The 144,179-nt window shown below is 41.8% G+C and overlaps 3 protein-coding genes and 1 long non-coding RNA gene across 6 annotated transcripts in view; 3 read left to right on the forward strand and 1 right to left on the reverse strand.

Annotated features, from left to right (window-relative positions):
• Positions 1-22,940: 22,940 nt before the first annotated feature.
• On the forward strand, positions 22,941-111,498 carry LOC311296108 (uncharacterized protein). 2 transcript variants are annotated; one of them, XM_084417755.1, is made up of 14 exons: positions 22,941-23,046; positions 40,047-40,159; positions 40,268-40,364; positions 42,527-42,619; positions 43,444-45,168; positions 69,881-70,030; positions 72,327-72,446; positions 74,482-74,646; positions 74,897-75,043; positions 75,790-76,104; positions 99,033-99,182; positions 101,987-102,106; positions 110,790-110,954; positions 111,205-111,498. In XM_084417755.1, the coding sequence occupies exons 2-14, from the start codon at positions 40,070-40,072 to the stop codon at positions 111,375-111,377; spliced, it is 3,510 nt and encodes a 1,169-aa protein (XP_084273881.1). In that variant the 5' UTR covers positions 22,941-23,046; positions 40,047-40,069; the 3' UTR covers positions 111,378-111,498. The 2 variants fall into 2 exon arrangements, with proteins under 2 accessions (XP_084273881.1, XP_084273882.1); XM_084417756.1 differs by lacking the exon at positions 99,033-99,182.
• Positions 46,642-47,621, forward strand: LOC311296110. The gene is made up of 3 exons (XR_014628496.1): positions 46,642-46,763; positions 47,390-47,477; positions 47,604-47,621. It is a non-coding gene; the product is annotated as an uncharacterized lncRNA (long non-coding RNA).
• A 17,929-nt stretch (positions 111,499-129,427) lies between the features above and the next one.
• The window catches only part of LOC311294605 (hydroperoxide isomerase ALOXE3-like), a 38,628-nt gene continuing 23,876 nt past the window's right edge, over positions 129,428-144,179 (reverse strand). The window contains exons 12-16 of the mRNA XM_084415559.1: positions 137,258-137,427; positions 132,947-133,068; positions 132,338-132,438; positions 130,305-130,475; positions 129,428-129,689 (exon numbers count right to left, since the gene is read on the reverse strand). Coding sequence (XP_084271685.1) covers positions 129,510-129,689; positions 130,305-130,475; positions 132,338-132,438; positions 132,947-133,068; positions 137,258-137,427 — 744 coding nt within the window. The 3' untranslated portion in view covers positions 129,428-129,509. The remainder of the gene's footprint in view (positions 129,690-130,304; positions 130,476-132,337; positions 132,439-132,946; positions 133,069-137,257; positions 137,428-144,179) is intronic.
• Positions 137,462-143,909, forward strand: LOC311295676 (piggyBac transposable element-derived protein 4-like). 2 transcript variants are annotated; one of them, XM_084417139.1, is made up of 4 exons: positions 137,462-141,471; positions 141,667-141,717; positions 141,857-141,946; positions 142,138-143,909. In XM_084417139.1, the coding sequence occupies exon 4, from the start codon at positions 142,250-142,252 to the stop codon at positions 143,744-143,746; it is 1,497 nt and encodes a 498-aa protein (XP_084273265.1). In that variant the 5' UTR covers positions 137,462-141,471; positions 141,667-141,717; positions 141,857-141,946; positions 142,138-142,249; the 3' UTR covers positions 143,747-143,909. The 2 variants fall into 2 exon arrangements, with proteins under 2 accessions (XP_084273265.1, XP_084273266.1); XM_084417140.1 differs by lacking the exon at positions 137,462-141,471 and having other exon boundaries at positions 141,500-141,717.

Genomic DNA, 144,179 nt, shown 5'->3' on the forward strand with positions numbered 1-144,179 from the left:
ACACTCCTGGGAGTGTATATGAGTCCACACTCAAGAGTGTAAAGTGTTAAAATATGAGTGTTAAATTAACACTCAAGAGTGTTAAAGGTAATGAGCTAATTAAGTGATTAATTTAGTAATGATTGATCATTATTGAAGACACCTGATGTTAACAAGCAGAATCACTGAAGGAGAAAATCACAAATTGTAAGCCACCGTTATGGTGATGGGTGTTTGCTTTAGTCGGGCTCTTGACCCTTATACATTTACTTTAGATTTTGTTTGGCTGTTGTATCTTATAACTGCCCGATGAACAAAGAGAAAAAGTGATCTGATGGTGTTGGTTATATTATGACAATCATCATTTGAACTTGATCACTGAACTCATTAAGATCCTTATTTCTGACTTAGATTTATTTTGTTGATTACAGCATAACTGTGAATCTGCATAAATATCCAGAATTTTTGATATAATACAAAGGATTTCTTAAAAGTTGTTGTGAAAAAAGAAAAAAAAAACTTTCTTTTAGGCACACACAGACATCAAGATTCAGTATATGCATCTCAACAATGGTGACGAGCAGAATATTCAATTAGGAAAAGTAAATTACACAGACAATTCAGATCATAATTTATTCATACCGCAATGCATGATGGGAGCCATTAATGAGTTGTGATTGGTGGCAGCCACTGCAACATGCTTTATTATTGTCACCATTGTTGAGATTCACAGGCTGATTATTGATGTCTGTGTTTCTAAATAAATTCATTTGAAAGTCTTTTGAGCAGAACAATGTTTATGAAATATTTTTGGATTATATGAAAAATACTGAAAATCATGTGCTGTAGAATCACAGAGCTGCTGTAACTAACAAGTTAAGCCATCTCAATAAGTTTTGTTTTACAGATCACAACATGATTATGTCAAAACATAACCAACAACTCTTTGTTCATCTGACTGTTATAAATCAATAACAGCAGACAAGCAAAATTTAAAGTAAACATATAAGTGTCAAGAGCCCAACTAAAGCAAACACCCATCACCTTAATGGTAACTTACAATTAGTGATTTCCTCCTTCAGTGATTCTGCTTGTTAACATCAGGTGTCTTCAATAATGCTCAATCATCACTAAATTAATCACTTAATTATCTCATTAACTTTAACACTCTTGAGTGTTAATTTAACACTCATATTTTAACACTTTACACTTTTGAGTGTGGACTCATATACACTCCCAGGAGTGTTAATTTAACACTGGAGTTTTTGCTGTGCAGCATTAATTATAGCTTACAAATGCCTTTTCAGAATTTGCTACAGAATAGAGGAACAAAATGAAACCCAGCAAAGTAGATATTACAGCATTATATAGTGATATTAATCATCTAACTTTCTGTTAGTGAATAACCCTAATAGGAGAAAGTATGAGGCAAGTACAGTACACAGCATGCATGATTACACCCCATCTGAACATAAAATATCAACAACAAAAACAAAACAAAAATGCATTCATGCTGCCAGAACCCCTTTTACATTTAATAGAAAATATAATAGGGATGGGTATCGTTAAGGTTTTAACGGTATTACTACTCTTACCGATACTCCTTATCGATCTGGTACTTTAACTGTATTCTTATCGGTTCTTTTTGTTATATTAAAGGAAAAAAAATAATTTAGAACATAATTAATATTGCTTTATATTTTGAAATGTTAAATAAATATCCATAGCAAAAGAAAAAGCAATGCTTTAACAAAACAAATAAAACATGTATGTTATGCAGAAGGGTGCAGGCTTTTGTGTTTTATATACAGAAGATATAGGACAACAAAAGTACAAACACATGGTCAAACAAAAAAAAGTAGCCTACACAATAAAACAAATATACAAATTATATACCCAGTGCTTTAATTTCAGTAATGTCTACTGACATTACTGTTCAGGAGTAATATGGGCTAAAAAGACATCTAATAAAGTCAGATGTAAAATAACACTGCATAGTTTATCATAGATAGATTAAAGCTTATAAAAGCCAAAATTATTCATTCAAGAGCTGCGACTGATTTTCTCTTTGCCTTCTGTTATTTGATTCACATTAATGGAGCAATCGTCAGCAGGATTATTAGACTGCTGCCTCTTTAAGACCAAATGCAGATCTAATCATTATTACGCATCATATTTTCTCCCAACTATTTACGTCCATTTAAGACATAAACTGTATTTAAGTGAATAAACTATTTAAGTGAATCTCCAAGACGGCCATTTTGACATCATTTAGATGCCCACACGAAGCTCAAAATGAAGAGTTTGGTTCAAAAATGCAATAAACGCCAATTTAGAAAAAATCGAGTTACCGCCAAAACAAGCTCCCCATTTACTCTCTATTCAAAGTTCGATAATCAGTTTTTAACAAAACGCGATATCCGCCGTGTTTCGCTGCCCTGTTTCTTCCCTTTTTTATACACCTGATAACAATAAAACGGGTACAGCGAAGACGTCCCAAGGTGGTAAATGAAGATGCACAGAAGGAGAGGGAGGTCACAAACGAGTACTACTTGCTCTCCAAGGATCATCCCATGAAGGTTCCTGTCTGCAAGGCAACTTTCTGTGCAGCGCTGGGTGAGTTTATTTGTTTTATTTCATGACACTACTGCCTTAATAGTCAGTGATGGGCAAGCTACTTGATATGTGTAGTGAGCTAAGCTACCAGCTACTCTACAATAAATGCAGCTTCACTACACAGAAGCTACCACCCTTAAAAGTGTAGCAAGCTAAGTTACAAACTGTCAAAAGTAGCTTGATAGGCTGTCAACCCTCCCGTTTTTTTCCGGGTTTCTCACGTATTTTATTTTTTTCCCCGCTGTCTTCCCGTTTTAATATTTTCCCGTAAAAGCTCCTGTATTTTAATAATCTAATAACATTAGCTCTACCATCGGACTTGTCAGTATCTAGCTACTGTTGTCCTGTTGCTACCCCATTGCCCTTCCAGCACATCTAGATGTTTTCAAAGCATCGTTTTGCTTGCTTGAAGGCAACCTTAGAGTGAGATTATTTAAGATGACGGCGTGGTTTTGCGAGAGCAGTGGTGCTACGAGTAGAGAAAGAATTCCACGTTTGTATATTCACTCCAAGTTGGCCTACCATAACTTCCCAACTCTGCACTGTAGCCCATAAGCTGCATGACAGGCTATTTATATTTTTCATATTATGTACTATAAATATGGTGTACAAAAATTATATTGTTATGTTTGAAATTTAATTGTTTCAACTTTCTCAATAATGTAGATTAAGAAAGCCCAATGCCCAATGCCCAATGCCAAAGCCATGATGATACATGTAGAGAATTATTATTAAAAAATCTTTAGCCTTGTTAGGGCTGTATGAAGTTGACCAAATTAATATAGGCTGTTGTTAGGCGTAAATAAAGTACTTTGTTGGATACATTATTGGCTGACCAATGCACGAGCTTGCAATTGCGAAACAGACTGATACTGCAGCCCTTCCAACGTTGGGGGACGAATGTTGACATTTTCCTGTATTTTGGGTGAGAAACCCGGGAAATCTCCCTTATTTTCAATGCTCAATGTTGACAGCTATGCACTGTTAATAGTTTTGTTACTGAATGAATAAATAAATAAATAGATAGATAGATGAATAAATAGATAGATAAATACACAAATAGATAAATAAATAACATGCTAAAAGTGAGATATTATGTAAAAAGTTATTAAAGTTGTTGGTTTGTGGGCCAACCCATTTCAGGCTGAAATGGATTTATGGTTGACTGCCACTGTATATTCTGATGAGCCACTAGCCTATGCTATCTGTCAGGGTTCACAGATGAAACAGACAAGATGGTAAGTTCAATGCTTTAATTGCAGAGTGAATCGGAGTTGGATTCAAAAGGTGAGTAATCACAACACAGAGAATCAGAATATGCTTAGCTGAAATGTAACAGTCCTTCTCTCTTTCTTTCTTGCAGATGATGATGATTGAGGATCGATGAAGATGGTTGACAGTAGTGATGTGACATTTGAACCGAGGCGTTGGAGCGTGTGCCGAGAAAAAGTGGGCGTGCCAGATGAAGCCGCGATTCGAGGCTTGTGTTGTTAACGTGAAAATCACGTGACTAATGACAAACGAGGCCTCGATTTGTGTGGCTACGTCATCGGTTCGGTCTGAGTGTCGCTTCCGGATAAAAGGCGGTTCGAAACTCGCGCCTCCTTGTGGGTGTTGTCAGCAGTAGTAGAAGCAGTTGTAGTAGTGTCAGAGAGTAAGAAAACTATCATTAGGGGCCAAGCCCCGAAGGGGCTGAGGCACCTATTGTATCTGTTAGTTTTCTTATTATTATTATTCTTCCCAGTGGAAGTCTATGGCAGCCCTATGAACCGTAAGTAGGAAAATGATGAAATTTGGCACACTTGTACATATGGTCATGAAAAGTAATTGGACCAATTTTGGAGTCTCTAGGACCAACTCTATAGCGCCACCACCAGTTCAAAAATTAAACATTCAAAGGGTTATAAGTTTTGAACCATTTGATCTAGAAAAATTAAACTTAGTACACTTGATTCCTCTCATCATGGTGATCAAGACCAATATAGTCCATTAAGACTCCGCCCATTACAGTAGTGGCCATTTTGAAAAGTACAGTATTAAGTTTTTTCAAAATTTGACCAAATTTGACAAAAATGTACTCAAATGATCTTTGGACTGAGACGCACAGAAATGACTGAACAGATTTTTTTTATTCAAGTGTGTTCAAAAGTTAGGGTGTCACAAATTTAACGAGGTCGACCCAAAATTGGTTCAGAGGCTGTATCTCAGCCAAAAATTGATCAATCGAAACGAAAATTGGTACGGTTCATCGGAAGTATGCCCTGAGGTTCCATGCCAAAGTTGGGAACAGCGCCACCTACGGGTCATGAGATATGGAAAATGGATATTTTGGCCAATAACTTTTGAACAGTTTGTCAGAAAATCGTAAATTTGGTATCTATGGATTCCTTGGGTCATGCCGAATCCGAGGATACCGATTTTGCCAGGATTGAATGAAACACTTGTCCGCCATTTAGATTTTTGTCATAAATTGCAATATCTTATAAAGTATTTGACATATCGGAACCAAAATTGGTAAGGATCATCATTAGCATGGCCTGAAGGTACCTGAGAACTTTGAACACAGCGCCACCTAGTGTTCCAGAGGTATAAGGTGTTTTGCAAATACGCTTATAACTTTTGAAAACATAGGTTAAAATTTGATTTCTTTGTGTCATTACGTTCCTTGGATTATGCAGATTCCGGCGATATCTCATTTGTCATTTTCCAACAATGTGACTGTCCGCCATATTGAAGCAAATGGTAAACAGTTTTTTCGCTACTCCTCCTTCAAATCTTGCTCAATTTTGCCCAACGTTCGCTCAGATGATCTTTGGACCAAGCCGCACAGAAATGACTGAATAGATTTTTGATATTCGCTACCGTTCCCGAGATATTCGTCTCCAAAGTTGACCTAGCCTGTGTTTGTTGCCTTATGCTAGTTAGCTTAGCATAATAATTGGTTAACATGCTAACCAGATGCCATTCTTTCTAATGTGGCTCTTCAGCTATCAGGATAACCATAAACTACATTAGCATTAAGCTAGCTTAGCATGCTAATCTCGTTAACATGATTTTGTGTGCTCATTCATACACTGAAGCCTCTCCTCTGCAGCTTTGAAAAACATGTCCTCTGGGTGGCGCAATCGGTTCAACCATGCGTCATGAATCCCGAACCATTCTGGTCGTGGGTTCGAGACCAGTGTGGGGCGACTTTGAAATTGTGTATTAAATTGTCATTTAAATTCCTTCCGGCTCTGCACTGCTGTTGATGCTTGATGTACATTTACATGTATATTCAATTTGTGCTGTTTTTGTTCTTGCGGCTCCGCACTGCTATAGTAAGAATACTTTGCTTTCAAAACTTTATAAGAAACTTTAATAACCAAAGTATTTTTAGCTACTTTTTGAACCCAGGGAACCATTGGAGGGCTTGGCCCCTTTGAGGCTGCTTGCAGCTTTAATTGTCATTGTCGTTATTGTGTCATATGTGAGGGCTGTATATTATTACATTATCAGGTTAGAATAGTTATAGTATATTATTATTATAGTAGGCCTATTATAGTCTTGTTATATTAATTAGATAAGATCATTTGGATTGCTCTGGATTTTTGGATCTGGACTGGACTGCTTTTTTATTTGGATTGCCCTTTTGGATTTGTTTGCTTTTTGTGACCTCTTCCTTTTTCCTGGTAATGGAGCCAGCAAGAAAGAGGGAATCCTCCCCTGTCTGGGCTCAACAGAAGCATCAGTGTCCTCATTTGTACCACTGCCATTTTTATGTTCCCCTGCATCCTCTGTTCCTTGTGAAAGGATCTTTTCCCAGGCTAGAGAGATTTTGTCCAAGTAGAGGAATCGTCTAAACCCCAACACACTTGAAATAATTCTGTTTCTCAATAAAAAATCTATTTTTATTTTCCTTCCTTCCGGACTATTCTGTTGCAGTTTACTTTAATCTGTTATATATAATCTGTTAAATTAATAAATGTACTTTATTACACTCCCTCTAACATAAGCACTGCACTCAACAGTGTCACTGTTGTTGTTCATACTGTCCCTATCCAAACAATTTATGAATAATTAATGAACTGTGTGTGTGACTCTGGACAAGTAAATTCAGACAGAGAAAGACACATATTTTATATTATACATAGTAATGGACAAATATCTGATCATGTCTTTTTATTATTGCAAATGAAAGGTTACAAACATCAACAGTGAGTAGGCCTACAAAATAAATAAATAAATATTTTTATTTATAAAAATATTTTTATAAAATATACATTTAAATATAAATATAATTACATTACAAATAAATATTTTTATTTATAAAAGCATTTTTATAAAAATATAATTTTTTTATAAAAAAATTATTTTTTTTATAAAATTAGGGAGGGAGGGAGGGAGGGAGGGAGGGAGGGAGGGACACTGGTTCAGAATGAATGAATTTGTCTGCTATTTCTTTGCACAGTAGCTAGGTGTCACTAGTGAGCAATGCTGAATGAAGCTTCGAGTAATGAACCTTTGGCTGAAGCAATGGCCTGCGAGGTCTCAGTGGTTCAGAAAGCCTCATTTTGCCATCACTAGTTGACAGGCAGAAGGAAGGTGATGACGTCTCAGGTAAGTGAACGGGTAAGTGTTCCGGGAGTCTGTGAGTCATGAATTGACGTGTATTGACGAGACCAGACGATGACAGAAGGGTAAGTGCTGAATATAAAGAGGGGTGAGATGACGAGGTACAGGTGATGATGATAATTACTCAGGGGAGAGTGAGTGCAGGTGCGCCAAAGAGGATCCTGGGGAACGTAGTGCAGAGAAGACAGACGGTGAATGTGGTGAATGTGACACTATCTCAGTTTCCCCTTAACAAAGAAATAAAATGTTATTTTAACTTTTGTCATTGCAGGTATTGGCAAAAATAGAGTAGCTCGAGTGGCAAGGTATTATGCAGAGAATGCTGAAGCTAGACCAGAACATAGGGGTGGTGCTCGCAAAGTTACAAAAAATGAAGAAAAGAAGAAACTTGTGATGGATCACATTCAAACATTCACTGCAAGCCACTATGGCAGAAGAGGAGCACCTGGGCGGAAATACCTTCCCAGTGACCTCAGTGTAAAAAAAATGCACGATTTGTTCAAGCAGCAAAATCATGAAGCTGTTAGCTACTCTCTCTATTACAGTGTTTTCCGATACAGTTTCAACCTTGCATTTGGATATCCAGCCACCGACGCGTGTTCTACATGTGCAAAGTTTCATCTCACAGTAAAGAACCTCAGCTTGCCCGAAGAGGAGAAGCGTACAGCATCAGTATCTTTCATTTTGCATCGCAGACGAGCAAGGGTGTTTTATGATTTGCTTGGGCAAAGTGACAATGCAGCATTGACAGTCTGATTCGACATGATGCAGAATCTAGTACTCCCAAAAAAAACCATTGGTCAGGCGTACTACTCCCGAACTACATGTTCTGTCAATGCTGTTTGCTTTAACAAAGCAGAATTTTTCCGAATATGATCACTGAATTATGTGTTTCCCATCAGGGGACACAGTTTCCTTCCTGTCGACCGCGTTTTCGGGAGGATTGAGCAGCAGATTCGAAAGCACAATACCATCCTCATGCCAGAGGAGTACTATGACATTTTGAGGAACCATGGACATGTCCATGTCTACGGCCAGGACTGGCAAGCTTATAATTTCAAGAAGGCAACACAGGCTTTTGTAAAGCCACAGAAGTCATTCAAGCTCAGTGATGCTAGAATGCTGGAATTGAGGAATGACAAACTTGGATTCAAGACTGTGTACAACAGTGACTTCTGCTATCACTCGGTTTTGAAGTGAGGACAGAACTGGGCAAACTTCAAGCCGAGTCAGCTCCCAAATGTAAGCACAGTGAAGGATGCAGATAAACATCCAAGATGGCGCCGCGGATGGCTGCCTCGGTGTGGAGCTCTCCAGTCATTGTGTTGTTTTTGTTCGTTTGTTCTGCGTTTAGTCATTCTTTTCCTATCAGTTTCACCAAAGACGAACTTCTGGACATTAGGAAACACACACCAGACAAGTTTTTTACAGATTTTGATTACTCAGACGTTTTACTGGACATTCTCGTTGGAGGGGCAGCGGTGTTGTTAAAACGCGCGGTCAGACGCAAACGCGGGAAGCGCGCCGGCGCGCTGGTTAAACTCCGCGAGCGCGGCCTCCGCACTGCACTACCCAGTATTCATCTTGCGAATCTCCGATCTCTTCCTAACAAAATGGACGAACTTCTTCTCCTCACCCGCACTAACAAGGACTTTTTAAACTCCGCTGCTCTGTGCTTCACTGAAACCTGGCTGAGTGAAGCCATACCGGACAACGCACTACATCTGCCGGGCTTCCAGCTGTTCCGAGCGGATCGCATCGCGGAACTAACGGGGAAAACGAGAGGTGGTGGATTGTGTTTCTACATTAACGAAAGTTGGTGTTCAGATGTAACAACACTGAAGAAGATGTGCTCTCCTAATTTAGAGGCGCATTTCATAAACTGTAAACCTTTCTACTCGCCGCGGGAGTTTTCCTCATTCATTCTCGCGAATGTTTACATTCCTCCAGACGCGTGTGTGAGCGCGGCGCTACAACAGCTGGCTGAACATATAGCTGAAATGGAACAAAGGTACCCAGACTCTCTTTTAATCATTCTTGGGGATTTTAACAAAGCAAATCTCTCCCGTGAACTGCCAAAATACAGACAGCATGTTACATGTCCTACCAGAGACAGTAATATATTGGACCACTGTTACACCACGATAAAGAATGCGTATCACTCCGTCCCACGGGCAGCTTTGGGGCTCTCTGATCACTGTTTGGTTCATCTTATACCGACCTACAGGCAGAAACTGAAATCAGCTAAACCTGTATTAAGGACTGTAAAAAGATGGACCAACGAAGCAGAGCAGGATCTACAGGCCTGCTTCGATTGCACTGATTGGACTGTTTTTGAAGATGCAGCCACCGATCTGGATGAGCTCACAGATACTGTAACATCATATATCAGTTTCTGTGAGGATACATGCATTCCTACCAGGACATTCTTATCATTCACTAATGATAAACCATGGTTTACTGGGAAACTCAAACAGCTTCGTCATGCCAAAGAGGATGCTTACAGAAGTGGGGATAAAATCTTGTATAACCAGGCCAGAAACAAACTGACAAAGGAGATCAGAGTTGCTAAAAGAAGCTACTCTGAAAAGCTGAAAAACCAGTTTTCAGCCAACGACCCGGCATCAGTCTGGAGAGGCCTGAGGAACATCACCAACTACAAGTCACCATCCCCCCCATCTGTGGAGAATCAACAACTGGCTGACACTCTCAATGCATTCTATTGCAGGTTTGAGAAGCCCAGACTCACACCCCACACCCGCTCTGATGTGCACTTCACACATCCACCATCACCTCCTGCAACCCCTCTCCTCCCCCCTTCTGCCATCCAACCTGAGCTTAAGGTCTGTGTGGAGGACGTGAGCAGAGTCTTCAAAAAACAGAAGACTAGGAAAGCTTCAGGCCCAGACGGCATCTCATCTGCTTGTCTAAAAGCCTGTGCTGACCAACTGGCCCCAGTCTTCACGCAGATCTTCAACAGATCATTGGAGCAGTGTGAAGTTCCCTGCTGCTTCAAACGCTCCACTATCATTCCGGTTCCCAAAAAAACTAAAATCACTGGACTTAATGACTACAGACCTGTCGCTCTCACGTCTGTGGTCATGAAGTCGTTTGAAAGACTGGTGTTGGCCTATCTGAAGGACATCACCGGACCCCTGATGGATCCCCTTCAGTTTGCTTACAGAGCAAACAGGTCTGTGGATGATGCAGTCAACATGGGACTGCACTATATCCTGCAACATCTTGACAGACCTGGGACTTATGCACGGATCTTATTTGTGGACTTCAGTTCGGCCTTCAATACCATCATCCCTGATCTTCTCACAGCCAAACTGACTCAGCTCTCCATGCCATCCACAATCTGTCAGTGGATCTCCAGCTTCCTGACGGACCGGCAGCAGCTAGTGAGACTGGGGAAACTCACATCCAGGACCCTCACCATCAGCACTGGCGCCCCCCAAGGGTGCGTTCTCTCCCCACTGCTCTTCTCCCTGTACACTAATGACTGCACTTCTAAAGACCCCTCTGTCAAGCTCCTGAAATTTGCAGACGACACCACTGTCATCGGTCTCATCCAAAATGGTGACGAGTCTGCTTACAGACTGGGGGTTGAACAGCTGGCTGTCTGGTGCAGTTATAACAACCTTGAGCTGAACACGCTCAAAACAGTGGAGATGATCGTGGACTTCAGGAGAAACACCCCAGCACTCCCCCCTCTCACCATCATGAACAGCACTGTGGAAGCAGTGGAGTCATTCAGGTTCCTGGGCTCTACCATCTCCCAGGACCTGAAGTGGGCAAATCACATTGACTCCATTGTGAAAAAGGCCCAGCAGAGACTGTACTTCCTTCGCCAGCTGAAGAAGTTCAATCTGCCACAGGAGCTGCTGATCCAGTTCTACTCAGCCGTCATTGAGTCTGTTTTAAGCACTTCCATCACTGTCTGGTTTGGTTCAGCTACCAAATCGGACATCAGGAGACTACAACGGACAGTCCGGACTGCAGAGAGGATTATTGGTGCCCCCCTGCCAACCCTCCAGGACCTGTACTCTTCCAGAGTGAGGAAGAGAGCAGGTAAAATCATCACGGACTCCACTCACCCTGGACACCCCCTGTTTGAACTGTTACCGTCAGGACGGCGACACAGATCACTGGCCACAAGAACATCCAGGCACAGGAACAGTTTCTTTCCACAGGCCATTTCCCTTCTGAACACTTAACATGCCCCCCAAAGCATATGCCTGTAAGTGCAATACTCCCACTGTCTAGTGCAATAAACTCAGGTGATATTTATATCTATATTATTCATACTACTCAAAATACTGTAAATATGTTTATAATCTGTAACATGCGCTAGACTCCCACTGTCTAGTGTAATATTCTCTAATTCAGGTGATATTTATATTTATATTATTCATACTACTCAAAATACTGTAAATATGTTCATAATCTGTAAATGTTTATTAAGACTAAACCCAACTGTGACCCTACTTTTTTACTTTTATACTATTTTTATTTATTTTTTATATATTTTTATTCTTAGAATTTGTATTACTATGTTCTTGTTGTATTTGTATTTGTATATGTGCACTGGAAGCTTCAGTACCAAGAAAAATTCCTTGTGGGTGCAAGCTGTTGCGAAGAGGCAGAGACAGTGGGATCCATTTGCAGCTTTATTAGAGAGTAGACAAGACAGGCAGGGTCAAACACAGCAGACAGGGCAAAGCAGGCTAGGCAGAGACAAACCAGGTGAACAGGCAGGGGTCGAGGCAGGCAGCAAGAATCAGGAATCAATAGACAATCCAGGTCAGGGCAGGCAGCAGAGAATCCGAAACGATAAACAGTCCAAGGTCAATAACAGAAATCAAACACGGGAATAAACGCTCAGAAATGATGGCCAGGGCAGAATCAAGACTTCGCATTGAATGTGTGCGTGGAAGTGGTTTATATGAGTGTGTGTAAATGAGGTGCAGGTGTGTAACGCAATCAGTCCCAGGTAAACGGTATTATGGGAAATGGAGTTCAATGGGTAAAGTTAATATTCTGGGGAAGGTTCCCTCCGGTGGTGAAGAGGAGGCGGTGCGGAAGCCTGCTCTGTAACAGAGCCCCCCCTCTGCGAGCAGCTCCTGAGGCGAGAAGGCAAACGACGCCGGGGTCTTCCACGAGGTCGAGGGGCCGGTTTTTCCGGATGCATCCGATGAAACTCTTCCGTGAGTGTGGGGTCTAGGATATCTCCAGCGTTGACCCAGGATTGCTCCTCCGGACCGTACCCCTCCCAGTCAACCAGATACTGGAGGACGTTACCCCGGCGCCTGGAGTCCAGCAACTCGTGCACACGGTACGCCTCCTCGCCATCAACCAGGATGGATGGGGGGTCTGGAGCCGCGACTCCCTCCTCCGACTCTCCTCTCGGACCACCGGCAGGTTTCAGGAGTGATACATGGAATGTAGGAGAAATACGGTAATTAGCGGGCAAATCAAGTCGAAAAGATACAGGGGAAATTTGTCTGAGAATTTGGAACGGACCAACAAACCTGGGACTGAGTTTGCGACATGGAAGTCGAAGTCTGAGATCTCTGGTAGAGAGCCAAACCCACTGGCCGGGTTGATAAACTGGAGCGGGGCGACGGTGACGATTAGCCTGGACCTCTTGACGTCTGACGGCATGGAGGAGATGAGTGTGTGCTTGATCCCAGACCTCTTCACTCTTTTGTAACCATTCTGTGATAGATGGTAAGTCAGTGGGTTCACCGGACCAGGGGAAAAGTGGAGGTTGGAAGCCCAGGATGCACTTGAAAGGAGTGATGCCTGTAGCAGGTTTGACCAAAGAGTTCTGAGCGTATTCAGCCCAGAACAGATACCGGCTCCACTCGGTTTGGTGTTGCTGACAATAGGAGCGCAGGAAGCGAATTACATCTTGATTAAGACGTTCTGTTTGTCCGTTGGACTGGGGATGATAACCAGAGGTAAGGCTGATGTTGACATTGAGGTGTTTGAAAAAGGATGTCCATACCCGGGAAGTGAATTGGGGTCCTCGGTCAGAGACTATGTCATCAGGAAGGCCGTAGAAACGGAAAACCTGGTTGCAGAGTAATTCAGCAGTCTCTAATGCAGTGGGGAGTTTGGGAAGAGGGATTAACCGGCAGGCTTTGGAGAATCGATCTACTATGGTGAGTATGGTGGTATGGCCTTGTGAAGGTGGTAAGTCTGTGATGAAGTCGATGGCTATGTGAGACCAGGGGCGTTGAGGTGTAGGCAGAGGAGTTAAGAGACCTGCTGGGAGTCGTCTGGAAGACTTGGAGGTATTACAAGTTATGCAGTTCTTGATGTGAGTTATGGTATCTGATTGTAAAGTTGACCACCAGAAGCGGTTCTGAAGTAGATGGATAGTAGCCGTGATTCCGGGATGTCCTGAGCTGGGTGCAGAATGTACTTGGTCGAGTAGTCTTGAGCGCAAAGGTTCTGGAACGTACAGAAGGTTTTCGGGGCATTCGGATGGAAGTTCTGCTTGGTGGTTGAACTGTTCAATTTCTGTGATTATGTCCCACTGTACCGGGGCTACCAGGAGACTCTCAGGAATGATGGTGTCGTTGGGGAGAAGTTGAGTGGGTTCTTCTGCTTGGCGGGAGAGAGCGTCTGCTTTTACGTTCTTTGATCCTGGTCGAAAGGAGACAGTGAATTGAAATCTGGTGAAGAATAGAGCCCATCTAGCCTGACGAGGATTCAGACGTTTAGCTGATCGAAGGTATTCAAGGTTCTTATGATCAGTGAGGACAATGAAGGGTTGAGCAGCACCTTCCAGCCAGTGTCGCCACTCCTCGAGGGCGAGTTTCATGGCCAACAATTCGCGGTTTCCCACGTCATAGTTTCTCTCTGCTGAGGATAGTTTTCGGGAGAAGAAGGCACAGGGAAACATTTTTTCAGGGTTACCTTGGCGTTGAGACAGAATGGCTCCGACCCCGGTATTGGAGGCATCCACCTCCACAATGAATTGACGTGTGGGATCTGGGTGTCGAAGAATGGGAGCGGAGGTAAATTGGGTCTTTAGCTTTTCAAAGGCTTGTTGAGCTTCAGGGGACCAGGTCAGACGAGACGTGTGGCGTTTGGTCATGGTAGTTAGAGGAGTGGCTATGATGCTGAAATTTCTGACGAAACGTCTGTAGAAGTTGGCGAACCCTAGGAAGCGTTGCAGTTCTTTGACGGTTTGGGGTAATGGCCATTCCAGTACCGCCTTGACCTTCTTATCATCCATTGCCACCCCTTCTTGGCTGATTACATAACCCAGAAATGAAGTGCTGGTTCGATGAAATTCACACTTCTCTGCTTTCGCGTAGAGTTGGTATTGTAGCAGACGTTTTAGGACCGTTCTGACATGGTGAATGTGTTCTTCTAAGGAGTTTGAGTACACCAGGATGTCGTCGATGTAGACAATCACCCATCTGTCCAACATGTCCCGGAACACGTCGTTCATGAACGATTGGAACACTGAAGGACTGTTAGCCAGGCCGAAGGGCATAACCAAGTATTCGTAGTGCCCGCTACTGGTGGAGAATGCTGTCTTCCATTCGTCACCCTCACGAATCCGAATTAAATTGTATGCATTGCGAAGATCCAACTTGGTATAATATTTGGCTTGTCTAAGTTGTTCGAGAGCAGCTGGAACCAAAGGTAAAGGATAACGAAATTTGACAGTGATGTCATTCAGTCCACGATAGTCAATGCAGGGTCTCAAACCTCCATCCTTTTTCTTCACAAAGAAAAACCCGGCGGATGCTGGAGAAGTTGATGGTCTAATGAAACCCTTGGCTAGTTCCTCTTGGATGTAAAGTTTCATGGCATTAGATTCGGGTTGCGACAGGGGAAAAATTCTACCCTTGGGTGGTGTGGAACCTGGAGTGAGTTCGATGGCACAGTCAACAGAGCGATGTTCAGGAAGTTGAGAGGCTTTCTTTTTGCTGAATACTTCAGTGAGGTCTGCATATTCGGAGGGTAGTTTTACTTCTTGGTTATCAGGAGGGGACACGATGGAAACAGGTTGAGAAACTCGAGTGATTTTCGAGAGACAGTGTTCATGACAGTGCTCACCCCATTGTGTGATCTGGCCATCTCTCCAAGAAATGTGTGGATTATGGGTGCGTAACCAGGGTAGACCGAGGATAATAGAGTGATGAGGGGCCTGGATGACATAAAACTGAATGGTTTCTGAGTGCAGGGTACCGACGTGCATCTTGATCTCTTCAGTCAAACGATGAACTTTTCCTCCTCCGATGGGATGGCCATCTAGCGCCTCCACTGTCAGAGAAGACTCACAGGGATTTAATTTTAGTTGATGTAATGACGTGAATTCATGAGAAATGAAGTTTCCTGTGGCTCCTGAGTCGAGCATGGCAGTAGTGACAATAGTTCGGTTTTTGATGTGCAGGCGAATGGGTAACAGGATACTGGATGTGAATAAATTCTCTTTGGTGTGAGAACTCACCGATTGAGGTTTGCTGACAGGACGAACAGGGCAGGAAGCTTTCATGTGACCTGGTTGACCACAGTACAGGCAAAGACGGTTCTGCTGGCGACGTTCTCGTTCTTCAGGTGAAAGATGAGTAAATCCCAGCTGCATTGGTTCGTGCATTGTAGTGGATTCGTGAGCGGTGTATAGGGGTGTTCTGACTCGGCGTCGAGAATGCATGAGATTGTCAACCTGGATAGTGAGATTGATGTATTCGTTCAAGCTCCTACCCTCATCTCGGCAGGCCAATTCAGACTGTAGTTCGACTGTGAGACCTTTTCTGAACAGAGTTTTGAGGGTATCCTCTATCCAGTTGGTTTGTGCAGCGAGAGTGCGAAAAGTGAGAGCGTAATCAGCAGCGGTGTTCCTTCCTTGAGAGAGTTTTAACAATTGTTCTCCCGGATCTCCTTCTGCTGTGGAGTGTTCAAAGACATTACGGAATTGTTGAAGGAATGCTCTGAATGAGGAAAATGATGAACCCTCTGGTCTCCAAACTGCCGTGACCCATTCAAGTGCCTTTCCAGTCAATAGTGAACAGACAAACGCGATGCGTCCAGCATCGTTAGAGTATAATGAAGGTTGCTGATCGATATAGAGATTGCACTGTAACAGAAACCCCTTGCATTTAGTGGGATCACCGTCATACTTCTCCGGGAAGGCAAGACGAGTGTTGATTGAAGTACTGACGGGATGTGCTGATGCACTCTGTGCTTGTTCCGAAGGAGCGTGACTGGAAGTTCGGAGAGCTTGTAGTGTTTGAACGAGTTCCTCAGTGAGGGAGGTAAGACGACTCAGCTGATGATGATGAAGAGATAACTGTGATGCTTGAGCAGATAGTTCAGTGGTGATCTGCATGACTGCTGCTGGATCCATAAGTGGCGAAGTCTTCTGTTGCGAAGAGGCAGAGACAGTGGGATCCATTTGCAGCTTTATTAGAGAGTAGACAAGACAGGCAGGGTCAAACACAGCAGACAGGGCAAAGCAGGCTAGGCAGAGACAAACCAGGTGAACAGGCAGGGGTCGAGGCAGGCAGCAAGAATCAGGAATCAATAGACAATCCAGGTCAGGGCAGGCAGCAGAGAATCCGAAACGATAAACAGTCCAAGGTCAATAACAGAAATCAAACACGGGAATAAACGCTCAGAAATGATGGCCAGGGCAGAATCAAGACTTCGCATTGAATGTGTGCGTGGAAGTGGTTTATATGAGTGTGTGTAAATGAGGTGCAGGTGTGTAACGCAATCAGTCCCAGGTAAACGGTATTATGGGAAATGGAGTTCAATGGGTAAAGTTAATATTCTGGGGAAGGTTCCCTCCGGTGGTGAAGAGGAGGCGGTGCGGAAGCCTGCTCTGTAACACAAGCACACTTGGCAATAAAGCTCTTTCTGATTCTGATTCTGATTCTGAAAAAGAAAGGATGTGCTTAACTTGCTTGCTGAAATTGGTGCCAGTAACACTGTGTGTACCTTCTATGATGGAGCACTCATTGTAAATGATGCCGACCGCGACAGCCATGAAGAATAATTCTGCCGATTGTGCCTTTTGAGTTCACTGTTTCAGTGCATAACAAGTGTGTGTGTACACGTGTGTATGTGAGAAAGACCTGAGCAAACAGGAGGAGGAGTTAAGTGAGTGGGGAGAAAGTCTGTGTGTGGTTGGGTGTGTCTAGATAATGGCACTTCACAATGGCACTGAATTGTAGTTGTCCATAATAATTAGATAGATAGATAGATAGATAGATAGATAGATAGATAGATAGATAGATAGATAGATAGATAGATAGATAGATAGATAAATAGATAAATAAATAAATAAATGAATGAATGAATGAATGACATGCACTGCAACATGATTAATGTATTTCATATATCTGTGTTCCACTATAAGAAATTTGTTCAAGTTGCCATTGTTATGTAAATCGACTGTCATGTTTGCTTATAGCCTAGTTATGTTGCACAATCTCACACAGATGTATCGTTTATTTAAAGTTATATTTTGCACAGAAATATTGTTATGTTTTTTAATGACACAGAAATATTGTTTTTATGAACATATTTTTATGAAGCATTGTGATGGATGTATTTTTTAGAAATCTGTTGTCCAAGTTTGGGACTTGTATGTATAGATAACTTACTATTTAATAATATTTAACTAAATAATTGTACAGTTTCGTACATTGTTTTGAAAAGTGAATTAATGTAGTGTACAGAATAACAAGATGAAAGCAACAGAAACAAAATTTTGCTCTAATGTTACGTACAAGTTCAGGATGAACTTGAAATCTTGCTGTTAACAGCATTAATATCAGACTGAAATTAATGCAATCTGAAAAAGGCAGCGAGATGAATGTACTTTTAAAAATTGGTTTAATGGTTTAATATAAGTGATGTTGTTCAAGTTTGGGGTTTGTCATATGTATAGACAACCTTTCCTTGTTATTTATTGTTATGTCTTTGCTCAATTTCATACAGAAAGTGAGTTTTTGTTGATGAAATGGATTTGTAGCATTTTGGGGGAAAACGTGTTATGGATATATTACATTTTGGAGAAATTTTTTTTTCTTTGTTTAATAAATGTTTAAAATCAAAATATGGATTTGATTTTTTATGTTATTACAAACTCATAATGATATATTACAGTTTGAAACAGAAAATAACAGTTTTCATACAAACAGTCTTTTGGGAAAGAAAATGCCTTTTTTCTCAATTTACCAATTTTGGATTTATAGCGTTTTGGAACCAAACTCTTCAAATATCCGTTGCTTGTCTCGTTGTGGTGTGTTTTGGAGCGCGCGCCACATTTGGAACAGCGTCTATTGCGTCAATTTTGCGTACTTTTAATAGCCTTTTATTATCAAACGCATCCCGCAGTTTAGCAACAGTAAAGACTACATTTTACAACAATCACCGATTGTGCAGATTCTGCCATTACTTTGGGATTTAGGGAGAAATGACAGCGCACCGCCGTGAAGTTAAGGAAGTTGCGCTGGAGAGAATGCGGCTTTAGTTTTTAATGGTTATACCTCAAATATCTTCTTTTTTATAATCATTGGAAGCCAAAATCTAAATCTAAAATAAAATTAGTTTAATATCAAAGATGTAACCGTTTGAATGTTTAGTTCTGTCCTCATCGTCACTCATTAAAGGTGCCCTAGAATGTGTTGAAATAATATTTTAATTTTGTCTCTGATATCTACATAGAGGGTATGGCTTATTTAAGGGCATTTAAAATGTCCAGATATGGTTTTACAGGTCCATTTTCAACCCTAGAAATTGGCCCTAGAATGAAATGGTCTGTTTTTACCTTATTTGGAAGGGTCATGAATAGTAATGAGGAGTTCTGCTCTGATTGGCTGTTTCACTGCAGGCTCATTACAGTAGCTCAGAGTGACAGCAAACAGTCCCTGATGTTCAGCGTGACAATGGAGAGATTAGGCGTTCAACCGTACATCAGAGTCCTGCACGGGTCCGATTTTGTAAATCCGCACCCGCCCGTACCCGCAGTGCTTCAAACCGCATCCGACCCGTTTTCCGACAGCAGCACTAATTAAAATCCGCACACGACCCGGTTAAAATAGAACCGACCACCCGACCCGCACCCGAAATAAAATAAGTTTAGCCAATCAGATTAAAGACACAATTACAAAAATGTTTATTGCCAGGTCATACAGAAGTTATTACACGACAATTAACACAAGGACAACTTCAGCCGAAGCTGTCAAAAGGCCGGTACATGAAGAACATGGCTAACGTTACCACAAAACTGAGTACCTTATCACATTTTACCAATCGAACAGACGCGGCTACAACACTATATCTGCCACGCAATTTCGTCTAGCCTACATCTGACAATTTTGGGTTCAAACACGCCCTGCACACCACACATACTTAACTGTGTTAAATTTGACAAATACTGTTCGATAGAACTGCTTGGTTACCACAGTTATCTGCGTGCTTCCTCGGCGATGAAGTTCCACATCTGCGGCTATCCAACACGAAAATGCATGCAGCAAATAAGCCTTTCACAATATTTTCTTCAGATAACTCCAAATTTCTACCACACACATGCATCCATTGTTGACTGTTGTGTCACAGTTGGTGTTATGTGGAGATTCGCCTATTTTTCAGGGGTGTTTTTCAAAAATGAGATTTAAATAAGAAGGAGAAAACAATGGTGTTTGAGACTCACTGTATGTCATGTCCATGTACTGAACTCTTGTTATTTAACTATGCCAAGATAAATTCAATTTCAAATTCTAGGGCACCTTTAAGCAGGGCTGTTGTGTTGTGCGCGCCGTGGCTCCGTGTGAAAGATCGCTCTCTCTCTCACACACTCTCTCTCTTTAGCAAAATTGCATCACAGACAAATGGTTCAATATTATTATATATAGAAGTGGCTGGCAAGATTACATTTGCAAGATAATAATTTCTTAATAGCAATAATAAAAAGCGCGTGTACTTTCTTAATTTCTCCAGTACTGACAGCAGAACCGATAACGTCCGAGCTTATCGATCCAGCAGTCTTTCATAATTCAGCACCGGGGCCCGTTTAATACCGGGTTTCGGCACCCATCCCTAATAATGACCCACTCGAAATTGACATAATAGTAATACATAGGATGATAACAAAAAGCTTACACAACAACTCTTGCTTATTGATTTAAACAAGTAATTTATCTTTCATCTCAAGCCCTTGTTATATTTACAACTATTTAATGGACACTTTTTACATTTATGAGGTTCTCAGATCCAATATAATTTTGGTTGGGTAAACGTAAATAGTGTCGAATGGAAGTATAGTGGTAATGTAGTGGTGAACTACAGCAAATATGACTTTGCATTCCCATTTTTCTCCAATTTCGTTTAGATATTTTAATGCCAATAACACAAATCAAAGTGTTATAAATATAAAATGTAAAAATGTTTAAGAGTTTTGGTAGATTTACAATGCTAATAACCATTAAAATGCCTCATAACAGTCTGTAAATATCTCTTAACAACATGATGCAATCACTAGTAAGACTTTCAAGTGAATTACGGGTCATTGGTCAGGCGTCCAATCACAACTGACTTCCAATGACATTTGAGGTTATTAAAACAGTAAGTCCCGCCCCTCGACTGCCAAAAATAAAAGTGTTCAAGCGAGCAGAAGCAGCAGGCGAGGGGAGATCAAGCGCGAGAGCATGGGGAATGATCATGCGCGCACGCGCGAGGGCGAGGGCTTGTATTGCGTGCTGAGGAGATGTCATGCGCACGTGCAGGGTTTGAATGAACTCGCAAGTTCCCGTTTTATCACGTGTAGATCTGTTATCCTCTTGCGAAAGTCATTTACAGCGCGAGCCAGCATCAGTTGTGTGCTCGGTTCTTTTTGTTATTGATTTATTGCCATACTACATTTTTTTTATACTGCATGACATTCGAAGCTTCTAACGTCATCAATCACATGGTAGTGTCATTTCGATACAAGCATCGGTACAGTGTGTGATACAATAGTGCTACAAGGCTTAAAGGCAGGGTAGGCAGGTTTTTTCTAAAAAACTTTTTCCAAAATTTGTTTAAACTGTCTTTATATACCAATACATAATTATCGAGTGTCTGTAGTCCTCTCAGGGCTGCAATAAACACAGCTACTTATTTCCATTCGGAACGAATGAAATGATTGGCTGGGTGACTGTCACTCTCCCTCGCTACCTTGGCTACCACCCCTGCCGCTACAGGAGCTGCCCACATGCGCACACCTGCAGGAGGGGAAGAGGCATGGAAGCTAGGAAGAATCACAATTATGGCAGAGAAAAAGTGGGAAAAAGTTTTTTAGAAAAAACCTGCCTACCCTGCCTTTATGCCTTGTAGCACTATTGTATCACACACTGTACCGATGCTTGTATTGAAATTACACTACCATGTGATTAATGACGTTAGAAGCTTCGAATGTCATGCAGTATAAAAAAAATGTAAACCTCATCCGATGGATAAAAAGGGAAATGATTATTGAGGAAGCATTATTTAAATGATTTAACACTACACATCCCTATAATATAAATTATATATATTTTAAACAGAACACCTAAAATATTCTTCTCAATTACTTTAATTATGATCACATACTTGTATATTTTATATCATTGATCAGTATGTGAATCTGTTTACCAGACTACACATCACACGAGTTGTGGCCTCATTGGCACAAATGATATATTTCTCATGTCTGTGAGGCATGTAGCCTATACGCTGAGTTTTGGTTCATTTATGAGACGAGCTTCAGTTCACGTGCAATGCAAGTGATCGCGCCGGCGCCTCCATGCCCTGATTATATTGTCTGCTATATTTGCTTATGTATTAAATCCAGGTGGGATATAAGATAACATAATCTGATACAGAATATAATGTATATTGTAGGTGTAACTGGTCTGTTGTCTGCGTTGTGTTTTGGTTGATATGAGAAGAACAAGACAGCATTCGCAGTTTCACCGATCTTTTATTCCTGATGTACAAACAAATGTAATCAGCCTCTTAGTGAGATTCGCCCTCTTTAACTCTCTTCAGTGCGTCACCAATGCAAAGAAGAATAAATCACATAACGATAAAATGTTATAACAGAACATACCTGATGTACACACAAATGTAATCAGCCTCTTAGTGAGATTCGCCCTCTTTAACTCTATAAAACAAATGTGATGTACAGTTGTCACATGTGCTCTCGTTTCACATTTAGGCTCAGATGCAAAAATATATCTCAATCGGGGTGAAATGACAAAAATAACCACACAGATAGGTAAAATAATATTATATACATAAATTAGAGTGAAAATATAGACATAAAAGCAATGATTAAAATAAAGATTAATTTAGATTAACAGGAGCCCAAAATAACCTCACCACTTCAGTGCGTCACCAATGCAAAGAGGAAGAGGAGGGGACAGAACAGGAAATTGTATTGACTCATGACATCACATCAATTAAAGGGAAAGGTACTCATTTCACTTAGGCAGTCATATCAGGTACATGTAAACGAACAATTTTGTGAGAATTCTAATAAACTATACATACATTTAACAGTACACTTTCTGTACCTGTTACATAGGCCTATATGCAGGGGCTAACTGGGACAAAAATTCAGCCCTGGCACTGTAGCCACACAAACACAGTATACTGCCAAAAATGATTGTATACTGCCAGAAAGCATTTCAAGGTCAAAGGGGCAATGACCACTGGGGCACCTCCCCTCCAACCTTTCTCAACATTTCTGAGAATACTTTTTTCTGACAACACACTTTTTCATGAGACATTTCAACTACAGCCTCAGACTTCTTACCATATGAGGAACAGAGACTCCAGGTAAGATGTGATTTAAAACAATATCAACAGGCAGTGTCAGTGTGTTTTGGAGTAAAGGTTGAGAGAAGGTTAATACAATGCTCAGCAAATCAATCTACATGTTCACTGAAAGAAAAAGTTAAAGCAAGTTTTCAGAGGATAGACATTAGTAATTGTGAAAATATTGTAATATATCTGTAAGGCTGCTTTGAAACAATCTACATTGTTAAAAGCGCTATATAAATGAAGATGACTTGACTTGACTTGACCATGAAGTTGAAACTCAAAATACTAAAAAGTGCAAAGTTGTATTTAACTATTATATTATCTTTTACCTTTTATATTACTGATATATGTGTGTGTGTGTGTGTGTGTGTGTGTGTGTGTGTCCTGTGCTAGCAGAATGAGTCAGAATGTTAATTCTTCTTAATATCATTAATTCATCTTTCTCACTAGGATACGTACTAAAAACCTTTCAGCTGGCTATGATTAGTCAATTACAGGCTGATCTCAAATCTACTTTTTCTGTCAAAGATACTAGAAAAGGCGGTATCCCCACAACTATGTTCCTTTTTAGAAAGAAATGATATCTGCGAGGATTTTCAGTCAGGATTTAGACCGTACCATAATAAATGGTAAAAAAAGAAAAGAAAAAAGAAACCATTATAAATGATTTGCTCTTATCATCCGATCGTGGTTGTGTCTCTCTATTAGTGTTACTCAATCTAAGTGCTGCATTTGACACCATTGACCACAACATTCTTTTAGATAGACTCGAAAATGATGTTGGCATTAGTGGAATTGCAATAGCATGATTTAAATCATACTTATCTGACCGTTATCAGCAGGGGTTAAATTGGGATTTATTATGTGGTGGTGGGGAGGGAGTATGCCCCCCTCTGGAATTTTATTTGAAAAATAAAACATTAAATGACACTTTCTGGAGAGTTTTGTGCAAAGAAATAGAGAAATTGAGTCTTACATGATATGTGAAACACTGCAAGGTTAAGAGCATATGCTTTGCATTGTTGTAGTATCATCAACAGGTATTAGGACATTTAGCATTTACATTACTGTTAATCAGTCATCACTTGATTACACATTGTATTACCTTGTTATAATATAGTGACCCATACAATGTGCCAAACATAATGTGCCACATGAAGAGACAGTGCAGCATATGACAGTAGCAACAGCTGAGAAGATTTGGGTCTGTGGTGACCAGGTCCACCTCACACAAACTTCCTTCTCCCATTCTCTCTCTTTACTAAAAGAGAAACCCACTCTAAATCCAGCACATCTGGAAAATTACAGTATTACAGACCACATTGCTAGAACTGCCCGGTCATGTAGATTTGTATTGTACAACATTAGGAGGATCAGGCCCTTCCTTTCAGAGCTACACAACTCCTTGTCGATGATGACGATCCATAACAACAGAGCCTAAACCAATGAGAACGTGGGACAGTGATGACGATCCATAACAACAGAGCCTAAACCAATGAGAACGCAGGACAGTGATGACGATTCATAACAACACGGCCTAAACCAATGAGAACGCGGAACAGTTTTGATAAAACATAACAACAGAGCCTAAACCAATGAGCACGCGGAACAGTTTTGATGAAACATAACAACAGAGCCTAAACCAATGAGAACGTGGGACAGTGATGACGATCCATAACAACAGAGCCTAAACCAATGAGAACGCAGGACAGTGATGACGATCCATAACAACAGAGCCTAAACCAATGAGAACGCAGGACAGTGATGACGATACATAACAACACGGCCTAAACCAATGAGAACGCGGAACAGTTTTGATAAAACATAACAACAGAGCCTAAACCAATGAGAACGCGGAACAGTTTTGATGAAACATAACAACAGAGCCTAAACCAATGAGAACGCGGAACAGTTTTGATAAAACATAACAACAGAGCCTAAACCAATGAGAACGCGGAACAGTTTTGATGAAACATAACAACAGAGCCTAAACCAATGAGAACGTGGGACAGTGATGACGATCCATAACAACAGAGCCTAAACCAATGAGAACGCAGGACAGTGATGACGATCCATAACAACAGAGCCTAAACCAATGAGAACACAGGACAGTGATGACGATACATAACAACACGGCCTAAACCAATGAGAACGCGGAACAGTTTTGATAAAACATAACAACAGAGCCTAAACCAATGAGAACGCGGAACAGTTTTGATGAAACATAACAACAGAGCCTAAACCAATGAGAACGTGGGACAGTGATGACGATCCATAACAACAGAGCCTAAACCAATGAGAACGCAGGACAGTGATGACGATACATAACAACACGGCCTAAACCAATGAGAACGCGGAACAGTTTTGATGAAACATAACAACAGAGCCTAAACCAATGAGAACGCGGAACAGTTTTGATGAAACATAACAACAGAGCCTAAACCAATGAGAACGCGGGACAGTTATGACAATCCATAATAATAGGGCATAAACCAATGAGAACACGAGACAGTGATGGTTACATAACAACAGAGCATAAACCAATGAGAAAGCGGGACAGTTATGACAATCCATAACAACAGGGGGTAAACCAATGAGAACGCGGGACAGTGATGACGATTCATAACAACAGAGCCTAAACCAATGAGAGCGCAGGACAGTGATGACGATTCATAACAACACAGCCTAAACCAATGAGAGCGCAGGACAGTGATGACAATTCATAACAACAGAGCATAAACCAATGAGAACGCAGGACAGTGATGACGATACATAACAACACGGCCTAAACCAATGAGAACGCGGAACAGTTTTGATGAAACATAACAACAGAGCCTAAACCAATGAGAACGTGGGACAGTGATGACGATCCATAACAACAGAGCCTAAACCAATGAGAACGCAGGACAGTGATGACGATACATAACAACACGGCCTAAACCAATGAGAACGCGGAACAGTTTTGATGAAACATAACAACAGAGCCTAAACCAATGAGAACGCGGAACAGTTTTGATGAAACATAACAACAGAGCCTAAACCAATGAGAACGCGGAACAGTTTTGATGAAACATAACAACAGAGCCTAAACCAATGAGAACGCGGGACAGTTATGACAATCCATAATAATAGGGCATAAACCAATGAGAACACGAGACAGTGATGGTTACATAACAACAGAGCATAAACCAATGAGAAAGCGGGACAGTTATGACAATCCATAACAACAGGGGGTAAACCAATGAGAACGCGGGACAGTGATGACGATTCATAACAACAGAGCCTAAACCAATGAGAACGCGGGACAGTTATGACAATCCATAATAATAGGGCATAAACCAATGAGAACACGAGACAGTGATGGTTACATAACAACAGAGCATAAACCAATGAGAAAGCGGGACAGTTATGACAATCCATAACAACAGAGCCTAAACCAATGAGAACGCGGGACAGTGATGACGATTCATAACAACAGAGCCTAAACCAATGAGAGCGCAGGACAGTGATGACGATTCATAACAACACAGCCTAAACCAATGAGAATGCAGGACAGTGATGACAATTCATAACAACAGAGCATAAACCAATGAGAATGCGGGACAGTGATGACAATCCATAACTACAGAGCCTAAACCAATGAGAACGCAGGACAGTGATGACGATTCATAACAACAGAGCCTAAACCAATGAGAACGCAGGACAGTGATGACGATTCATAACAACACAGCCTAAACCAATGAGAACGCAGGACAGCGATGGCGATACATAACAACAGAGCTTAAACCAATTAGAACGCAGGACAGTTTTGACGAAACATAACAACAGAGCCTAAACCAATGAGAACGCAGGACAGTGATGACAATCCATAACAACAGAGCGTAAACCAATGAGAATGCAGGACAGTGATGGCGATCCATAACAACAGAGCGTAAACCAAACCCCGGCAAACAAATGGCTTTGGGGGATGTAACACCGCCAGTCTGCAACTTTCTAAATTCCCCATGGATTTCGGGACTCGGTGGTGGCGTCGCTACTGTTTTTGAAAACTCTTTTAAATGCAGAATGCTACCTATGTACATGTATTCCAGTTTAGAGGCCCAGTTGTAAAAAATTGACATCTTGGGTCCTGTTTTCTGTGTACTCGTCTACAGACCTCCCAAATTTAACAAGGATTTTATTCAACAATTTTCGGACTTCCTCTCTGGACTGGTGTCTCGTGGTGACAGACTCCTCACTCTTGGGAATTTTATTTTCCATGTATGCTGTCCATCAAAACTGCTGGTAAATGAATTTATCTCGCTCACTGAGTCACTAAACCTTGTACAGCACATCACTGATCCTACTCACAACAAGGGTCAATACATTAGATCTGGTATTATTGTATGGTCTTTCTGTGTTCAATTTAGAAATTTTATATACTGGCATTTCTGACCATTATTCAATCATATTTGAGTCTGTGTCAACCTGCCCTCGCCCTACATACACTCAGCCTTTATGTAAAGCCCGGTCTATTCACTCGTCTACTGCCAATCTTTCTTCAGAATTATATTTAATGCATTTTTCAGATGGGTTAGGGTGAGGGTTAAGGTTAGGTGTCTCGTGTGCTCGGCCCGTTATGCCTCTTTATGGAGTTTCTTGTGTCGACTTCATGATCGTGTTTCATAAGCCCGTTCCCGGAGTGGAATGCACGTCTGTTAGATTCAGTTTATAACTTTATTTAGAGCTGGTGGTAATTGGTGATGGGTTTTTCACATGTTTAGTTTAGGATTAGTTAGGGTAGCAGTCAGAGGACCCGGAAGACTCACGGAGAACATTGTCTTTTGTTTTCGAATGGGAGGTAGGCAAGTGTTATTTCTCTGGTAGATATGTGGGTGCAGGGTAATGTTTTTGTTTGTTTTGTTACTTTCTTTTACCACCATGCTCTGCTTATGACAAATTATTCATTATTTAAATAATTTATAAATAAATAATTTATTCACCGTCACTGAATCTCTGTGGTCTTTATATGTTATGATGTTGTCACCGGGGCGGACCTCGGATGACCCGCCGCCACCGGACTTTAAACACACCACCACCGCGAGGAGCCGACACCACAGGCCCGCGACAGATGGACGACAGACACAAGATAAGTTCCGAAGAATAATAATCTTTATTGAACACAAGATATAAAAAGGGCACAAATCTTAATGAATTCGATGTCTTCTAGGCCTTCGTCGTCATGGGGAACTCTCGTCGGTGCACAGTAGTGGAACAATGACTCAAGAGCTTACTTCGTCAGCAATGCTGTCTTCCTCAGGTCTCGGTCAATAAGTAGGAAGGTAAGGATTCTTCTCAGTACAAAGTACTTTCGTCAGTGCACAATAATGAGAGTGATTTAAAAGCTTACTTCACCAGCGATGCTGCATACTTCAGGACTCAGACGGTAAGTAAGAAGGTAAGGATTCTTCCCAGTACAGGATACTTTCGTCGGTGCACAGTAGTGAGACAGTGATTTGAAAGCTTACTTCACCAGCAATACTGCATGCTTCAGGACTCAGACGGTAAGTGGGAAGGTAAGGATTCTCCTCAGTACAGGATACTTTCGTCGGTGCACAGTAGTGAGACAGTGATTTGAAAGCTTACTTCACCAGCAATACTGCATACTTCAGGACTCAGACGGTAAGTGGGAAGGTAAGGATTCTCCTCAGTACAGGATACTTTCGTCGGTGCACAGTAGTGAGACAGTGATCTAAAAGCTTACTTCACCAGCAATGCTGCATACTTCAGGACTCAGACAGTAAGTGGGAAGGTAAGGATTCTCCTCAGTACAGGATACTTTCGTCGGTGCACAGTAGTGAGACAGTGATCTAAAAGCTTACTTCACCAGCAATACTTCAGGACTCAGACGGTAAGTAGGAAGGTAAGGATTCTCCTCAGTACAGGATACTTTCGTCGGTGCACAGTAGTGAGACAGTGATCTAAAAGCTTACTTCACCAGCAATACTGCATACTTCAGGACTCAGACAGTAAGTAGGAAGGTAAGGATTCTTCTCAGCACAGGATACTTTCGTCGGTGCACAGTAGTGAGACAGTGACTTAAAAGCTTACTTCACCAGCAATGCTGCATACTTCAGGACTCAGACGGTAAGTAGGAAGGTAAGGATTCTCCTCAGTACAGGATACTTTCGTCGGTGCACAGTAGTGAGACAGTGATCTAAAAGCTTACTTCACCAGCGATGCTGCATACTTCAGGACTCAGACAGTAAGTAGGAAGGTAAGGATTCTTCTCAGCACAGGATACTTTCGTCAGTGCACAGTAGTGAGACAGTGACCTAAAAGCTTACTTCACCAGCGATGCTGCATACTTCAGGACTCAGACAGTAAGTAGGAAGGTAAGGATTCTCCTCAGTACAGGATACTTTCGTCGGTGCACAGTAGTGAGACAGTGATCTAAAAGCTTACTTCACCAGCAATACTGCATACTTCAGGACTCAGACGGTAAGTAGGAAGGTAAGGATTCTCCTCAGTACAGGATACTTTCGTCGGTGCACAGTAGTGAGACAGTGATCTAAAAGCTTACTTCACCAGCAATACTGCATACTTCAGGACTCAGACGGTAAGTAGGAAGGTAAGGATTCTCCTCAGTACAGGATACTTTCGTCGGTGCACAGTAGTGAGACAGTGATCTAAAAGCTTACTTCACCAGCAATACTGCATACTTCAGGACTCAGACAGTAAGTAGGAAGGTAAGGATTCTCCTCAGTACAGGATACTTTCGTCGGTGCACAGTAGTGAGACAGTGATCTAAAAGCTTACTTCACCAGCAATACTGCATACTTCAGGACTCAGACGGTAAGTAGGAAGGTAAGGATTCTCCTCAGTACAGGATACTTTCGTCGGTGCACAGTAGTGAGACAGTGATCTAAAAGCTTACTTCACCAGCAATACTGCATACTTCAGGACTCAGACAGTAAGTAGGAAGGTAAGGATTCTTCCCAGTACAGGATACTTTCGTCGGTGCACAGTAGTGAGACAGTGACTTAAAAGCTTACTTCACCAGCAATGCTGCATACTTCAGGACTCAGACGGTAAGTAGGAAGGTAAGGATTCTCCTCAGTACAGGATACTTTCGTCGGTGCACAGTAGTGAGACAGTGATCTAAAAGCTTACTTCACCAGCGATGCTGCATACTTCAGGACTCAGACAGTAAGTAGGAAGGTAAGGATTCTTCTCAGCACAGGATCCTTTCGTCAGTGCACAGTAGTGAGACAGTGACCTAAAAGCTTACTTCACCAGCGATGCTGCATACTTCAGGACTCAGACAGTAAGTAGGAAGGTAAGGATTCTCCTCAGTACAGGATACTTTCGTCGGTGCACAGTAGTGAGACAGTGATCTAAAAGCTTACTTCACCAGCAATACTGCATACTTCAGGACTCAGACGGTAAGTAGGAAGGTAAGGATTCTCCTCAGTACAGGATACTTTCGTCGGTGCACAGTAGTGAGACAGTGATCTAAAAGCTTACTTCACCAGCAATACTGCATACTTCAGGACTCAGACGGTAAGTAGGAAGGTAAGGATTCTCCTCAGTACAGGATACTTTCGTCGGTGCACAGTAGTGAGACAGTGATCTAAAAGCTTACTTCACCAGCAATACTGCATACTTCAGGACTCAGACGGTAAGTAGGAAGGTAAGGATTCTTCCCAGTACAGGATACTTTCGTCGGTGCACAGTAGTGAGACAGTGATTTGAAAGCTTACTTCACCAGCAATACTGCATACTTCAGGACTCAGACGGTAAGTGGGAAGGTAAGGATTCTCCTCAGTACAGGATACTTTCGTCGGTGCACAGTAGTGAGACAGTGATCTAAAAGCTTACTTCACCAGCGATGCTGCATACTTCAGGACTCAGACGGTGAGTAGAAAGGTAAGGCTTCTTCTCCAACAATACATTCCTTCAAGGCTCAAGCAGAGAAGAGGTTAATAGTACTTCACCAGCGTAGCTGTACACTCACAATTCTCAGGCAGAGAAGGTTAATAGTATTTCGCCAGCACAGCTGTACACTCACAGGACTCAGGCAGAGAAGAGGTTAATAGTACTTCACCAGCGTAGCTGTACACTCACAGGGCTCAGGCAGAGAAGGGGTTAATAGTACTTCACCAGCGTAGCTGTACACTCACAAGGCTCAGGCAGAGAAGGTTAATAGTACTTCACCAGCATAGCTGTACACTCACAGGACTCAGGCAGAGAAGAGGTTAATATGTCGAGCAGATATCATAACTTTTCACAAAGGCGTATGCAGAAGTTGAAGCTACTTCTCAGCAAAAGCACACCACACATGTGTTCACTTCAAATCCACAGCAATGCATTAATGTGTATCTATAAGGCAAAAGCACTGCAATTCACTCACACAATAAGGCTGATCAGAGACCTCAATCCATTCATTACACTCCCGTGAAGGATACTCGATCTTTGGTTCCTCTTCAACACGCTCTGAAACACATAGCTTTCCCAACCGTCAGATCTATATTCTCTGCATCCTCTTCAAGCTTTTCAATTGTTTGTAAGATGAAATCAGTTCACTTATCTTTCTCTTTCTCTCCTCAGCGCAGATCCAATCGATCAATCCGTCCAGCAGACTCCAATGGGCAGGTTTTCCCCAACGAGGCTTCACCACAGCCGATTTTAACTCCCAATATAGACCACTTCAACAGGAGACCTTCTCACTAGTGATGTTACATATGACACTGAAGCTTCGATGCGCGTATCACATAAGCGACACAATTTCTAGTGAAGCCCCGTATCGAGGCGTGTGTCGGTTTACTAGAGTCACGTGATCGATGACAAACGAAGCCTCACTTTCTGTCCAGTCACGTGCGTGTTTCGCTTCGGGTGTCAGAAGGCTCGAACTTCAGATCGTATTTAACGAGTCATTGTTGCCTCAGTCTGGTTGATATTTTCAATTATTGATATTGACATTTAATAACAGATGATCCTATCAGACAATGTCCTTATTCATTGTGTGTGTGTGTGTGTGTGTGTGTGTGTGTGTGGAAAGAAAGAAAGAGAGAGAGAGAGAGAGAGAGAGTAGGCCTACATTAAATTTTATTGAATCATAAGCTTATAAGCTATTATATTTTATTGTCACACTTTAATGGGAAAATGATTTTTTTTTTTAATGAACAAATCAAACACAAACATGTAAGGCTTTTATTTGTACACATAACATTGAAACTATGGAGTGTGTTGTGGTTGCTTCATCTGCCAGAGCTTCTAAAACAGGCTTCTGGCTGCTTTATTTTAAATAAGCGCCAGATGGCGCTGTTCTCAGCGCTGTTCTCGACACTCTCGAAGCTTTGAATCTTTTCCCGGAACAGTCAGGGGAAAGCCTCAGTGATTCATGAGGCTTCATTTCCCCATCCCTACTTCTCACCCCGATCACTTCACGGCAGAGAAAACAAACGGAACCAACAACGACAACTCCGACCAACGACCGCAACCCCAACCACTTCTCTCAATGGCCCTTTTATGTTTGATTTATCAAGCGGAAAGCCTATGTGGAGGCTGTGTCTCTCTCTCGCACCTGAAGTGCATCAGCGCTAATCAGGCCGGGCAAAATTCCTGCCACACCCGGAACCGGAGTCAAATGTGTTGCATACAAATCGCTCCCTCAGGAAACTCGGTTCAGAAGAAGGGTTCCGCTTGCTAAACGCTTTTGTCACCCGTGACAATGTTCCATTTTAATTCATTTGATGGGCTCGTAACAGTCACCAATGAAAATTAAAAACAGCTTTATTTCACAAACAGCTTGTGTAACATGAACATTGTTTAACAAATTAATAAAAGAGACAGGGTGTAGCTACATCACAGGTGGCTTGAAAGACATGGGTAATATGGTTTATTCATTTTGCAACACGAACTGGAGCAGTAATTTGTGGCTAGTTTGATATCTACAGAACTTAAAGATCTCCCTCTTTTCGTTTTCTTTCTTGCTACATTAAAGATGAAATGGTGACACTTCTGTTTTCGCACAGGCGCAGTGAGGGAAAACACACTAGCTGTGTCCCAATGTAAAGGCTGCATCCTCCGAAGGCCGCGGACTTCAAAGGATGCAGCCTATGCGTCCTCCGAACGACGCACCATGTAGCCTTCATAGGATTTCCTAATTGCGCAGCCAGGTGTTCCCAATTACCGCTCCAGGCGCCAAGCAACGGTGCGAGAGTATGCTGCCATCCTGATAATTCATTTGATATAATTGAGTAAACAGCTATGGAGCCAGAATTGGCTATTGTCATTTTTATGTTTTATATTTTACTGGAGGACATGGTACGGATGTTTCAGGTCATGTACTTTCGGCTTAGCCGAAGATTCAAATGTTCATTTATATCTTACCTTGATGCGATTTTGTAGGCTAGTGTATTCTTTTTATTATGCACATAAATGGACCATGGTAAATATATTTACACAGGTTTTCAACCCTATTTGAATATAAAACCCAGTTGAATATAAAAAGTCCAGTGCGAATGTTAATCCCGCTCGTCCTCGGCAGCTGTCAGTCACTGTTGCTAGGCGACAAGAACAATCCTCCGTAGGCTAGACCGGTCCGAGCGCTTCAGATGCGCCCTTTGAAATGGGACGCTGTAGTTAGCAACAATTTGTTAATATTGTGACAATAGGCCTACATTTTGTTACTTTAATTTTAAAAATAACCAGTGGTGGTATGTAAGGAACTACATCGTTAATACTCGAAGTAATTTTCCCACACAGGACAGCAACACTACAAAATTATGTTATTTTACAATATGATGCATTTTTTTACATTAAACTACACAAAAGTATATAGTTTAAATGTATCAACCTTGAAAATATTCAGAAGTAAAATGCAACATATGCAGTAATATAAAAGCAGAACCATCATAAAAAACCTGACATGTTTTTTTCCTGCAGAATTCCTTTACTTTTACTCTTGATGCCTTAAGGACATTAGAGTATGCAAGATAATTTTGCTTAACTAAGGTTTGAAATATATGACTAGTAGTTTTTCCCCAATGCAGTATCAGTGGTTATTAAAAGTACTTTAGTGTAATAAAGTATCTTGATATTTATTCCATGAGTCAGCCCTGCAAACCTGTTGGTAGACAACTTAGTGGATAGTGAAAATATGCAGTCGAACACTCTGGAGAGCATCCCAGATGATGTCCCACCAGCAGGAGGCCTTACCAGGGTCTCTCTTGTGCCCATCCCGGTCCAGCAGCACACCAGGGTCTCCCACTCAGCTGAATAAGAGTCTACATCATTTTTTCTTATTTTATGTACTGTAAATTTAAATGTTTATGTTGATTTTGATATGTTTAACATATGTTGTAAATAGTTGGGGGAAAAAAAGGTATAGAATAATTTGTTTCATGTAGAAATTATGAGTGTCATTACAAAAATAAACAATGTCCAGAGCAATGAATTCTCTTTTATTTACACATTTAAAGTTGCATAAAAAGAAATAAATGTACAGAATTTTTTTCCTTTTAAAAAATATAAGTGAAAAAAAGTTAAACAAGAATATATATATGTCTTCTCTAATCAAGTCCAAAAACTCGTCCTCTCTGTCTCGCCTTCTTCGTGGTGCTGATGCTGATGCTGATGCTGATGCTGGTGCTGCCTCTGGCTCCTCCTCTTCTTGGTCACACACTGCTGAACTCGGCCCTGGTGTGTCCTCAGGGATTCAGGCAATGAGGACAGAGGGGTGGTGCAATGCCTCTGTCCCAACACCTCATCCATGAGGACAAACCAGGGCCAAGTTTCAGCAGTGGGTTTCCCACTCACTCCCTCTCCTGTCCCGGACACGTGCAATCCTAAGGCAGAGCAAATTAACCATGGCTTGTTAACAACAACAGCACAATACATTTCAGCAAAGATATGATCTCAACTTTCTTACTTTGTATTTTTAAAATCATATTCGTATTCAGAAATCATATTTATGGATACTCAAATAATGTGGTTAAAACCTTTGTATATAGCTTGCATGACAGCACTACAAAAACACATAAAAGTGAAACCCCATTGCCTTATCTACTGCTTTTCTTATGTTTGTGGGCTTTATAGGGTGAGTGATATTTCTTATTCACACAAGTTAGACTAGACTCCTTGCCTCCTGAAACAATTATTAAACTAATATTAGCACAAGTTTTGCCTCAGACCACCTGACAAATGAAGCCACGCAATGGTGACGAAGGAGTTAAAATGAAGTTTATAAGAAAGAAAAACTTGTGGCTTTTAACTCAGGTTTCACTAGCTATTTGAGTAAATGAAAACATAATACTTACATTTAAATGTGAATTTGCCGTCCGCCACCGAACTCTCGGCCGTCATTTTTTTAAAATAAAAATGCTGTCGTCACTAGCGCGCGATGACTTATGGGGTAGGATCGGGTAGGATAGTCCGCTAAGTGTCCATTTATGTATCCTTCCTTTCACGGGGAAACGAAGGATGCATTTGGCGTCGCTTTAGCCTTCGTCGCGCCGCGATGACGCAACCGGCCTTCAAATACGGCTTTCGGAGGATGCAGTATTGAATTGGGACAGCCTTCATCGCGCCGCGGTGACGCAATTGGCCTTCAAATGCGACTTCCGAAGTGTGCAGCCTTTGAATTGGGACATCCTTCGTCGCGCCGTTGTGACGTTTCGTCACGCCGCGATGACGCAACCGGCCTTCGAATACGGCCTTCGGAGGATGCAGCCTTCACATTGGGACACAGCTAATGAGTTTAGGGCAATCGGTTCGTAGCTCTGCTTCAAGTTCAAGTTCAAAGTTTATTTGTCACATACCAGTTATAGTTCATACAACAAGCAGTGAAATGTAAGCCTGGTATTCCTATAGACTGTGCAATAAAAACATACCCTAAATATTATTTAAAAAGATACAACAATTAAATAAATATACAAATAATAATTACTAGTAAATTGCATAAGCAGTGCCATGTATTAACCATTTTGTCGTCAGAGTCCTTAAAGTGCCATGTTTTTTATGTCCGAGTTGAGTAGTCTGACGGCCTGAGGAAAGAAGCTCCTCCTGAGCCTCTCTGTTTTAGCCATCAGACTACGAAAGCGTCTACCTGATTGCAGCAGTTTAAACAATGCATTTCCAGGGTGAGTGGAGTCCTTGGATATCTTGACAGCCCTGACCCTGCTCCGTCGGTTGTAAATATCCTGCATAGAAGGAAGAGCATTCTTCGTTATACGCTCTGCTGTGCGTACCACTCTCTTTAAGGCTTTACAATCCTTGGCTGAGCAGTTTCCAAACCATGATGAGATGCAATATGTCAATGTACTTTCTATTGCCCCAGTATAGAATATTTTTAAAATTGCAGGGGAAACCCCAAATTTCCTCAGCAACCGCAGATGGTATAGCCTTTTTCTGGTTGTCTTTACTTGGGCTTGAATATGATGAGTCCAGGTCAAATCCTCAGATATATGCACTCCAAGGTATTTGAAACTGCTCACTCTCTCTACTGGTGTCCCACTGATGTTGAGGGGGGTATAGTGCCGCTGCGGCCTTTTCCTGAAATCAACAACCATCTCCTTGGTTTTACTGATGTTCAGAGATAGATTGTTTAACTGGCACCATGTCGTTAATTTCTCCACCTCATCCAAATATGCAGTCTCGTTGTTATCAGCAATGAAACCCATCAAAACTGTATCATCTGCAAATTTAACAATTGAAGTGGAGCTATGAGAGGACACACAGTCGTACGTATAGAGGGAGTAGAGCAGGGGACTCAAAACGCATCCTTGTGGTGCTCCTGTACTCAGGGTAATGCTGTTAGAAATGGTCTGACCCACTCTCACTACCTGTGTTCTGCACGTGAGAAAGTCCAGGACCCAATCACAGAGCTGGGCATTAATACCAAGGCCCCTGAGCTTGGAGACCAGTCTGAGGGGAACTATGGTATTAAAAGCTGAGCTGTAATCTATAAATAGTAGTCTCATATAATTCCCTTTGTTGCTGTCAGTATGGGTAAGAGTGGCATGTAGTATATGAGAGACAGCATCCTCAGTACACCTATTGGGACGATAGGCAAACTGGAGTGGATCGATGTTATTTGGGACGGAGGAGCAAATTATGTTCTTGATAAGCCTCTCAAAAACCTTCATAATTTGTGACATGAGTGCCACTGGTCAATCATCATTTAGGCAAGAGGGCTTATTATTTTTTGGCACAGGAACAATTACAGATTTCTTGAAACAAGTGGGTACCACTGACTGAGCGAGAGACTCATTGAAAATAGATGTAAACAAGCCCGTCAACTGCTCAGCGCAGGATCTCAACACTCGACCCGGAATGCCATCCGGGCCAACTGCCTTCCTGACATTCACACGCTTCAAAGCTCTACGAACTTCGTCTTCCAATACCGTGACCGTGTGCTCGTTTCCGACGCCAATATCTATTTCCCCAGTGTTGCACACTGGCAAACTGAAAGTAGTACTAGAGCAGTTTGTCTCAAAGCGTGCATAAAAGATGTTAAGCTCATCAGCCAGAGAAGAGTCTGCACTTACCGCAGCGGTGGGTCCCCCTCCGAATGAGCCAATAGTCCTCAGTCCCTGCCACATGCGTCGGGTGTCATCAAGTTGGAAATGAGACTCCACTCGCTCTCTGTACTTTTGTTTTGCGGTTCGCACTGCGCGTCGGAGAGCATAACATGACGCTTTGTAATTGTTCATGTCTCCTGACACAAGTCCCTCATTGTACACAGCTGTGCGCGCGTTCACTGCTGATCTGATCGTCTTATCAACCCATGGTTTCTGGTTAGAAAAAGTTTTTATTGTGATGGTGTGTGTTACTTCCTCAACCAGAGTGCCAATAAAGCTGATAGCTGCATCCGCAAACTCATCGACGTCACCAGAACTAGCTCTGAACATATCCCAGTCCACGTCATCGAGCGCATCCTGCAGCATGGGTTCTGATTGGGCAGACCAATGTTTCACGACCCGCCTCTCTGGAGCCACCCGCATGTGCATTTGTTTATATTCCGGTATTAGAAGGATAGCGGCATGATCTGACTTCCCAAAAGCCGGTAGCAAGTTAGCTTTATAACCATTGCTGAATTGCGAATAGCAGTGATCCAGTGTGTTCTTCCCTCTGGTTGGACAGGAGATATGTTGATAAAAGTTTGGCATTACCTGTCTGAGTTTTGCCTTATTAAAATCTCCAGTCACAATGATGGCAGCGTCCGGATGACGGTTTAAACACACACTGAGCATGTCATGGAGCTTAGACAGGGCCATATCTGTGTCCGCCTGAGGTGGGATATAAACGGCCGTTACAATGACCGACGTAAACTCCCGTGGCAGATAAAACGGGCGGCACTTGATCGTTAAATGCTCCAGGTGAGGCGAGCAGGAATGGGACAAAGTGATAATGTTTCTTAGGTCACACCATTTGCTGTTAATCATGAAACATACCCCACCGCCCCGGATTTTACCAGCCTCAGCTGTCCTGTCCATCCTAAAAACTGAGAAATCTTCGGACGGTGTTACAGCTGCGTCCGGTACCTCCGGGGTAAGCCATGTTTCGGTCAAACAGAGGATGTTGCAGTCCCTGATATCCCGCTGGAATCTTATCCTAGCTCTCAGATCATCAAGTTTGTTCTCAAGTGACTGGACGTTGGCAAGCAGGATACTGGGCAAAGGTGGACTATGCGCTCTAGTCCTCAGTCTATTCCGTACCCCAGCACGTTTCCCTCTGTGTTTTTTATTCCGTCGCTTCAGAGGAGCTTTCTCCTGGTTATTATTCCCCTCCATAGCACGAAGAATCTCTGGTGGCCACGCTGGGTCAATGGATAAAACATCGCTCACTAGGTAATTAAAATGATTTCTAATGGTTAAAAGTGTTCTACTATCATACATAATCACTGCAGATGTTATATGTACAAAAGAAAAAAGTAGTTCTAAATAAAATACTAATAAAAACACAGTCTAAGCGGAGCAACCAGAACGGCGTCCGAACGCGGCGGCACCATGTTTCATGTTTCAGCTGTGCGATTCATCCGACCATCCGATTGCCGGTCAGGAGAGGTTTATCGCCTCTCGTATCCCCCCATACACTGCACGAACACTGTGCGATAAACTACGCATGACAAAGCTGAAAATCGACCCGACCCGAAAAAGAGTCGCACGAGTCAGATTTCGGCTCAAAATCGGACGAAAATTGCACAGTGTATGCCCAGCCTTACTCTCCAACTAGAGACTCAGGTCTTCTGACCTATTGCTATTGACAGTTCCTCATTGCTGTTATAAATCTAAGGGTGACCGTGCCTTTTGGGTGAAGGGTCCGGAATTATGGAATAGTCTTCCTTTCCATGTGAGGTCATCTTCATCGCTAGCCATTTTTAAGTCTTCTTTAAAAACATATCTGTTTTGTTTGGCTTTGAATAGATCATGAAATGGGTTTTTGAAGCTGATATAATGTATGATGTTGTATTTAAAAAGAAAAAAGTTTATTCTTGCTTGATCTGTAAAGCACTTTGGGTCAACTTCGGTTGTATGCTATAAAAAATAAAGGTTGACTTGACTTGATCAGAGAAGGTTAGGAGAGGTTAGGAGGAGTCAGCAGGACTCATCAGTGGCATCTGGTCCCTGTAAAAAAACAACAACAACTGTGAACATGCTGAAATCAGGAGCAAATGGGGCTGCACAGTTTAGGGGGGAAATCTGGTTAAATTCTGGTTAAAATTGCGATTTGACATTCACATTGTGCCTACTTGTAGGGTTGCACTATTTCATTATTATAAAATGACAGTATTTAAAAATAAATGTAATATAGTAATTAAAATAATAATAATAATAATAATAATTGTACCTTTATTTTATAAGAAAAATGCAGGCAGCCTATAACTATAAATAATTAGAAAGGAACACTTAAGAAACAACAAACAAAGAATGAGAACAAAGGGTGATAGGGAAAACTAAGCAGAATATGACAATGAGACTAAACAAGACAAGGTCGTGACAGGCATCTCCTTCACATTGACATTCAAACAGGTCTCCTTGTTGACGATTCCAAGATGGCGGCACTTTTGACGTACCTGAAGCAGCCGAGCTGCATCTACTGTACATATCTATGGTTGGCGACCCTAGCTGCGGTGAATGCACAGGTAAGTGTGCAAGTGTAACCAGATGTATTTCATGAGATTAAGGATAAAAAAACTTTGTGGAAGTTTTTTTTTTAACTTTTTTTTTTTAAACTATTCCTTCAAAAATAGGAAGTGTTACAACCCAAACCTGATGAACTTCAGATTTTAAATAAAGACACCAGAGGACTTCATTTCTTAGCAGACAAAGGAAACAAAAAACATCCAGGTAAGATTGAAATGTTGTTACAGAATGTGAATGTGCTATCAAAAATATCACTGGACAGATTCAATATCATTTGAAGGAAAAATGTCTCAGGTTACGTATATAACCTGGTTCCCTAAGAGGGGTTGGTAATGACATTTCCATAGTGTCAACACCATGACAGCATCTAGTTCCCCTTTCAGGGAACCAAGTTACATGCGTAACCGGAAACGTTCCCTTTCGGAACTCAACTCTGTCATGGCATTGACACTATGGGAATGTCATTACCAACGCTGCCACACTGAGGAAGATTGTCTGCTCAACAAGGCTGTGTGATACTGGCACAGACAACTGTTGAATGCAGACATGACTTGGTAAACCCTGAAGGACCTGTGACCCTGGGGTTGAGCCCATGTCCAGACTGTAAATCCTGCGTAATGTGTGTGGAGAGGGCCAGCCGGCTGCAGCACAAACCTTATGTCAGGGCCCACCCCTAGATAGAGCTATAGAAGATGCTACACTCCTTGTGGATTTCCAGAGGCAAAGCCATTACGAGAGCCTCATAGGACAGAGCAATAGCATCTACAATCCAATGGGAAAGACACTGCTTGGGGACTGTGTTACTAAAGCAGACCAGAAAACAAGACAGGGGTAGCTGCAGGTCAGAGCACTGGGCGTGCAGAAAGGAGGTGTGTTTTGGAGGTGTGAATTGCTACAACAGAAACTAACCCTGCCACACACCTTGGTCGACAGCTTTCGCGACCAATAATAAAGACCCTTCCACGCGCACCTACCATTCGGCATGCCCCAAACATTCATAATGCTCATTACTCCAACCTGCAGATATCCACAATTGCAAAAGATTAGGAGAATGTACGCCACTGGCCCGACATAAATCCTAAGAGCCTGGATTGGTTATAGTAGATGCAGCCTTTCTCAAGGCTCAAATGGAGCCTCTAATAAAAAAATAAAAAGAATAAAAAAATTCCAGGACCACAGAAAGATCCTACAAAGGAACTCTGCAATTTTAGGTCATACAATTTTCTTGTGCTGGGAGCTCTGGAAGTCAAAAGTGTCTCAAAATCCTCAGTTGAGAGATCAGAATCTATGAGCTGTTACCTTTCAGGTACAAGACCCAAAGTTTCCAAATCTTCAGCCAGAAAGTAAATTGCCCTCTGGAAGAGCAGTTTGGTTTCTGCCAAAAGCAGGAACTGCTGTGCTTGCCTGAATAGGAGGTGCAAGCACAGCTCGCTCTGGTGATTGATGTAAGACACTCTATTGTAAGTTGCTTTGGATAAAAGCGTCTTTTAAATGTGTACATGCAAATAAAGCATTTTATATGATATAATTATAGTTAAAGTTTAAAGTTTAAATCTGTATTTCCAAAGACCATTTTCTTTGCCATGCCATGTGCTTGCTATGGCTTCAGTGCTTGCTTGACCCCATATTGCTGCTTGCATCTTTATTTTAAAATGGATTTCTTCAGTATTAACTCTTTCCCTGCCATTGACGGAAATTTCCATCATTTGTGACAAAACGCTTCTTCACCATTGACGAAAATTTCCGGCATTTCGTGTTTTCACTGTTTTACGGTAGGGGGCACTATTATGCATCTTCTGAAAGAATACTGAATCTCCTGATCAAAACACAGGTGAAAAAGAAGCAGAAACATTCATTCATCAACATTAAATAGCACATTAATCAAACTGCCTAATATTACTGAATGAAAAGTCAACCCAGGACAAGCTATAGGACTGTGCAAGCTTTGAGGGTGTTGACTCAATCTACTCTATCCATCTATGTTTTGATCATCGTTCTGAATTAGATCTAGATGTAGTCTTTGACAAAAACTTTTTTTTGCTTTTTCAGCTTTTTGCTCAAATTGTTGCTTTTTTAACTTAAAAAGGAAATGCATAGAGCTAGAATAAAACCTTTTTGTTTTTTAAAGCAGAGGGTGTGCTCTTTATTTTGAAATGTTGCATGTTTGAGATATTCACACAACAAAATATTCTGGGATCATGAAAATTTTGTGAAAATGATCAAAAATGCTGGCAGTGGCTAGCAACTTTTTTCAAAAATGCTGGCGGGTAAACAGTTAAACAGTATTCATTACCATCAGATATAATTTTGTTAATATATGATAAATATTCTAAGTATAAATAATACCTTTTATTTATTTACTGCAGCCCTGGCATCACAGACCATTGAAGTGGCAGCTCTAGGAAGACCTCTGTTTCCTGGTATGCTGTATGACTGCCGCAAGGATACCTTCATTCCAGGTGCTTTACAAACATAAAATATATAAATAAATAAAAGTTTATTTTCCCCTCTTCATCAAATATTGCATCACTAATTACCAATCCTTGTTTTTAACAACACTATAAAACCTGCATGTTTCTTCAACAGTACATCTCTTCCTCGTACATCTATCTATAAATTACAGCAACGTCTGTCTGTCTGTCTGTCTGTCTGTCTGTCTGTCTGTGTGTGTGTGTGTGTGTGTGTGTGTGTGTGTGTGTGTGTGTGTGTGTGTGTGTGTGACCCTGTGTGTGTGTGTGTGTGTGTGTTATTCGCATATCTCTCGAACCGTTAGTCCGATGGATTTCAAACTTGACAGGTGTCTTGCTACAGGCACGAGTAAGTGCAGTGCCAAGTATGACGTTGTTTGAATTAGAAATGCAAAAGATATTGTTAATATACAGTATATCGGTAAAAGAAGCACACATTTCACACTGAGTGAGCACAGCTGGCCACTCCCCCTCTCACACTGACACTGAGTGAGCACAACTGGCCACTCCCCAGGACCAGAGACAGAGAGGGTCGTAGAAAGCAGTGCAACTTAAGTAGTGTTTTCTATGAGTTCACTGTGTAGCCTGCTCCCTGAATCGTGTAGTTAAACTTTCCACATTTATTGTATGTCATTATGTCAGTATCAGTATTTGCTTTCTACCATGCACAAATAAAAATGTCACTGAACCTTTGCTGTGTAATTGTAACAATGAGCACTCAAACACACCAAACCAACAATTACTAAAAACACACAAACACTGATTTTGCACGGGCATTTTGCACTAGTAACTCTAAAAGTAATTTCTCTTTTCAGGTGTCACTCTGTGGGATAAGAAATCCTTGAGAGCAGATTTGGACAGTCGTCCACAGCCAAAGACAGATGTGAAGTTCAGTAGCTCTGACTCTCTCTCTAGTAAGTCCAGTCTCCTGGATGTGAGTGCTTCCCTGAAGGCCAGCTTCATGGGAGGGCTGGTGGAGGTGGGAGGATCTGCCAAGTTCCTGCGTGACACCAAATCCTCAAACCAACAGTCCAGAGTTACAATGTATTACAGGGAAACCTCTAGATTCGAACAGCTCACTATGACTCAGCTGGGACACATCACCTACCCTCAGGTCTTTGACCAGAAAACTGCAACTCATGTGGTCACAGGTGTACTATACGGAGCTCAGGCCGTCATGGTGTTTGATCGGACATTTTCAGAAGAGGAAGACAAGCAGGAGATTGAGGGAGAACTGAATGTCATGGTCGAGAAGATTCTTCAATTTTCCATTGAGGGACAAGGAGCTGTAGATATGACAGATGCTCAAAAGAAAGTGGCTGAGAATATTGCCTGCACATTTCATGGTGATGTCCGCCTTGAGCAGAACCCCACCACTTACATGGAGGCCGTAGAGGTGTACAAGAAGCTCCCCACTATACTGAAGGAGAATCCACAGAATGCAGTTCCAATAAAAGTCTGGCTCTGTCCTCTTTCTCTACTGGATTCAAAAGCTGCTAAGTTGGAGAGAGAAATTAGCACAAGTCTGGTTTCCAACACTGAAGATATAATAGAGGGGCTGGGAGAAGTAGAGAGGACATGCAACGTCCTCTCCAGAAAAACACTGGTAAATGTTTTCAAAGACATCAATGAGAGGCTCCGTTTATTTCAGGGCTCTCTTAGCACTTACGAAACGCTGTTCCTGAAAGAAGTGGCAAAGGTCTTGCCTGCTATACGAGGAGGAGAGAAGGAGCAAAATTCATTGGAAGACATCCTGAAGATCCACAACAGCTCCCCCTTTAATGCTGACATGCTTAACCAGTGGTTAGATCATGCAAAGGCTGAACTTAACCTCTTAAGTTCTCACACTGAAATACTGAAGGGAATCACAACTGAAGACTCAAACAGTCTCAACACCATCCTCTTTAATCCTTATATTGATGTTGTGGTGTGCTTGACCTTCACATCTCTGAAGTATGAAGACCCGTATCTTTTAGCCATGAAGAAGTTTCTGGAATCTGATGAGTTTAAAGAGCTAGATGTGGGAATGAAACACAATTCTAGCATGTTAGCATCTGTCAGAAAGGGGTTCACCGATCCTGATGTCATCTCAAAGATGAGAGAGAACTTATCTCTTTTCAGAAGCTTTTCAGAGGCTAATAAAGATGAAAAAAGATATCGATTCATTATTTCTGCCATCTCTGATCCCTCCAATCCTGGCTCCTCTATCTATCTGTATGAATCAGGGAACCTGATGGACACACAGTTCCAGCCCGTGTCGAAGCCTCCTCCACCAGAAGTGATGAAGGTCCTGGAGCGCGGTGTGACCCTGAAACTGCAGAAGTCCCCAACTGGAGAAACTGTGAGGTACAGAGTGGAGTACCAGCAGGAGAAAGCAGATTCTGGCACTGAGGAACAGTGGATTATCATGAACACCGCTGAGGAAGTCTTTACTCTGACTGGATTGGAGTCTGGAAAACAGTACTCGATCCGCTACAGGATAGTGGGTAAAGTGGGAGTGAGTGAAGCCAGTGACACTATCGGGCCCGTACAGCCTTCAGGTAAGTGTTATATGCACTTTTTTTTTTTTTTTGCATTAATCTTTATCTTTTAAAAAAGATAAATATTTAGCTTCATTCACAGTCAATGTTTGCATTGACAACCATATTTCCTAACATGTGTGGCTATAATTAAATGTGTAACATGTTGTAAAGTGTTTCCCACTTGACTGAATATATGAACGCATTATTTCCTTCGTTCATGTTGTTACAGATAGTCTGTAAAGACGCAGAGTATATTAAGTATTTGATGTCTAATGTAGTCTAGTGTACTTAATCATATGACATTCACAATAAACAATACAAAGCCTTGAACAAGTGACACATATATTTCTCTGTATGAAAACCAATAGGACATTTAAAACCCTCTGGTGCTCCTCATTTGGGAGTCACACTTATTCTCTCTGCGGTCAAAAGTGACCAGACACCTGAAATTGTTTTATTTTGTCAAATTTGTAAAATGTGAAATTGTATTTTGAGTGGATTTGATTTATGCAATAATTATGGTCCATTTTTGCCATTGAAAATAATTTAAAAACAAATTAAATTAAAAAAAAATATTTTTTCAATTAATGCAGTATTTCAGATTAATATAGAGACTAGGCCTTTTAAATAAATTTTTGAAGGTAGATTAGTGCCGTCTGTTGTAATTTCATGGTGTTACCACAAGACGCCTGTACAGCTCTCTATGGAGAGGCTTGTGAATTCTCTAGTAGTTTTTGGACAAAATTACTTACTTTGGGTGGTGTGGCGCAATGGATAAGACACATGCCTTTGGTGTGAGAGACCCGGGTTCGAATCCACCGTGAGACACCAATGTGTCCCTGAGCAAGACACTTAACCCCTAGTTGCTCCAGAGGCGTGCGACCTCTGACATAATAGCAATTGTAAGTCGCTTTGGATAAAAGCGTCAGCTAAATGTAAAATGTAAATGTTTTAACCCCCTGGGGTCGACGGTATCGCCGGCGATACCAGCTCACTTTTGTTTTTATTGACTCAAATAACTCTATCGATTTTTGTCATAAAAGCAAGTGTTATACATATTTTAAAACTGTTAAATGTCTTCTTTTATTTGTGTACACTCATAATAAAAACAAAATGTTGTGTTTTTCGTAAAATAAAGAAAATAAACATGATGCGCGTTCTGCCGTCTCTCTCAATGAGAAACTCATTCTGAAACGCGACAGAAGATGACCTGTAACTCAGCGAATGTTTGTCACACAGACTTGAAACGCATGTCTATACAATGCTTGGAGTCTCTAATTTTAAAGTATGTAAATTATATAAAAAACAAATGTTCTCTGTTTAAGTAATCCGTAAGAAAGCAGCGGCATGTACAGTTTCTCAAACGCGTCCTAATTAACTATAATGTGACCACACCCACGAGCGCACGTGCGATTGACATGCAAATGATCCACGCGGCAGAACACAGACCTGTAAACGCCCTCATTACCTCAAAACAAAGAATAAGAGACTGTGGTGACTTACTCCTCTCTGCTTTTCATCGAGTTTGGAAGACTGTGTTTTTTGCTGTGCTATGCTGGTTACCTTGGATTTTCCTCAGAAGAACGCGATTTGAAGATGAGAAGATTTTTAAGGTAAGACATGTTAAACTGGTCGTGCCAGTTATAAAATTAGTTTGGAGTAAAAACATGAACTAAGCCTAATATCATACATGCAAACAGAAACATGTTGAAATGTGAACTAGACTGATAGGCAACCTTTCAGGGGTTAAATGTATAGCCTATACTTCGTATATATTTCACTCAGTTTTGATTTGCTTATGACTTCCTTATGCGTAATGTAGCTTGTTTGCGAATATCTGCTTAGGTTATATAATGTGATTTAGTGCAAATATATTTCAGCCTCCGGTAAAATATGTGATACTGTCTACATTATATTTTTATATAAATGTTCGGTTTTGGTTAGCCTGTGACACGCTTCAATACTGCCTTATGCACAGATGTTTGTGAATACAGGTATAAATGTTTGAAATGTAGTAATGTGTGTCGTTCACGAACGATCCGTTCATTGCGTGTCACTAAATGCGTGTGGATACCCATCCACAGATACTCGCGGTGACGCGGTCTATGGCCCATAAATAGATATTTCTCCGTTCTATGGCCCATCATCTATACATTGTTCATCCATAACCATCACTTGCTCATCAGTTTACTTTGAATAATGTACATGCTAACCGTTTTATTTTGTTGTTGTTTTTTAGGAATGTGTCTGCTTCACGCTCTCCTTCTCCAGCACCCCGCAGTGGGGCACGCAGGTGCGATCAGTTCTCAGTGCGATCGAGATCGAGAGTAAGTGCATAGACGTACTATTTTACAGATGAAATGTAGCCTAATTGTGTTTACATCGTCATAATATAAAAGTAGCCTACATATTTTTGTGTGAAATGACAAAAAACATCCATTCTGCTTATACAGGACACACTGCGCAGAGGAGGGTGAAAACACAAGATCCATGGAGGACAAAGACATTTCCATGTCCTGCACCTGTGACTGCATACAACAAACACATGAGGGGTGTTGACCTGTCTGATCAGCTGTTACAGTACTACACAACACAACACATAACCATGAAGTGGTACAGAAAGATCTTTCTACACTTCTTGGACATTGCTTCCACCAACTCTTTCATTGTGCACAAAGAGCTACATGGCAACTTGCCCATAAAGAGTTTATGGAGCAACTTATAACAGAGCTCTGTGGTGTGTCACAGAAAACGGCAATGATTTTTAAATCAGTGTTGGAAACCGTTGTGCTGCTTAATATATTTTTTAATAACCTGTAACAGTTTTTTCAGGATCCTTTGAATAAAATGTTTTTTTTATAAAAAACAAAAGTTTGGTCTTTTTTTTCTTTCTTTTTTGGAAAGGATGTATTAAGTGATATTAATAACTTTAAGTCTTTCCATTGTTAGAAAAGATTTCTATTTTGAATAATTGCTGTTCTTTTTAACTTTTTATTCATCAGTGAATCATTCTTAGTGATTCACAGCACCTTGATGGCCCATTAGCCATGGGGGGAGTGTCTTTAGTCACACCCCTGGTGTGAATCACATTAATATTCATGGCCCACGCATACAGCAGTGCTGACACAAAAACTGACATGCAAAATTTAAATCTTTATATTGTTGTTTGTGAAAGAGTGGTCAGAACGATTTTCACATAATTTTGTAGAAAAAATTCTAGCCTACAAGAATAGTAATTCCAAAGTCTTGTGGACAACTATTCAGTATGTGTTAAATGGCCTTATTGCAGTGACAATGTTTTTCCCAAAACATACTAACCACGCATTATATTTTTTTTCTATAAAATGCAAACATGTACATCCATTTTGCTCACATATTATTGTAGCAGAGTTTGTGCTGAATACAACAAAATTACATGTTGGCCAATAGTATGTTGTAATTACACAGTAAAAACCCCAGTGTTAAATCAGCACTGCTCAGAGCACATATGGTCCCACTCTACAGAGTGTTAAAATTAACACTGAAGCAGTGTTGAAGTTAATGAGGTAATTAAGTTAACACTGAAGCAGTGTTGAAATTAATGAGATAATTAAGTGATTAATTAAGTGATGATTGGCCATTAGTGGTGACACCTGATGATAACAAGCAGACTCACTGAAGGAAAGAGAAACACAAGAACTACTGACTTTGAACCATTATTGCACTTATTATTTCACCAGTTTGACTTTATTTCTGTCATACATCTACACACGGTCTTATTTAGATTTAACAGAAGTTTAGATGGTAATGTTTTATGGAATGTTTCGTTTCATGTCACCATTATGGTGGTCAGTGTTTGCTTTAGTTGGGCTCTTGACCCTTTCCTTTTTAACATTAGTATTTTTCTGGCTGTTCCAACTCTGTGTTTATAAAGCATATGTGTTGTGGCAAAAGAAACTGTGACTTTGGCAGTGTTTCCTGAAAGCATTGCAAGCCTAATTTGATCGTACAGACCATTTTTTGCAGTTGGTCTGCAATCAAGCACTCCCCCCTCTCACCATCATGAACAGCACTGTGGAAGCAGTGGAGTCATTCAGGTTCCTGGGCTCTACCATCTCCCAGGACCTGAAGTGGGCAAATCACATTGACTCCATTGTGAAAAAGGCCCAGCAGAGACTGTACTTCCTTCGCCAGCTGAAGAAGTTCAATCTGCCACAGGAGCTGCTGATCCAGTTCTACTCAGCCGTCATTGAGTCTGTCTTAAGCACTTCCATCACTGTCTGGTTTGGTTCAGCTACCAAATCGGACATCAGGAGACTACAACGGACAGTCCGGACTGCAGAGAGGATTATTGTTGCCCCCCTGCCAACCCTCCAGGACCTGTACTCTTCCAGAGTGAGGAAGAGAGCAGGTAAAATCATCACAGACTCCACTCACCCTGGACACCCCCTGTTTGAACTGTTACCGTCAGGACGGCGACACAGATCACTGGCCACAAGAACTTCCAGGCACAGGAACAGTTTCTTTCCACAGGCCATTTCCCTTCTGAACACTTAACATGCCCCCCAAAGCATATGCCTGTAAGTGCAATACTCCCACTGTCTAGTGCAATAAACTCAGGTGATATTTATATCTATATTATTCATACTACTCAAAATACTGTACATATGTTTATAATCTGTAACATGCGCTAGACTCCCACTGTCTAGTGTAATATTCTCTAATTCAGGTGATATTTATATTATTCATACTACTCAAAATACTGTAAATATGTTCATAATCTGTAAATGTTTATTCAGACTAAACCCAACTGTGACCCTACTTTTTTACTTTTATACTATTTTTATTTATTTTTTATATATTTTCATTCTTAGAATTTGTATTACTATGTTCTTGTTGTATTTGTATTTGTATATGTGCACTGGAAGCTTCAGTACCAAGAAAAATTCCTTGTGGGTGCAAGCACACTTGGCAATAAAGCTCTTTCTGATTCTGATTCTGATTCTGATCAAGTAAGGCTTAAGATGCTTTTGGAAATGCAGCCCTGGTTATGATTTGATGATGAAATTACTAGTGACCTAATTCAATGATGGTACCCATCATTATAAACTGATTATCCACATGTTTTATTAATTTTTCACTACAGTAGTTACTTCCAGCAATGTTTTAATGATCTGAAAGTTTTACAATCACACACAGACATCATGAATCTACATATGAATCTCAACAATGGTGACAATCAAACAAATGCTTAATGTTGCAGTACATGATGGGAGCCACCAATCAGAACGCATCAATGGCTCACATCATGCATTGCAGCATGAATAAATTATGCAGCTGAATTGCCCTGTAATTTTCATTGTTTGCTTTTATTTTGCTATTGTTTTGTTATGACTTTAGTAGCTTGTTTTGTGATGTTCAGAGTTTATCTGTTTGTCACTAGTTTGTTTATTGTTACCATTGTTGAGATTCATATGCTGATTCTTGATGTCTGTGTGTTTTAACACAATAACTTCTTTGCACAAAGTATTTTCAAAATTGTTCATATTGCTGTTGGATCTCAAACTGTAGAATCTCAGAGCTACAATCACTAATACTAAAACGAGACATCAAGAATATAGTCAAAGATTTAGACTCTGAATTACATCAGTGAATCAGGACACTACATGATGATAATGTCATTATCAAAACATATTGTGAGCAGGTCATGTTTTCTCTTGCAGTAAGAAATGTGCTTTATAAACACAATGATGGAACAGTCAGAGAAAAACTAAAATTAACAAACTGAAAAGGGTCAAGAGCCCAACTAAAGCAAACACTGACCACCATAATGGTGACTTGAAAAGAAAACTTCCATAAAACATTACCGTCTAAACTTCTGTTGAATCTCAAGAACTTTTGTCGATGTATGACAGAAATGAAGTCAAACTGGTAATAATAAGTGCAACAATGTGTAATGACTCGAAGTCAGTTGTAGTTCTTGTGTTTTTCTTTTTTCTGTTATTGTTTTTTCTCTTTCCGTCAATGATTCTGCTTATTAACATCAGGTGTCACCACTAATGGCCAATCATCACTTAATTAATCACTTAATTATCTCATTAACTTCAACACTGCTTCAGTGTTAACTTAATTACCTCATTAACTTCAACACTGCTTCAGTGTTAACTTAATTACCTCATTAACTTCAACACTGCTTCAGTGTTAACTTAATTATCTCATTAACTTCAACACTGCTTCAGTGTTAATTTTAACACTCTGTAGAGTGGGACCATATGTGCTCTGAGCAGTGTTGATTTAACACTGGGGTTTTTACTGTGTAGCTGAAATAAGCACAAATGTCAGGTCATGTCAGAACACCTCAAGGGCCCCAAAAACAACTCAGACCCCAAAGGGTTAAGATGTGGATTTTAATGTTTTTTTTGTTTTTTTTAAATAAATTCTCAAATAATACTTTATTTTATGCTGATTTGACGTGTACACGTTTTTGCATTATTATAACTACTGCCAAACCTGAATACAGAGACCGTCTCAGTTATGAATGTAACCCTAGTTCCCTGAAGAGGGAACTCGAGCTGTGTCGAAACGCTGCGGGAACGCCCCTGCGTGAGTGCGTCATGAAGCACGTATGGAATCAATCCAATGGCGAGACGGAACGTCAAAGGCGGGTGACGTCATCGACCAGGAAATTATAGAGCATCCCAAAGAACACAATGCGATAGCTTCTGATAGGCTGAAGCAAGTCGATCACAGGAATGCCGAGAGTATGGCAGGGCGACGCAGCGTCTCGTTGCCTCTTCAGGGAACTAGGGTTACATACATAACTGAGACGTTCCCTTTCAAGGGAACTCGAGCTGCGTCAAAATGCTGCGGGAACGCTAATAGTGACCGTCCGTGTGAAATCAAAGCGCACAAGCGGACGAAAGCACCTGCGCCCCTGGAGTGGAGCTGAGGTCAAGATCATAAAACCTGATGAATGTGTGCGGTGAGGACCAGCCTGCCGCATCACAGACATCATGAAGTGAAACTCCTGACAATAAAGCTTTAGAAGCGGCCATACTCCTAGTAGAGTGAGCTCGTACAGCCAAAGGACATCCCTTCCTGGGTGACCCAAAACACACAAACAACTGTTCAGACTTTCTCCACAGGGCAGCTCTGTGAACATAAGCATCTAATGCCCTGACTGGGCAGAGCAGATTTAGTTTCTCTTGGTCTGACGTCTGGAAAGGAGGAGGACAGAAAGCCTGCAGTACGATAGGCCTAACAACATTAGTTGGAACCTTCGGAACATAACCTGGCCTGGGATGGAGAAAAGCCTTCACCATGCCAGGCGAAAATTCCAAGCACGAGGGAGAAACCGAGAGAGCTTGAATATCTCCAATTCTCTTGAGAGATGAAATAGCAAGCAATAAGACAGTTTTAAGAGTGAGAAACTTCTTAGGAATCTCCTCAATAGGCTCAAACGGAGCTAGGGAAAGACCTTCCAAAACAATGGCCAGATCCCAAGACGGTACCCTCGTGCGGACTGCCGGCCTCAACCTCAAAGTGCCACGAAGAAAGCGTGTTATAAGTGGGTGTCTCCCCAGAGAGACTCCACTCAAAGGGACGTGGTAAGCCGCTAGTGCCGCCACGTACACCTTTAGTATGGAGGGGGATAGCCCTGTGGAGAAACGCTCCTGCAGGAACTCCAGCACTGCACCCACCGGGCAGTTAACCAGGTCCAACTGGTGTTCTCCACACCAAGAAGTAAATAATCTCCACTTCAAGGCGTATAACTTCCTCGTGGATGGAGCTCTGGAGTGGAGAATGGTCTCAACAACCTCAGTTGAGAGACCAGAACTTATAAGCTGGGCCCCCTCATAGGCCAAGCCCACAGATTCCACAGTTCTGGGCAGGGGTGAAGGATCGACCCACTTTCCTGAGAGAGTAGGTCCCTCCTGATCGGAATCTCCAGAGGAGAGCCGTCGAGGAGAGACACTAGGTCCGCAAACCACACTCGGGCCGGCCAGAACGGGGCTACCAACAGAAGACTGACCCCATCCCGACGGACCCTTTCCAGAACTCCTGGGAGCAGAGCAATCGGGGGAAATGCAGAAATCAGAGGGGCTGGATAGCTCAGGGAGAACCACAGTGGGCAATGCGATGTCTCCTCGGAAGCGAACAGGTCCACCTCGGCACGACCGAATTCCTTCCAAAGGAGCTCCACCACCTCGGGGTGGAGTCTCCATTCCCCGGGCCTCAGCCCCTGCCTCGACAGGATGTCTGCCCCCTGATTTAAATACCCCGGTATATACAAAGCCCTCAATGAGAGAAGTTTCCCTTGGGTCCACAGGAGGATCTGGCGAGCCAGCTTGTACAAGGGGCGTGAACGCAGACCCCCCAGATGGTTTATGTAAGAGACCACCGATGTGTTGTCTGAGCGGACAAGCACATGGTGACCCCTGAGGTCTGGGAGGAAGTGTTTCAGAGCCTGGAACACCGCCAGCATTTCTAGACAATTTATGTGCCATGAGAGATGATGGTCTTGCCACAGACCTTGGGCTGAGCGACCACTCATGATCGCTCCCCAGCCCGTGAGGGAAGCATCCGTCGTTAGCGTGACGCGATGACAAAGAGCTCCCAGCACAGGCCCTTAGGAGAGAAACCAAGGTTCTGTCCACATAACCAGGGCACGAAGACATCGTCGCGTGTGGGTTTCCCCTCAGGGAGAACCCCTTGGTTCTGAGCCACCACTGCAACGGTCTCATGTACAACAGGCCGCAAGGTATAACGTTGGACGCTGCTGCCATGAGACCTAATATTCTCTGAAACTGTTTGACAGTGAGTGACTGGCCTAACATTGCTTGTTTCACCGCTGAGAGGATCGAAGTGATACGAGCAGGAGACAAACGTGCTTGCATCGTCTTCGAATCCCACACCACACCGAGAAAAGTGGTCCTCTGTAATGGAGAAAGCACACTTTTCTTGGCGTTTAGCCTCAAACCCAATCTCTTGATGTGAGCAAGAACGACATCTCGATGTCGAACTGCCTGTTGTTCCGATTGAGCTAGAATCAACCAATCGTCGATATAATTTAGAATACGAATGCCCTGGAGTCGCAGCGGAACCAGAGCTGCATCCATACATTTCGTGAATGTGCGGGGAGACAAAGCTAGGCCAAACGGAAGAACCCGATATTGGTATGCTTCGCCCCGAAAGCCTTACGCCGCCCTCGGATCGTATTTGTGACACGATCTGCTTGAGAGTGAGAATTTTGAATTTGAGCTTCCCTACTGTGCGATTTAACAGGCGCAGATCTAAAATTGGACGCAACCCCCCGTCCTTCTTTGGAACTATGAAGTTTCGGCTGTAATAACCTGACTCCCTGCTGGGAGGAGGAACCCGTTCTATAGCCTCCTTTCACAAAAGAGTCTCTACCTCCTGTTCCATTACCAGAGCCTGCTCGGGCCCACCAATGTGGACAGAACCCCTGTGAATCAAGGTGGACGAGACCTGAATTGAATAGCGTAACTGTTTTCGATCGTTTGCAGAACCCAACGAGAAATATTTTGGAAGGCTTTTCCACTCCACCAAAAAATCTACTAAGGGTACCAGCCTCTCGAGACTGGCCTCTGGAATACTTTGAGCTGCAGACACAATGCCCTGTAACGGCGCACCGGCAGGGAACAACTGGCCTGCCTGCTCCGGACCCCGCCTCGGAGGAAGCGAGCTCCCCTCGGGGAAAAACTTGCCGGGACCGTCCACGCCCTGGCATAAAGGCAGGGTTGGCGGAGCGATCCCCTGAGGGCACCGAGAGAGAACGGGCACCGTGTGATGCGGTGAACTCAGTTCTCTCACGGCGGGGACTACCCTCAGCATCCTGATGCCTGGAGCGTCAGGATTTTTTCTTAGACGAAGCCTTCTTGGCAATAATAACTGTCCTCAGATCAGTTTTACCCCTCGAAGACTTTGTCTGAGAGCGCCGTGCCGCCTCCCAATCTTTTTGTGGGGGAGCGTGAGACGCGACACTCTGCTTTTGTTGTGCCCGGTGTGAGGAACTAGCTGACGGCTGGGACTGATCTTTTTTACCAGTGACCTGAACTCTGAGCGGGAAGAATTTTTGGAATGCTGCCGCCTGTTTTTTCTCTTCCTGAAACATATCGATGACTGTGTTCACTGAGTCACCGAATAAGCCCGCAGGATTAAGCGGAGCATCCAAGAGAAAAGATTTTTCTCTCTCTTTTATGCCAGAAAGGTTTAGCCATAAATGCCTCTCCGCGGCCACCAGGGCTGCCATAGAACGGCCGACTGATTTGGCCGTCTCCTTGGTGGCGCGGAGAGCGAGATCCGCTGACTGACGTAGCTCTCTGACAGTTTCTGAACTAGCCTCCTGACACTCGCTCATATCTTTTAACAAATCTGCCTGGTAAGCCTGTAAGATGGACATTGTATGAAGGCATGCCGCCGCTTGACCAGCCGCCGAATAAGCTTTACCCACCAAAGCCGAAGTGTTACGAAGTGGCTTGGTGGGTAACATAGGTGCCTTAAAAGATGATGCTGACTCAGGTGAGAGGTGACTAGCTAGTGCCTCCTCAGCTTTTGGCATCGAGCCATATCCATACTGACTAGCCCCCATAATATTAGAATAGGTGGAAGTCTGAGGTGTATAAATTCGAGAGGAAACCGGTCTCTTCCAGGACCTCGACACCTCAGTGTGGAGGTCTGGAAAAAACGGTAGGCACCTACGTGGAGGCTGCACACGAGAAGGCAGAAAACGGTCATCTAGCTTAGATTTTATTCTAGACTCCTGTTTATCTGCGGGCCATTCAATATTTAATTTCTCAACAGCTCTAGTGAGCACCTCCATCAAATCCTCACATGCAGGAGACTGGGGTGACGAGTCCTCAGTATCTCCTGTACCAATACTAACAACATCCAGCTCCTCAGAACTGGATAGTTGCAGTACTGGGGCCTCAGCCTGAGGGGAAGAAACCGCAGCGCGGACAATATAGAGACAAATGATTCACACACAGAGCGCTTGCTGAAGTCACAGAAGCTATTGCATTGTGTACTTTGGGATGCTGTATAATTTCCTGGTCGATGACGTCACCCGCCTATGACGTTCCGTCTCGCCATTGGATTGATTCCATACATGCTTCATGACGCACTCACGCAGGGGCGTTCCCGCAGCGTTTCGACACAGCTCGAGTTCCCTTGAAATGGAAATTTTGTTACATTAAAATTCAATAAAAATGTAACAAAAATAAACAGGAATGCTTTATCACAGCTTAATCCATCTGGATCTGACCTCATTTCAACCTCTTATTCTTCTGACTCATTTTTTCTGTATGGTAGTAGCATAGACTGTAAAAAAATATGGACGACGCACCTTCGCTCTCTTCCATTGGTGAGAAGTGAAACCGCCAGTGTCCCGATGACATCTTGGGGCTTGAGTCTGCGCAGTAGCAATTTCGGGACCAGACCTGCGCAGTAGTGAGCAGGAAGTAAAGCCGCGAAATCAAGGCCCCGCCCTCACTCTAGGTGTGAAATAATTAATTATAGAAATTTAGATATTAAATTTAAAGCTCCAATCTCCTCAGTCCTCAGAAGATCCCGAAAAAAAGTCTGTTTCAGTGACTACTTCGCTCAGAGAACCTGTCAATCACAGCTGTCAATCATGATGTCACACCACTGTTTTTATAGCATCAAATAACTAAAAACAAACTTATTTTAAAAACAAACACTTAAATTTACATCACCGTGATAAAAACTACTGTAAATGACAGAAACTACCCTTGGAAAAAAGATATTTGAAGTGTAATTAAATTGTTTAGTTGGTCTTTCAAGTCCCATTGAATAACACGGGGAGGCGGGACTTATGAACTATACTAGGACCAGTCACCGGGGGGCGATCAAGACGCTTTGGCTTCACTTTTCAGGGCTTGTGCGGCACGCTTGGGTAGTAGCCTTACCAGTTCATTTGTGTGTATAATTGTGTGTTTGTGTGTGTGTGTGTGTTTGTGTGTGTGTGTGTGTGTGCGTGGGTGGATCTGTTTTGCACTATTGATGTTTTGCACTATTGAGTTTTACCCCTTCATTGCTGGGCACTTTTTTTCTGCATCGTGGCCGATTTGTAGATTGAACAAATTCGATTTCACATTCATTTCCTATGGCCAGTCATTTTTGATCGAAGAGCACAAGTGTGACTACATTTTTTATGACCACTTAGCCTGCTCGAACCATGTCCTCAATTTTTTTGTGTGTTCACATTCCAAATACCATAAAAGTCACCAAGTTTCGTACCATTCCGATGAAGCTGGGATAAAAAAAAAAAATTTAAACAGAAAATTTAATTAAAACAGACCAAAGAGCACCAGATGATATAGCTGACATAAAAATAAAATAAATAAATAAACAACAACAATCATAAACAAAACACACAAAAAAACAAATAATCAACTTAAAACACAAAAACTGTTGACTCTTAAAGGATTATTTCACGTTCAAAAAAATGTTTTGCTGATAATTTACTCACCCCGATGTCATCCATATCCATGTCTTTCTTTCTTCAGTCGAAAAGAAATTAAGGTTTTTGAGGAAAACATTCCAGGATTTTTCTTCATATAATGGACCATATAATGGACTTCAATGGCAACCAACGGTTTGAAGGTTCAAATGTCTGTCTCAATGCAGCTTCAAAGTCTCTACACGATCCCAGTCGAGAAATAAGGGTCTTAACTAACGAAACGATCGATCATTTTCTAAAGAAAAAAATTATATATATACATATATAATTATTTTTTTTTTAATCTTTTTTAGAAAATGACCGATCTTTTCGCTAGATAAGACCCTTATTTCTTGAATCCTGAATGTCCTGGAATGTTTTCCTCAAAAACCTTTTCTTATTTCTTTTCGACTGAAGAAAGAAAGACATGGATATCTTGGATGACATCGGGGTGAGTAAATTATCAGCAACATTTTTTTTTTTAAAGTGAACTAATCCTTTAAGCCCAATGTAGATAGACCTCAGACATCCCTGAAAATTTAAGTTTGATGCGTTGCCACGGCAACAGTTTTTAAGATATCAAGAATCCTTTCACAGGTCTACATCTCCCGTGTTTTTACATTATACACATGAAGATTGAAGGAAATCGGGTAAAAATAAGAGGGTGATTTCAAAGCATTCTGAAAGTGACACACTTCCTGCTGCCTTTTGGTGGCGCTATAACTTTGACTCACAATAGTCACATCCATGTGATCGGCCTCTTACAACGCACACACTGTGGACGTTTCATCAAGATCAGTTAATGTATGCTGAAGTTATAGCACACTTCCTGTGTCCCTTATTCGCCATAAATTCGTTTCCTCGCCACGGCCAGACCGTTCGACATCAAAAATCTGTCCGCAATTTAGCATCCTCAATGTCTTGACTTCACGCTGACCGAGTTTGGTGGCGATCGGATGAATTCCCTAGGAGGAGTACATCAAATTCCACAACATGCGTTTCCAAACAACCCATGATAGCCGACTTCCTGTTGGGCTGGCGTAAAACTTAGAGCACGAAAGTTGTTCGGCCCGATGAGATCTATATGTGTACCGAGTTTCATATTATTACATGCAAGTGTGTTTGATTTATGGACAAGTGTTCGGATCCCGTTCCAGGTGGCGCTATCGAGCCCCCCTGCCACGCCCGGGTACCAGCTTCTTTTTGAGCATGTTAAGGGCCCCAAAAGTGCCTGAATAGTCATAAGAATAATAATAATAAATATAGCTGCGAGCAGCGATTACGGGCCCAAGCCGGTGGCACCGCAACCCCGGTGCCTTTAAATCAAATCAAATCAAAAGTATATTTGTATAGCGCTTTTCACAATACAGATTGAATCAAAGCAGCTTCACAGTATTAAATTAAAATAAAATAATACAACAAGGTTTGTTTCTAGTGGAATTTATTGATTGATAGAATAAAATTAAATATCCCCAAAATATCCCCAACTGAGCAAGCCAAAGGCAACAGTGGCAAGGAACCGAAAAAACTCCATCAAGTGGCTTAATGGTGTCCTAAAACTCTATCAGGTGACCCAATGGAGAAAAAAAAAAACAGTTCTCCTCTGGCATTTATGAACTAGAGGCCGGATTGTAATCTGAACTGTAAGATTAACAATATTATATGAATGCCTGGCTGAAGAGATGCGTCTTTAATCTAGTTTTAAACTGGGAGAGCGAGTCCGAGCAACGAACAGTATCAGGAAGGCTATTCCAGAGTTTCGGAGCCAAATGTGAAAATGCTCTCCCTCCTTTGGTTGATCTGGATATCCTAGGTATGACCAAAAGCCTCGAATTTATTGATCTTAAAGAGCGCGATGGATTATAGGGCGATAGAAGATCCGTTAAATAGACTGGAGCTAAGCCGTTTAGGGCTTTATAAGTCAGTAGCAATACCTTATAATTAATACGGAACTTTATAGGTAGCCAATGTAGTGATGATAAAATCGGTGTTATATGATCATATTTTCTTGATCTAGTAAGAACTCTAGCAGCTGCATTTTGAACTAACTGTAGCTTGTTTATTGAGGATGCAGGACAACCGGCTAATAAAGCATTACAGTAATCTAGTCTCGAGGTCATGAATGCATGAACTAACTTTTCTGCATCAGAAACTGATAGCATATTAGGTAGCTTAGCAATGTTTCTAAGGTGGAAAAAGGCTGTTTTTGTAACATACGAAAGTTACTTTACTTTAGTTACCTTTAAAATGAAACTAAAATGCTCATGGCTGCACGGGCAGTCATAATGGTGCGTGTCCACGGTGAGGAACGAGCAGAATAGAGTCGACGTTTTTTAGTTCATTCCTACTTCCATAGGAATTCATTTGAAATTGACTCAAATTGAGTCATCATCTCTTTCCTCCAAATCTCCTCCACCTTATGAAGGGTTCCCAAATTTAAGCAAACTGTTGTCTTTTATTCCTTAGATGGAGCCGTATACGTTCCAGATGCAGAGTGTTTGTAAGTTCGTCAAGCCAAAGCTGGAAAGAAGGTGGCAATTTGCTTTTCCAGAAAGTTAAAAAGCTTTTTGGCTGTTAAAAGCCCGTAGGAAAGAAATTGTTGTTGAGACTTGGACAAACAGAGCTCGTGTCTTGAAACCCCAAACACAATTAAAAACTCATCTGGTTCAATATATTGATTCGTGATTTCAGAGATGACATTGAAAATCTTGCACCAAAAGTTTTGAAGACTGGGACATAATGCATAACTGTGAAGCAGGGTCTCATCCGCCGTCCTGAATCTGTCACACTTTGGAGAGACCCCTGGAAATATTCTGGATAATTTTGTTTTAGAATAGTGTAGTCTATGCAAGATTTTGAACTGGATGAGACAATGGCTGGAGTTTATAGAGCATCTGTTAATCTCTTCCAGGCTATCTGCCCATAACTCATCAGAAATCTTTAATCCTAATTATTCCTCCCATAAACTCTTGATAGAAGATGTAGCGGGCAATTGGGAGGCCTGGAGGGTATTAATGCAGGAAATCATTTTCCCTTTACCGAAATAGTGATTAAGGCAGGTGTCCAGACAAGAAGGGCTAATTGTAGAGAACCTGTTTAAGTAAGATTGTACATAGTTCCTGACTTGCAAGAACCTAAAAAAATTACTTCTATGAAGTTTGTATTTCTCCCGAAAATGTTCAAAGGAGACGAATGTACCATCTTGATACAGATCCCTTACTGTGTGAATTCCTGACTCTCTCCAATGCTGAAAGACCTTTATCTAATATGGAGGGTATAAAAGAGGGATTGTCAGCTATGGGAATTGATAAAGGTAACGACTCCACCCCAAAATGAGTTCTAATTTGTTTCCAAATACAAATCACACTGCTAATGACGGGGCTGCATCTGTAGATTTCTTTTTTACAGCTTGTTGGTGAAAGAATCACAGCACCAAGATCATAGGGGGTACATTCATCCTGTTCTAATCTGAGCCAGTCCAGTTGTCCACTTTTATCATTTAATATTATTGAAATAATTCTGAGGTTAGCCACCCAGTAATAGCAGCGGAAGTCCGGAAAAGCAAGACCCCAAGAGTTTGGAAAGATGTAGTTGTTTAATTCTATGGTTTTTATAATTCCAAATAAAGGGTAAGATAGTAGAATCAAGTTGCTTAAAAAAGTATTTGGATAGAAATAAAGGGGTATTTTGCAACAGATATAATAGTTGCGGGAGAAAGACCATCTTGATGGCATTTATTCTAACTATTAACGAGATAGGAAGAGTTCTCCAGAACTGAATATTTCTTTTCAATTTTTTTTTAAAAGGGGGGCATAATTGGCTTCTCGTAAAGAGCTAAACTTCCTAGTTACAGTTATTCCTAAATAAGTAAATCTATCTTTAGCTATTTTAAACCGAACTGGGTAAATTTGTGAAAGATCTTTAAGCCCAACTGGCATGAGTTCACTTTTATTTAGATTAATTCTGTAGCCTGAGAATGAGCCAAATTGTTCTATCACTTCTTAGATTACAGGGATACCAGACGCAGGTTTAGTCACATACAGTAAGACATCGTCCGCATATAAATACATTTTATTTATAGTGGTTTTAGTATGGAGCCCATGAATTCTCTCATCAGAGCGAATGGCTTCCGCTAGAGCAGGGGTGGGCAACTTCGGTCCTGGAGGGCCACTGTCCTACAGAGTTTAGCTTCAACCCTAATCAAACACACCTGAACAAGCTAATCAAGGTCCTCAGGATTACTAGAAAATTACAGGCAGGTGATTTTTTCAGGGTTGGAGCTAAACTCTGTAGGACAGTGGCCCTCCAGGACCGAAGTTGCCCACCCCTGCGCTAGAGGCTCAATGGCCAATGCGAACAGAAAGGGAGAAAGCGGGCAACCTTGTCGAGTACCCCTAAATAAAGTAAAAGATGGTGACAAAATTCTGTTTGTAAGTATACGCGCTCTAGGATTGTTATATAGAATTTTAACCCAAGTGATGAATTTATTTCCCATATGGAATTTCTGTAGCAGAGCGAAGAGGTAAGGCCACTCTACCTGGTCAAATGCCTTTTTTAGCATCTAAGGACAAAATCACCAGATCAGACCGATTGGTCTGGGAAGAGTATAAAATATTAAACAAGCAACGAAGATTACTAAAAGAGCTACGACCTGAAACAAAGCCATTTGTTTTCACTAATTTTCCTAAAAGCGTATTAAGTCTAATGGCTAATGTCTTAGCTAAAATTTTTTGGTCCACATTAATGAGAGAAATTGGCCTATACCCCCCGACCTCCTTAGGGTCCCTGCCCTTCTTGGGTAGGACTGTGATAACCGCTTCATTAAACGACTGAAGCAGTCATCCCACCTCCAGAGCCTGAGAGAACATTTTAAGCATATAGGGCCCCAATCGATCAGTAAATGTTTTATATACCTCACAAGGGATTCCGTCAGGGCCGGGGGATTTACCTCCCTTAAGTGACTTTATAGTGCTCTTTAACTCATCTAATGTTAGATCAGCTCCAAGAAATTCTCCATCTTCCTGTTCTAGCATTGGTAGATTACAGCTGTTTAAAAAGGTCTCCATGATGGAGGGATGATCACTTGTATTACTAACATACAATGATTCATAAAATTGTTTAAAACGATTGTTAATTTCTGAAGAAGAAAATAAGTAATTCCCGGATTCTGATTTGATCTGATTAATTATACTGTCATTTTCCAGCTTTCGCAACTGTCTAGATAACATTTTGAGTGGCTTATCACCAAATTCAAAATATTTTTTGTTTCATAAATATTAGAGATCTTGAAAACTTTTCTGATATAATCTTATTGTACTGATATCTAAGATTTAATATTTTCTTGTGCAGTACTGAAGAGGGTGTTGTAGCATTCTCATTATCTAATTGACAAAGCTGTCTTTCTAAATATTGTAAAGCCGCTGCATTTTATTTTTTGCACCCTTAAAGGAGATAAAACAGCCCCGTAAATAAGCTTTAAAGGTGTCCCATAAGAGAGAAGGGGAATTATTCGCTTGATCATTAGTTTCAAAAAATAATTCTAGCTGTGTATGCAAATACTCACAGAATTTTGTGTCCTTTAATAAATAGGGGTCTGCCCGCCACAATGGCTGAGTTGTTACAATTTCTGATTTGTTTTAGAGCAAATGTAACTGGACTATGGTCCGAGATTAGAATGTTATGATAAGTGGCATTGAACGTAAAAGGAATTAACTTAAAATCAACTAGAAAGTAATCTATACGGGTATAAACATTGTGGACTTGTGAATAAAAGGAGTAGTCCCTCCCTGTTGGATTGGCTAGCCTCCATACATCACCAACATTAGAGTTTTTAACCCTCTGGGGACCAAGCTGTTTTTGGGGTCCTTGAGATGTTCTGACATGCTCTGACATTTGTGCTTTTTTCAGTTATTTATAAACATGTTAATGGCAAAGGTGTAAATTCACTCTATATAGCACAAACAGGGCTACCATAATATGCGAGCAACGTGTATGTAGATGTTTGTATTTTTAAGAGAATAATGTTTATGCGTGGTTATTGGAAAAAATTTAAATGAAAGTTGCTGAATTAAGACCACAAAACACATATTAAATATGTGTCCACAAGACTTTTGACTAATGGATGTTGTCCCTTTGAATTCTAGCTTCAAAATTACGTGAAAATAGTCTTGCTTTATCGTTCACAAAAAAAAAAATACATTGATTTAAATGGTGTAAAACAGGTTTTGCTTGGAAAGCCAATATGCGAGGGGGAGGAGTAGTTTACACCTTAGATTACAATGTCCCACCCACTCTGCATAATGACTCTGCATAATTAGCCATTCATTCAGGTGTGACACTGACTGAGCCACAATGCAAGGACAAAAGATGTATTTAGAAGAAGACTTATATTGACCATTTAAGATTTCGCTTACATCTATCTTGTAAATATGTTTTGCTATTTTATTAAAAATGTTACAATTACAACAATAATTACAATTTCAACAATATTTCAAGTGTACTCTTTCTTTGTAAAAAAGAAAAAGAAAAAAGATTATAGGCCTACATTTTATCATATGTATTCATTATTTTGAATATAGCAAATATATATATATATATAATATATATAAATATATATAATATATATAAATAATATAGTTATATATATAGTTATATATATATATATATATATATATATATAGTTATATATATAACGTTAGATATGAGCAGAAATTGCTAAACAAAAGCTTAGGCTATTTGATGTGGCAGTATATTCTACAGTAGCCTAAAAAAAAAACTGTACCCAAATCTAGTCAACAAGTGACTGACTGTAACGTTGTTTTTATGAAATATTAGGGCATATAAATGCTAATTTGCAGTTTAATGTACATGTTAAGAAAGTCCCTGGACTTAGAGGGGGAAGTACGTTGAGCAGATGATCTGTCTAAATATGGGTCCAGAACGCAATTAAAATCTCCTCCTATAATTAAATTAGTACTCGATATATCGGGAATCTTTGAAAACACATTTTGAAAAAAGCGTGGTTCATCAAAATTTGGTCCGTAGATGTTAACTAAGGTTATGGGTGTTGAAAATATTTCTCCTGCAACTATGATAAATCGCCCCTCCTTATCTGTAATCATAGCCCTATGTTTAATCGGAACCCCATTTCTTATTAAAACAGCAGTACCCCTAGCCTTGGATGCAAAAGAAGAGTGAAAAGACTAACCTATCCATCTGGCTCTCAACTTAGAGTGAGAATCATTTTTAAAGTGTGTCTCTTGCAAAAATATAATATCAGTGTTCATAGATTTTAGATGACACAAAACTTTACTCCGTTTAACAGGATTGTTTAGGCCTTTAACGTTCCAGGAAGAAAAAGTCAACGCTCCCACCCCTCTGTCAGGTGTCATACTCTGAGTGGCAGCCATCAGTCATTGCGTTTGTTACCTCCCCTCACCGCGGTATGCAACCACAGACGGAACCCGATTTTACTTTCGTTTTTAAGTTAGCGATTCAAAAGCCCCCAGCGCTGTCACACGTTGATTAACCGGTGGTAAAATATTCTCACCGTCACTAGTATATTTTTATATAGATACAATAGGCCTACCTGATTTTGAACACAAGAGGGCAGTATAGCCCTATGTATGACTTGATTTTTTTATTATTATTAGTGTTTTTAAACTTAGAATAAAAATAGAATAAAATTCTTTTTTTTAAAAGAATAAAATGGGGGTCTAGTTCTGATATTTGTATACTTTTATATAGAAATAAATGGTGTATAATTACATTTTTAGAAGATATGAGGCTTTTAGTGTTTCCTTTTTGGACATTACTTTAATCCCTCGCCATAGCAAAACCGTTTGAGATGTTTAATATCCGTTCACAATTTAGCATCTTTAATGTATTTTCATCATGTTGAAAAAGTTTGGTGTGAATAAAATAAACCACTTAGGAAGAGTAGCTAAAAACTCAGAGTCTGAAATATCCAAAAAAATCTACATTCAAATCAAAATATCTGACTTCCTGTTGGTCGGAGCTAATGACTGTAAATTAGAAAGTTGTCCGGCTCGAGGAGAACAATATACATACGGATTTTTGTTACTAGAGGTGGGAATCTTAAGGCACTTAACGATTCGATCCGATTCCGATTCTGGGAGGAACGATCCGATTCCCAAAACGATTCTTAATTAATTATCCTGCTGTGCAAAAAATACTCTAAACTTTTTATTTTAACCAAAATTGGAGTTACTATGCTTTTTGTATATAGTTAGAATATCTGTTTGACAGTATTGCCAAATTAAAAATGATTATGAATATTTCTTTTTCAATACTTTTATTTTATTAACAAAGTTATTTTCAGGATTAACAAACTCTGAATGAATGGTAAGCCATACAATTGCAATGAACAATCATTAAGAATAAACAGTTCTCAATTTGTATGACAATTTATGTGACAAAACAAATTTGTGTGATCAATACGCACACTGTGTAATCAATTTGCACACTCAAACACACTCAATTTGTGTGACAAAACAAAAGTGTGACAATTTTTCAGTTTATTTTGAACATTTTAACAAAAAATGTCTAGAGCCACACAAAAAAAATCTTTAAAACAGGCTAATGCAGAAGAAAAATGTCAGGGAACAAATTAAATACAAACTTAAATATTCAACATCTAGGCTGGCCTACCATAGTTTATCTTGCATAATACTATAATACTAAGTTTTTGTGTAGGAACAGCAGTTGGTCCACATGTTCAGAAGTAAGTGTGCTTCGCTGTGCTGTCACAATATCACCTGCAGTGGAGAAGACCCTCTCTGCAGACACACTGGTTGCTGGAATGCATAAATATCTCTTTGCCATTTTGGAGAGCACAGGAAATGACACCTTGTTGACATGCCACCAGTTGAGGGGGTCCTCTGTTAGAGGGAGTGGTGGGGTACTGCAATACCTGGTCATCTCCTCTTCAACCAAGGCAGAGGGTGACTGATGATATGTTGTATCTGAAGCATCAGAGAAGGTCTGCCCCAGCAGATTGTGAAGCAGAGATGAAGCTCTTCCTTTTGAAGTAGTAGGACAGTCATCCTGCAACTCTGTGACTTCAGGCTGTGGGCTCACTGAGATGTTGGCTTCTTTCACAGTGCTGTCTTCTAGATTGTCATGCACTTCCTGCTTTTAAGCAATTAAAAGAAATTAAAATAAACAGAGTGTAGATAAAAAAATAACTCTTCCAGTAATTCAATGAGGTAATGTAAGTCACAGTATACATTATTATTTACACACTGATAAATATTTAAATATTTAAATAAATTAGAGATTAATTTAATTAATTTAAGACATGAAATCATCACACAAATAAGCCTTAATAATATTGAGACCGTAATATTGCACTCTAATGTCACATGCTAAAACATTTAGTCAATGATGATAAAATAATTACCTCTTGTAATGATGAAGCTTCAGTGATCACTGTTTTGTAAGTTTCCTCTCTCTTTTCTTTGGAAAGAAAAGGCAGTGCCTTAAAGCGTGGGTCGAGAGAAGCACATTTGTTAAGAAGGCTAGTCTCCTGGTCAGTGGTGTACCTTTTGCTGAGGTCCTCACATATGACCCTCTTTATCTCCCTGATCATCACTGATTTTTCCTCAGTGTTTTCTTTCATGTCCTGGATCAGTTTAGCATGCAATGGGGCAATTAAACACGCAGTGGGGCTGCTCTCCTCTGACATCAGAAGTGTGGCATCTTTCATAGGCTTAAGAGCAGTTATCACATCCTCACTGCATGAAATATCGGATTCCGTGAGAGTGAAGATTTCAGCTGCTCCTTTTCTCACCTCCTGTGATAGTAACGCAGCACAGACAGCCGGCTGTTGTTCAAGAAATCTTTCAAGCATCTCGTATGCGCTGTTCCATCTAGTGATGACATCTGATTTCAGTTTGTGAGACGGAAGATTTAGTTGTTTTTGCTTCTCCTTCAACTGATGGTTTGCAATTGCGCTGCGGTGGAAAAAAGTCGCAATCCGCCTCACTCTCCCTAACAACCTTGACACAGACGGCAACTTCAGCGCTCGTTGGGAAGCCAAATTCAGTGTGTGCGCATAACATCTCACATGTGAAAACTTGCCGATCTGTGCTGCAACAGCCATGTTAGAGGCATTGTCACTCACCAAAACCAAGTCTTTGTTCCGAATTTTCCATTCGTCTGAAACATTGTGCAGTAGTTCAGCAATATTCGCCCCTGTGTGACTTTCGCTCATAGCACGCGTTTGCAGAACACAAGCTGCAAGCTTCCACTCATCTGTAATGTAGTGTGCCGTAATAGTGACATACGATTCTGTTGTAAGTGATGTCCATGCATCGCATGTTATTGCCACTCTGTCCGTATTACTTAGGGATTCTAAGATGTGATCTTTACACTCACTGTAGAGTGCGGGGACAGCCGTCTCACTAAAATAACGACGCGAGGGCAAAGTGTATCGTGGCTCAAGTACCTGTAACATCGTGCGAAATCCTTGGTTTTCCACAACGGAGTACGGGCGCAGATCTTTGGCAATAAAACCCGCCACTGATCGGGTAATTCGTTTTGCCTTTTCAGAATTCGGTGGAAGCTTTGCTACTTGATCCAGGGTCCTTTGAATGTAACCAGGAGTGTTCGTCATTGGAAGAGAATGCTGTTTCTCCAGCTCTGAGTGGAACCGCGTAATATGTTTCTTCATGTTAGTCGTGTTGCCGAAATATTTGAATTTGGCGCTACAGACTTTGCACACAGTATGGCTTTTATCAACGACACCCTCGGTGTCTTCAGAAAATCCAAAATGTTGCCACACATCCGATTTTAAATGAGATGGTGCAGGTCGTAGTTTGTCCATTTTATCTTAATCTTTTATCTTAATTTTATCTCTTTATTCACCAGCATATGAACGGTCGTCCATCAACGTCTTTTTTGTTTGGTCACGTGAGTCTTGACAGCGCTCGCATTTGAATTGAACACAGAATCGATTCTGAATTTTTGAGAATCGATTCTGGATCGTTAGATAACGAATCGCGATGCATCGATGCATCGAGCTTTTCTCCCACCACTATTTGTTACTGTATATAAAACTAACCCCCCACTTTTGTCAAAAACATTTTGAAAGTTACACACTTCCTGCTGCCAGTTGGTGGTGCTATAACTTTGACTCACAATAGTTACATCCATCTGATCGGCCTCTTACCAAGAACACACTGCTGAAGTTTCATCAAGATCAGTTAATGTATGCAGTTATACCACTTCGTGTTTCTCTTTTCTCGCCATAAATTCGTTTCCTCGCCACGGTCAAACCGTTCAAGATATCAAAAATCCGTCCGCAATTAAGCATCCTCAATGTCTTGACTATATGCACATCGAGATTGGTGGGGATTAGATGAATTCTCTAGGAGTATTTCAAATTCCACAGCAAGCGTTTTCCAAACAACCCATAATAGCCGACTTCCTGTTGGGCTGGCGTAAAACTTGACAGAGGGAAAGTTGTTCGACCCGATGAGATCTATGTGTGTACTGAGTTTCAAATTAATTCATGCAAGCATGTTTGATATATGGACCAAGTTTTCAGACCCCGTTCAAGGGGGCGCTGTTGAGCCCCCCTGCCACGCCCGGGTACCAGCTTCAGCCCGGCCCTGATGGCCGTGGGTTCTGACCTGTGTGCAAAGTTTCAAGAGTTTTCGAGCACGTTAAACGCCCCAAAAGCCCCCGAAACCTTGAAAAACATAAAAGCGATAGACAAAACCCACACGCAGAGACAGAAAGAGAGAAAATTCTCCAGAAAATCCACATTCAAACAAAAATATCTGACTTCCTGTTGGTCGGAATATCGACGGAAAAAATCATCCTCTTCACACGCGCAAAAATGTGCTTGGAAACATCACAGTGGAGCGATGCTTATCGTGAATGGTACAAATTGTACTACTGACTATTTAAACTGAGCAGTGCAATTTTTATATGTTAGGTTGACTATTTTATTATTATATTTTATTAGGGCTATAATGAACAGGCTGCGATGTCAAGATGGCAATGCTGGAGTGTGTGTGTGTGTGTGTGTGTGTGTGTGTGTGTGCGCGATTAAACAGTGGACGCATAAAAACATACTCCGTCATTTTGTTCATACAGGACATCATTCAAACTGCAAAGTGTTAACTTGTATTTGTGTACACTCGCAATAAAACACAACATTGTGCTTTTGTAAAATAAATTCAAGCAATCCGCCCCCCGAAATGGCGTTTCTCACTATATAACTTTGGTGTGTTTAACTCACAGATGCTCAGTGTAAAACCACAGCCAAGGCTGATATCGTCCTGCTGGTTGATGGATCCTGGAGTATCGGCCGTCTGAACTTCAAAATCATCCGGGCTTTTATTGGTCGCATGGTGGGCGTCTTTGACATCGGCCCTGACAGGGTTCAAATCGGCAAGTCTGTCCTGCTTCTGTTTACATCATGTTTTTAGATATGTTGTAGGTATATTCCTGCATCTGGTTGCTTTACTAAACAGCTGGTGCGACTTACTCCTGGATGACAAGCCACGTTGGAGCAATGACCCCATCGAATTACGTCGGACCGTAACCCCTCCGGAACAAACAAACGACTCGGTGGGCAACCAGGCGGAGGCGTTACCCCTTCTAAGGCCGTCTTGACCTTCGACTCGACCTCCCATGTGAGTGTGGATATAACTACTTTCTCAGGTAAAATGCACTCAGGAGTAACCGGGCGTTCGGATGGATCAAAAATACGAGATAAAGCGTCGGGTTTGATGTTTTTGGAACCCGGGCGGTACGAGAGAACAAAATCAAAATGTCCGAAAAAAAGTGCCCACCGAGCCTCCTGGAGTTGAGTCTTTTAGCAGATCTAATATATTCAAGGTTCTTATGATCGGTTCAAACGATAAAAGGTACCCCCGACCCCTCTAACCGATGACGCCACTCCTCCAACGCTAACTTGACCGCCAACAACTCTCTGTTATCAATGTCATAGTTACGTTTGAAAAAAACTTGTCGTCTGAGGAAGTGCGTTGGGAAAGAACTGCACCTACCCCCACCTCTTACGCGTCGACCTCCACCACGAACTGACGTGTGGGATCAGGGGTGACAAGAATGGGAGCCGAAACGAAACGGCTTTTGAGGTTGACCAATACTGCCTCCGCAGTATCGGACCACCTGAATGTTGTTCTGGGGAAGGTCAAGGCAGTCACAGGTGCGGCTAGTTGGCTGAAGTTGTGAATGAACCGCCGATAGAAATTGGCGATCCCCAGAAACCGCTGTAGGGCCTTACGGGAATCTGGACTTGGCCAATCCATCACCGCCTTAACCTTGTCAGGATCCATGCGCACTCCCTCAGAGGAGATGATGTACCCTAGGAAAGAAAAGCACATTTCTCCGCCTTGACAAAAAGCCCATTCTCTAGCAACCTCTGAAGCACTCGTCTGACGTGTTGAACGTGTTCCTGGAGAGACGAAGAAAAAATCAATATGTCATCCAGGTAAACATATATGAACTGATCTACCATGTCTCTCAACACGCCATTAACGAGTTCCTGGAAAACCGCTGGGGAGTTGGAAAGACCAAAAGGCATGACCAGGTATTCAAAGTGCCCCCTAGGGGTATTAAACACGGTTTTCCATTCATCCCCCGTTCCTGATGCGAACCAAATGATAAGCGTTACGCAAGTCCAATTTTGTGAAAATGGATGCTCCCTGCAACCTCTCGAAAGTTGAAGACATCAACGGCAAAGGATAAGTATTCTTTACCGTGATGTTATTCAGCTCTCGGTAATCAATACAAGGTCGCAGAGAACCATCTTTCTTTCCAACAAAAAAAAGATCCAACATCCTTTCCAACAAAATTGTTTTCCAACAAAAAAAGATCCAACATCCTTTCCAACATCCTTCTTTCCAGCCGTTGGTCCGTGGGTCCTCTGCGTAGTACTGGGGTCGACTCGGACGTGCACAATGAGTCACACGATTTAGACAGGCATCGACCCTCAGTGAATGGGCGGTGTGGGCGGCACAGTGGGAGCTCGTAGAAGTTGTAACTGTTGGGTGAGCTTGGACACCTGCGTCACGAGTGCTTGAACCGCGCGACCATTATTCGTGATCTCCTCTCCTTGTTGATCCATTCTTGTGACGCTGTGCACGATGAAGTCACTCAAACTGGCCGCACTTGCTGTATCCATGTTTGGCCAGATCGTTCTGTTATGAAACAGAGACGGATACAAATGCAAGTAAAGGCATTTAATGAAGTAGGTCCAGATAATCACACAGGTCGGGAAACAAACACTCAGACGAAGAGGTGACGCAAGGACTTCGATGGGCAACCCGGAGATGGTGTGCGGTGATCGATGTGCTCAGGAACCAGGAACAATAAACAATCCAAACAGAGTGAAGAACAACGATGAAGATCCACAAAGATAGGTAATCCACATGAGGAGACGAGAGAGAGCCACACAGGAACAGGACACGACACCGGGGAAGCCACAATGATCTAACAACATGAGTTGAGGATTACTGAACATATAAAGGGAACGGGGACTGATTACAGCTGGCGCAGATAATCAACACGGGATTGGGTAACCACGCCCACACAGACACACACACACACACACACACACACACACACACACACACACAAACACACCAGAATGAGACAAGCGGATTCATGAACCGTGACACCTTTACTCTTGCATTCGTAATGGCGTGTGCTTCTCTCACAGGTTTGGCTCAGTACAGCGGGGATCCCAGAACTATGTGGCATTTGAACGCTCATGCAACCCGTCAATCGCTGCTGGATGCTGTGGCCAACCTACCCTACAAAGGCGGAAATACAATGACAGGTACCGAGCTCTTACATAAGTGCTTTAAAATTTACAATCTTGAAGATGCACTCTTATTTGTTCAACTAAATCCCTGAAAACAACATTTAAATGTGTTGTGTGTCATTTATGGACCTCTAGTGGCAATTGCAAAAAATATGATTGTCTGCTATCTGTAACAATCGCATTCATTTTCTACTATATTTTTAAACAAAGATAACTTATAATAAACATTTAAAGACAGACCTACTCTGAGCTGCGGGGTTGCTGTTTAAAACTATATGGTTTTGTTGAATCCATCAGTCTACATTATTTAAAAATAAAAATAAATAATTATTACAGTTTTTCTCGATTGCTTAAACACATTTCTTGAAACTATGCCTCGTATTCTCAAAACTGTAAACACAAATACATAACGTCTCACCCAATTCCCCAAACATCCTATTTTCAGGTCAAAATGAAGCTCTACACTCAAAACCATTCACTCTTGCTGAAAAAACAAACTTTGCCCTCAGACAGGACACACAAGTCCTCAAAATCACACACACTACAACATAGTCTAACACACTGGTGCAATAAATTCAAAACAACATTTCCAAAATTGGTAAGTCATGTTGCTTGTGGTTCCCCCCCTCACAAACCTTTTCACATGATGAACACAAAAGACACAAACAATGGATACAGTGGCACATTTTTATTCATTCATGTACTACACAGTACAACACACATGCAACAAAACAAAACACCTTTTTTTCCGGTTTACTTCTTTTTTTGACAAGAGGACCTCCACTCAAGGAGACAACATGATGAACATGTTCTAAGAATGTTCCACATGTGGTTGAAATACCATCATTTGCCTAGAAAGATAACATCCTGGGAGTCAAGACTATAAAGGAGAAAGGATGCCCTCCCTTCACTGTCACACTCTGCAGCCACTCTGTGTGACTGTACGACTGCTGGCCTTTTCTTGCAAGAAAATACACCTCATCAAAGACCTTTGGAAATGTTTGTCTTTTATTCAGTGATAGAATTTTGTTTGCCACCACACCTCCCTGAAGGTTCTCGAGGCGACCGTAAAGCGACTCAAATCTGGCCTTACTCGTAGCGCAGCCTCCCTCATAGTCATACCATTGACTAACACATGGGCATCTAGAGTGGCTTGAATTTCATCGGAGACTGCTAGTCTTCTTGCCCTTCCTCCTCCTCCTCCTCCTCCTCCTCCTCCTCCTTTGTGGTGTTAGGAATTGTTTTTCTGCGCATTCCCGCACTCAAAACGTGCGTACACCACCTCCTGAGCTGGCGTAGGATTTGAGCGTGCCGTACGCCAACGTCCATATTGATAAATCTCAAAGTCACCGTGGTTTTGGGTGTACGCCAGGTGTACGCTGAAAATTTGGTGTACGCACTTATGATAAATGAGGGCCAATGTAACTACAGAAGAGTCAAGTTTTAAATAGGAAAAATATCAAAACTCTTTGGTCATTTTTTTGAGAGAGATGCTAATGGTCTTGTCCGATTCAATGATCTATGCTAAGCTATGCTAAAAGTGGTACCGCCAGACCCGGAGTTTGGCTGAATGGGTTCGAAAACAGTAAAACTCAACTGTTTAACTATGGGGGAGTTGTAAAATGAGCCTATTTCCAAAAAAAATCTATCGAGTATCCCTTTAACAGCAGATTTACTGGTGAAAATGTACCTATGATTCTGCAAAGAAATCTCCTCCAAACAGAGAATTGAAACTAGCAAATTACACTAAAAGAACACTTTAGCACCTGCCAGTGACATGATAGTCAATCTGCCCAAGCTTACAAACTACTTACATATTTGTATGTATATGCTTATTTACCCAAAATGTTTTAAATATGTTGCTTCTTTTAATGCCAAAATTACACACTTCACCTTTAAATCAGTTTCAGAAGTGTTTTGCACATAGAATGTAGACTGATAAGAAATGCATAAATCCACAACAGCCATTTCTCCTAGAGAAATGCAATAGATCTAATAAAATAAGGTGACATGTTACGAAATCAACATGCAACTTAATGTGTTTCCAAAGGTATGGCCTTGAACTACATCCTCCAGAACAACTTCAAGGCAAATGTGGGTTTGAGACCCGATTCTCGTAAGATTGGTGTCCTTGTTACCGACGGCAAATCTCAGGACGAGATTATAGTGAATTCTCAGAAACTGCGTGACTCTGGCATTGAGCTCTATGCCATCGGTATGTTCTTCTCTTCTTGACATTGCTGACATACTATCCATTCAGTCACAATGGACTATGTTGTGATAGTTAATAGTAAAATAGTAAAAATGATAGTTTGCATGCCAGTGATAGACACTCAACCCAGAACTCTCCTGTGTCCAAACATCTCACATCTTTTTATTTGGCAAGACTACAGCTTGATCAGTGTCTCTTTGACGCAGCTGTAGTAATTGAGATCTTTCAATAATGATCTCCTCTTGGCTTCTAGGTGTGAAGCATGCAGATGAAAATGAGTTGCGATCCATTGCATCCCACCCTGATGATATTCACATGTACAATGTCAAAGACTTCTCCTCCCTGTTGGACATTGTGGAAGACTTCACTGTTAACCTCTGTAACAGTGTTAAAGGCCCAGGTACAGTCAGTCACATACTTGACTAGTGTTTGTTTTGACAGAAAAACAACCTGTGAGTCTAAACAAATCTATTCTGGTTCTGTTCTGCAGACTACAAATAATACAGTTTTTCTCAATTGTTAAAACATTAAAACCCATTGGCTGAATAAAGTTCTCACTTGCCTGAACTCAATTAGCTAATTGTGCAGGCTGTTGTCAATACCTTAAACCATTTCACATGGTAAAACACAATTTGCAAATCTCACTTAGACTTTTCAGCCAAACTCTAAACACATTCTCATCCTCAAAACACATTCTGCACTCCAATGCACATGTCATCCATACTGGTAAACACAAGAGGCAACAATCAAATACAAATAGAGAACACATGTCATTGATTGAACACAACTGATTTAACCTGTTTCAAATGATGCCCAAAGACAATAAGAAGCACACTGATCACGTTTACTGCTTTGATTTTTGTCCCTTTTAGTATTGTATACTGTAGGACAGTGCATTGTAGGCTGTATACTGTACAATGAACAAATCCTATGGCCCTGAACATTGTGCTTTCCATTTGTTAACAGTACTGACTGCTCAATAGATTTTGACTGGTTGCAGGTTCATATCAACAAAGAACAAAGAACAAGTAGTAATAGTGATCAATTTTGAGCTACTATGATAGAACATGTTTTCGTTCATCAAAGGACAATGATGGAAAAATATTAAATTTGTTCGTTGATCCTCTATCTATCTGTATGAATCAGGGAACCTGACGGACACACAGTTCCAGCCCGTGTCGAAGCCTCCCCCACCAGAAGTGATGAAGGTCCTGGAGCGTGGTGTGACCCTGAAACTGCAGAAGTCCCCAACTGGAGAAACTGTGCAGTTCAGAGTGGAGTACCAGCAGGAGAGAGCAGATTCTGGCGCTGAGGAACAGTGGATTATCATGAACACCGCTGAGGAAGTCTTTACTCTGACTGGATTGGAGTCTGGAAAACAGTACTCGATCCGCTACAGGATAGTGGGTAAAGTGGGAGTGAGTGAAGCCAGTGACACTATCGGCCCCATACTGTATTCAGGTAAGTGTTATATGCACTTTTTTTTTTTTGCATTAATCTTTATCTTTTAAAAAAGATATATATTTCGCTTCATTCACAGTCAATGTTTGCATTGACAACCATATTTCCTAACATGTGTGGCTATAATTAAATATGTAACATGTTGTAAAGTGTTTCCCACTTGACTGAAATATATGAACGTATTATTTCCTTCGTTCATGTTGTTACAGATAGTCTGTAAAGACGCAGAGTATATGTATTTGATGTCTAATGTAGGCTAGTGTACTTAATCATATGACATTCACAATAAACAATACAAAGCCTTGAACAAGTGACACATACATTTCTCTGTATGAAAACCAATAGGACATTTAAAACCCTCTGGTGCTCCTCATTTGGGAGTCACACTTATTCTCTCTGCGGTCAAAAGTGACCAGACACCTGAAATTGTTTTGTTTTGTCAAATTTGTAAAATGTGAAGTTGTATTTTGAGTGGATTTGATTTATGCAATAATTATGGTCCATTTTTGCCATTGAAAATAATTTAAAAACAAATTAAATTAAAAAAAATATATTTTTTCAATTAATGCAGTATTTCAGATTAATATAGAGACTAGGCCTTTTAAATAATTTTTTGAAGGTAGATTAGCACCGTCTGTTGTAATTTCATGGTGTTACCACAAGACGCCTGTACAGCTCTCTATGGAGAGGCTTGTGAATTCTCTAGTAGTTTTTGGACAAAATTACTTACTTTTAAGATGTGGATTTGAATGTTTTTTTTTTAGTTTTTTTTTTTAAGAAATTCTCAAATAATACTTTTTTTTATGTTGATTTGACGTGTACACGTTTTTGCATTATTATAACTACTGCCAAACCTGAATACAGAGACCGTCTCGGTTACGTATGTAACCCTAGTTCCCTGAAGAGGGAACTCGAGCTGTGTCGAAACGCTGCGGGAACGCCCCTGCGTGAGTGCGTCATGAAGCACGTATGGAATCAATCCAATGGCGAGACGGAACGTCATAGGCGGGTGACGTCATCGACCAGGAAATTATAAAGCATCCCAAAGAATACAATGCGATAGATTCTGTTAGGCTGAAGCAGGTCGATCACGGGATTGCCGAGAGTATGGCAGGGACGTATGTAACCCTAGTTCTTCAGGGAACTAGGGTTACATACGTAACCGAGACGTTCCCTTTCAAGGGAACTCGAGCTGCGTCGAAACGCTGCGGGAACGCTAATAGTGACCGTCCGTGTGAAATCAAAGCGCACAAGCGGACGAAAGCACCTGCGCTCCTGGAGTGGAGCTGAGGTCAAGATCATAAAACCTGATGAATGTGTGCGGTGAGGACCAGCCTACCACATCACAGACATCATGAAGTGGAACTCCTGACAATAAAGCTGTAGAAGCGGCCATACTCCTAGTAAAGTGAGCTCGTAGAGCCAAAGGTGAAGGCTGACCAGCCGATTCATAAGCAAGTGAGATAGCCTCAACCACCCACTTGCTCATCCTCTGCTTAGATGCAGGACATCCCTTCCTGGGTGACCCAAAACACACAAACAACTGTTCAGACTTTCTCCACAGGGCAGCTCTGTGGACATAAGCATCTAATGCCCTGACTGGGCAGAGCAGATTTAGTTTCTCTTGGTCTGACGTCTGGAAAGGAGGAGGACAGAAAGCCTGCAGTACGATAGGCCTAACAACATTAGTTGGAACCTTCGGAACATAAGCTGGCCTGGGATGGAGAAAAGCCTTCACCATGCCAGGCGAAAATTCCAAGCATGAGGGAGAAACCGAGAGAGCTTGAATATCTCCAATTCTCTTTAGAGATGAAATAGCAAGCAAAAAGACAGTTTTAAAAGTGAGAAACTTCTTAGGAATCTCCTCAATAGGCTCAAACGGAGCTAGGGAAAGACCTTCCAAAACAATGGCCAGATCCCAAGACGGTACCCTCGTGCGGACTGCTGGCCTCAACCTCAAAGTGCCACGAAGAAAGCGTGTTATAAGTGGGTGTCTCCCCAGAGAGACTCCACTCAAAGGGACGTGGTAAGCCGCTAGTGCCGCCACGTACACCTTTAGTGTCGAGGGGGATAGCCCTGTGGAGAAGCGCTCCTGCAGGAACTCCAGCACTGCACCCACCGGGCAGTTAACCGGGTCCAACTGGTGTTCTCCACACCAAGAAGTAAATAATCTCCACTTCAAGGCGAATATGTATAACTTCCTCGTGGATGGAGCTCTGGAGTGGAGAATGGTCTCAACAACCTCAGTTGAGAGACCAGAACTTATAAGCTGGGCCCCCTCAGAGGCCAAGCCCACAGCTTCCACAGTTCTGGGCGGGGGTGAAGGATCGACCCACTTTCCTGAGAGAGTAGGTCCCTCCTGATCGGAATCTCCAGAGGAGAGCCGTCGAGGAGAGACACTAGGTCCGCAAACCACACTCGGGCCGGCCAGAACGGGGCTACCAACAGAAGACTGACCCCATCCCGACGGACCCTTTCCAGAACTCCTGGGAGCAGAGCAATCGGGGGAAATGTGTACAGACGTGACCTCGGCCACGCCTGCACCATGGCATCCAACCCCAGAGGGGCTGGATAGCTCAGGGAGAACCACAGTGGGCAATGCGATGTCTCCTCGGAAGCGAACAGGTCCACCTCGGCACGACCGAATTCCTTCCAAAGGAGCTCCACCACCTCGGGGTGGAGTTTCCATTCCCCGGGCCTCAGCCCCTGCCTCGACAGGATGTCTGCTCCCTGATTTAAATACCCCAGTATATACAAAGCCCTCAATGAGAGAAGTTTCCCTTGGGTCCAATGAAGGATCTGGCGAGCCAGCTTGTACAAGGGGCGTGAACGCAGACCCCCCAGATGGTTTATGTAAGAGACCACCGATGTGTTGTCTGACCGGACAAGCACATGGTGACCCCTGAGGTCTGGGAGGAAGTGTTTCAGAGCCTGGAACACCGCCAGCATTTCTAGACAATTTATGTGCCATGAGAGATGATGGTCCTGCCACAGACCTTGGGCTGAGCGACCACTCATGATCGCTCCCCAGCCCGTGAGGGAAGCATCCGTCGTTAGCGTGACGCGACGACAAAGAGCTCCAAGTACGGGCCCTTGGGAGAGAAACCAAGGTTTTTCCCACATAACCAGGGCACGAAGACATCGTCGCATGACCTTGATCATGCGGTGTGGGTTTCCCCTCGGGGAGAACCCCTTGGTTCTGAGCCACCACTATAACGGTCTCATGTACAACAGGCCGCAAGGTATAACGTTGGACGCTGCTGCCATGAGACCTAATATTCTCTGAAACTATTTGACAGTGAGTGACTGGCCTAGCTTTGCTTGTTTCACCGCTGAGAGGATCGAAGTGATACGAGCAGGAGACAAACGTGCCTGCATCATCTTCGAATCCCACACCACACCGAGAAAAGTGGTCCTCTGTAATGGAGAAAGCACACTTTTCTTGGCGTTTAGCCTCAAACCCAATCTCTTGATGTGAGCAAGAACGACATCTCGATGTCGAACTGCCTGTTGTTCCGATTGAGCTAGAATCAACCAATCGTCGATATAATTTAGAATACGAATGCCCTGGAGTCGCAGCGGAACCAGAGCTGCATCCATACATTTCGTGAATGTGCGGGGAGACAAAGCTAGGCCAAACGGAAGAACCCGATATTGGTATGCTTCGCCCCCGAAAGCAAACCTCAGGAACTTCCTGTGTTGTGGAAGGATGGAGACATGGAAATAAGCGTCCTTTAGATCTATCGTGACAAACCAGTCCTCGGATCTTATTTGTGACACGATCTGCTTGAGAGTGAGAATTTTGAATTTGAGCTTCCCTACTGTGCGATTTAACAGGCGCAGATCTAAAATTGGACGCAACCCCCCGTCCTTCTTCGGAACTATGAAGTATCGGCTGTAATAACCTGACTCCCTGCTGGGAGGAGGAACCCGTTCTATAGCCTCCTTTCGCAAAAGAGTCTCTACCTCCTGTTCCATTACCAGAGCCTGCTCGGGGCCCACCATTGTGGACAGGACCCCTGTGAATCGAGGTGGACGAGACCTGAATTGAATAGCATAACCGTTTTTAGCAGAACCCAACGAGAAATATTTTGGAAGGCTTTTCCACTCTGGAAATACTTTGAGCTGCAGACACAATGCCCTGTAACGGCGCACCGGCAGGGAACAACTGGCCTGCCTGCTCCGGACCCCTCCTCGGAGGAAGCGAGCTCCCCTCGGGGAAAAAGCGCCAGGATTTTAGGCGAAGCCTTCTTGGCAATAATAACTGTCCTCAGATCAGTTTTACCCCTCGAAGACTTTGTCTGAGAGCGCCGTGCCGCGTCCCAATCTTTTTGTGGGGAGCGCGAGACGCGACACTCTGCTTTTGTTGCGCCCGGTGTGAGGAACTAGCTGACGGCTGGGACTGATCTTTTTTACCAGCGACCTGAACTCTGAGCGGGAGGAATTTTTGGAATGCTGCGACATGTTTTTTCTCTTCCTGGAACTTATCGATGACTGTGTTCACTGAGTCACCGAATAAGCCCGCAGGATTAAGCGGAGCATCCAAGAGAAAAGATTTTTCTCTCTCTTTCATGCCAGAAAGGTTTAGCCATAAATGCCTCTCCGCGGCCACCAGGGCTGCCATAGAACGGCCGACTGATTTGGCCGTCTCCTTGGTGGCGCGGAGAGCGAGATCCGCTGACTGACGTAGCTCTCTGACAGTTTCTGAACTAGCCTCCTGACACTCGCTCATATCTTTTAATAAATCTGCCTGGTAATCCTGTAAGATGGACATTGTATGAAGGCATGCCGCCGCTTGACCAGCCGCCGAATAAGCTTTACCCACCAAAGCCGAAGTGTTACGAAGTGGCTTGGTGGGTAACATAGGTGCCTTGATGCTGACTCAGGTGAGAGGTGACTAGCTAGTGCCTCCTCAGCTTTTGGCATCGACCCATACCCATACTGACTAGCCCCCATAATATTAGAATAGGTGGAAGTCTGAGGTGTATAAATTCGAGAGGAAACCGGTCTCTTCCAGGACCTCGACACCTCAGTGTGGAGGTCTGGAAAAAACGGTAGGCACCTACATGGAGGCTGCACACGAGAAGGCAGAAAACGTTCATGTAGCTTAGATTTTATTCTAGACTCCTGTTTATCTGTGGGCCATTCAATATTTAATTTCTCAACAGCTCTAGTGAGCACCTCCATCAAATCCTCACATGCAGGAGACTGGGGTGACGAGTCCTCAGTATCTCCTGTACCAATACTAACAACATCCAGCTCCTCAGAACTGGATAGTTGCAGTACTGGGGCCTCAGCCTGAGGGGAAGAAACCGCAGCGCGTGCTTCCACACCCAGAACTGAGGCACTGGATCTGACAGGTGAAGGCTGAGATAAGGCAGAGCCCGTCTCAAACCCCTCTGTCAAATCCATTTGCGATCCCCACGACTGACGCCGCCGCTCTGCCTCGACAGAAGCGGGACCCGAGCCGCGGGGAGCGCGAACCGAACCACCCTCCTCGAAGAGTGATCGGCGGGAGCGCAGCGTTCTAAGAGGAAAACGCTCGCAATCAGCTCCCTTGAGAGCTGACTGGGCATGCTGCACTCCCAGACAAACAACACAGAGCTGGTGTGTATCCCCACCCGTAATATAGCGAGTGCAGGGATGAACACACTGCCTGAATTGTTCGCTCACCATCTCTATATATAGTTTTTTAATATATATGTGAAAAACTCCTGCCTAGTGAAACTAAGGACAGACAAAAACACTTCGACAATATAGAGACAAATGATTCACACACAGAGCGCTTGCTGAAGTCACAGAAGCTATTGCATTGTGTTCTTTGGGATGCTTTATAATTTCCTGGTCGATGACGTCACCCGCCTATGACGTTCCGTCTCGCCATTGGATTGATTCCATACGTGCTTCATGACGCACTCACGCAGGGGCGTTCCCGTAGCGTTTCGACAAAGCTCGAGTTCTCCCTTGAAAGGGAAATTTTGTTACATTAAAATTCAATAAAAATGTAACAAAAATAAACAGGAATGCTTTATCACAGCTTAATCCATCTGGATCTGACCTCATTTCAACCTCTTATTTCAGTCTTCTGACTCATTTTTTCTGTATGGTAGTAGCATAGACTGTAAAAAAATATGGACGACGCACCTTCGCTCTCTTCCATTGGTGAGAAGTGAAACCGCCAGTGTCCCGATGACATCTTGGGGCTTGAGTCTGCGCAGTAGCAATTTCGGGACCAGACCTGCGCAGTAGTGAGCAGGAAGTAAAGCCGCGAAATCAAGGCCCCGCCCTCACTCTAGGTGTGAAATAATTAATTATAGAAATTTAGATATTAAATTTAAAGCTCCAATCTCCTCAGTCCTCAGAAGATCCCGAAAAAAAGTCTGTTTCAGTGACTACTTCGCTCAGAGAACCTGTCAATCACAGCTGTCAATCATGATGTCACACCACCGTTTTTATAGCATCAAATAACTAAAAACAAACTTATTTTAAAAACAAACACTTAAATTTACATCACCGTGATAAAAACTACTGTAAATGACAGAAACCACCCTTGGAAAAAAGATATTTGAAGTGTAATTAAATTGTTTAGTTGGTCTCTCAAGTCCCATGGAATAACACGGGGAGGCGGGACTTATGAACTATACTAGGACCAGTCACCGGGGGGCGATCAAGACGCTTTGGCTTCACTTTTCAGGGCTTGTGCGGCACGCTGGGGTAGTAGCCCTACCAGTTCATTTGTGTGTATAATTGTGTGTTTGTGTGTGTGTGTGTGTGTGTGCGTGGGTGGATCTGTTTTGCACTATTGATGTTTTGCACTATTGAGTTTCACCCCTTCATTGCTGGGCACTTTTTTTCTGCATCGTGGCCGATTTGTAGATTGAACAAATTCGATTTCACATTCATTTCCTATGGTCGGTCATTTTTGATCGAAGAGCACAAGTGTGACTACATTTTTTATGACCACTTAGCCTGCTCGAACCATGCCCTCAATTTTTTTGTGTGTTCACATTCCAAATGCCATAAAAGTCACAAAGTTTCGTACCATTCCGATGAAGCTGGGATTAAAAAAAAAAAAAAAAACAGAAAATTTAATTAAAACAGACCAAAGAGCACCAGATGATATAGCTGACATAAAAATAAAATAAATAAATAAACAACAACAATCATAAACAAAACACACACAAAAACAAATAATCAACTTAAAACACAAAAACTGTTGACTCTTAAAGGATTATTTCACGTTCAAAAAATGTTTTGCTGATAATTTACTCACCCCGATGTCATCCATATCCATGTCTTTCTTTCTTCAGTCGAAAAGAAATGAAGGTTTTTGAGGAAAACATTTCAGGATTTTTCTTCATATAATGGACTTCAACTTATTTGTTGGACTTCCTGCTCAGCTACTGTTCGGACGCTCTTGCTTACTGCTCCGCGCTTTGCTCTATCGCTTTTACATTTTATCTCCTATTTTTTCTATATTTTATTTCCTTTTATCACCTAATTTTAACTTCAGCAAATCAGCACAGTGCTCATACGACAAAGTTTGGATTACTACAAAAACTGAGAATTCTTTTATCCGACCAGCTTACATACCGGGAAAGGAAAACACAACTGCCTACAAGGATAAGAGAAAATGCCTCTTCTGGAATCTACTTGCTGCACTAACTGCCACAGACTTTTACAAAGGATTGCAGTTCTAGAAACAAAGTTACTTACGGGACCACCAAACCAGACGGAGCACACAACAGAGCTTCGTCATGGACACCCTCAGCATACCGGTGAGTCCCATGAAACTAGTACTCCTCGACAGGTAGAGAAACAAGCCGATCGACTTACTAATCGATGGCACAAACAGGGAGCTAAACCCAAAGGCACTCGAGACATCAGATTGTCACGAGCATCACATATTACCGCAGTAGCATCCTCTACCCCAGATACAGCTCTGACAAGGATTGCAAACACTGGTCTGCTACCACTGCCTATACATCTTGAGAACAGATTTGAAGTACTAATGAATGTAAATGAGGAATCCACAAATGTGATGAATGTGATCGAACACAGACTGAATAGGACAGTAGCTAACACTGATGCTAACTGGCGCTCAAGGTCGAGCAGACAGCGGCACTCAGCTCAGAGCGCAGCCGAGCCCAGGACTCTGATAGTGGGGGACTCCATAATCAGAAACATTAGCAACAGGGATACAACTACGTGCTGCCTTCCACAAGCAACAACTTCTGATATAAACAGGGAACTTCAGAACATTCTGATGAAACATAAGACTGCAAATCGACTCATCATACATGTGGGGAAGAATGATATTCATAAAGAGCAGTCAGAACTCCTTAAGAAGGATTTCAATGAACTTTTTGAAACACTTAAAAGACTGAAAGTTCAGACATTCATCAGTGGACCACTACCAGCAAGAGGAACAAACAGGTTTTCACGGCTGCTTGGGCTTAATACATGGCTGCAAAAAACCTGCAATATAAAAGCAGTGAACTTCATTGACAATTTCAATCTTTTCTGGAGTCAACGACAACTGTTTCATCGGGACGGCCATCACCCAAACAAACTTGGTTCAAGAGTGTTAAAGGACAATATCTACTTCTCCCTAAATCATCCTTCTGCGGTTTGTGCCAATCCACTCAATCTGAACGGCACAAACACACCTGGACACAGTATGAATGACCACGGGACTTCACTTCAGCAGCAAAATGGACATGATAACCCCACTCCGCCACAACAACCTCTGCTCACGGACACAATCTCAGCTGAGCCCTGCACACAGAGCTCACCACAGACAGCCATATCAGAACTGCTTGAAGATTCAGCACCCAAGGACGACTTCCTGGAAAACAGCCAGGGAAGCCAGGACAGCATATTACAGCCTCCTATAACACTAGAGCAACAGCCCCTTTCACCAGACACTTTCTCCCTCTCCCCTGCAACGCCACTACTGTGCTTCTCACAGAAAATGGAAGAACTGGTGCATGCTGGAACCAGACTATCCCACTCTTTTGCTGCAAGCCCCCAGATACCAACTAAAAAAAGACAGGCACCACTACCACCAAAGCCTGCGGGCCCAGCTCGCCCTCCCCCTCCTCCTGTGAGAGCTCTTCGGCCTCTGCCACAACGCCAGGGCCCACACCCTCCTCCTTCTGCTCGAGGTGAACCAAAAACAACTGATACCAGCTCTCAGTGATATGTGTCGGGTCCCCGTTTTGATAACAGTAACTTTCTCAAATGTTTACAAAACAAGCGGGAACCCAGTGTGCCTGTATCTTTCTCTATTGCTGTTCTTTTACATGATAGAAAGTCTAAGGCCTTCAATAGCCGTACAGCAAACCCAACTAATCTGGTGCCTATTACACGTCAAACTAATATTGCTGTGGGGAAAAGTAAGACTGTCAAGTTAGCTCTTTTAAACATTCGCTCACTTAAAAATAAATCACTTCTAGTCAACGACTTAATAACCACAAACAACCTGGATTTTATGCTTCTAAATGAAATCTGGCTAGAAGACAGCTACAGTGCAACAATCCTCAATGAAACAGCCCCTCCTAACTTTACTTTTATGAGTGTCTGCAGAGCTGTTAAGAGAGGTGGGGGTCTAGCTGCTCTTTTTAAAGATATTTATCAATGTAAGCAAATATCATTTGGGAATTACTTGTCTTTCGAATATCTGGGTATTGTGTTAAAAGGTGCTCCACGCATTTTACTTTTCATTATTTACAGGCCTCCAAAATACTCTCCAGCCTTTGCTGAGGACTTTACAGAACTGTTATCAACAATTACCTCAGAGTTTGACTGTTTTGCCATTGCTGGAGATTTTAACATCCATATAGATAATGGAGAAAACAATATGGCAAAAGAAATCAAAACTGTTTTAAAAACTTTTGATCTGACTCAGCATGTACATGGACCCAAACACAATCGTGGACACACTCTAGATTTACTTATCAGTAAGGGTCTAAACATTTCATCGATTGTTATTAAGGATGTAGCACTGTCTGATCATTTCTGTATTTTCTTTGATATATTGATCTCTCCTGCCACTGAAGCTAGATCTGTGTCTGTCAAGAAGAGATGCTTAAATGAGAACACTAGTGTCCTATTTATGAAGGCTATATCTTTAACACCAAGCATATCTGCTGACTCTGTTGATTTTCTCCTTGATTCTTTTAACTCAAAAGTTAAAGGTGTAATTGATGATATTGCTCATGTTAAAGTCAGGAAGAAGAGTGGCAGACAAAAGGCACCTTGGAGAAACTCAACAGCAGTGCAAAATATGAAAAGACAATGCAGAAAAGCAGAGCGCATGTGGCGGAAGACAAAACTTGTAGTCCATTATAACATCTACAAAGACAGCCTTCATGCTTTCAATATGGAACTAGGCAAAGCTAGACAGACTTTCTTCTCAAATATTATAAACAGCAATTTAAACAACACACGCACTCTTTTTGCTACTGTAGAGAGACTGACAAACCCCCCAAGCCAGATTCCCAGTGAAATGCTCTCAGACAGCAAGTGCAGTGAGTTTGCTTCTTTCTTCTCTGAGAAAATCAATAATATCAGAAAGGTGATCAGCACATCCTTGACTTGCGCTGGGGTCAGACAGATCAAACCACCTGAGAAAGTAGTTACTATGTCTGACTTCAAAGAAATTGATGGCAAAATTTTGGAAGAAACCGTACAGCACCTTAAAACATCAACCTGCGCTCTTGACACACTTCCCACATCGTTTTTCAAAAGTGTGTTAAACAGTTTAGAAGCAGATCTTCTAGAAGTGGTAAATGCTTCACTTCTCTCTGGGAGTTTTCCAAACTCCCTAAAAACTGCAGTTGTCAAGCCCCTCCTGAAAAAGAGCAATCTGGATAAGACCATATTAAGCAACTATAGACCGATCTCAAATCTTCCTTTCATAGGTAAGATCATTGAAAAAGTTGTCTTCAATCAGCTGAACAAATTCTTATGCTCGAATAGATACTTTGACAATTTTCAATCTGGTTTCCGACCGCACCACAGCACAGAGACAGCGCTCATAAAGATAATAAACGATATTCGCTTAAATACTGACTCAGGCAAATTATCAGTGCTGGTGCTACTCGACCTCAGTGCTGCATTTGACACTGTCGATCACAACATACTTCTGGACAGGCTGGAAAACTGGGTGGGGCTTTCTGGGATAGTCCTAAAATGGTTCAGGTCATACTTAGATGGGAGAGGTTATTATGTGAGTATAGGAGACCATAAGTCTGAGTGGACATCCATGACATGCGGAGTCCCTCAAGGCTCAATTCTTGCGCCACTCCTGTTCAACCTGTATATGCTCCCAATGAGCCAAATAATGAGAAAGAACCAAATCTCTTACCACAGCTATGCAGACGACATACAGATTTACTTAGCCCTATCGCCTAACGATTACAGCCCCATTGACTCCCTGTGCCAATGCATTGATGAAGTTAACAGTTGGATGTGTCAAAACTTTCTTCAGTTAAACAAAGACAAAACTGAAGTCATTGCGTTTGGAAACAAAGATGAAGTTCTCAAGGTGAACGCATACCTTCACTCTAGGGGTCAAACAACTAAACATCAAGTCAGGAATCTTGGTGTGACACTAGAGTCAGACCTTAGTTTCAGTAGTCATGTCAAAGCAATAACTAAATCAGCATACTATCATCTGAAAAATATAGCAAGAATAAGATGCTTTGTTTCCAGACAAGACTTAGAAAAACTTGTGCATGCTTTCATCACCAGCAGGGTGGATTACTGTAATGGACTCCTCACTGGCCTTCCCAAAAAGACCATAAGACAGTTGCAGCTCATACAGAACGCTGCCGCCAGGTTTCTGAGCAGAACCAGAAAATATGAACATATCACACCAGTCCTCAGGTCTTTACACTGGCTCCCAGTTAAATTTAGGATTGATTTTAAAGTATTATTACTGGTATATAAATCATTCAATGGCCTAGGACCTCAATACATTGCAGATATGCTCACTGAATATAAACCCAACAGATCACTCAGATCATTAGGATCATATCAGCTAGAAATACCAAGGGTTCACTCTAAGCATGGCGAGTCTGCTTTTAGCTATTATGCCAGCCGCAGCTGGAACCAGCTTCCAGAGGAGATCAGATGTGCTCCTACAGTAGTCACATTCAAATCCAGACTCAAAACACATCTGTTTAACTATGCATTTACTGAATGAGCACTGTGCCAATGTTCGTCCGACTGTTTGTACTGTATTTTATTTTTTATTTTTCTAAACTTTTAATTATTCTTATTTCTTTTTATTATTTTAATTTCTTCTATGTAAAGCACTTTGAATTGCCATTGTGTATGAAATGTGCTATATAAATAAACTTGCCTTGCCTTGCCTTCAATGGCAACCAACGGTTTGAAGGTTCAAATGTCCGTCTCAATGCAGCTTCAAAGTCTCTACACGATCCCAGTGGAGAAATAAGGGTCTTAACTAACGAAACGATCGGTCATTTTCTAAAGAAAAAAATTATATATATATACATATATATATATTGTAGCATAAACGACTCTGGGTAAATGTGAATTAGCTCAAGGATATAGGGAATTTTGGAAATATTAATAATTATAACTCATGGTCATAATAATTCAGAAATCGCATGTACATTTATTTTATCAATTATCGAGATTACCTTGTTCTGTAACTGGTCTGGTCATCAGTCATTCGTCCAGCGAATAAATGTGAGATTATCACAGTTAAGAAGGGATATCCCTTTACAAACTCCAAGAAAGTTTTATCCTCTGGCCACGAACATCAAACTTTCTGAGTTTAATAATTAAAACTACTCAATGTAGTCTATAATATCGAGCTTGTAGCTTAATTAGATCTTTTTGTTTCATTGACTTTATAATGGTGGGTTTTCAAACGCAGAGACAGTTAAAGTATAAATGAATTTTAATAAATGTAAAACTAGAGATTATATGAGCTACAAATATAAACGTACGTAAAAATGCAAACAATAAAACAAACAAACATTTAACCAAACAAGAACATAAAACAATAACGTGGTCAGAATAAATGAAAGAAAGAAAGAAAGAAAGAGAGAAGGGGAAAGAGGGTAACTTAAATTCACAGACCTAAGAGCCAGACACCTGAAATCAGCTTAATAATGAGAGATCAAAATTACTTGCAAGATTTTGTACTCTTTCAGTGGGATGCTGGAAAAGGACGCGCGCGTGTGCACGGGTCCGGCTGGTTTGCGTCTGGCGTCGTCTTCCGGTGTCGTTTCGCAAGACGACTTGAATTGCTCACTTGAATTTAACGTTACCGAGAAAGTTCAGATTCATCTCCCGGGAAGGGAGAGGTTGCAAATCTTGGTTGCAAAGGACGGCAGCTACGACTCGAACATGTGTTCGTTCGATAGAGAAGGCCAGGGCCTTCTTCAGATGTTCCTTGGAGAAGCGTTGCGCCGGGGAGAAGAGGAGGAAGGGTGAGAGATCAGGGTGAGAGAGAAAAAGAAGTGGGGGTCTCTTCCTTTTAAAAGACATCTGTTTACGCCCTCTTTTTGAGACAACAGCAAATCAGGTCTTCTGATCTGAAGCGGGAAAAAGTTTCTTTGTGTGAAGAAGAAACGCCTACTTTGACCATCTCTCTTATGAGAGAAAGAATTCATATTTCCTCTTAAGACTGTACACACAGAACAATACATTTTACTGTAATCTCCTATGTGTGACTGGTTGAATTAAAACAGGACGGTCAGACAGATACCAAGGATGACAGGTAAATATAGGGGAAACATAACGTTATATTTATATGCATAATTACACACAAATAAAGTTTGATTAAACACACAATAAAATTGTCAGTGTTTCCGTTATGGCAAGTGACGACACTTGAGAAACACAGGAATACATATCAACATTTAGTAATGGCTTGTTATGTAAAGGGGAATTCTGTTTCAAAGTCCATAGTGTGTTTTGTGTGTGTGCTCTGGAATGTCACGCGGCTATAAAGTCACTAGGAGTTCACGCTGAGCTGGGGGGGGGGGGGGGGGTCCAGCCACACGGGCGCCGGTGAATTACCCCAGAGAGTAATCAACCAAAGCTGTCTTCCTAAGGACAAAGAAGATGTGTTCGGAACCCTCATGATTCACTTAATGTGAAAAGCAGATGTCATTGTTGCTACAATATATGTATGTGTATGTATGTATATATATATATAATTATTTTTTTTTAAATCTTCTTTAGAAAATGACCGATCTTTTCGCTAGATAAGACCCTTATTTCTTGAATCCTGAATGTCCTGGAATGTTTTCCTCAAAAACCTTAATTTCTTTTCGACTGAAGAAAGAAAGACATGGATATCTTGGATGACATCGGGGTGAGTAAATTATCAGCAAAACATTTTTTTGAAAGTGAACTAATCCTTTAAGCCCAATGTAGATAGACCTCAGACATCCCTGAAAATTAAAGTTTGATGCGTTGCCACGGCAACAGTATTAAAGATATCAAGAATCCTTTCACAGGTCTACATCTCCCGTGTGTTTACATTATACACATGAAGATTGAAGGAAATCGGGTAAAAATAAGAGGGTGATTTCAAAGCATTCTGAAAGTGACACACTTCCTGCTGCCTTTTGGTGGCGCTATAACTTTGACTCACAATATTCACATCCATGTGATCGGCCTCTTACAACGCACACACTGTGGAAGTTTCATCAAGATCAGTTAATGTATGCTGAAGTTATAGCACACTTCCTGTGTCCCTTATTCGCCATAAATTTGTTTCCTCGCCACGGCCAGACCGTTCGACATCAAAAATCCGTCCGCAATTTAGCATCCTCAATATCTTGACTTCACGCTGACCGAGTTTGGTGGCGATCGGATGAATTCCCTAGGAGGAGTACATCAAATTCCACAACATGCGTTTCCAAACAACCCATGATAGCCGACTTCCTGTTGGGCTGGCGTAAAACTTAGAGCACGAAAATTGTTCGGCCCGATGAGATCTATATGTGTACCGATTTTCATATTATTACATGCAAGTGTGTTTGATTTGTGGCACCGCAACCCTTTAAAATGAAACTAAAATGCTCATGGCTGCACGGGCATTCATAATGGTGCGTGTCCACGGTGAGGAATGAGCAGAATAGAGTCAACGTTTTTTAGTTCATTCCTACTTCCATAGGAATTAATTTGAAATTGACTCAAATTGAGTCATCATCTCTTTCCTCCAAGTCTCCTCCACCTTATGAAGGGTTCCCAAATTTTAGCAAACTGTTGTCTTTTATTCCTTAGATGGAGCCGTATACGTTCCAGATGCAGAGTGTTTGTAAGTTCGTCAAGCCAAAGCTGGAAAGAAGGTGGCAATTTGCTTTTCCAGAAAGTTAAAAAGCTTTTTGGCTGTTAAAAGCCCGTAGGAAAGAAATTGTTGTTGAGACTTGGACAAACAGAGCTCGTGTCTTGAAACCCCAAACACAATTAAAAACTCATCTGGTTCAATATATTGATTCGTGATTTCAGAGATGACATTGAAAATCTTGCACCAAAAGTTTTGAAGACTGGGACATAATGCATAACTGTGAAGCAGGGTCGCATCCGCCGTCCTGAATCTGTCACACTTTGGAGAGACCCCTGGAAATATTCTGGATAATTTTGTTTTAGAATAGTGTAGTCTATGCAAGATTTTGAACTGGATGAGACAATGGCTGGAGTTTATAGAGCATCTGTTAATCTCTTCCAGGCTATCTGCCCATAACTCATCAGAAATCTTTAATCCTAATTATTCCTCCCATAAACTCTTGATAGAAGATGTAGCGGGCAATTGGGAGGCCTGGTGGGTATTATAAATGCAGGAAATCATTTTCCCTTTACCGAAATAGTGATTAAGGCAGGTGTCCAGACAAGAAGGGCTAATTGTAGAGAACCTGTTTAAGTAAGATTGTACATAGTTCCTGACTTGCAAGAACCTAAAAAAATTACTTCTATGAAGTTTGTATTTCTCCCAAAAATTTTCAAAGGAGACGAATGTACCATCTTGATACAGATCCCTTACTGTGTGAATTCCTGACTCTCTCCAATGCTGAAAGACCTTTATCTAATATGGAGGGTATAAAAGAGGGATTGTCAGCTATGGGAATTGATAAAGGTAACGACTCCACCCCAAAATGAATTCTAATTTGTTTCCAAATACAAATCACACTGCTAATGACGGGGCTGCATCTGTAGATTTCTTTTTTACAGCTTGTTGGTGAAAGAATCACAGCACCAAGATCATAGGGGGTACATTCATCCTGTTCTAATCTGAGCCAGTCCAGTTGTCCACTTTTATCATTTAATATTATTGAAATAATTCTGAGGTTAGCCACCCAGTAATAGCAGCGGAAGTCCGGAAAAGCAAGACCCCCCACCTTTCTGAGTTTGGAAAGATGTAGTTGTTTATTCTATGGTTTTTATAATTCCAAATAAAGGGTAAGATAGTAGAATCAAGTTGCTTAAAAAAGTATTTGGATAGAAATAAAGGGGTGTTTTGCAACAGATATAATAGTTGCGGGAGAAAGACCATCTTGATGGCATTTATTCTACCTATTAACGAGATAGGAAGAGTTCTCCAGAACTGAATATTTCTTTTCAATTTTTCTAAAAGGGGGGCATAATTGGCTTCTCGTAAAGAGCTAAACTTCCTAGTTACAGTTATTCCTAAATAAGTAAATCTATCTTTAGCTATTTTAAACTGAACTGGGTAAATTTGTGAAAGATCTTTAAGCCCAACTGGCATGAGTTCACTTTTATTTAGATTAATTCTGTAGCCTGAGAATGAGCCAAATTGTTCTATCACTTCTTAGATTACAGGGATACCAGACGCAGGTTTAGTCACATACAGTAAGACATCGTCCGCATATAAATAAATTTTATTTATAGTGGTTTTAGTATGGAGCCCATGAATTCTCTCATCAGAGCGAATGGCTTCCGCTAGAGGCTCAATGGCCAATGCGAACAGAAGGGGAGAAAGCGGGCAACCTTGTCGAGTACCCCTAAATAAAGTAAAAGATGGTGACAAAATTCTGTTTGTAAGTATACGCGCTCTAGGATTGTTATATAGAATTTTAACCCAAGTGATGAATTTATTTCCCATATGGAATTTCTGTAGCAGAGCGAAGAGGTAAGGCCACTCTACCTGGTCAAATGCCTTTTTTAGCATCTAAGGACAAAATCACCAGATCAGACCGATTGGTCTGGGAAGAGTATAAAATATTTAACAAGCGACGAAGATTACTAAAAGAGCTACGACCTGAAACAAAGCCAGTCTGATTTCACTAATTTTCCTAAAAGCGTATTAAGTCTAATGGCTAATGTCTTAGCAAAAATGTTTTGGTCCACATTAACCCTCTGAGGTCGGCAAACGCGCCCCCGCGTTTTGCTGGACTTTTTTTACATTGTAGCACTTTAAACTTAAATTACTCCGTCATTTATGGTCATACAGAAAAAATAAATATAAAAAAAGAATCTGTGATATTTCTACTTTTGTATGTGTCCACTTACAATCAAATCAAAACATTGTGCTTTTGAAAAATAAAGAAAATAAACAGGGTGTGCGTTCTGCCTCTCCGTCGCGGTGAACTTTTTTTTCTTGAGCACGTCTATAAACTGAAACAAAACTCAGCGAATACTTGTCACACATTTATGAGCCATATACCTTTATAAACATTTAAGTGTGTACTTTTAAATGATCGGATTCAAACTGAAAACAAATATTTTCTGTTTAAGTAATTTGTATAAAACCAACAAGATGTCCAGCTTCTCAAACGCTTGCTCATTACAGTTAATTTGGCCACGCCTACTCGCGCAAAAGATATTCACATGCAAATCTCCACATGGAACGCGAACGCGCTCATTACCTCAAAAACAAAACACTTCATCAGTCTCTGCTTTTCGTCGAGTTTGAAAGACGTGAGTTTACATTGGCTTTACCCCAGAAGAAGAATGCGATTTCAAGACAAGAAAGATAAGGTAAGAAATTCTTACATATTAGTTTGTTATTGTTGCATAAATTTCACATTGCAGTTGAACTGTTGCTAGATATATGGTGAATATGATAATATTTAGACCCGTGTTTACTGTTACTGTGTTTGTAGATATCTGCTCAAACGTAGATATGTATATGGTAGGCCTAACCATAATGTTTTATATTTGAGCGCGATCGCGTTTGAATGTATCATATTTTTGATTGCGATCGCGTTTGAATGCATCATATTTTGGAAAAGCAAAACGCTCCAAACGGCTTCATGTTTTACTATTATCTCATTTCATATCATCATAACGAATGGAAACATTTGAAGTAACATGATAATCAATATATTTTTCTCTAGCTTAGTTGTTACTGAAATCTTTTTGAAAATGTATATAGGCTGCTATATTGTTATTATTTTATGCAGCACTGCGCATAGCCTATACCTACAAGGCACAACAAACCTGTGTTCATTATATAATATATTGTTGGAAACATTTGTGTGAGTGTGTGTGTGTATTCTGTGAATTTTAAAAAGCAATTTTAACCAGAAAAATCTCAAATGTATTCCCAAAAATCGTGCAGGCCTTTCTCTTGATATCAGTATGTTCACTTTTATTTTTTTATTATTTTTTTTCAGGGCCCAGATGCCACTGAGTCCTGCTGACTTCAACATTCACAGTACATGTCTCTGTACATGAACATGGTAAAGTGAAAATCAAACACCTTGGAAATGAAAGGTATGTACAATGTTTTTAGGAATGGCACAAAGGTCTCTTTCTTTGGATCATTGTTATCAATAAGTGTTTTTTTTTTGTTGTGTATCTTTGGATTATGTTGTAAATAAATCCAAACAATTTTAAAAGCCATTATTTTTTTAATCTCCTCATTCTTTGTGCAAGGTTGGTCAGAATGATGGGCCCTGATAAGCTCCTAATAGGGCCATTAGGGAGTGTCTTTGTCTTTCTCAGGTGTAAAAAGCCTTACATATTAATGAGATGATCCGCCCCTTCGCATATTGCTTTTTCACACAAAACACGTCGTAAAAATTTTAAATCAATATATTGTCTTCTCTGAATGAGCAGTCAGGGTGATTTTCACATAGTTTTAGAGCAAATATTCTAGGCTACGTCATACAATTTTCAAAAGTCTTGTGAAGAAATAATCAGTATGGGTTTCATGACCTTATTTCAGTGAGAATTTTTTTTTGTATTTTCACAAACCACGCATAAATGTCATTATCTCAAAACTACAAACTTTTACACACATGCTGTTGATATATTATTGTAGCAGAGTTTGTGCTGAATACAGTGTAATAAGACTTTAGCCATGAAAATGTCACAAGTAACAGAAATAAGCACAAATGTCAGAGCATGTCAGAACACCTCCAGGGCCCAGAAAACAGCTCAGACCCCAGAGGGTTAATGAGAGAAATTGGCCTATACCCCCCGACCTCCTTAGGGTCCCTGCCCTTCTTGGGTAGGACTGTGATAACCGCTTCATTAAACGACTGAAGCAGTCGTCCCACCTCCAGAGCCTGAGAGAACATTTTAAGCATATAGGGCCCCAATAGATCAGTAAATGTTTTATATACCTCACAAGGGATTCCGTCAGGGCCGGGGGATTTACCTCCCTTAAGTGACTTTATAGTGCTCTTTAACTCATCTAATGTTAGATCAGCTCCAAGAAATTCTCCATCTTCCTGTTCTAGCATTGGTAGATTACAGCTGTTTAAAAAGGTCTCCATGATGGAGGGATGATCACTTGTATTACTAACATACAATGATTCATAAAATTGTTTAAAACGATTGTTAATTTCTGAAGAAGAAAATAAGTAATTCCCGGATTCTAATATGATCTGATGAATTATACTGTCATTTTCCAGCTTTCGCAACTGTCTAGATAACAGTTTGAGTGGCTTATCACCAAATTCGAAATATTTTTTGTTTCATAAACATTAGAGATCTTGAAAATTTTTCAGATTTAATCTTATTGTACTGATATCTAAGATTTAATATTTTCTTGTGCAGTACTGAAGAGGGTGTTGTAGCATTCTTATTATCTAATTGACAAAGCTGTCTTTCTAAAGATTGTAAAGCCGCTGCATTTTGTTTATTTTTTGCACCCTTAAAGGAGATAAAACAGCCCCGTAAATAAGCTTTAAAGGTGTCCCATAAGAGAGAAGGGGAAGTATTCGCTTGATCATTATTTTCAAAAAATAATTCTAGCCGTGTATGCAAATACTCACAGAATTTTGTGTCCTTTAATAAATAGGGGTCTGCCCGCCACAATGGTTGAGTTGTTACAATTTCTGATAGTTTTAGAACAAATGTAACTGGACTATGGTCCGAGATTAGAATGTTATGATAAGTGGCATTGAACGTAAAAGGAATTAACTTAAAATCAACTAGAAAGTAATCTATACGGGTATAAACATTGCGGACTTGTGAATAAAAGGAGTAGTCCCTCCCTGTTGGATTGGCTAGCCTCCATACATCACCAACATTAGAGTTTTTAATGTACATGTTAAGAAAGTCCCTGGACTTAGAGGGGGAAGTACGTTGATCTGTCTAAATATGGGTCCAGAATGCAATTAAAATATCCTCCTATAATTAAATTAGTACTCGATATATCGGGAATCTTTGAAAACACATTTTGAAAAGCGTGGTTCATCAAAATTTGGTCCATAGATGTTAACTAAGGTTATGGGTGTTGAAAATATTTCTCCTGCAACTATGATAAATCGCCCCTCCTTATCTGTAATCGTAGCCCTATGTTTAAACGGAACCCCATTTCTTATTAAAACAGCAGTACCCCTAGCCTTGGATGCAAAAGAAGAGTGAAAAGACTAATCTATCCATCTGGCTCTCAACTTAGAGTGAGAATCATTTTTAAAGTGTGTCTCTTGCAAAAATATAATATCAGTGTTCATAGATTTTAGATGACACAAAACTTTACTCCGTTTAACAGGATTGTTTAGGCCTTTAACGTTCCAGGAAGAAAAAGTCAACGCTCCCACCCCTCTGTCAGGTGTCATACTCTGAGTGGCAGCCATCAGTCATTGCGTTTGTTACCTCCCCTCACCGCGGTACGCACCCACAGACGGAACCCGATTTTACTTTCGTTTTTAAGTTAGCGATTCAAAAGCCTCCAGCCCTGTCACACGTTGATTAACCGGTGGTAAAATATTCTCACCGTCACTAGTATATTTTTATATAGATACAATAGGCCTACCTGATTTTGAACACAAGAGGGCAGTATAGCCCTATGTATGACTTGATTTTTTTATTATTATTAGTGTTTTTAAACTTAGAATAAAAATAGAATAAAATTCTTTTTAAAAAAAGAATAAAATGGGTTTAGTTCTGATATTTGTATACTTTTATATAGAAATAAATGGTGTATAATTACATTTTTAGAAGATATTAGGCTTTTAGTGTTTCCTTTTTGGACTTTAATCCCTCACCATAGCAAAACCGTTTGAGATGTTTAATATCCGTTCACAATTTAGCATCTTTAATGTATTTTCATCATGTTGAAAAAGTTTGGTGTGAATAAAATAAACCACTTAGGAAGAGTAGCTAAAAACTCAGTCTGAAATATCCCAAAAATCTACATTCAAATCAAAATATCTGACTTCCTGTTGGTCGGAGCTAATGACTGTAAATTAGAAAGTTGTCCGGCTCGAGGAGAACAATATACATACTGATTTTTGTTACTGTATATAAAACTAACCCCCCACTTTTGTCAAAAACATTTTGAAAGTGACACACTTTCTGCTGCCAGTTGGTGGCGCTATAACTTTGACTCACAATAGTTACATCCATCTGATCGGCCTCTTACCAAGAACACACTGCTGAAGTTTCATCAAGATCAGTTAATGTATGCAGAAGTTATACCACTTCGTGTTTCTCTTTTCTCGCCATAAATTCGTTTCCTCGCCACGGTCAAACCGTTCAAGATATAAAAAATCCGTCCGCAATTTAGCATCCTCAATGTCTTGACTATATGCACATCGAGTTTGGTGGGGATTGGATGAATTCTCTAGGAGTATTTCAAATTCCACAGCAAGCGTTTTCCAAACAACCCATAATAGCCGACTTCCTGTTGGGCTGGCGTAAAACTTGACTGAGGGAAAATTGTTCGACCCGATGAGATCTATATGTGTACTGAGTTTCAAATTAATTCATGCAAGCATGTTTGATATATGGACCAAGTTTTCAGACCCCGTTCAAGGGGGCGCTGTTGAGCCCCCCTGCCACGCCCGGGTACCAGCTTCAGCCCGGCCCTGATGGCCGTGGGTTCTGACCTGTGTGCAAAGTTTCAAGAGTTTTCGAGCACGTTAAACACCCCAAAAGCCCCCGAAACCTTGAAAAACATAAAAGCGATAGACAAAAACCAACCCACCCCTCACACACGCAGAGACAGAAAGAGAGAAAATTCTCCAGAAAATCCACATTCAAACAAAAATATCTGACTTCCTGTTGGTCGGAATATCGACGGAAAAAATCATCCTCTTCACACGCGCAAAAATGTGCTTGGAAACATCACAGTGGAGCGATGCTTATCGTGAATGGTACAAATTGTACTACTGACTATTTAAACTGAGCAGTGCAATTTTTATATGTTAGGTTGACTATTTTATTATTATATTTTATTAGGGCTATAATGAACAGGCTGCGATGTCAAGATGGCAATGCTGGAGTGTGTGTGTGTATGTGTGTGTGTGTGTGTGTGTGCGCGATTAAACAGTGGACGCATAAAAACATACTCCGTCATTTTGTTCATACAGGACATCATTCAAACTGCAAAGTGTTAACTTATATTTGTGTACACTCGCAATAAAACACAACATTGTGCTTTTGTAAAATAAATTCAAGCAATCCGCCCCCCGAAATGGCGTTTCTCACTATATAACTTTGGTGTGTTTAACTCACAGATGCTCAGTGTAAAACCACAGCCAAGGCTGATATCGTCCTGCTGGTTGATGGATCCTGGAGTATCGGCCGTCTGAACTTCAAAATCATCCGGGCTTTTATTGGTCGCATGGTGGGCGTCTTTGACATCGGCCCTGACAGGGTTCAAATCGGCAAGTCTGTCCTGCTTCTGTTTACATCATGTTTTTAGATATGTTGTAGGTATATTCCTGCATCTGGTTGCTTTACTAAACAGCTGGTGCGACTTACTCCTGGATGACAAGCCACGTTGGAGCAATGACCCCATCGAATTACGTCGGACCGTAACCCCTCCGGAACAAACAAACGACTCGGTGGGCAACCGGGCGGAGACGTTACCCCTTCTAAGGCCGTCTTGACCTTCGACTCGACCTCCCATGTGAGTGTGGATATAACTACTTTCTCAGGTAAAATGCACTCAGGAGTAACCGGGCGTTCGGATGGATCAAAAATACGAGATAAAGCATCGGGTTTGATGTTTTTGGAACCCGGGCGGTACGAGAGAACAAAATCAAAATGTCCGAAAAAAAGTGCCCACCGAGCCTGCCTGGAGTTGAGTCTTTTAGCATATCTAATATATTCAAGGTTCTTATGATCGGTTCAAACGATAAAAGGTACCCCTGACCCCTCTAACCAATGATGCCACTCCTCCAACGCTAACTTGACCGCCAACAACTCTCTGTTATCAATGTCATAGTTACGTTTGAAAAAAAACGCGCAGGGATGCATCTTGTCGTCTGAGGAAGTGCGTTGGGAAAGAACTGCACCTACCCCCACCTCTTATGCGTCGACCTCCACCACGAACTGACGTGTGGGATCAGGGGTGACAAGAATGGGAGCCGAAACGAAACGGCTTTTGAGGTTGACCAATACTGCCTCCGCAGTATCGGACCACCTGAACGTTGTTCTGGGGGAGGTCAAGGCAGTCACATGTGCGGCTAGTTGGCTGAAGTTGCGAATGAACCGGCGATAGAAATTGGCGAACATCAGAAACCGCTGTAGGGCCTTACGGGAATCTGGACTTGGCCAATCCATCACCGCCTTAACCTTGTCAGGATCCATGCGCACTCCCTCAGAGGAGATGATGTACCCTAGGAAAGAAACAGACTGTGCATGAAAAGCACATTTCTCCGCCTTGACAAAAAGCCCATTCTCTAGCAACCTCTGAAGCACTCGTCTGACGTGTTGAACGTGTTCCTGGAGAGACGAAGAAAAAATCAATATGTCATCCAGGTAAACATATATGAACTGATCTACCATGTCTCTCAACACGCCATTGACGAGTTCCTGGAAAACCGCTGGGGAGTTGGAAAGACCAAAAGGCATGACCAGGTATTCAAAGTGCCCCCTAGGGGTATTAAACGCGGTTTTCCATTCATCCCCCTTCCTGATGCGAACCAAATGATAAGCGTTACGCAAGTCCAATTTTGTGAAAATGGATGCTCCCTGCAACCTCTCGAAAGTTGATGACATCAATGGCAAAGGATAAGTATTCTTTACTGTGATGTTATTCAGCTCTCGGTAATCAATACAAGGTCGCAGAGAACCATCCTTCTTTCCAACAAAAAAAGATCCAACATCCTTTCCAACAAAATTGTTTTCCAACAAAAAAAGATCCAACATCCTTTCCAACATCCTTCTTTCCAGCCGTTGGTCCGTGGGTCCTCTGTGTAGTACTGGGGTCGACTCGGACGTGCACAATGAGTCACACGATCTAGACGGGCATCGACCCTCAGCGCAAGCTCCACCAGGCCATTCAGGGTTCTGGAAAGGTCCAAGATTTAAATCTCCTTTTGAACGCGGTAAGCCAGCCCATGCAGGAACATTCCAATGTTACTCTGTGGCCAGGGTACGGAACTGGATCGAGTAATCCGACACCGAGCCATCACCTTGGCGTAGATCTGCGAGTAATCTGGCCGCCTTCTTACCTGCCACCGCTCGATCAAAAACTCTTCTCATCTCCGTGGAGAGTGCCTGGAACGAGGCGGAACAGACATCTTGATTCTCCCACACCGCCGTTCCCCAGAGAGCCGCCTTCCCCGACAGTAGAGTCAATACAAACGCCACTTTAGACTGTTCACTGTTAAAGGTCCGTGGCTGCAATGCGAAGTGCATGCAACATCTCGTGTGAAAAGCTCTACAGTATTCAGGCTCACCTGAATAGCCCTCAGGCGTGGGCAGACGACGCTCAGGTTGATTCTCTTGCAGAATCGGGGGGGTGGTGGGGGGCTGAACGGGCAGTGTGGGCGGCACAGTGGGAGCTCGTAGAAGTTGTAACTGTTGGGTGAGCTTGGACACCTGCGTCACGAGTGCTTGAACCGCGCGACCATTATTCGTGATCTCCTCTCCTTGTTGATCCATTCTTGTGACGCTGTGCACGATGAAGTCACTCAAACTGGCCGCACTTGCTGTATCCATGTTTGGCCAGATCGTTCTGTTATGAAACAGAGACGGATACAAATGCAAGTAAAGGCATTTAATGAAGTAGGTCCAGATAATCACACAGGTCGGGAAACAAACACTCAGACGAAGAGGTGACGCAAGGACTTCGATGGGCAACCCGGAGATGGTGTGCGGTGATCGATGTGCTCAGGAACCAGGAACAATAAACAATCCAAACAGAGTGAAGAACAACGATGAAGATCCACAAAGATAGGTAATCCACATGAGGAGACGAGAGAGAGCCACACAGGAACAGGACACGACACCGGGGAAGCCACAATGATCTAACAACATGAGTTGAGGATTACTGAACATATAAAGGGAACGGGGACTGATTACAGCTGGCGCAGATAATCAACACGGGATTGGGTAACCACGCCCACACAGACACACACACACACACACACACACACACACACACCAGAATGAGACAGCGGATTCATGAACCGTGACACCTTTACTCTTGCATTCGTAATGGCGTGTGCTTCTCTCACAGGTTTGGCTCAGTACAGCGGGGATCCCAAAACTATGTGGCATTTGAACGCTCATGCAACCCGTGAAGAGCTGCTGGATGCTGTGGCCAACCTACCCTACAAAGGCGGAAATACAATGACAGGTACCGAGCTCTTACATAAGTGCTTTAAAATTTACAATCTTGAAGATGCACTCTTATTTGTTCAACTAAATCCCTGAAAACAACATTTAAATGTGTTGTGTGTCATTTATGGACCTCTAGTGGCAATTGCAAAAAATATGATTGTCTGCTATCTGTAACAATCGCATTCATTTTCTACTATATTTTTAAACAAAGATAACTTATAATAAACATTTAAAGACAGACCTACTCTGAGCTGCGGGGTTGCTGTTTAAAACTATATGGTTTTGTTGAATCCATCAGTCTACATTATTTAAAAATAAAAATAAATAATTATTACAGTTTTTCTCGATTGCTTAAACACATTTCTTGAAACTATGCCTCGTATTCTCAAAACTGTAAACACAAATCCATAACGTCTCACCCAATTCCCCAAACATCCTATTTTCAGGTCAAAATGAAGCTCTACACTCAAAACCATTCACTCTTGCTGAAAAAACAAACTTTGCCCTCAGACAGGACACACAAGTCCTCAAAATCACACACACTACAACATAGTCTAACACACTGGTGCAATAAATTCAAAACAACATTTCCACAATTGGTAAGTCATGTTGCTTGTGGTTCCCCCCCTCACAAACCTTTTCACATGATGAACACAAAAGACACAAACAATGGATACAGTGGCACATTTTTATTCATTCATGTACTACACAGTACAACACACACGCAACAAAACAAAACACATTTTTTTCCCGTTTTACTTAAAAAAAAAAAAAAAATTTATTTGTATATTTACTTACAGTAAGATGTGTGTGACCATCATATGACAGTAAAAGAGCACACACAAACCTTATTCTAATATGAAAGTGTATTGGAATGGTAAAGAGTGTTGGTCGTGACAAGAGGGCCTCCACTCAAGGAGACAACATGATGAACACGTCTAAGAATGTTCCACATGTGGTTGAAATACCATCATTTGCCTAGAAAGATAACATCCTGGGAGTCAAGACTATAAAGGAGAAAGGATGCCCTCCCTTCACTGTCACACTCTGCAGCCACTCTGTGTGACTGTACGACTGCTGGCCTTTTCTTGCAAGAAAATACACCTCATCAAAGACCTTTGGAAATGTTTGTCTTTTATTCAGTGATAGAATTTTGTTTGTCACCACACCTCCCTGAAGGTTCTCGAGGCGACGGTAAAGCGACTCAAATCTGGCCTTACTCGTAGCGCAGCCTCCCTCATAGTCATACCATTGACTACAGTTTTTCTCGATTGTTAACACACATTTTCTGAAAGCATGCCTCATATTCTCAGAACTCTACACACAAATCCAAAAACACACACACAATGGGCAAAACCCCTCAATTCTCCTGCAAAATGAAACTTTACATTCAAAACAATGTTATTTCTTCTCAAAATGGTATTTTGTTTTCAAATGACACACACAAACCATCATATGAATAGACATTTATAAGAACCAGTTGAACACTGATGTGCTCAATGTAAAACACTATGATGAATGGAAAACACTTCTTCTCCATTCATCATAATGATTTAGGCCTTTTTTTGGCTCAGTGTTACACATTCTACAGACAGTACATACATAAGTGTGTTGTAAAATATCTGAGAATATTGTTTTTATACTCAGATCACAAAGCTCTGATTGCTAATTGTAAAACTGTGTGATGAGTCAGTGTGCATATCTGAATGGCAGTGTGTTCCTTGTGAAAACAAGAGATTTTCTGCATGAAAATTGTGCCAAAAGCAGAGAATTGTGTGTAGTGTTTTGAAAAAAGTGTGTTTTAAAACTGCAATTTGAGTGTAAAGCAGGAATTGAGCTTGTAGTTTAGCAGAATTGGCTCAGGGGGTTGGTGAATGAGTTACATGTTGTGGTCATTGTGTCTCAAGTACCAGAAAGTGTGTGTAAACAATCGAGAAAAACTGTAAGACATGGGCAACTAGAGTGGCTTGATTTCATCTGAGACTGCTTGTCTTCTTGCCCTTCCTCCTCCTCCTCCATGTACCTATGATTCTGCAAAGAAATCTCCTCCAATCAGAGAATTGAAACTAGCAAATTACACTAAAAGAACACTTTAGCACCTGCCAGTGACATGATAGTCAACAGGCAGGTGCACACATAGACATCAAAGGGGGCTTGAGCACCTGCCCTTTTTATTCCTGGAGAGAAAGTGCCCTTTTTTCTGCCTTTTTTATTTTTGAAAAATAATATATATATTCCTGTTTGCGCACAGCTTCCCTGTCAAACAAATATATTTATTGAAGAATAGTATATCTAAATATCAGGTCAGGAGTTCTGAAGCGCTCCCTCTCTCTCTTACCCCCCGCGTCTCTGCGCAGCGGCGCACATCGGCACACATCATACACACACACACACACCTGCAGGCCCTCCCAGCAGTGTTTCCCTTTCAAGGGAACTCGAGCTGCGTCGAGACGCGGTGGGAACGCTCTGCGTGATTGCGTCGTGAAGCACGTGTATAATCAGTCCAATGGAAAGACGAGACGTCATAGGCGGGTGACGTCATCGACCAGGAAGCTCCGCTCCCGCCGGCCGTTCTTCGAGGAGGACGGTTCGGTGCGCGCGCCCCGAGGCGCGGGTCCCGCTGCTGCCGAGGCACGGCGTCGACGCGCATCTTGGGGATCGCAAATGGTTCTTACAAACACCTGTTAGATCCAGTGTTTTATCTCGGGGAGAAGCACGCTCTGCGGTTTCTCCTCCCCGGGATGAGGCATTCATCCTGCGATTTCCAGTTCTGAGGAATTGGTATCGTTAGTGTGTTTTTAAAGAAAATAAGGCAGATGTTTTTGAGTTTTCATAATAAATAAATAAATAAGTGAGCTCATAACTCTGTTGAATAAAGAGGAGCTTATAAAGGAGGTTTTATCCTGTGCTGTTGCTAAGTTAAATATTTCTGGCCAGCCAAACATATATGAGAGTGAAAATATAAGGAAAACTCTATATCTCAGCCTCCTCGTCGGGGAGTGCCGTTTTTTCCCTATCTCCACACTGAGGTGTCGAGATCGTGGAATAAACCAGTTTCTATTTGTGTTTATCCCTAAACTTCTACTATAGTAATGTTATGGGTATAAAGTATCATGGTATGACAGTGCCTCGGGTTAAAGAGACGCTTGCGAGCTATCTCTCTCCCGGGTCGTCATCATAACCCCGATGTTACCCACCAGCCATCATAAATATTAGATAAATATTATTAGGTAGCACTGGTAGGTAAAGTATATAAGGACATGGATGAATGCGAGGATGTAACAGCACTGATGCTATTCGAGAATTGCGTCGTGCAACAGATAAACTATACCGGGGAGGGACGGTTTCGAGAAATCGTTTCTTCTCGGCGTCCTCTGGGTGGCGACTCTCTGAGGAGGGTCGCAGCGCTGTCAGTTCGGTTGTTTCCTGCTGGTGGCCACGGAGTGATATATATTTATATGTATATATATATATATATATGTATAGTTTTTTCTGATGTAAAGAGAAATTAAAATATGTCTGTTCTTCTGGACGCTCCGCTTTCAAAAAAACGAAGAAATAACTCTTCAGCGGCGTTCCAGAGGTTTCTTCCTCGCCGATCTAATGTTCCTGAGACTGCTGGGCGGGAGCAGTCTCAGCCTACTAAAGCTCCTCGCAGCATAGAGTGCGGCAAAACAGAGATTCGCCATTTGGGTTCATCCACAATCGAAGGTGACTTGGGTGGCGGTCGCAGTCTAGCCAGTTAGAGATATGCAAGATCTGAGGACTGTTTTATCTCTAAAATATCTTGGAAGAAGAAGCCCTGACGCCGAGGCTGCAGGCTTCTGAGGGTGGTCCCCTCCGGGGTAGGGACGGTTTTGAGAAATCGTTTCTCCTCGGCGTCCTCTGGGGTGCGACTCTCTGAGGAGGGTCGCAATGTTGCCAGTTCGGTTTTCCTGCCGGTTCGCCGTTTCAGGATACCGAGGTGTCAGCATCCCCAAACGATCCTCCGAGGAGGGTCGTAGAGCAGTCAGTTCGGTTTCCCTGACGGTTCGCCGTTTCAGGGCACTGAGGTGCCTGCTTTTTCCAACGATCCTCCGAGGAGGGTCGTAGGAACAAAGCTAGTTAGAGGTAGGCAAGATCTGAGGACTGTCGTTATCTCTAATAAAACTTAGACTAGAAGTCGTGACGCTGAGGCTATCAGGCTTCTGAAGGTTCCTCCGGGGCAGGGACGGTTTTGAGAAATCCTTTCTCCTCGGCACCCTCTGGGGTGCTACTCTCTGAGGAGGGTCGCAGCGCTGCCAGTTCGGTTGTTCCCTGCCGGTTCTCCGTTCAGGGCACCGAGGTGTCAGCGTCCCCATACGATCCTCCGAGGAGGGGCGTAGAGTGGTCAGTTCGGTTGTTCCCTGCCGGTTCGCCGCTTCAGGGCACCAAAGTGACTGTTCAACCAAATCCAGAGGCCAGTCTTGAGAGACTGGTTCCCCATTTGAATTTCTGGCAGCGTGGAAACTACTGCCATATATTTCTCAGTGGGTCCTGCACACTATAGAAAAGGGCTTCAGAATTCAGTTTAGTTCTCGTCCGCCCAGATTTCTAGAGGTCCTCCCCACAGTGGTGGACCCCGAGCAGGCTCTGGTTATGGAGCAGGAAGTACTGACACTTCTGCAAAAGGAGCTATAGAAGGGGTTCCTCCTCCCATCAGACAGTCAGGGTTTTACAGCCATTACTTCATTGTTCCGAAAGAGGATGAGGGGTTGCGTCCTATTCTAGACCTGTGTCAATTAAACAACAGGCTTCAGAATCTCAAGTTCATAGTATGCTTACGCTATATATGATTGTGTCACAGTCTCAGTCCGAGGACTTGTTTGTCACAATAGACTTGAAGGACGTGTACTTCCATGTATCTATCCATCCTCATCACAGGAGGTTCCTGAGGTTTGCTTTCGGGGGCGAAGCATACCAGTATCAGGTTCTTCCCTTCGGCCTAGGTTTATCACCCCGCACCTTTACAAAATGTGTGGATGCAGCTCTGGCTCCTCTGAGACTCCAGGGCATTCACGTATTGAATTATCTCGACAATTGGTTGATTTTAGCTCAGTCCGAGCAGATGGCAGTTCGGCATCGAGATGTCGTTCTGTCTCTATTAAAGAGGTTGGGGTTGTGGCTCAACGCCAAGAAGAGTGTGCTCCTCCCAGCTCAGAGGACCACTTTTCCGGGTGTTTTATCTCACAGCCATAAAGGGGGTAAAACTAGGCCAGTCACTCACTGTGAAACAGTTTCAGAGACTGTTGGGGCTCATGGCAGCTGCGTCCAACGTATCTCTTTTGGCCTTCTGTACATGAGACCTCTGCAGTGGTGGCTCAGGACCAAGGGGTTTTCTCCGAGGGGAAATCCGTTTCGCATGATCAAGGTCACGCGGCGATGCCTTCGTGCCTTGGTCATGTGGAAGAAACCTTGGTTCCTCGCCCAGGGCCCAGTGCTGGGGGCTTCTTATCGACGCGTATGCTTTCGACGGATGCTTCCCTCACGGGATGGGGGGCGGTCATGAGTGGCCGCTCGGCGAAAGGTCTTTGGGACCATCAACGTTCTTGGCACATAAATCGGCTAGAAATGATGGCAGTATTTCGAGCTCTCAAATACTTCCTGCCAGACCTGAGAGGTCACCATGTGCTTGTCCTTCTGGACAACGCACTGATGGTCTCGTATATCAGAGCAGATATCCTGTTGAGGCAGGGGCTGAGGCCCGGGGAATGGAGACTTCACCCCGAGGTGGTGGAGCTCCTTTGGGAGAACTTCGGTCAAGACTCAAGTCTACTTTTCGCATCGTTTTATACAACGCATTGCTCTAGGGGGTTCTCCCTGACGCGTCCAGCTCTGCTTGAACTGGATGCAACGTATTAGGTGTGGTTGAGGCTTCACCTGTACGCATTTCCCGATATCTTTGCTCCCGGGAGTTACACTCATCTAGAGTTATGGATACTGTGGGCTCGGTCTCTGAGGGGGCCCAGCTCATAGATTCAGGTCTCTCGACTGAGGTCGTGGAGACCATACTCCAGTCTAGAGCTCCCTCCACGAGAAGACTGAATATGCATTGAAATGGAAACTTCTGAATCTTGCTATCTGCCCTATGGTACAGTACTTGATTTCTGCAATGAATGTTTCTTTGCTGGGTTATCTCTGAGGAGAGATCCTTATTTCATCTTCTCCGTGGTACATGAGGCTGAGGCCTGCACGTACTTGGATTTGCACCTGGTATGGTGGTAGTCTTTCCTCACCCCTTGCCGGGTTGTATTCCTAGGTCCCTATTAAATTTGTGGGTCTTTTGTGCTGCAGGCCTTCTGTCCTCCACCTTAATACCCCAGATCAGGAAAAACTTAATCTGTTATGCCCTGTCCGGGCTTTGGATGCTTATGTCCACAGAGCTCCCTGTGGCGTATATATAAGAGCAATTATTTGTCTGCTTCGGGTTACCTAAGTTGGGTTGCCCTGCATCTAAACAGATAATGAGCAAGTGAGTAGTTGAGGCTATCTCACTTGCTTATGAAGCGGCCGGACAGCCTTCACCTTTGGCTGTCCCGGCCCATTCTACCAGGAGTATGGCGGCCTCTAAGGCTTTATTATCAGGAGTTTCACTCTATGACATCTGTAATGCGGCAGGCTGGTCCTCACCGCATACATTTGTTAGATTTATAACTTGGACCTAGGCTCCACTCCAGGGTCTAGGGTGCTTGTTTCCTAGTGTGCGCATGGTCTTCATACAGAACAGGCATTTGTCATATGGCGTCGTGGGTATAGGGTTCCCACCACGTCTCGACGCAGCTCGAGTTCCCTTGAAAGGGAACGTCTCAGGTTACGTATGTAACCCTGGTTCCCTGAGAGGGAACGAGACGCCATTGCCTTGCCATACTCCCTGCATGCCTGTGATCGACTTGCTTCGGCTTTTCAGAAGCTGTCGCGGTCTGTTTTCAGGGGTGCTTTATAGCTTCCTGGTCGATGACGTCACCCGCCTATGACGTCTCGTCTTTCCATTGGACTGATTATACACGTGCTTCACGACGCAATCACGCAGAGCGTTCCCACCGCGTCTCGACGCAGCGTCTCGTTCCCTCTCAGGGAACCAGGGTTACATACGTAACCTGAGACGTTTTCTTGACTTAGGTGAGTGACGCTGGCGATGAACAAAACATTAAACTACCAGTGCCTCGAATTTACTGCTGATTAGCCAAAATATAGTTAACCTGTGTTTTGCTAGCATGCATGCCTCATGAGCTACTAGACTAGCTAATGTGTAAGGGATAATCGCTATGCATTATCCCACTTATTACATAGCTACCAACCAAATAAATAAATAATTTGACACAAAATATTGATTTAAAAGGGAGTTTATTGATTTAAACCCGATTGTATTGCTTCCGCTAAAGAAAATAGTACGCTCCGTCTCTATGGTTAGTCCATAGCAACGCTCTGTTTATCATGGCAACTGTCTGTTATACTCCGCACAGCGGTCTGTTATCAAGAAATAACACACCGCATTCTACATTGGAATTCAACCAAGCCAAAAAAAATAAGTTAATAAAATAAGCATATATCACCACCAGGTGATATGCTTTAGTTATTTTGTTTATGCATTGCCCTGTCAATTAGATGCAAATGTGCGCATTTTAACTAGTTGACGCCTAATTTGCATACAGATCGTCCCCAGTTAATGACTTACATCAAGAGTCTTTCCCCCTGTAATTTAGAAATCTAAATTGGTGAATTTAGAAGAAATCTACAGATGCAAACAGATGGAGGATACACTCTAAAAAAATTTGTAAATCTGAGTAATGCATCTGGTACATCAATAAATAAAACTGAGTAGAAATAAGTTAACATTAAACATTAAAAATAACAATAGTTATAAATTAACTTTTTATTTATGAGTAATTAATAAATTAGAAGATTTTGCTATCTGTAACAAAATAGCAGCAACAGCCCTCTTCAGTTTAGAGTGAATATTTGTGTTGATTTTAAAGTGTTATGTATTCAGATAACACCAAAATAATTAAAATGATGTAGTGCCTTGTGCAAAAATAAACAAATTATTAGTAAAACACGCCCCTCTGCTTGATGCAGTTATTTAGGTTATTCTAAATATATATTTGAAACTAGTAGCATAGAAAATGTTTTCAAAACATGCACATTGTGGAATGGTTTCCTTTGCTGCTCTATAAACCTATGAGTACTAAGGAGACCATGGTTTCTGTGTGAACTGATTATTTTGTACACATCTTTTGAAAATGAAACAATTGCGTGAGTTTGAGGAAGATAAAATTAATTAACTTTTTTAATTAATTTTTTAAAAAGGAAGTCAGAGTTGCGTTAATATACTTTTTTGTAAAAAAAAAAAACGTAATTATGAGAAGTGCCCTTTATTTCACTTCAGCCCCTGCCCCTCAAAATGTCTGTGCACGTCCTGATAGTCAATCTGCCCAAGCTTACAAACTACTTACATATTTGTATGTATATGCATATTTACCCAAAATGTTTTAAATATGTTGCTTCTTTTAATTCCAAAATTTCACACTTCACCTTTAAATCAGTTTCAGAAGTGTTTTGCAAATAGAATGTAAGAAATGCATAAATCCACAACAGCCATTTCTCCTAGAGAAATGCAATAGATCTAATAAAATAAGGTGACATGTTACGAAATCAACATGCAACTTAATGTGTTTCCAAAGGTATGGCCTTGAACTACATCCTCCAGAACAACTTCAAGGCAAATGTGGGTTTGAGACCCGATTCTCGTAAGATTGGTGTCCTTGTTACCGACGGCAAATCTCAGGACGAGATTATAGTGAATTCTCAGAAACTGCGTGACTCTGGCATTGAGCTCTATGCCATCGGTATGTTCTTCTCTTCTTGACATTGCTGACATACTATCCATTCAGTCACAATGGACTATGTTGTGATAGTTAATAGTAAAATAGTAAAAATGATAGTTTGCATGCCAGTGATAGACACTCAACCCAGAGCTCTCCTGTGTCCAAACATCTCACATCTTTTTATTTGGCAAGACTACAGCTTGATCAGTGTCTCTTTGATGCAGCTGAAGTAATTGAGATCTTTCAATAATGATCTCCTCTTGGCTTCTAGGTGTGAAGGATGCAGATGAAAATGAGTTGCGATCCATTGCATCCCACCCTGATGATATTCACATGTACAATGTCAAAGACTTCTCCTCCCTGTTGGACATTGTGGAAGACGTCGCTGTTAACCTCTGTAACAGTGTTAAAGGCCTAGGCACAGTCAGTCACATACTTGACTAGTGTTTGTTTTGACAGAAAAACAACCTGTGAGTCTAAACAAATCTATTCTGGTTCTGTTCTGCAGACTACTAATAATACAGTTTTTCTCAATTGTTAAAACAATAAAAACCCATTGGCTGAATAAAGTTCTCAGTTGCCTGAACTCAATTAGCTAATTGTGCAGTCTGTTGTCAATACCTTAAACCATTTCACATGGTAAAACACAATTTGCAGATCTCACTTAAGGCGGGCATACACTGTGCGATTTCAGCAAGGTACCTACTCACACTGAACGAATAGATCGCATGCGATGTAAAGCCAAAGCTCAGGATTTCTGTGCTCACACTATACGGTCCGAACGTCGAGCTGCGACTTCACTGCTCACACTATACGTGTGAAATATGCGCGAATCAGCGCGATAAACCTTCGTGCCGGGTTGCGCCTATAGACGATATCATATCCAGAGATATTGTCAAAACAAGCATCAGCTATCAATATCAAGATGATTTAGCATTTCCAATTTATGTATTAAATTATTATTAGTATTATTGTATATTATTATTATTAGGGAAGGCCTAGGCTACTTTTATTATTAAAGTGATAGGCTGTTAAATTGCCACGCAATAATTTCATAGCGCATCACCGCAAAACCAACGCGCTGTGAGGATAATAATATCACACAGAAGCTATACTACTCCTCATTGAAATTTGTCTAAAACATTTAGGCCGATTACAATGAAGTAATATAGGCATATAATTAATTATTAACCGTATGTCCGAACACAAACAGCTTTATTTCAAAAACATTGTTTAACAAATTAATAAAAGTGGCAAAGTGTACATCGCAGTTGGCTTGGAAGAAGTGGGTAATGGTTAATCCATTTTGCAACAGGAACTGGAGGTAAGCAACAGTAATGTGTAGCTAGTTTGAACTACAGAACTTAAAGATCTCCCTCTTTTCGTTTTTTTTTTTTTTTTTTTTTTTGCTGCAGATGAAATGGTTAAACTTCCGTTTTCCATTTGTGAGGGAAAAACACTGAGTTTAGGGCAATCGCGGTTCGTATCTCTGCTTCAGCTGCGCGATATAGTCACGAGGAGCGACCACAATTTCTAACATGCCAGAAATTCATCCGACCATCCGATTGCCGGTCGGGAGAGGTTAATCGCCTCTCGTTTCCCCCTGTACACTGCACGAACACTGCATGACAAACGACGCACGACAAAGCTGAAAATCGGCCCAACCCGAAAAAGAGTCGCACGAGTCAGAATTCGGCTCAAAATCGGACGAAAATCGCACAGTGTATGCCCGCCTTAAGACTTTTCAGCCAAACTCTAAACACATTCTCATCCTCAAAACACATTCTGCACTCCAATGCACATGTCATCCATACTGGTAAACACAAGAGGCAACAATCAAATACGAATAGAGAACACATGTCATTGATTGAACACAACTGATTTAACCTGTTTCAAATGATGCCCAAAGACAAGAAGAAGCACACTGATCACATGTTTACTGCTTTGATTTTTGTCCCTTTTAGTATTGTATACTGTAGTACAGTGCATTGTAGGCTGTATACTGTACAATGAACAAATCCTATGGCCCTGAACATTGTGCTTTCCATTTGTTAACAGTACTGACTGCTCAATAGATTTTGACTGGTTGCAGGTTCATATCAACAAAGAACAAAGAACAAGTAGTAATAGTGATCAATTTTGAGCTACTATGATAGAACATGTTTTCGTTCATCAAAAGACAATGATGGAAAAATATGAAATTTGTTTTGAGATCAAAAATGTACTTCTCCCTGAACTCTTTGATGGTACAGTAAGGTGTCACGGGTAAGTCTAAACAGAATAGCAGTCCATAGGTATCTTTCGAGAACTATATGTTTTGAACAATGTGTTTTCTATTTTTTGGTGTATTGTTTACTGACTGCTTGATAGTGTATATCATTTTGATCAATTTGTTTATGATTTAAGAGCAGTGTTTGATTTTGAACACAGGTAAAACTGTTTTGAGGCGAAAGTTTCATTTTGCGAGAGGATTCAGAGGCTTCAGAAATTGTGTTTTAGAAATTTAGAAAAACTGTAATGTCTAATAGACATGAACAAGTTCTTTGAAAAAGATCTATGACCTTTGAAACATGTCTCATCTTCATGCTCTGTTTCATGCAATTTCAAGTATGTTAAGAGTCTCAAAAGCATCAAAAAAGAATATTAAAGTTTGAAGCATTGCCACGGCAACAGTATCTAAGATATCAATAATCCTTTCACAGGTCTACATCTGCCGTGTGTCTACATTATACACATAAAGTTTGAAGCAAATTGAGTAAAATAAGAGGGTGATTTCAAAGTATTTTGAAAGTGACATACTTTAACTTTGACTCACAATAGTCACGTCCATGTGATCGGCCTCTTACAACGAACACACTACTGAAGTTTTATCAAGATCAGTCAATGAATGCAGAAGTTATAACACACTTCCTGTTTCTCTTTTCTCCCTGAAAATTCGTTTCCTCGCCACGGCCAAACCGTTCGAGATATCAAAAATCTGTCTGCAATTTAGCATCCTCAATGTCTTGACTTCATGCTGACCTATTGTCAGGGATCACAGAGGATGCAGACAAGATGGTAAGGTTAATGCTTTTATTGCAGATAGTGCGGAGATGCAGACAGAAGGTGAGTAACAGCAACACAGAATAACAGTGAATGCTTAGCTGGTTGTTAATGTCTTTCTTTCTCTTTCTCTTGTAGATTGTCTTGACCCGTCCTTCGGATGAGACGTTAAACCGAGGTCCTGACTCTCTGTGGTCATTAAAAATCCCAGGATGTCCTTCGAAAAAGAGTAGGGGTGTAACCCCGGCATCCTGGCCAAATTTGCCCCTTGGCCCCTGTCCATCATGGCCTCCTAATCATCCCCATATACTGATTGGCTTCATCACTGTCTCCTCTCCACCAGTATGCTGGTGTGTGGTGGGCGTTCTGGCGCAATATGGCTGCCGTCGCATCATCCAAGTGGATGCTGCACATTGGTGGTGGTTGAGGAGATTCCCCCATCTATGTAAAGCGCTTTGAGGTCTCAGAAAAAGCGCTATATAAATGTAACGAATTATTATAATTATTATTAGATGATTTCGGGTAGCAGGCTGAAGAGGATGGCAGGCAGGACGGAACGGAGAAGATGCGTAGCAGGTAAGTATCCAGGTAAGTGTGAGGAAGTCTGTGGGTCACGTAATGACGAATAGACGAGACCAGACAAAGAGTGAGTGACTAAGTGCTGCATATAAAGGTGAGCTGGTGATGGAATCCAGATGACGGTGATTACTAATTAGAGGAGAGTGAGTGCAGGTGTGCGCCAAGGAGGATTCTGGGGAGTGTAGTGCAGAGACAGAGGAGGAAGACAGACGGTGGATGTGACATAACTCCCCCCTCCCGCAAGGCGCGTCCCGCGCCTAAGAAGGCAGCATACGGGAGGGGGGGTGGGCATCCTGGAGTCCGTGACGGGAAGGTGGAACAGGTTCAGAAGTACGGACTCCAGGATGGTGGCAGGACAGACAGAGGAGGAGGTGATCACGACGGTGCAGACAGAACAGGGGACCATGGTGGTGCAGGCAGAGCAGGGGACCAAGGTGAAGCAGGCTGATCAGGGGACCATGGCGGTGCAGACCCTTCGGGTGGCCATGGCGGTGCAGACCCTTCGGGTGGCCATGGCGGGGATGACTGATAGCCCTCCCCCCCTCAAATATCAGGCTTTACCACTGGACTGGAAGATGCAGGGGGCGAAAGCTGCTCTGGACTGGACATGACCAGCGGTGAAGAGAACTCTGAGCTGGACATGACCAGCGGCGAAGAGAACTCTGAGCTGGACAAGACCAGCGGCGAAGAGGGCTCTGAGCTGGGCAGCGATGAGGGCTCTGAGCTGGGCAGCGATGAGGGCTCTGTGCTGGGCAGCGATGAGGGCTCTGTGCTGGGCAGCGATTATGGCTCTGTGCTGGGCAGCGACTAGGGCTCTGTGCTGTGTAGCGATGAGGGCTCTGTGCTGGGCAGAACCAGCGGCGAAGAGGGCTCTGAGCTGGGCAGGACCAGCTGTGAAGAGGGCGTTGAGCTGGACAGGACCAGCTGTGAGGAGGGCGTTGAGCTGGACAGGACCAGCTGTGAGGAGGGCGTTGAGCTGGACAGGACCAGCTGTGAGGAGGGCGTTGAGCTGGACAGGACCAGCTGTGAAGAGGGCGTTGAGCTGAACGGGACCAACAGGGAAGGCTCTGTGCAGGGCAGGACCAGCGGTGTAGGCTTTGGGCAGGGCAGGACCAGCGGTGTAGGCTTTGGGCTGGGCAGGACCAGCGGTGAAGAGGGCTCTGTACTGGATGAAACCAGCGGTGAAGGCTTTGGGCTGGGCAGGACCAGCGGTGTAGGCTTTGGGCTGGGCAGGACCAGCAGTGAAGAGGGCTCAGTGCTGGGCAGGACCAGCAGTGAAGAGGGCTCAGTGCTGGTTGGGACCAGCGGTGAAGAGGGCTCTGTACTGGACGGAACCAGCGGTGAAGGGGGCTCTGTGCTGGACGGGACCAGCGGTGAAGAGGGCTCTGTACTGGACGGGACCAGCGGTGAAGAGGGCTCTGTGCTGGACGGGACCAGCGGGGGAAGGCTTTGTGCTGGACGGGACCAGCGGTGAAGGGTCTCTGCTGGACGGGACCAGCGGTGAAGAGTCTCTGTTGGACGGGACCAGCTGTGAGGAAGGCTCTGTGCTGGACGGGACCAGCGGTGAAGGCTCTGAGCTGGACGGAACCAGCGGTGAAGGCTCTGAGCTGGACGGAACCAGCGGTGAAGGCTCTGTGCTGGACGGAACCAGTGGCGAAGAGGGCTTTGAGCTGGACGGAACCAGCGGTGAAGAGGGCTTAGTACTGGACGGGACCAGCGATGAAGAGGGCTTAGAAGACTTTGGCTCTGGCTCGGGGAGAACGGCACTCACAGACTCTAGCGGGCAGGCGACTGGCTCTGGCGGGCAGGCGACTGGCTCTGGCTCTGGCTCTGGCGGGCAGGCGACTGGCTCTGGCTCTGGCGGGCAGGCGACTGGCTCGGGCTCTGGCGGGCAGGCGACTGGCTCGGGCTCTGGCGGGCAGGCGACTGGCTCGGGCTCTGGCGGGCAGGCGACTGGCTCGGGCTCTGGCTTTGGCGGGCACGCGACTGGCTCTGGCGGGCAGGCAGGATGAACGGGTTTGGCTGGGCTGATTTTGTGTGAAGCATACTTGCAAGCTCTTCGGAAGGACATCAAAGGGGGATCGGCCGCGCATGAAACCAGTCCTGGACGGCCATATCCTGATCCGATGGCTGGTTTGATGGTGGGCGTGGTGGAGATGGCTGGAGATGGTGGTTGAGTGGCAATGTCCTCCACCTCACCTACGGTGAAGTTTGAGCCACTCAACCACAGCACATGATCCAGGTACTGGACAAACGTGCCTGGGATTGATGCCGCTGGAGCTTGCTGATACAGACTATCATCCAAACCGCCCCAAAACACAATTTTTGGGACTTCGTCTGTCCAGCTTACCCCATTAGAAATTTCCAGGAATCCAGCGACATAATCCTCGATAGGGAGACCGTCCTGAAAACAATGGATCGAACGATCGGCTGGGGTTGATAGGAAGCGGCCAACTTCCATGTCTTTTGGGGCTGGTTCTTCTGTAGTATGGTCTGGTCTTCTGTCAGGGATCACAGAGGTACTACTATATAAAATAAAAATAAAAGTAAATCAAAACCAAATATTTTACAAGCTTTCATCTTCATGAGGCGCGATGGCAAGGCATCTAACACCGGAGAGGCCGTCCTTGGTGAATCAGCGTCTGACTGGACATGTCATTCCAGCTCTTTTAACCCTCATAGGTCGGCAATCACGCCGGCGTGATCTGCTCGCTTTTTTCCTTATCAGTTGAATTGAGACCCGAAATACTCTTTTGACTTTGATTTTACAAACAAGTTTCATACATCAATCGATTCTGTTAAATGTGTATTATTTTTGTGTATACTCACAATAAAAACAAAGTGTTGTGCTTTTTGCCAAATAAAGAAAAATAAACACGAGGCAATTTCTGCCTTCTCTCTGCCAGTGTAGTCCATTCTGAAACGCGTCCGAAAATGAACAATAACTCGAATACTCAGTAAAACACTGTCATACAGACACACAGGCATGAAGCTTGAATTCTCTTCTTTTAAATGAAGTAATTTATATAAAAAACAAATATTCTCATCTTGTGAAATCTGTATTAAAAGAGAGCGATTCCAGTTGAGCTCATTAGAACTGATTCAAAAGTAATGTGACCCGCCCACGGAGAGCGTGCGCTATTCAAACGCAAATGGCTGAGTTTGCAATCCGCGCAAACCTCTGTGAACGCCCCCATCAGCTGGAGAAAACCAAAACACAAGTTTATTCAGATCATTACTTGTTTACACCGTCTCGCAGCGCTGTGAGGAATAATAATAATGGAAAATGTACCTCAGAAGTGCGGGTATATCGAGGAGCGAGCTGAGGAATACGAGTAAGTTTTTTTTCCTTCTCGGGCTTCTGTTTATGAATGAATGAACGGCAGAGATGCGCGCTGTTTACCACAGCTGGCAAAGACAGTTTAAATTTAAATCGCGTGTGTGAATGAATGATGATGTTTTAGCAAACTGTATTGCTATACTGAGATGAGTAAAAATCGACTGAAATATGTTGAAATAAAATGTAGGCTATTTGTATAAGCAACGTATTAAACTGCAAATTAACATTTATATGCCCTAATATTTCATAAAAACAACGTTACAGTCAGGCGAAATATGAAAGACAACATTTTGTTGTTTTTACTGTAGAATATACTGCCACATCAAATAAGCTTTTATTTAGCCATTTCTATATAAAATACTACTTTTGTCAAAAATAAAGTCATCAACTAAGATGTTAGCTGTTTCAATGTTGGCTATATTCAAACTAATGAATACATAGATAAAATGTAGGCCTATAATCTTTTTTTTTTTTACAAAGAAAGAGTACACTTGAAATATTGTTGAAATTGTAATTATTGTTGTAATTGTAACCTTTTTAATAAAATAGCAAAACATATTTACAAGATAGATGTAAGGGACCGTTCGGTATTTATGGAAGGGGCCACCGGAGGAAAATAGGGGAGGGTCATGTCTTTTTATTATTTGTTGAGGGGAGGGTCATCCAACTTTTTTAGTCTAGGGGGAGGGTCACCCAACTTTTATAATCATGAAAACAGCAACATTTCAAAGTGGCTTGTTTGGTGCTATTTTTTTTCCATTTAGCTCCATATTGATCTCGCGTTATCAGCCCCCCTTCGATATCAGATGGGTCTGACCCAACAAAAATCCAGTTTGGCGCTGTTTGACAGTGCGTGCGCACTTCAGTTCGCGCTTAAAAAAAGTGCATCATGTCAGAACAGAATGCCAATTAAATGTTTACCCGGCAAAGCTTTAAAGCACGAGCAAATAATGAATTTTTGCGATTGCGAATAAGTGCACAGTGTCCTGTGAGTAACTCTACCGCTGCATTAAAGGTGAACTAAGTAACTTTTTTACCTTAACTGAACAGCTTCGGAGTCATTGGAATGGTTATATTACTTATTTCGGGTTGAATGGTGGTCGTTTCGCACCCCCCTGGTGCCCGTGAGCGGAAAATACGCACTTGCAACTTTGAGGCGGCGGGCCGCCGGCCGCCGCGTCAGGAAGTATCGCGTGATATCAGGTCTCGCGATGTAAACAATTGCTTTACGGCCAAAAGAAATCTGCTAAAATGCTGTCATTATTGCGCTCCCTCACGCTGTCCGAACCCGAATGAAGAAGACGTTTTAAAGAATGTCCATCTGCTTTGATGTCGTTGATCTGCTAGCCTCTGGTGTCTGAGAATAGCCAACGAGTTTTTACAACAGTGTTGTCAAATATCTATTCCGAAGCTGTGGGGGGAGCTCTAGAGAGAAACCTGCGAGCAAAAAGCGAGAATACAGCGAAGAAATCCCGAAGTTACTGAGCCCCGCTTTAACATGTGATGTGAACGTACGTCGAGTTTTACAGCACCAGAACTGCAGCTGATAGAATGTGCGCTGTAGCGCGATACCATATTTTAGTTTCCATTCTTATTTTGTTTCCACGATGTGTAAGTTGTAGGGCTACCACATCTTTAAATTACTATTAGTATTATTTAAGATAACATAATAGACCTACAACACAAAAACAAGTTGAGGATAAATTCGTTAAAATTGTCCGATTCCAGTGTTATGAACGTGACATTTGCAGTCAAAACTTGAAATATAAATTCTCAGAAAATGCATTTAATACCAATATTTTGAAACGTCTGAAAGGAGTCAAGACATTAGAAAAATATCATTCTACACATGCGTTTTATATTTAATATGAGGGAAATCTTTTTAGGTGGCAAAATATTTTTTAGTAATTCTATAAATTACACTGTGCAAACCAAAAGATATATACCCACCGGATGAATAAAGATCGGCCTCCACAGAACATAAAATAGTATTTTTATTTTATTTTTTGTGTTCGCATTTATGTAAAAAAAAAAAAAAAAACAACAATGTTACGGGCGTGACAGTTCTCTATTACGGACATGACTGCTCTGAAAGCGACTTTAAAAATTGCACAGAGACCTCAAACAGAAAGCACAACGCCTTTCTTTAAAGTGAATTTCGTTTTTTTATTAATTGTATCTTAAATTTAATCAGTTTCATCTGGATTTAATAAATAATAAGTAAATATAGTAGCCTAGAAAATAGATAGCTTAATCATGACACGGAGGCGCGGGAGAGTGAACTGGACTTGTCTCATAAATGAACCGAAACTCAGCGTAAGGTATGCTACTTGCCTCACAGACCTGAGAAATATATAGAAAGCTTGAAATTTCTACTTTTAAACAGAACAATTCAGAACGAAGGAAAACAGACTGCTTTCTGCTTATGAAATGTGCATTTCTCTCTGGCGCGTTCTGAGAAGATCGCGACGCATCGTCAACTTCATCTTTGCAGTCGACACAGAAAACACTTGTTTATTAATAAACAATTAAAATGTCTCCTTGCTATATTTGACATTAATAATCATTACTTTTGCTGGTTCTTTGTGACAGCTTTTAGATGCTTTGTTGGCAGCGCCACCCACATGTTGAACGAGTCACACCGCATCAGCACCGAAAACATGATTTTTTTAAAATCTAAAATCAAAAATCGTGATACGAACCGAATCGTAGGTTTGGTCTATCGTTACAGCCCTAGTAAGATGAGAAAGCAAGAGTTTATGGTTAAAAACAAAAAAAACAATGGCTATCTGAACATCTTTGCCAAGCGCAAACCAGTAGCCTACAGAAGTAGGCTAAAAATTATCGGGGAGGGTCATGCCTTTTTTCACAATCATTTTGGAGGGTCATAGGAAAATGTATTGCTGGCGAAGGGAGGGTCATGTCTTTTTTGACAACACATCTCAAAACTCCTCCGGTGGCCCCTTAAATAAAAAACAAACAGTCCCTAAGCAAAATCTTAAATGGTCAATATAAGTCTTCTTCTAAATATATCTTTTGTCCTTGCATTGTGGCTCAGTCAGTGTCACACCTGAATGAATGGCTCATTATGCAGAGTGGGTGGGACATTGTATTCTCAGGTGTAAACCACTCCTCGTTCACGCCCCCCTCGCATATTGGCTTTCCAAACAAAACCTGTTTTACATCAATTTAAATCAATGTATGGTTTTATGTGAACGATAAAGCAAGACTATTTTCACATAATTTTGAAGAAAAAACTCTAGGCGAGGACATCCATTAGTCAAAAGTCTTATTGCCACATATTTAGTATGTGTTTTGTGGTCTTATTTCAAAAACTTTCATTTTTTGTTTTTTCGATAACCACGCATAAACATTATTCTCTAAAAAAGGAAAACATGTACATACATGTGGCTCACATATTATGGTAGCCCTGTTTGTGCTATATAGAGTGAATTTACACCTTTGCCATTAATATGTTTATAAGCAACTGAAAAAAGCACAAATGTCAGGGCATGTCAGAACATCTCAAGGGCCCCAAAAACAGCCCAGACCCCAGAGGGTTAACCCCCAGAGGTCTACGGTATCGCCGGCGATACCAGCTCGCTTTTTTTTTTATCAGTGTAAAAGAAACTCATAAATACTCTGTTGACTCTGTTTCATACATCAGTCGATCCTGTTAAATGTGTATTATTTTTGTGTATACTCACAATAAAAACAAAGTGTTGTGCTTTTTGCCAAATAAAGAAAAATAAACACGAAGCGAGTTCTGCCTTCTCTCTGTCAGTTAAGTCCATTCTGAAACGCGTCCGAAAATGAATCATAACTCAGCGAATACTTCTCACACAGACACGTGAGATATGTCTTTATGAAGCTTGAAATCTCTTCTTTTAAATGAAGTAATTTATATAAAAAACAAATGTTTTCAACTCATGTAATCCGTTTGAAAGCAAGGAGAGGTGCCGTTTTTCCTTCTCCCTTCATTATCTCTAAATGAGCTGCGGCCGCCCCGCCCCCGGCGCTATTCACATGGTAATAGTTTAGGTGATCTAGTATGCATCGCATACGCACCCCCGATCAATGCCATAAAAACACAGTTTCTTCATCAGATTCACTGATAGTTCATCGCGTTTTGAGTATGGCACGCTTCTCCGGTAAAGACGCCCTTCAGATGATTCTGGACAGCGAGAAAGAATTCACCTTTTCCTCAGAGGAAGATTGTAACTTGGATGACGAACGGCAGCATTTTGAATAGCGAATTAATCCCGCCGAGGACACAATTTCGGAGTAAGTTTTACTGTTATATAATTATTTTTCTGATAATTCAGACTATATCTGCTTAGTGTTGGCTAGCTTTTGGCATCTTACATGAAAGATTGCATAACAATATCCCTTAACATTCGTGTATATGCTCAAGTGTAAACTTTTTCAATGTGATAGGCTATTACTCTCTAAACATATTTGTATATTAAATATATTTCACTCAGTTTTGATTAGCTTATAACACTGATTATCATGCTTAAAATACTGCCGTATGTCTTATGTACCTTATTTGTGAATATCTGCTTAAGTGTAATGTGATTTAGTCTAAATATATTTCAGCCTCCGGTAAAATATGTGATAGCCTAGGCCTACTGTCTAAATACTAGACATTTTATATATATATATATATATATATATATATATATATATATATATATATACAGTGTATATATATATATATATATATACAGTGTATATATATATATATATATATACAGTGTATATATATATATATATATATATATATATAAACATATGGTTTTGGCTAGACTATGACACTGCTTATCATGCTTCCATACTGCCTTATGCACAGATGTTTGTGAATACAGGTGTAAATGTTTGAAATGTATTGATGTGTCGTTCGCGAACGATCCGTTCATTGCGTGCGTCACTAAATACGTGCGGTCATGGCCCATAAACAGATACTCGCAGTGATATTTCTCTGTCCTATGGACCATCAACAGATATATACATACATTGTGCGTCCATAACAATTAATTGCCCATCAGTTTACTTTGGATAATGTATGCTAAATATTATTTTTTTTGTTGTTTTTTAGGAATATGACTGCAGCTAGCTCTCCTTCTCCAGCACCCCATAGAGGGTCACGCAGGTGTCGTTCAGTTCTCCGTATGATGGAGAATCTTGCCGAGTAAGTCCACAGACGTAATATTTACAGATGAAATATAATTGTTTACATCATCATAATATAAAAGTACATATTCTTGTGTGATATTACAAAAACTGTTGTCTTTTTTTATCCATGGCCATTAGTGATCGATAATGATAATAATACAGTGTCTTTGATTGTGTTATCAGTATGCTCACAGTGTGTTTTGTTTTGTTTTTTACAGATGTGACAATGAACTTGTCCAAGCACCTGTCCCGAAGAGAGCCAAGGCTAACCAGCAGGCAAGCAACAGGCAGTCCACTCTGGCATGGAAAACAGAGACTGATGTTGACATGGTTCCACAGACTGTGCGATTCCATCCTGCACGGGAACCTGGACCACAACTGAGCCCTGTAGACTCACATTCGCCCATGAGTCTATTTAAACAATTTTTTTCAGAAAGTGCTGTCTCAACTCTGTGCCACAACACAGGAATTTACTGTGAGATACTTGCCTTTACTTTTGTTTATCGCTCACAATTGCTTTGTTTATAGCAGACTGATTATTTTTTTTATTTTGCTCACATTTGATTTGCTTAGAGCGAATTTAGAACATTTAGTTCCTCCACATAGAGGAATTACAATAAAACAGATTGAAAAACAAAATCTTTGAATCTCCTCTTCTTTGTTCAGGCACTTGATGGCCCATAAGCCACTGGAAGAGTGTATGTCACACCCCTGGTCTGAATCTCATTAATATTGATGGACCATTGGTCCATTAATATTGATGGGCCACCCCTCCCATGCATAAACCTCTTCTGACAAAAAAAACTGTTTTAGAAAGTTCAAATCAATGTACTGTTTTATGAGAACGATAAGGCAGGATGATTTTCACATCATTTTGAAGCCAGAACTCGAAGTTCGACAAAATTCATTAGTCAAAAGTCTTATTTACACATATTTAGTATGAGTTTTGTGGTCTTATTTCTGCAACTTTCATTTTTATTTTTATTTTTTCCAATAACCACGCATAAACATTATTCTCTTAAAAATTCAAACATATACATGCATGTTGATCAGATATGTTGGTAGCCCTGTTTGTGCTATATAGAGTGAATTTACACCTTTGCCATTAACATGTTTATAAATAACTGAAAAAAGCACAAATGTCAGAGCATGTCAGAACATCTCAAGGGCCCAGAAAACAGCTCAGACTCCAGAGGGTTAAATAACGGTTCAAGAAGAACATGGTTTTATTTATATTTTGGACACTGAGCAGCTTCGTTACGGTTTACTAAAATATGTGAATTTCGGGACTTTAGGAGTGTTCGAAATAATTTGAAATAAAATGTTTGCTTGAAAGTACGTAATTTAAGTTTAACAATTGGTAGGTTTGACAGTAAATCTAATGTTACCTGGAAGTTAGGTAGGATGGATAAGGAAGAGGAAGTCAAGTTCGACTGCATGTTGCGGTGCACAATCAGTCATGGGGGTTTAAAGTTTCACACTTCGTTTGGGGAAGTGGTGGGAGTGATAGGGGGAGGTGGACAGAACACATGTTTTAATTATTTTATTTATGGGTGGTGTAGAGAGAATTTCTTAAGATCTAAATGCAAATATAACAAATAATCTACAGTTAACGTCAAATACACTGAAATACAATTATGTTACTTGGAATGGCAATGGGTTAAATCAAATAATTAAAAGGAAAAAAAGTCATGCTATACCTTAGAAAACATAATATTGGAATTGCTTTGCTACAAGAAACGCATTTGACCAATTCAATGGCCTGGAAAGGTTTTCTTTTCTTCCTTTACATCACAATCCAGAGGGGTGGCTATACTTATTGACAAAAATATACCCTTTCAAATGGAATCTGTTGATAAAGACAAATCCAGTAGATATATTATTTTAAGAGGAATAATTGCTATGCAGAGAATAACACTGGTAAATGTATATCATCCTGAAATGGAGGGTGCTGATTTTATTCACAATCTATTTTTCAAATTTGCATGTCCTACGGCAGAACTAATGATTGGAGGGGACTTTAATGTAGTCATGGACCCAGTATTAGATAGATCGTCTACCAAAGTGTCAGCATTAAGTCAAGTTGCCTTAGCTTTGAAATACGAACCATCAAGTTTTAATTTAATAGACATATGGAGATTTAAGAATAAAAAAAAAAAAAAAGAATATTCTTTCTACTCGCATAGGCATAGTAATTTTTCCAGAATTGACTATTTTTTCATTCCAAAAGCGAAGGACTATTTGATTGAATTGTGTGAATATCTACCAAGAATATTGTCAGATCATGCCCCTTTACTTATATCAGTGCAACATCCTTCGGAGTTGCCGAATTGTAAGCTTTGGCGATTTAGCAACCATTTACTGAACAGTTCTGAAGCGGTGAGCTTCATAAATAATAATATAGACAACTTTATGATTACAAACAGGAATCCTGCTTCTTATGGCATAGTTTGGGAGGCTATGAAAGCATTTTTACAGGGCCAAATTATCAATTATTCTTCTTGTTTCTACAATTGCAATCAAAAAAATTGGAATACAATATTATGACTTCCAAAGAAGCCGAAAATGCGCTTCTTAGAACACGGCAGAAATATTATGAAAATGGGGATAAGATTGGAAAAGTGTTGGCGTGGCAGATAAGAAAAGAAGAAATTAGTAAAACTATTACTACAATTTACATGTTCGCCAGGCAAAAAAAGTATTAAGCACCCTAAATTGATTAACCAAGAATTCTTAGATTTCTATAAATTACTGTACAAGTCTCAAGGAGTAGATGAAGAGGAAATCCAAAAGTTTGTAAGCAAATAGGATATCCCAGTCTTATGTGATAATGACCGAGAAGAACTTGAGAAAAAAAATTCAAAAGAAGAGATTAATTTTGCAGTTATCGCACTGGCTGGAGATAAAACACCTGGTTTGGACGGTTTCTCTATGGATTTTTATAAAACTTTTTTTCCGAAATTAGCCGATCCGATGCTTTCAATGTATACGGAGGCAATTCATAAAAAAGAATTACCAGAGACTTTAAATCAGGCTCTAATTACAGTTTTGCTTAAACCTGGCAAAGACCCGAATCTACCTACCTCATACCGACCAATCTCACTGCTCAATTCAGATTATAAAATTCTCACTAAAATGATCGCGCTACGTTTAGAACAGGTTTTGCCTAGTTTAATTCACATGGATCAAACTGGATTTATTAAAAATAGATCCTCAGTTGATAACATACAAAGGTTTATGAATATTATTTATTCGGCGAAACAAATAGACTGCATCTGTACTACAAGTCAACTTATAAGTACAGTATACTAGTAGTTTACTGTTGTGATTCCAAAGAATCACCACAAATAAGGAGAGAACGAATACATTTACATTGCTGAAATCTTCACTTTATTTCACATTCTTCTTTAAATTAAGCCAAAGTCTGGCCATTTACAGCTACCTGTATCGACGCAAAACATCAGGAACTGCCACGCCAAACCAGAGCAGAAGAACACCCGCCAGCAAAAACCCGATAGCTTTGGTAGGGAACGAAGAACCTGTGCACCGGTGCTCCCAATCACGCCGCAATCAACCAGTCACCTGCAGACAATACAAACGCAACACACACATACACACACACAAAACAAGGAAGGACTGACAGGGACGTCACACCTTCCCCCATAAAAAAACCTCTGTAATTATAGGGTAAACCCCGCTGGAACCTCTATGTATCCAAGCATATCGAGGTCACTCTGACCCTGTATCAGAGCACATCTCCTTCGCTACCATACAATCACTATTCACTAACCTGGAACCTAGAAATAGAACACAATGATAAACAGAATAAAGACAGAGAAATACATTAACTCTTAAGACACAGGTGCCCGGGACAATGCGTCCGCCAAAACATTTTCAGTTCCCTTTATATGGCAGATCTCCAAATTATAAGGTTGTAGAAATAATGACCAGCGCATCAACCTCTGATTAGGATTTTGAAGGGTCGTCAAAAACGTAAGGTGATTATGATCACAATAAATCACAACTGACGTACACCCCCTCCCACATAAACGTCAAAGTGCCCAAACCAGCACCAATGCCTCTTTTTCAATAACTGAATAATTCAGCTGATATGACAAGAATTTTCTCGAAAAGAAACATACTGGACGTTCAACTCCCTTATCATCATCCTGTAAAAGGACAGCTTCTGTCTCTACCTTGCTAGCATCTACATGCATCTAAGGGGTTTTTGGGGTCCTAGAGATGTTCTGACATGCCCTGACATTTGTGCTTTTTTCAGTTGCTTATAAACATATTAATGGCAAAGGTGTAATTACACTCTATTTAGCACAAACAGGGCTACCATAATATGTGAGCAACATGCATGTACATGTTTTCATTTTTGAGAGAATAATGTTTATGCATGGTTTTTGAAAACACAAAAAACTAAAGTTTCTGAAATAAGGCCACAAAACACATACTAAATATGTGTCCACAAGACTTTTGACTAATGGATGTCGTTGCCTAGAGTTTTTTCTTCAAAATGATGTGAAAATCATCCTGCCTAACCCTTCACATAAAACAATACATTGATTTAAATCTTGTAAAACACTTTTTGTTTGGAAAGGCAATATGCGCAAAGGGCGTCAACGATCCAATGCCGTCATGCATATTTAGTGATTCACACCTGAGGAGACAATGGGCCCCGCATACTTAATGAGCCATTCATTCAGGCGTGTGACTTGGCCACAAGAAAGAATGCAAGAGCATTGGTTCACAGTTGGAAGCATCACAATTTTTTTATTTTTCCACAAATTGTGCTTGCAAATTGTATAATATCCAAGGTAAACATGTCTAATCAACTTCACCATTGCTCTGCTGCATAGAGAACTGCTTTACACAAATTTTGTCTTAACTAGTTTTGTGGGATGTTGTGGTTGAAGTAATGCATTATAATTTTATTTAACTTTTTAGGAAAAGCAACATTAAGTTTCTATTTTTTCTTATTTTTTCTTTCCTCAAAAGTGGGATTCATTCACTTTTTCACTCACTCATTCATTCACTGGCTCATTCATCACTCGCTCATTCATTCACTCACTCACTCATGATCGTTCACGCCCCCACGCATATTGCCTTTCCAAACAAAACGTGTCTTACAAAATGTATGTGAATGATTAGGCTAGACGATTTTCAGATAATTTTGAAGCAAAAACTCTAGACAACAACATCCATTAGTCAAACGTCTTGTGGACACATATTTAGTATGTGTTTTGTGGCCTTATTTCAGAAACTTTAATTTTTAGTTTTTTATTCAATAACTATGCATAAGCATTATTCTCTCAAAAATACAAACATGTACATACATGTTGCTCACATATTATGGTAGCCCTGTTTATGCAAAATAGAGTGTAATTACACATTTGCCATTAATATGTTTATATGTACATGGTATTTGTAATACCAATTTATTGTGTGCTGTATTGTTTTATTGTTATATGTGTGTTTGAATAACTGGCCCGCCTATCTTGGCCAGGACACTCCTGTAAAAGAGATTTTAATCTCAGTGAGGTTCTCTCCTGGTTAAATAAAGGTAGCCTAATATAATAATAATAATAATAAGCAACTGAAAAAAGCACAAATGTCAGGGCATGTCAAAACATCTCAAGGACCCCAAAAACACCTTAGATCCCAGAGGGTTAATATTGCAGGAATGTACTGATTTATGTCACTAGATGACACCAAAGTTGTAAAAACATATCTCAGAACTAGTCCAGTCATTGTAAGCCAAAATGGGGGTCAACCTTGAACAAATTGCAACAGAAGCAAACTCAACTGATTTTGTATCCTCAATATGTCCTGAGCAAGGAAAAAAAAAAGGCCACGAAGAGTCCCATTAGGGGAAAGTTTCGAAAAAGACCCAAATATAGCCTTTTTATACACTTTTTCATTATTTTTCTTACGTGAATAGGGTAACATTTTTAACCTTTTGATATCACCATGAAAATTACTGAGTTGATTACTTATATCAAGACAAAAGTATTACACGTTTCTTTTTTAAATAGTTTGTTAACGTGGACAAACGGTGCATAATCTAATTACGTATGTGCTAATCTGCATAAATACCACAACAGATCTAAACATTGTGTATAGTCAGATGAAAATGTCTTGTTGAATTTGGTTGACAAATAACAGTAAAATACTTAATGTTAAGGTCTGAATGGAACCCATTATGCTACCCATGAACATTAATACATAGAGGCAGGAAGAAGTACTTTAGAACAATTTGTTTAACCTTTTTTCATAAAATGACTGGACTAAACCCACATATTAAGCAGTACCTTTTCTTCCCTGAAATCCAATATCCATGACACACTTTGAGTAATTTTTGCTTTGGTCTTTATTGTGATTGGCAAAGCTATTAATAGAAAGACAAATGTATTAAGAAGGACTACTGTATCCTTTCAAATGGCTACACTGTTGTCCACATTTTTGGGGCTCAGATAGGTGTAGGGAAGCTCCAACTTCTTGTTCCGCTTCTCGATGAGATCTGACAACTCCCTCAGATCCTTTTGAAAATCTTCAATGAGCTTGCAAGGGACCTCTTCATCATACAGATTTTCTGGGAAATATCCCAGAGGGTACTACGGACAGGGTATCAAGATTGTAATCGTAAATAGCATGTTGATAAGAAACATGTTTATAACAATGTTTAACACACTGCGTATGACACCATTGTCATCTAGAGTAAGGCCTAGTCCACACGGACACGGGTATTTTTATAACCGGAGTTTTTCCTCCTGCGTTTAAAAAAAAAAAACCTTTCCACTCATGCTCGGTTTAAAAGAAATCTCCGCCTACATGAAAGCGCAAAAACACGCTATCAAGCGCTGTAAAGAGCATGCCACACCAGTAGGCGGCAATATAACCCTAATCGTAAAGCCACGTTGGCCAATCAGAAGCCTGAATCAGAAGCAAAAACCCCGGTTTTACTGTCTACACGACAACACTGCAACCGGCGTTTCTGAAAATCCTCACCCTGGCAGGGGTTTTCAAAAATGTTTGGTTTCAGTGACCTGATACTGCGTTTCCGTGTGGACGAACCACGTAAAAAAGTCACGGTTATAAAAATACCCGTGTCCGTGTGGACAAGGCCTAATATGATGGCATTCACAAGAATGCCATTCCGATTGTTAACTTTTACACAACAAAATTGATTTGCAGTCTTTTAACATGTGCCCTGATGGTGTAAAACTCACATGGTCTGCGGAGTCCTTGCTCAGGAGTTTCAGGACAGCCATCCCATTCACCGTGGTGCTCACATCAGGCAGGGTCTCCAGGATCGTGTCCTCAGTGGTCTGGCCTTTCTCCTTGGGAGGGGGCTTTCTGAGGGCAGTGGGGTAGTTAGGCATCCATCCGCCAAATTCAAACTGGGGGGAAAGAATTGGTGAAAATTGTGATATTTAAGCTAAATATTCATTAAGAATAAAAAGAGCACATAATTAACATTACTCAGGCCATGGAAAGTGGATATGGACAAGTTTTTTCTTCTCATCATGGGCTACTTACTCTAGGGCAGTGGTTCTCAAACTTTATTTAGTCATGCCCCCCTTAAAGGATCATTTCACCTTTGGGAACATTATCTTTATTGAAAGTGGGTCATGTATGTAGTCAAAATGTAACGTAAATTCCAAATGTGGTGCCTTCTTGACCGAAGAAAGACAGAAAGTAACTTTAGGGCACATTTGTATGGAAGACAACAACACACCACCATATTGTACAGCTCCGCAAGCCACTCCCACTAATCCAGTTCATAACACAAACGTCCGTGTCCTCGTCTGATTCAGAGATTTCATCCAGGAGAAATTAGCATCGTTGAAATTCTTTGCAGTAGAAGGACTCCATCTCTGGAGCCACAGCAGCCACCTTCTTTTCCTCCATCAGCCTCAACTGTTCTTCGCTATATTGTGGCTCGTAAAGATAGCCACGAACAACTGATTCGAGCATCAGACTTTCTAAATCCTCTTCTTCCATATCATACTGAGTACCTTCTGCCATTGTCGTAACTTCACATCTGGCTCCACAGCGCCTGTTAGCTTAGCTTTCAAACAAGATGGCGGATATTGCTTTTAGTTTCTACGTCCCACCCACTGATCTGTAATAAGTCTGTAGTGTAAGTGGGTCCCACCCCCTGGAAAAATGAGGAACGAGTGTTTGTAGTCTCAACCCCTCTACGAAGATATGGGACGTCCTGCTTAGAATGACATTATAGATGACAGAATCATTATAAGCAGGAACTGCAACACTGAAATCCGTATTTCTCCCGTCTCAGAGGAAAACGAGGGAATAATGCACGACCATTAAAAAATATGGTTTCTAATGATACAAAGCTTAATGCAAATGGGTGAAGTGTCCCTTTAAACACTTTTAAAAAATCTAGTGGCAAGTCAACAGTCTTAAGAATGATTCAGTGGAATTGGCGTTTGGTGCCGCTCTATAAAGGCAAAGCGCTATTCATGCACTTGAAAGCCATTATAACGGCTGTGTTCTGTTTTTCTGCTGATCTCCTTATAATAGTTCTTTACGATTGTAGCTTGTCAGATTGTATGAACATGATCCTCGCTGTAAGATCTCAGTTGATCAATCAATGATACGTTCGGTGATGTGAGCTGCATTACACGCGGGATTGAAATAGTGGCTACAAAGACATCATTCATTTTCGTCATGGCTTGTCTTGAAAAACAAAGACAGTTTGATGGTCTTCGTAGGAGAAGTCACACTGCAGGACTGAGATTCAAATCTTCTGACACTGCCAGAATTTCATCAGAGGTAAAATCGTCTGTCTTTGAACATGTCAAAATAATGATTGAAGACTTCAGATTTTAGTCAAGGATCAGAGGAATCTTTTAGGATTTGGTAAATTGGTATCAGATGGCCAAATTGTGGCCAAAATCACAGTGTGCACTTGGCTTAACACAACAGATCACAAAACTCTAGAACATGACTATATACATGAATCAAAGCACATGAACACGTGACACTGAATGTACAGCTAGAGGAATGTGTGGAGCAATTCGCTGGATTTGAGAAAAAGTGTATGAGATTTGGCAGTGTTGGTAAAGTTCACTTTCTACATGAACTAGTTCAAAGTTCAGTTCACAAATTTTAAAATGAACTAGTTCAGTTCATAGTTCATATACTCAAAATTTTAATAGTGTATGAGATTGGGATCACGGAGTGCAGCTTTAATGGCTCTGTGTGATTGGAAGTGAATTGACTTGTACTAACTGACCTGTCCATTGTTTACAGCGGCATGTTGGGCTGATGCAGTGAAGATCACCATGGTAACAAACTTGATAAGCTCTTTCAATGTCTGAAAAGATGATGGTATTCCTGGGAAGAAGAATGAAAGGCTGTTTCTGTGGGGAACTCAGTTTAGGATGTTTATACATAAACACACACACACACACACACACAAACAAACTGAAATGGAGAGTGGAGCCATAAACCAAACTACTTTTGACTATTGACCTGGTTAAATTATTTTCCATAAAACAGTGAATTACAGTGGGGTTTACAAAAGAAGGTTGTGCCTCAAAGCAAAAATGTTCTTATGCTGTGCAAATGAACACAAAATAAAAAGAAAGGAAGCCTTTGTTGGATTAAATGTCCTAATATGGCAACAATTCCGTTGGAAATGCATACTCATTGGTCGCGACACTTTATTTATTCCACCAGAAATCAAGTCAAGTCATCTTCATTTATATAGCGCTTTTATCAATGTAGATTGTTTCAAAGCAGCTTTACATAGATAAGCGTATAATTTAAGGTAACAGATTGTTCAAATCACACTTGCAGCATCTTCAACTGCAACAGCCTTGATAACGGACTGATAACAGACCTGAGGAATCTCTTTCCAGGAAGCCATTGGTGAATATCTCACTGATCCAACCGTGCAGCTCTGTGTCCTTCTGCACGTGTGCATCACTTTGATAGTAGTGTGGCAAGAAAGCTGCAACAAACCTGTAAGCAACCACAGTCAGATATTTGCCAGGTTTAGATATTTACAGCTTTACTTTTTTTTTGTAGATTTGCTTTGCATTTATTTCTTAAAGTCCCTGTAAAGTCAATTCTAAAAAAAAATCTTAACACATTATAAATGTTAGAAATGTATTGATAAAACACATTACAAAGACTGTGAACTGTGAAGTACTGAATTGTGGAGTTAGACCGTTAAACGGTAACTAAACCCTAAAACAACTTTTTTTAGTTAATGATCTGTAAGACTGGGGCTTTATTAATGCTGTTCATTGATTCAAGTAATTTTTTTGACATTTGGGTTTAAAGTGTTGTAACAGTTCTGAAAGGCTGTTCCATTTTTGTATTGTAATGCTACTCCCCACCTCAAGGGGGTCTAGGGAGGTTTCTATAGGAAGGGCTATCCTTTTAAAAGAGACAAGTAAGAATGTTTAGGAGGTATTGTCAGGTCTTTGAGTGTTTTGCTCAACTGAGATCGACACAAGAAACCCTATTACGAGGAACCTTATTGGTTCTACAGCTCAATGTAAGTTGTATATATTTTGTAATGCTATGTTTATTGTATTTGTCAATTGCATATTTTGATTTGTGTTTGCCTGTTTATTTAGAGGGTTCTTTTTTGACTTCATTCTATTTGGACACTTCATCTGGACTTTGTTGTGCTCTAATTCCACGGCTACACCTTTGTTTGTTTCCCGGACTGGTGGTTGATTTATGATTTGGACCCCTTATAAGTTGGACTTCTACTCATGGATTTCTATTGAACTTTTGGAACATTGTAAACACGCACCAGTTGCCTGGACTACTTCTGGTATTGTGAGAAATTTACTTTATTTCTGCCTGAACCTGAACTTGTGTTGAACTGAAAAGTTCTTGCATAAAGAATCCTCTTTCTTGTTGTATTGAGTTGCTGATGATATTGCTTTTGTGAATTATATAGTAATGGTTTGGGTTATCTCACAAAACTTTAAATACACTTAACTCTCATCTTAGATGAATGGATCCCCTTCATTTAGTGTGTAACCAAAATTAGAAATGTTACATGTTAATTTAATTCTACAATATATGGTGTAAAAACGTCTGAGTGCTGCCCTCTTCAGGTTGAACAGTGGCTACTGCAGTTGAATTTTCCTATTGGAAGTTGTGGAGGCCTGTGACTCAGAGGGAACCAGTTAACCACGCCCTTGCCTACTGTCGATGACGCACTAGAGACGCTGAGCTCCTGGCCCCGCCCCTACTGTCAGATGACGCACTGGAGACGCTGAGCTCCTGGCCCCGCCCCTACTGTCGATGACGCACTGGAACCACTGAGCTCCTGGCCCCGCCCCTACTGTTGATGACTCACTAGAGACGCTGAGCTCCTGGCCCCTCCCCTACTGTTGATGACGCACTGGAACCACTGAGCTCCTGGCCCCGCCCCTACTGTCAGATGACGCACTGGAGACGCTGAGCTCCTGGCCCCGCCCCTACTGTCAGATGACGCACTAGAGACGCTGAGCTCCTGGCCCAGTCCCTACTGTCGATGACGCACTAGAGACGCTGAGCTCCTGGCCCCGCTCCTACTGTCAGATGACGCACTGGAGACGCTGAGCTCCTGGCCCCGCCCCTACTGTCGATGACGCACTGGAGACGCTGAGCTCCTGGCCCTGCCCCTACTGTCGATGACGCACTAGAGACGCTGAGCTCCTGGCCCCGCCCCTACTGTCAGATGACGCACTGGAGACGCTGAGCTCCTGGCCCCGCCCCTACTGTCGATGACGCACTGGAACCACTGAGCTCCTGGCCCCGCCCCTACTGTTGATGACGCACTAGAGACGCTGAGCTCCTGGCCCCTCCCCTACTGTTGATGACGCACTGGAACCACTGAGCTCCTGGCCCCGCCCCTACTGTCAGATGACGCACTGGAGACGCTGAGCTCCTGGCCCCGCCCCTACTGTCAGATGACGCACTAGAGACGCTGAGCTCCTGGCCCAGTCCCTACTGTCGATGACGCACTAGAGACGCTGAGCTCCTGGCCCCGCTCCTACTGTCAGATGACGCACTGGAGACGCTGAGCTCCTGGCCCCGCCCCTACTGTCGATGACGCACTGGAGACGCTGAGCTCCTGGCCCTGCCCCTACTGTCGATGACGCACTAGAGACGCTGAGCTCCTGGCCCCGCCCCTACTGTCAGATGACGCACTGGAGACGCTGAGCTCCTGGCCCCGCCCCTACTGTCGATGACGCACTGGAGACGCTGAGCTCCTGGCCCCGCCCCTACTGTCAGATGACGCACTGGAGACGCTGAGCTCCTGGCCCCGCCCCTACTGTCGATGACGCACTGGAGACGCTGAGCTCCTGGCCCCGCCCCTACTGTCAGATGACGCACTAGAGACGCTGAGCTCCTGGCCCCACCCCTACTGTCGATGACGCACTAGAGACGCTGAGCTCCTGGCCCCGCCCCTACTGTCAGATGACGCACTGGAGACGCTGAGCTCCTGGCCCCGCCCCTACTGTCAATGACGCACTAGAGACGCTGAGCTCCTGGCCCCGCCCCTACTGTCGATGACGCACTGGAGCCGTTGAGCTCCTGGCCCAGTCCCTACTGTCGATGACGCACTGGAGCCGCTGAGCTCCTGGCCCCGCCCCTACTGTCAATGACGCATTGGAGCCACTGAGCTCCTGGCCCCACCCCTACTGTCGATGACGAACTGGAGCCGTTGAGCTCCTGGCCCTGCCCCTACTGTTGATGATGCACTGGAGCCACTGAGCTCCTGGCCCCACCCCTACTGTCGATGACGCACTAGAGACGCTGAGCTCCTGGCCCCGCCCCTACTGTTGATGACGCACTGGAACCACTGAGCTCCTGGCCCAGTCCCTACTGTCGATGACGCACTTGAGACGCTGAGCTCCTGGCCCCGCCCCTACTGTCGATGACGCACTGGAGCCATTGAGCTCCTGGCCCCGCCCCTACTGCTGATGACGCACTGGAGCCACTGAGCTCCTGGTCCAGTCCATACTGTCAGATGACGCACTAGAGACGCTGAGCTCCTGGCCCAGTCCCTACTGTCGATGACGCACTGGAGACGCTGAGCTCCTGGCCCCACCACTACTGTCAGATGACGCACTAGAGACGCTAAGCTCCTGGCCCCGCCCCTACTGTCGATGACGCACTGGAGCCGCTGAGCTCCTGGCCCCGCCCCTACTGTCGATGACGCACTAGAGACGCTGAGCTCCTGGCCACGCCCCTACTATCGATGACGCACTGGAGCCGCTGAGCTCCTGGCCCAGTCCCTACTGGCGATGACGCACTGGAGCCACTGAGGCTGTCCCCCTCCCCTATCAGTTCGCCGCTCAATCGTGAGTTACTGTCAGTGCTATTTACTACAGCCTACAGTTTGCTAGCTAGCTTCACGGAAATGCGTATTACCTGGATGCAATCACTTACGAAACAGATCGGTGTCCTTATTTCAATTTCATATCAACCAGAGGTGGATTCATTTTGTGAAGTGCCACCTTGATGGAGAGCTGAGGATCACCACCAACACCCGCCTCTGTAGTGATCATTTTACACGGGATACTTTTATAAACTTTCGTCAGAGACAACTGGGATTCACTGATAATCCGCTGTTACTGGTGAATGGGGCCGAAACGACTATCTCCCGCCTCTGCCTTCATCCTCCCGTCGCGCGACAACTGGTGCCATGATTGGCAGTGTGTGTCCACGAGTCAACTTTCCCACGAGTGGGCGTGGTTTCAGCGCAGCCAGTGGACACGCCCCCAGCGTTTGAGAGCAGAGACCACTGCTAATTTTTTCAAGATTTAGATAGCTTATTTTATTTGCTTGGCTGCTTTTTTTTATTATCAATTTTATTAGATTTTTTTTATTATCAAATTTGGCTGGGTGGCTAGTAACACATTTTTCTGTGGTGTCACAAACTCAGAACACATACTTAATTTTGACTTTACAGGGACTTTACAACACAGTACATGTACAGCCTGTGCTTACTGAATAAACCCATGAACCTGTATAATTGACACTATATTTGTTGACATTTGAATCAGAAAGTGCACCAGGATGCATAAGTTCAGCCCTAAAACTGGATGTATTATGTAACACACAGAGATAGACCTTTATGATAAAATCATAATGCCTTTAAATAAAACACTAGACTAAACTCCACTGGTAGTCATACTTGTTGATGATATTCCACAGTTTCATCCCGTCATCTCGGTAGTAGTAGTGGGGTACATTCTCCAGGCCTCTCTCAGAGATGTTATCAGGAAGACAGAGGGAGTTGTAGGTCAGGGAGGCAGTAGCGCGCTTCAGCAACTTTTCCAATGACTCTCCACCTACTCCTGCATACTAAGAGTAGTATCATTAACAGAGAGAAGACATGACATAAAGTTAGGTTAAAGGCTACTGTAAAAAGTAAGTTCTTTCACCACAAATCCCATAATAATTTCCCCAAAATTTAAATAAAAAATAAAAAATGTAGTAAAAGAGTAGATTGTTAAAGACAGTCATCACAGAAAACATTAAAGATCCATTTTGTATTTTTTTTTTAACAATCTCACAAGATATGTTTGCAGGTACTGTAACTGATGTGTGGCTGAGGGAGACATTGAATGAAGTTCTTGATGAAGCATCGATAGAAATTGGAGAAACCGAGGAAGCACTGGAGTTCTTTGATGGTTGTGGAGCAGTTTCAAACAGCATCTACCTTCCCCTGTTTAAGATGATATAGTTGCTCACCAATGGTTGAATCTCCTTGTGGTCGACCAAAGACCTTGCGGAAGTGCCTTGTGAAACTATCCAGGGATTGAGTTACAGGTCCTGCTTGAGTCCAGAGAGTTTCGGCCCACTGTAAAGCTCGCCCCGACAGCAGGGATATAATAAAGGCAAAACGCTGCGGTTGCATCTCTAGAGCCAGTGATCATTGTAAAAGGAATCCGTTGCAATTCTCCGCCGAGCCAGAGTAGGGCGCCAGGTTGGCCACGTGACTGGCAGAATGGCGGATATTGTGGCTGTGGAAGCGCTGAGCGCGCGCTTGAGTCCGTCCACGATCTCCTGAAAAGGATCTGGAGAGCTCATGCTGTGTTAAAGTGGGTCTGGTCCTCTGTAATGGATTGTCTTAGATGGAATATAATCAAGAAAGGGTTTATTGAAGTATAGTGAAATCAATGGAAATAGATGGGAGATGTCAATGGAGATAATCACTGAAGAGAATGGCTTGGAACTTTACTGTAACATGGGCGATGCAGAGGAGATGCAGAGAAGATGCAGGGGTGGTGACTTCAGAGTGGGATGAGGAGCACACATCTTGCGAGGACCCATGAAGAGGAGGCAGGTAGGTAGAGCACAGGGAAGCACACATGGGGCGAGGAGTATTGAGACTAGGAACGCAGGAACATAGAATATGCAGAGAATATACGGGTGTCACGATCTCAGCCTGTGTTCATGTCTTGTGTGAGGACTTGTGTTATTTCCTGTCTTGTGCCATGTTTTGTAGTTTTTCATGCTGATTAATCTCCCGTGTTGTATTGTTAGTTCCCTTGGTTACCCTTGTATGTTCCCATGACAATCAACCACACCCCCTTGCTACCTTGTTAGCCTGTGTATAAATTTCCCTTGTGTTTTTCTTGTGGTTTGTCAGTCGTTGTTTGCTGTACCATGTTCCTGTCCTGAGTTTCTTTGTTTGCGCTGTATTACCTGTTTGTATTATTATTAAAGTAGTGATTGCATGTGGATTCTCTCTCTGCTTCGTCCCTGCCTCTCTGTTACAACGGGTAATCAGTCTTTATCTCAAGTCTTTAGTCTAATCTCAAGTACGAGACCAGACAACTATGAGGCTCGAGGTGTGTGCTTAAGTATGTGTGTGGTGATGAACTTGAGAGGTATCAGGTCTGTGTGATACTCCGGGGATGGTGCTATCTGTGATTGGCTGGTGACAGAGCCTGGGTTAGGCTTGTGTAAGGATAATGCCTTCCCCCAGACAACCTCTCCTGATTATCCGGTTTAGATTAGGAAGGACGCAGAAATGCACTGGCCGGAGCATGTTTTTGCTGAGGCTGATCCACCAACAGGCACACAATCCAATTGTTCCCCTATGTCTACTTCAATCCATTTCCTTATGATTGCTCAAAGAACCTGGGTTGGCCCAGCCTTGTACAAAATTAAGTCTCCCTCCTCTGAGGGTTAAGTTAAATATATAAAAGGATTTTAGTCCTAATCCCCTGTAAGGGGTAGGTTTTAGTTATTGTGTTGATACAGGGATAGTCCAATTGTATCCTAATTAAGTCACCCTCCTGTGAGGGGTAGGTTTAGGTATGTTAAGAATTTAGTCCTAATCCCTTGTAAGGGGTAGGTTTTAGTGCTTGTGCAGGTACAGGGATAGTCCAATTGTATCTAAACTAAGTCACCCTCCTGTGAGGGGTAGGTTTAGGTATGTTAAGAATTTAGTCCTAATCCCTTGTAAGGGGTAGGTTTTAGTGCTTGTGCAGGTACAGGGATAGTCCAATTGTATCTAAACTAAGTCACCCTCCTGTGAGGGGTGGGTTTAGGTATGTTAAGAATTTAGTCCTGATCCCCTGTAAGGGGTAGGTTTTAGTGCTTGTGCAGATACAGGGATAGTCCAATTGTATCTAAACTAAGTCACCTTCCTGTTAGGGGTAAGTTTAGGTATGTTAAGAATTTAGTCCTGATCCCCTGTAAGGGGTAGGTTTTAGTGCTTGTGCAGATACAGGGATAGTCCAATTGTATCCTAATTAAGTTACCCTCCTGTGAGGGCTAAGTATATTAACCCTCTGAGGTCGGCAAACGCGCCCCCGCGTTTTGCTGGATTTTTTTCACATAGCAGCAACATAAACTTAAAAAAATCCGTCATTTACGGTCATATTAATAAAATAAATACATGATTATAAACTATAGAGGGTCTTCTTTTTTTGTGTACACTCACATTAACATCAAAACCTTGTTTTTATTTTTAAATAAATAAAATAAACAGGGTGCGCTTTCAGCTCACTCTGTCTCCGCAAAAATCTTTCTGAAACAAGTCTGGAAAATGAACTGAAACTCAGCTAATACTTATCACACAACCATGAAACATGCGTCTAAAGAAAGCTTTAAATTTCTACTTTTAAATAAAACAATTCACATTCAAAACAAATATTCTCCTGCAATGTTATCTGTATGAAACTAAAGAGAAGTACAGTTTCTCCCGTCTCACCTAATTATCGGTAATGAGTTCACACCCACTCGCAGAGCGCGCTATTCATAAGATAATGTGCTGAGGTGATCTATGCAAAATAAGGTAAACGCCCCCTGAAATGCCTTAAAACCAGCAAGTTTCATTCATTCACTTTCCTGCGCCGTTGGAAGATGACACGATTTACTGGTGAGGAAGCACTTCAGCTAGTCCTGGATAGTGAAGAGGAGTTCACTTTTTCCTCAGAAGAAGAGCACGACTCTGACGACGAACATTTGTATTTTGAAGAGCGGATTGATCCAGGCGTGGATAATATTTCGGATGAGTAAGTCTTTTTAAATTTACTTGCATAAGTTGACAAGCTATTTTATATAAACGTAGGCTACATATTTAACTGGTTGGACCATTTCCATACTTGTCATTCAGAGTAATCTATATTTAAATGGTCTAGGCTGCTGTATAAAGTAGGAGAGATGCTTCATGCAGTCTGTTTTCTTTCGTTTTTAATAGTTTTGTTCAAAATAACACATTTCGAGCTTTCCATATATTTCTCTGGTAGATTTTAGGCAAAGCTTATGAGTTTGGGTTCATTTATGAGATGAGCTCCAGTTCACATGCCGACACGGAGCTTTATTGCCTGCTATTTTTAATTCTTATGTATTAAATACAAAACGAAATTCACTTTAAAGAAAGGCTTTATACAAAAAATAAACCTAATGAAATGGTCAAAATCTTGTCTGCCCACTCCATTTGTCTCGCGATTGCGCATGATCTTAGATCATGGCCTGTATGAAAGTTAGGATTTTGAAATTAATTTAGAAAATATTATGTATGTTTAGATTATATTTTGACTAGTGTTTATGCTGCCTCATTATCATCAACGAAAAGTGCTTGCAAATATCTATTGCAAATGTGTGTATGTGCTGAAATGTGTAAATATGCCCAGCTGATGAATTGCAAATGTGTTAATGCATGCGTTTGCGTTGTGCTATCTCCGTAATGGCCCATTGACACGCAATATATGCCTACAGCACGTGTCTACAATTATTTGCATCAGTTATTCATATAGACTAATGGTAATATACTTTGAAATATTTATGTTATAATAGTTTTCAACTTTTTTAAAAAAAAAGGAATGTAGCTGCATCACCTTCATCTGCAACTCGGAGGGCGCGCAGCAACACAGTCGAACATCAGAATGAGTAAGTACATATTTACCCATGTTAGTTAATTTTTTTTTTTACAATATGAGCCTGTATGACTTTATTTTTGGTTGATAATATTACATATTTTTTCTTTGTGTTATCTTATCAGCATGCTATGTCCATCAGTTGTGCATGTGCTGGAATAGTAGTCTAAAACATATATTAATAATAGTTTTTAACTTTTTTTGAAAGGAATGTAGGTTCTGCAACTCGCACTAAGAGGACATGCAGAAATCAGAAAGAGTAAGTACATATTTACCCACTATTTTACAGATGTTAGACCTGATGTTGTTTTATCAACATGCTGACTGTCCATCAGTTATGCATGTGTACTTAGTACTTTGTTCAACCTTTATTAATATTAATATTATTATTTTTATAGGAATGTGGTAGCATCACCCTCAGCCTCACCTGCAACTCGCACTGGGAGGGCACGCGATAGGTGTCGTTCAGTTTTGAGAACAACTGAAAAGTAAGTACACTTATTCCCTTTCTTTCAGATATTAGTATTATTCTGGTTTTACATATTCTGGTTTTACATAGTCCATACAAACATTATGTGTCTGTATGGCTTTGCATCTGGCCAATGTTACTTTTAATGATTGAAAAGCAGTTGTTATTTTGTGTAATAAAAATGCTCACAGTTGTTTGTTTGTTTTACAGCTATAAAGGTGATGGTGATCATCAGACACCTGTTGCAAAGAGGGCCAAGACAAACATTCAGACAAGCAGCAAGCAGTCTACTCTGTCATGGAAAACAGAGACTGACATTGATATGGTTCCACAGACTCTGAGATTCCTGCCTGCACGGAAACCTGGCCCACAGCTGAGTCCTGCTGATGCACACACTCCTCTGAGTCTCTTCAAAATGTTTTTTTCTGAGAATGCAGTGTCAACTCTGTGCCACAACACCAATGCTCAAGCTGCTGGTGCAATTGCTAAAGGCCGCAAATATAAATGGACTGATGTCAGCATCAGTGAGATGTACCGCTACATTGGGCTGCTTTTTTACATGGCTATGGTGAAGATCAGCTCCATCAGCGACTACTGGCGGCAAGACAGTCTTTTCTCTTTGCCTTTTCCTGCCACAATCATGTCCCGAGACCGATACCGCACCATTTCATGGAATGTGCACATGAGTCACCCAGATGCAGATAAGGAGAATGACAGAAAGAGGGGCACACCTGAACATGACCGGCTTTTCAGGGTCAAACCTCTCATGGTCAGTATTCGTCATGCTTGTAAAGCCTTCTATCATCCTAGAAGAAACTTAGCTGTCGATGAGAGAATGGTGGCATGCAAAGCACATACAGGTATGACGCAGTACATGAAAGCCAAGCCAACCAGATGGGGTTTCAAGTTGTTTGTTCTTGCAGACTCATCAAATGGATACACTGTGGACTTTTCTGTGTACACAGGAAAGAACAACTTTCCCACAGGCCATGGACTGTCACATGATGCTGTAACATCTCTTTTGGACTGTAAAGTTTTAGGCTCTGGGTACCATGTGTACATGGACAATTTCTACACAAGCCCAAAGCTCCTCAAAGAACTGTTTGCAATGAAGTTTGGTGCATGTGGGACTTACAGGGACAACCGGAAGGATTGCCCACGTGATGCAACTAATTCACTCTCCAAAAAATCTGCCAGAGGATCCATCAGGTGGATTCGGGATGGCCCTCTTGTATTTGTGAAGTGGATGGACACACGAGAGGTGTCTGTCTGTTCCACCATTCAATCTGCTTATACAGGAGACACTGCACAGAGGAGGGTGAAAACAAAAGATACATGGAGGACAACGACATTTCCATGTCCTGCACCTGTGACTGCATACAACAAACACATGGTGGGTGTTGACCTGTCAGATCAGCTCTTACAGTACTACACTGCACAACACAAAACAATGAAGTGGTACAGAAAGATCTTTCTACACTTCTTGGACATTGCTGCCACCAATGCTTTCCTTATCCACAAAGAGCTATGTGGTAACATGACCCATAAACAGTTCATGGAACAGCTTATTGCAGAGCTCTGTGGTGTGTCACAGAAAGTAGCACCAAAACCAACCAGTATTGACCATGTGCCGGTTTCAGGAGCGGAGCTGATCTCAGATGCAAAGAACATTTGCACAGTTGGTCGCAAGATCTGTGTGCTTTGCAAAGGACAGCTTGGTAAAAGGCAGGACACACCTTGGAAATGCCAGGCATGTAATGTTCACTTGTGTCTTCAGCCGAACAGGAACTGTTTTCAAAAATGGCACCAAGACATGTAACTATATTCTATCTGCCTTTATTTTAGTTTTTGCTCATTTTGCATTATTTTGCTTTATTTTGCTTAGAGCCCGCATCAACGGGGCATAAGCATTTACTGTGAGATACCTGCAAATTTAGAACATTTAGTTCCTCCACATAGAGGAATTACAATAAAACAGATTGAAAAACAAAACCTTTGAATCTCCTCTTCTTTGTTCAGGCACGTGATGGCCCATTAGCCAGTGGGGGAGTGTCTGTCACACCCCTGGTCTGAATCCCATTAATATTGATGAGCCATTACCACTCCCACGCATAAACCTCTTCTGACAAAAAAACTGTTTTACAAGGTTTAAATCAATGTATTGTTTTATGAGAACGATTAGGCAGGATGATTTTCAGATCATTTTGAAGAAAAAACACTAGGCAACAACATCCATTTGTCAAAAGTCTTGT

Source organism: Rutilus rutilus (assembly GCF_951802725.1).
Source record: "Rutilus rutilus genome assembly, chromosome: 8".
NCBI lineage: Eukaryota > Metazoa > Chordata > Actinopteri > Cypriniformes > Leuciscidae > Rutilus > Rutilus rutilus.

Coding starts and splice junctions, on each gene's coding strand:
- LOC311296108 (XM_084417755.1), top strand. CDS start 40,070: ATGGCGGCACTTTTGACGTACCTGAAGCAGCCGAGCTGCATCTACTGT. Junction 40,160..40,267: donor TAGCTGCGGTGAATGCACAG/GTAAGTGTGCAA, acceptor CTTCAAAAATAG/GAAGTGTTACAACCCAAACC. Junction 40,365..42,526: donor AGGAAACAAAAAACATCCAG/GTAAGATTGAAA, acceptor TATTTACTGCAG/CCCTGGCATCACAGACCATT.
- LOC311295676 (XM_084417139.1), top strand. CDS start 142,250: ATGGTTCCACAGACTCTGAGATTCCTGCCTGCACGGAAACCTGGCCCA.